Below are 117,286 nucleotides of genomic sequence, written 5' to 3'. Positions count from 1 at the left end.
TCCACGAAAATCTTCACCTGCCCGTGTTTCTCTCGTCGGTATAATATTTCTGAGTTAGAGCTGATAATGACAGCTTTTGGGGGTGCTTTCAAACACTCTGGTCCCCTGGGGAAGCAGTTTTATAGGCAAGTAACTTGCGTTGCGCCATACAGGTAACTGCATTTTCACGTGCTTGATCTCACTTCTACATTCTAGCGAGAGCTAAGGACGCACCTCATTTTCTCAGAGGCCAGCAAGGCTGCAGCCAAGGTGAGGGGAAGGCCAGTCAGGCCACCGAACCTGGGGGAGGGATTTTCAAGAGCATGATGGGACCATGTGAGCCTTGTATGAATGCTGGAAGGTATTCATCTCATACTGTAGAAAACAAAACCCAGAGAAGATTCTGAGGGTGAGCAGCTTGCCACGATCTAACCAGTAAGCGGCAGGCAGGATTCAGGCTCTGTTCTGACAGCTTCTGAGGCCCGCTGGCCTGGTATGGCCAACTGAAACCAGGACTTACCCTTGCAGGGGAGCCCTCGACGACGTTCTTTACACCACTACAGTCTTTAGATTAATAATGATGTTGGAGAAAACACACAACATTATATAGAAAGGCAAGTTTCTTTTACTCAAATTAAATTATAGCATGAGTTTCATATACAAATAAAATCTTTGTGTAAATAAAAATACAAAATGCTACAAATTTCAATCATGTAAAAATGCAAAAATAACATTCGTATTTTACATATATATACATATTTTTCCCTTTAACATGACCAAATTGTACAGCAGCTGACCCAAAGTCTGCACCCTCCCATGCGCAAGTCAGTGAGACGGTCTCTCAAGCCTTCGGCTTCTGGGACGCAAGCTGTCCACTCCCGTGCCTGCTCCCCTGGGGAGCCAGCGGCCTTTCTTCCCAACCCCGAGCTCAAGATGCTTCCAATTATCAGCCAGCATCAGGAAGGAAATGGTCCAACATTCTCGGGCTGCCCGGAAGGGGCCGTCACAGGGAAGCGGCTCTCCTGGAGCGTTGATACAAGGCTGCTGAACTCAGAAAATGCCTCTGATGCTGAGCACCACGGACGGCGGGCATCACTGCTCCAGCTCGTTTTCATTCTGCAGCGTCTTCATCGCCAGCCCCCAGAGAGTCATGCTGGAGAAGAACTGCCCTTCGGAGTTCCTGTAAGCCGTGGCAGACACTCGGCTGCCCAGGGGGTCACTGCAGTGATTGTCCAAAGCGGCCAGCGATGAGCGGACCATGGCCATGCCGTCGGCCTGCAGTGGCTCGTCGCTGGCTGAGGCGTCCACGTCCGAGTAAGCGTACGCCTGATGCTGGGCCTGCTGCATCTGGGGCTTCCCAAGTTTAACAGGATCCAAACCGAGCTTCTCCTGGTCACCGCCTCCGTGAGGCTGGAGCATCGAGCGGAACTTACAGTAGGAGCCGGCAGAGTGACTGTCAAATTCTGTCACTGAATCTTCCACTGGGTGGACGGGGAGCTTGACAGACACGGGCATCAAAGTCACAGCCATGTCTTGGGAAAAAGAATCTGAGCTCTGAGACTTCTCCAGATCAGAGGTCTCGATGGCCTGCGTGAACTCCTCCAGGGCGTCCTGCCCCTCGTCGTCGGCTCTGCAGTGCATCTTTTTGTGCCGTCGTAGCACGGCAGAGCGTGTGAAGCACTTGTTGCAGATCTCACACGTGTATGGCTTCTCCCCAGTGTGAGTGCGGACGTGCCTGCGGAGGTCACCTGACCCCCCGAAACACTTTCCTGGAAAAAGAAAAAGAGATCCTTTGAGAAGAGGGCATTGTGGAAGAATCCTCCCCTTCTAAAACACAACGATTCTGCTTTAACAGGAGCCGCGTTGAGCCCTGCCGTCGCCTGCTCACCCAGAGGACTACTCCGTGCTTCTCCCATCACAGGCCCCTCCAACCTGCAGCCTTTTGGTTCTGGGGACCTCAGAGTGAGCCTTCTAGAGACTCTGTCTCCCTGAACAGGCATGCCATGCTAGGTAAGCTGGATGCCTACCCCTGCCGGCCCAGACAGTGCTGGGTGAACTGGGTGCCTGCCCCTGCCGGCCATGCTGGGTGAGCCGGGTGCGGGTGCCTGCCCCTGCCGGCCGTGCTGGGTGAGCTGGGCGCCTGCCCCTGCCGGCCCGCGCAGTGCTGGGTGAGCCGGGCGCCTGTCCCTGCCGGCCTGGGCAGTGCTGGGAAGCCCTGTCAGTTTCGTTTAAATTTCCATAAATCCAACACAGCCAATCTACAATTTAGAAACATCTCTGCTAAAGGTACTTCTGTACTCATCGTTTAACATAGTTTTATGTACACTTCTAGTTCTATTTCCTTTCTCTGTGTGTATGATAAAGATAGGGGATCTATTTCCATGATTGGATTAGGTAAGAAGATCAGAAGAGAAAAATCAATAAATAGCCTTACAGAAGTCATGATATACTACAAAGGTCTGCGAACAAACTTCACAATTATGTGGACTTACATTTAGAACTTCTCACTTATCCACGTGTCACCATATTTGAATTCTTACCCATCCAGCCCCAGTCCAGCAATGGTGGGCCATTCACAAAAAAACAGCCTTTGAACAATCTAACTAGACATCAATGCACATGTGTTAAAATGTGGCTTTTTCCCACATGAAAAATACTGAAAGCTACGGCACTGACTCTTTCTTTGCTTTTACTTCCACATTGTGCCCACGTCAGGCTCAGTCTCCTTCACCTAACACTACAGTAAAAGCATTTTTACAGTTAACTGCACTGTCTTTACAACATACGTATAATATATGTTTATTCAGACAAGCGCCATTTTGTGGATTAGAAGCTGCCTAAGCTCCTCTATTTCTTGCACATTTGGGCTGTTTCCACCTGCTTCCTACTCTACTTGATGTTCAGTTAGCCTCATTCTTTTCATTGTTTCCTTCAGATTCATTCTCAACAGCGGAATTACTGGCGAAAGACGACAAGCATGTCGAGGGTCCTTATTACGCGTGAAGTTCAGCCACAGTCGAGTTCCCACCAAGGGAGGGGTGTGGCAGGTGTCTCTCCTTTATCCCTCAAGTCAAGACAGGGGCGCAGGCTTGACACGTGTCCCCACCATGAGGGCACAGGGGAGTGGCTGCTGCCTCCTGCAGGGAAAATCGAGTAAGCCACGGGGCAGCAGAGAGGGTCCCCTCTGCAGTGGCGAGGCCTGCGGCCCTGGCGCACAGAACAGGAGTGGTTCCTACATCGGGTGAGGGTCACGCCTGCAAGAGAGCCGCCTGGGGTGCTTTAAATCCGGCCTAAGAGGGCTGCCCAGGGGGCCACGAGACCCTCAACAGAGAAAGGCTCCTCGGAGTAATCTGCTACAAAACCAAGGGCTGGGGGAAAAGGTCCAGCTGGAGGAAAATGCGAGTCGGCATGTTAGTGCAGTAAAATGCTGCGGGAAGGAAAAGGGAAGGGAAGGCTGTCTTTCGAAGGAGCAGGAAATGAGAGAATGAGAGAGAGGGAGAGAGGAGGAGGGAGGGAGTGGGGAGGCAGGGGAGCGGGGAGGAGGGAGAGGGAGAAGCATTACCTTACACAGCCCAGAATGCGAAGCCATCTGAAAACTGAACCTGTCTTTTGAATCCAAGAAAATGAAAACATACATCCACACGTGAACTTGTAAATGTCCACAGCAGATTTGCTAAGCGAAAGAAGTCAGTTACAAAAGACCACATCTTGCATGACTCCATTTATATGAAACGTCCAGAATAGGCAAATCTATAGGGATAGAAAGCAGACTAACGGTTCCCTATGGCTGGGGGCTGGGAATGGGGAGTGAGTGCTAATGGGTATAGAGTTTCTTTCTGCGGGCGATGAAGTGTTCTAAAATTAGACTGTGGTGAGGGTTGCACAACTCTGTGAATATACCAAAAACCACTGAATTGTTCACGTTAAATGGGTAGATTTTATGGTATGGGAATTGTATCCCAATAAAGCTGTTATGTAAGAATATTCCTGCTCCTTTCCCACTTCCCCCCAAGCTGGCCTCGTCAGGGTCAGAAACCATGGTTAGTGAGGTGGGGAAGCGGTGGAAGCCTAAGGTGGTGAAGAGAGGGTCCCGCTTGGCTTCCTCCCCTACAGGCGTCTTAGCCAGCGGCAGGTCCCAGCTGGGGAGGGAAGAGAAAACTTAACCTTAAATCAAGTTGACAGTTGCAATAATAATTTGGAACTGACACTTTAAATTAGTGATTTGAGACTGCATTCATGATTTAAAGCGATGCAATTTTATTTTTTAAAAGTGATCAGAATAGTCAGGGAGTTGCCTAAATCTGTATCCAGGAGATAAAAACAAAGCTGCCTTCTGCTTACATCCCAGAAGTCCTGCCCTATTTCAGATACCAACTACAATTAGAAGAATGCACACACACACCCGGCCCCCCCCCCCCCCCCCCAGCCCCCGGTTCCTCAGAGGCTCCAACTCTCTGTGATCTCAGGTAGCGGATGGCTTAACTCAGAGTCCCCATGTCCTCATCTGTGCAGTAATGTCCCTTGAAACCGAGGGCCGCCAGCTTTCCCTCGCCCTCCTTGATGACTTCACCAATGCGTCAAATGCCCTTTGCTTCACACTACAGTCATGCGCTGCATAACGACGTTTTGGTCCACGATGGACCACATAAATGCCGGGCATTCCATAAGATTAGTACCAGAGAGCCTAGGTCTGTAGTAGGCTATCCCATCCAGGTTTGTGTAAATACACTCGATGATGTTTGCACGACGACGACATCGTCTAACGACACATTTCTCAGAATGTATCCCGGTCGTTAGGCAATGCCTGACTGTACATGATCTCACGGAGCCTTCCCTCTTGGCCCCACCGCGTGCTCCCGATGCTCCAGCAGGACGGACAAACCTGCAGCTCCCACACCCTGCCCTTTGGGCTGCTGTGCTCTGGCACCTGCTGCTGCACAGCACGCTCTCCCCGACTTTTCCAATTGCCTACGCCCCACAGACACGGACCAGGAGCTCGCAGCACCTGGGACTCCTTATCAGTCATCTGAGTACCTGGAGCATTGCAGACAGCTCCTGATACCTCAGAGACACTGAACAAACATCTGATATGTGAAGGCGGAATGAGAGAAGACCACATGGAGTGGTAAAGAAACGGCGTCACTCCCATTTACCTATGAGAAAAGGGAAGACTTATTCGAGACTCCAAAACAGCCAATGACAGAGCAGGCATGAAGACCAGCGCCCTTCCCACACCAGGGATGCCCAGCTGACCGCCTGGTGTGGAACAGTCAGAAACTTACCACAGGCAGAACAGCTGTACGGCCGCTCACCCGTGTGCCGAATTCTGTGCTTCACCAGCTTCCTCTGCATATTGAAAGACTTTCCGCATTCATCGCAGGTGAACACTTTATCAGCCGTGTGCGTCTTTTTGTGCTCCTTCAAATTACTGAAGTTACTAAATCCTAGAGAGACCATGACAGGCGTTCAGCTGAAGGACTGAGAACGTTGGAATCAGTAATCTTCAAGAAAAAAACACTCAGCTATACCTCGACCACAGATGTCACACAAGTGTGGCTTTTCTCCTGAGTGAATAATGATGTGACGTTGGACATCACCAGAGGCTGCAAACCTGTAATATAATTTGGAAATTCAATTAAGAGCCTTTCTACCCTACTGCAAATTTATAACTGCAAGTCATTGAGAGCGGAGGTGAACTGCTTCCTGCGCTCCTTCAGTAAGCAGAAGTGGCCTGATTTCACTTCAAACATGCATTTTTAAAAATCTTTACTTTTTGCTCTTTTTTAAAGGAAAGTAGAAAATGATGCAAATGTTTCGTTTTTAAAACATTATTTTCTACCTAGTTTCATTAGTCTTTCTTCTTCAGAGATGGTCACTAACTCAACTCAGGGAGTAAGTCCAATCCAGACCTTTGAATATGAAAACCTATGCTCCTTCCTGTCTGCCACACTCGATAACACAATGATATGTTATATTTTGGGGGAAAATGTTGCATGTAGATATGATTTTAAATGCATGCCTTACTTTTAAGTGGAGTTCAGAGGCTCACATTTAAACACCACACAAATCCAGACACTCAGGGACCAACAGTGAAGTGGCAGCAGCTGGAGCAGAAGGGGTTACGTGGCTCGGCCCTGAAGCGAGCAGCGCTCCCTGGGCAGCACACTGGCCCGCACGCAGGCAGCCACGGCAGTCAGGGAGACACGCCGGCTGGGGAGCTTCCCCTCTTTGCCTTCTACCATCTGCAGAGACAGGTGTTTTCCTGCAACTGGATCAAGAGTTGCTTCTTCCCTGGTGTCCCAGGTATGTGCCTCAGAGGACTCTGACTTTAATTGTCCCCATGCCATCTCTTTCCCCCATACTCTAGAGTACGAACTTATCAAAGGCAGAGAATTTGTACTCTTTATTTTTACATTTTCCTCGCAGCACTTAGCATACAGCAGGTACCTAATAAATGTTGAATGAGTGACTGGTTAAACAGATGAATGAATAAAATGCTATGTGACTGGTACCGTCCTGACTGATGCCTGTTGTCCTGGCACAACTATCAGATGAGAGCATGTGGACTCCCGCCAAATGACCCCAGTGAGGGGACGGGTCCACAGCGGAGGCCTGTGTGCACCTAGGGGGGACCATCTCCACATGTGCATTCCATCTCCAGAATGCGACTCTGTTGCCATGTCAATGCTTCCTTCCCAAGTCAAATCCCCAGCCAGCCCTCAGGGTCAGCTCGCTCCTTCCTGCTGAGCTCACAGCCCCGCTTACGGTCCGGCTGGCGCCCTTCCTCGTGCCCTCTCTGCTGATGTCTAGCATTCAGGTCGCAAGTCTCATGTCCCCTACTAGCCACTCTCCTCTGTGGGCACTTTCATCTAGTTGAATACACATTTTTGGAATGAATAGTAATTTTAGTATAAAATAATTATTTCCTGTAAAATCCCTTTTCCTGAGACTTGTGTCCTAGATTTTCTTTCTTTCAATTAAGACTTCTTTTTCTTTTTGTCATTCTCATCTGTGTCACAAGAAAAGCCAGAGTGTTTGACTTTACCTGCGTCCCTCAGTGAGGGTGAGCCCACGGGCAGCTCAGAGAACACTGCCTCTCAGAGCTACCCAGACTAGAGGTGTTCCTTACACGTGGAAGAACGAGCCCAGCACTGACCTCTTTCCACAGATTTCGCAGATGTACGGTTTTTCACCAGAATGCCGACGTAAGTGAGTCTGCAAGTTACCCGCCTGCAAAAATGGAAAAGAAAAAGCATACCAGTAATGAAAAGTTTTTTTAAAAGGTTATAAAAATTCAAAAGGAAAACTGACAGACTTAGTCAGGTTCCATTGCAAATTCCAAACGAAGACTACAGAAGCACAACTCAGAAGCAGCCACGTGCAAGGCGATCGGGCACCGGCCGATTCTAACCCTGGGGAGGGGCCCCTGCCCAGCAATCTGCAGAACACAGATGTGCCTCCATTCTGTGCTCCTGAGTGAACATGCTCTGTGCGAGCCCTGTGTGAGCCTGGCTCGGCCCAGCTCAGGCAGCACTGCGCTGCTTCTCTCTTAAAGCGGCCCAACACGCTGTGGAGGCTGCGCTGGTGGTCACTAAGCTTGTATTTTAAGCAGATCTTGATGTCTTTCACTTTGTATATTTTTTAATTTGAACCATCTACATGCAAGCATCATTTGAAAAACAAAGTAGTGCTTCTTCTTGGTTATTTCAGTATTCATTGTTCCTTCCTAAAAACATGCTTTGTTCATAAAGAAGGTAAGACATTTCCAACAACTATTCCTCTGGCAGCACAGGTGTCCTGCCTGACAGGTCTGTCATTGTAACTTCTGTGCAAAGATGTAAATCAGGAGATTCACAGGCGTCACTCAGTTGTGGGCCTTTCATGCTCCTCATTTCTGAAACTAGCAGCGTTTTACAAAGAATAACTTATTTAAACGGATATCACGAAAGAGATTCCCATGTACTCATCAATAGGAAATCAATATTAAATTGCCTAAAGTACAATGAAATTAAAATTGCAAAGGCCTCAGATATTAAAAAAGCTTCTGGCTAATGTTTCAAATTACAATTTGGAAACAAAATCTTCCATTGCTAAATTTAAGTTAATAGTCTCAATCTGTCATTTCCCACACAAGTTTTTATAGTGTTTTGTTACAAAAACAATGAAAATAATGAATACACCCCAGGGTAATAATGTGCAGGTAGGATGGACAAAATAAGCCCAAAGGGGAGAAATAACAGTAATACTCAACTAATAAACTTGGCTTTGTAAATGTGCAAACTACATTTTAAATAAAATGCAAAGACAGCTCGTGGTTATAGGCTTGAAGATGGGTCCGAAGTCTACCTGTGAGTGGAAACTTACAGACATATCAAAAGTTGTCTGGATTTTATGTTACAAAACACAGAAGATTCTTTCTGTCTATGAGACTCTGGGAAACACTGGGTTAGATGCTACACCTCAGAATATGATAAATGTGGCTCAGGAAACACTCTGGCTCATTTTAGACAGCCAAAGAGAAGGAATTTGGCTGAACGCTGGGAAATACCCAGCTTTCAACAGAATAACCATTAATGATGATAAGAAAGCAGCAAGAGTCCACAGCAAAATACTTCTGGCTCACTGAGACCTTTACACACGTCACCAATTTCCCTTAGGAATCACTTTCTCTATTTTCTAAATGAAAAACTGAGATTCAGATAAATAAATTAGCTGTTCTAGTTACATGGTTGGGTCAGAAATTAATATTAGCTTGTGTGAGTCTAAACTCTCGTCTTCTGTGAGGGGAAAACCTGGATGTGTACGTTTCTGGGAGTAACCTGGCCTGTGCTGACTGCTCCCTAAGATGCAGTCACTCTGCCGCTCAGGAGACAGCTCACTGGAGTTCAGATAACGCACACTGACTCTTTTAAATCAGCCACTTCCAAATTTCAGAAAAGCTCATCAGTTATGTAACAATTTAAATAACACCATCTGCTCAACTGTTAGATTAAATCCCTCTTGTTCCAAGTTATTTTGCAAACTACGTATTACGACTGAAACGCATTCTGAGCCAATTCTTACCAACACTGCATTTTTCCTTTCTAAATAAAGCATAACGATCGCTTGTTTTCAAAGCAAATATAATTGGAAGGTCTTCCACCTAATACTATAATAAGCAGTAGTAAAGCACTGTATAATTTCTTTAGCTATTTAATACTGGAAACGTATAATGAAAATAATTATCTTTCCCCCAGATAAAGGAGCACATATTAGTCTGATAAATAGTGTAAAAGTAGATTAAATAATGGAAAGGTTCAGACACAAAAGTCCAATAATGCATTCAGATAATTTATACCAAATTACATAGCAAACTGGGGCCCAGATTATTTGACCTTAAGTCAAGTGTGTCTATTTTTGCCAAACTTTGATATACCTTTGCACTAATTACATCTTAAGTACACAGACCACATCTCACAGATGACCTGCAGTTTGACCCCTGAAAACTGTCATTTACTAAGAGCTTACCGAGGAATGAAGCGCTTCGGCAAGCAGCTGCAAACAGGACTTCACACTGTCATCACCATGTCCTTGGTGAAGCATTGCTCACAGTTACAGAGACGGAACGGAGGCTCAAGGAAGGAGAGAGCCGGCCTCAGCCCTCCAGCTGGGACCGACGCTAACTCAGCTCATGCTGCTGAGGTGCCAGAGGACATTTGCAGCAAAGGAAGTTCTACTCTTTCTAAGCAAATACCATTTTAAATTAGGATGGAGTTACCAGAATTCTCAACTGAAAAACTCTGTTGTAGAAAAGAACTAACATTTGATTGGCAGCGTAATTTTAAAAATAAACTCCTAATATGTAGTTGAACAGCAGTATTTAAATATGATCAAACCAAGCATATATTCTCTACAAGAACTCTTCCAATAGCAGATGGTGGTTTATATAAAAAATAGTCAGGGAACCATAAAACTTTGGAGATAAAAGGGAACTCAGATCTTAAAAGTCATTGAGTTCAGGAGTTCTAAGACTTTAAAAGCAAAAAAAATCTGAAGATTAACTTAGAGATGTCACCTAGATAACAATGATCATTATTTTAATAAAATGACATTTAACACCGAAAGGGTGGGAAATATCAGCTGGGAGTTGAAAATATCGTAACTTAGGACAAGTTCACTAAAATATTCTTACTTTTGCATTTTCACCACAGATGGGACGAAACTCTGCCACCTCTGGCATCAGGGCCCTGCAAACCGTATCGCTAAGCAGCCTCCTCCAGAGGGCGGCACCCTTCACTCACTCCAGGACACAGGAGTCGCCCCACTCCTAGCAGTGTCCTAGCAGCGCTCCTAGCAGGACACCGGCCCTCTCAAATGCGTCTTTGTGCACCAGCTGCTCAATGCTTCTATTTCCGACTCCTTAGAGAGACAAACAACCCTACTCCTCTCCCAAAAGACAGCAAAAAGCATCAAGGTTCTCTCTTCCTGTTTCTCATGGGACAGGCACTCCAGACCTGTCCTATCTTGATTTTCTCCTCTGGATGCACTGAACGGTCCAGGATCTACTTTGCACAGGAGACGTCACTCCAAACGGAGCCTCACTCGTACTCTGAAGGACGGCGTGACTCCGACTTCCTGAGGTCGGGGCACGGAAAGTGCCCAGAACTGTAGTAATTCACGTGCATTCTGTTGTCACGACCCAGGCTTATCCTGCTTGCTGACTCATCACTTAGGTGGTGGTGAACTGTCTTAAAAGACTAACCCCACTAAATACTAAATTGAGTAAACAGCATAAAAGATTAATTCTTCTTGGTAAATCTGTTTTCTAACTTTTGAATCTTCCAGAAGGGAAAATATTTACAAACTCTCTTCTACCAAAGAAAACACTGGCGACTACATGGGACCATTCCAACCCACTGGAACCAGAAACCTTTATTCCAGTTCATATGAGAAATGAAGGTCGGCTCAAGGCGAAGGGCGGGCTAGTGGGCCTTATTTACTAAGCACTCCTATGTAAAGACTACTGACTGCCCCCTGGACCTGGGAGGCCAGAGGCTTCCAGGCTTATCAAACGCCTCCTTGTCTTCAGGGCTCACCTAAGCAATCTCTTAATACATTTCACAGCCTCATCCCACCCCAAACACCACTCCTTCCAGGTGCAAATGACAACTTTCTTTTCTCTCCCATGCTGTTCCCTGTACATATTTCTGTCACAGCACTTCCAACGTTTCATTGTACTTTATCATTTATACATCTGTTTCTTCCTATAAACAATAAGCTTCTCGAAGGCTTATTCATCTTTGTCCCCAGCACAAGGCAGAACTTCTTGGACACTGTAGGCTTGCAACAAACACTTGTTGAATGAAGTTTTTTTAGAGTCCTTGTTCACAAAAATTTCATCATTTCACTATGAAATAAAACAGCAATATACAGCTGAAAACCATAATTATACATAACTCTACATTCAAAAAACCTGACAGAAACACAGACATCGACACAGAGGAAAAGAGGATTTCTGCAGTGTCCATCATTCAGGACTGCCCTCGGTGGGACTGGGGAGGGGAAATGAAGGACAAGGTCTGAAGTAGTGGACAGGGCTGTACATCAAAACTGCTGTGTGAAAAAAACACCACCGCTCGAGCTCCACCCCAAACCAACAGAGTCAGAATCTCTGAGGGTGGGTCCCAGCATCAAGGCCAGGGGAGGAGGCTGAGGGCAGACTCGAGATGCTTGAATGTCGGGTTTCACTTTATTTGGTTAGCAACGAAGAGTCATGGAAAGGTTCCAAGCAAGAAAAGGAGAGAAATTTTTATTATCACAGTTTATATGTATAAAGGGCTTTCATGTCCATTTTTTCATTTAATCTTCCTAATATCCCCATGAGGGAGTATTATCTGCATTCTAAGAATTAGAAAAATGAGGCCCAGAGAAGTTGTAATTGCTAATTATTAATGGTCTTTAATCCAGGCCTTATACTTTCCCACTACACCAAAGCTGGTAAGATCAAAATGGTGGTGGTGGGGGCGGGTGTGCCTTAGGAAGACTGATCTGCAAGAGCAGAGGACTGAAGACATGAGAAAGGAGGTGATGGCAACAGGACAGGGAATAATGATGTTTCCTGAGTACATGCTAACTAAGCACCAGGCAGGATTCTAAGTATTTATTAACTCATTTACTCCACACACTGTATTGGGGTCACTAATCTTATTTATCCTTGTTTTACAGATAAGGAAACTGAAGTGCCAAAAAAGTCAGGTAGCTTGCCCAAGGTCACAGCAATAAGCCAGAGGCAGGATTCAAATCCAGACTGTCTGGCTTTAGAAGCAAGTTCGGAACTCCCAGGCTAGGCTCGTATGAAGCAGCACAGCCTCAACGAGAGCAGCAGCTGGAGGACTGACCGCCTGTTCAGTCACCAGAAACTTCCCACACACTTAGTGGGTGCTAGGCATTCTCCTGGATGATCAATAAGACACGGCCCTGGCCTGGACTAATACACAAAGCAAGACATTAGGACATGGGAAAATGATGAAGGGGAAAGTGGAAGCGCTGGCCCCACAGGGAATGTGTCAAAAGATGGCACTGCTCTGGTTGTTTCTGTGCTCCACAGGGCCTACCGACCCAACCCTTACCAGAGCTCTCTACTCCTCTGTCAAGGCCCAGCTCGAAGGTCCCTGCCCCAGTGAAGCCGCACTGGCATGTGCTGCTGCTACAGGACTCTTCACGCCGTGTGCAGAAACAGCTGTGCGGTGACTGTTTCCTCTGCAGCACTGCGCACGTGCTCAAGAGCAGCTTCTGTCTTATTTATCTCTGGAATGCCAGTTCCTGGCACATGGCGGATGAGGTTACCTTCCATTTCAGAAGGAAAAGTAGGTTCCCACAAGCCATTCTATTACTTTCAAAATTTTCTGTAAAGTACTAAAATCTCTAGGTTTCTTTACGTCCAGTGCCAGATCAGTACACAGCCCCTGGAAGGGCTTAACAGATGCCGGCTGAATGAGAGAATTGATACGTGTCCTAACGATCTTAACAGAGGTCAGCTCAAAGGCAGTAAGAGGAGGGAATGAAACTGTTTGGCCTTTTCCCCAGCGTTCTCGCATGCACAGTCCCAGTAAGAATATGAAGACATCTGTCTTGGATCCAGCCCAGCATAATCTGCAGCCTCCAGGTGGACGCTCAATGTGGATTACCGGGAAAGAGAAGACGTATACTACAATTGGATTAACGGGGGGAATAAAAGGTATTGTGAGTTCACATGCTTATCAAAAATGCTATTTTTTCCCAACGAACTGGAAATTGGTTTTCTTGAAAATTATTTTCTTCTGAGTATGAAGTCTGTTAAGTTACAAATATCATCAGAGGCTTCTCTCACAAGTCCAAAAGTATATCTTACTTATAATAGAAATAAACACTGGGTTTCAGGTTTCCAATTATTAACAGTAAATAAGAGTATTCCCACCTGAGAGAAATGTTTCCCACAAATGTTACATTCAAAAGGTTTCTCACCTAAAACAAAACAAAACAACAACTTGTAAAATCATTAGTAATACTGGCACAATGATTTCTGTTTAAAATGTTTAGATGATCTCCTGTGTCCGACCTTTCAAAACAGAAAGTTTTATAACAGTAGGAAAACTGGGACTCTGTGCATCCTCATCACTACTCATCCTTAGATGACAGGCAGAGATGATAAGTGAAATCTATATTTACTTTTCTCTACAAAGTTAAATTGTTCTCCAAAGAGAAACCTATGTTAAAATCAAACTCATTTATTTGCATTCACACCATCCCCAGGCTTTGGACGGTCTTCCCCTTCAGGTGACAATCGAATGTGAGTTTTCTGGCCAAACAGCACGAGCCTTGTCCCGTCCTTCAGCCTGACTCCTTCACTTTGCCAGCGATTCCTAACAGAACTAGGGTGACGCATTCCCACCCCCCGAGGCTCAAATACGGGAATGCCCCAAACAGAGTGGGACCTCCTGAAAGCGGACAGGGAAAAGGCCCTCTGCACTGCCTTTCAGCCGTGTCTGAACCACACTAACAGGGAAACAAGATTTCACTCCGGGAGCTGGGCTCCCTTGCTGACTGCTTCCTCTCCTCTGATTTTAGTGACTGAATAACTACATTTTGGCATAGAATACATTGTAGTGAATGGAACTCCACTACAAAGAAAGCACAGCAGTTCTGAATACACTCTCTAGAAAATGATCTGCTCAAAAGTATACTTCAAGGCACCACCTTGAATCTACATAACCCTAATGAACACACTTTGAAGACCAAGAACTTGACATTTTCCCCATTCCCCTCAAATCAAGTGGCTTAAGATCCTCTTTAAAAAATAGCAACGTTTCTCTTCTTACTGTATTGCTGGGATGTACTAGCTTGCTGGCTTTCTGGGCTCCTGCCAGGATATTTTTACTTTGATCTTTTCCTGAAACTGTTGAACAGCTTCCTGCAGGATGAGGGAGGAGCTTCTGACCCTGAGTAATTACAATCACATTAACTCTGTATTCTGGGACTGTATTTATTTATGTCTGAAATTATGGGGATAATAGATAATGTTAAGATTCCACTATGAGACACAAGAGTTTGGAAAAGAGGTCCCTGTTTACTAAAACCCACAAGTGACGAGGGCTAACAAGCCTACGCCAGTGGTCCTCAAACACTTCGCTCTCAGGACCCCTTCCCACTCTTAATCGAGGCCCCTCCAGGGCTTTTATGTGGGCTATATATGTGGGTAGAGTCTACGTTAGGAATGAAAACTGAGTGATTTTTAAAACACATGACTAGACATTTCATTGGCCACCAGCGCGTGGCCTCGTCACACACCCTGTAGCCTTTAGCCGACTCCACTGGACACTTAGGAGAGAAGGAGAAGGAAAAGGCAAGTAACACCTCATACTACGATAGAAGTAGTTTTGGCCTCACTGACTCTCTGAGAGCGTTCCCCAGATCACACTTTGGGGACCGCTGCCCTTCTCAATTGAGTAACTTACCCTAGGAAGCACCTCTGCCACCTAACTGTCTGACTGCTGTCAATCAGAGACATTCTCTCAGAGGAAATGATTTAATTTTTGTTTCCTTTAAAGCTAAACAATCAAGTTTCTCAATAAAAATTATAGTGATCATTAGGCTCTAGGAAATTTAAGCAAGCAGAATGAGCTAAATTCAGTTTTTTCAGGGCAAAACTGAGTCAATGATACTGCCTTCTGTATGGAGTAATTCTGAACCTCTAGTAATAATAATAATGATTTATATTCAGATACATTAGGATTTATAAAGGGCTTTCACAAATATTAATTGTCTCCCAACAATACAACAAGGTAGTAAACACCTAAGCAAAGTGGGAATCCAAAGCCATACCAGAAGGTCGCACCAGTAAACGCAATATATGAGCACCTCAAGAGCAGTGATTTTGGAAGCCTCCGGCAGCATGTTACTACTTTTCATGCCCATGAGGCAACCGTCATTAATTTATAATGTATATTAGAGTCCTCATGTCTAATTACAGGGAGGAAAGTAATATATACGTATCGCATAACATAATGTTTATGTATTGTATAACACTTAAAAACGCTTTTGGAAAAAGTAAACTTTTTGTGGAAAGAGGAGGAGGTATGAATTAAGGTAAGAAAACTTTGAAAACTCAATGTTCAAAACGGAAAAGTTTTCATTGGAAAATATCAAATGGTTAAAGCTGATCCTTATTAAAAAGTTCACCTCTTGGGGCCGGCCCCGTGGTCGAGTGGTTAAGTTTGTGCGCTCAGCTTTGGCAGCCCAGGGTTCAGATCCTGGGTGCGGACATGGCACTGCTCATTAGGCCATGTTGAGGTGGCATCCCACATGCCACAACTAGTGGGACCCACAACTAAAATACACAACTATGTACTGGGGGGATTTGGGGAGGAAAAAAAAAGTTTACCTCTTGCCTCCTGAATCACAAGTTTTAAAATCAGATCTTCAAATCACTTCCAAGAGAACTTTTAGAATTACCCAAGCTAAATTTAGTCTGAATTAAACTACACTATACTTTTAAAAAATACATTTAATCTAATTCTACAGAGACAACTAAACACAGCTTATCTGTTTTAGAATTAGTTTGAAATTTTGAGTGCATCAAAATAATTACTATACTTTAGGGATGGAAGGTTTATCAGATAAAACTGTAATTAAAATAAAAAGTGAAACCGGCTCTACAAAAGCATTCACATAACTTCAAGATTATCCTTTAAGAGGCATCACCAAAAATACAAAATAAAAAGTCGCTAAGGCTCCTTGACTTTGTGGGTGGATATCAACGATGTCATCAAGCAACAGCAAAACTCCTTACAAAAACAGGAGCAGGCAGCGGGGTGGGATCCCCTGCGTCACTTCCTCTGCCTTTGCCTGGTGCGGAATCAGTGTACCTGTGTGAGACCGTTTGTGAAGCTCCAAATTGCTCGGGTGTTTGAAAGGTTTCCCACACAACTCGCAGGCGTACTGTCTCTGGGACTGGAGCGCCTGGGACTGGTCCTCCAGCGCCGCAGGCTCTTCCGGCCTCTCCACTTCATTAGCGCAATTAAAACGCTCAGAATTGACGAGTGCTTCACTTTCTTTTTCTGCAGGACTTTGGCCGCTATCTTTCTCTACAGTATTTTCATGAGCACATTCAATCCTCTTTGTTAAGCTGTCATCTGACTTGGGGTCAGACGTGCGTTCTGCAGATTCCTGTGACTTTAGGAAATTGAGCTTCTTCAGGTGAATGGCCTTTTTGAGCCTCATCTGCTTGGTGGGCTGCTGCCCTGTGCTGTCTGACACAGGGTCTGCAGAAGATTCACTCAAAGGCTGGGCCAGGAAGTTGGAAGGCAAGTGCTCAGCAGACTCCAGGACACATTCGGAATGACCAACAGCACACGGCTGGTTTTCTATGGCACCGATGTCTGTGGCTGTGCTGAGGGTGAAAGGCTGCTCAATTGTTCTCTCGTGACTGGGACCAGTAGCTTGTTTATAGTACTGCTTACTGTAAAAGTTCCTGAGTTTGTAGTAGCAATTTGGCTGTTTGAAAGGCAGTTCTGTGCAGCTGCCATCAAAAGTACCAGGGGCTTCTTTAGACGCTTCACCTGTTGAGTGAGGCGGATGACCTGACGGTGGAGCGCGAGAATGTGGTTCATCCAACGCTTTGCCGTGCTGAAGGTCTGCGGAGCACTCCTGCAGCAAACGAGCAGGGTGGCTCTCACTCATAACACAGCCAGCGTCAGCCGTCAAGGCGCCCTGCAGGGCGAAGGCACTGGGACAAGGCATGCCAGACGGCTGGGCTACGGCAGCTGATTTCAAAAACGTGTGACACAGATTCAGAACATTCTGAACTTGCAAACACTGTGCTATGTCCAGCATGACTTGTATATTGTCTTGGTTAAGATCTAGATGAGAAGTGTACATGAAGTCCAGGATCTGCCCGATGCCGCTTACATTTTTAATATCCAAGTGAAAAACATCATTCTTCTGGCCTGAGGAATTCTGAAAGAGGCTCCTGATAAAAGAAAGGACATCTGCTTACAGTGTTAAGAATTCATACATTCTGGTAACTTTTTCTTATAAATAATATTCATATTAATATTCAAAATTACTACCCTTCTACAAATGCCAAGATTTTAAAATTACGTTTTCATCCTTTAAAAAATTGTGGCAAGCCATCCAATAAAGCAATATCCATGAATTAGTGTGTTGAATATCCAACCTTCCAAATAGATCTCAAAGAAAAATTCTGAAATATACTCATTGTTCTTTTTCAAAATCTAATTATCCATATATGTTATTAATTGCACACAGATAGGGTATAGCAAACTAAAGGACACATATTTTTCAATAATTTATGTTTAGTCTGACAAATTATCTATTTCAGGTCATAAAACACATACAAAAGTATTCCGTATCTAAATGCCTTAAAAACATTTAAAAATAAAAATAGCTAAAAAACCCAAACCTGGATACATGCTCACTCAAAAAATTTTAATTTTTAATCATGGCAAAATATATACATGTTAAATTAAACACTTAAATGTGGCTCAAATGGTAAATTCGGTGGCATTGAGTACATTTGCATTGTTGTGCAACCATCACCACCATCCATTTCCAGCACCTTGTCATCATCCAACAAAAACTCTACACTCAGTAACAACTCCCTATCCTCTCACCCCCAGCCCCAGCAACCACCGTTCTCCTTTCTGTCTCTGAGTTTGACCCCTCTAGATAGCTGATAAACACTCCTTCTGTAATCAGTAATTGATTTGGCTGTTAGAGGTTTTTCAGCAACCCAACGGTCCATAAACCAGCAGTGAGAAAAGCCCTACGAGTAGTGAGGAAAAAAGGCACCTTAAAGCCCAGACACTTCATTCTGGGCACAAGTCAAGTTCACAGGACAACAAATTTGTACTGTGTATAAAACACCAGGCTGAGTAAGGTAAAGTATCTTGCAAGTTTGTTGAAGACATTTTATCAAATGTAATCATCTGCTTTGCCAAAACGGCTTTTAGTTCTGCTCTTACCTAAGGAAAGTGCAAAACAGAAGTGGGGTGGGGAGAACTCACAACAGCCAATGTACCACAACACCTAAACCCAACTATCCTGGGGAGATGGAAGAAACAGACAACAGCCAAGCCAGAGTCTGGGGCCATTCTGGACAGGGACAGAAGGCACCGCTACCTCACTGAGCTGACCCATTATACTGTGCCCTTATAGCACTGAGAGCAGCTGAGGTTTAATTTGATGAATCAGGATTATCAAGGAAAGATTAAATCATGTTCCATATATTGTTTACTAGTGCAGTGAAACGGCATAGATTTTAGGGGAAAAAAGGTACTAAAAAAAGAAGCCTAGTGTCTAAAGGGAGGTAAATCTCAGTTACCAGAAGATATATGTAGAAACCTAACTCTCATAACGTTAAAATAAATGAAATACTACTGCTTTGTATTATTTATAAGTAAATCTTTCATATAAGCAATAATGATTATAGGAATAAGTAAACTGACTTCAAACCTGTTTTCTTAGAACACTCAAACGAGAAACCAAAACTAAAATGTTTTAATTTTTTAAAAACCCAAAAAACAGTATGTAGGATGTTTTCCCCTCTCCAATTTCTTATCACAGAAAAGTTCTTACCAGAAATTCTATTCTTCAACCTTTTCATCCCGAAAGGATAAGAAACATATACAGAAGACTGACATTAATTAGAATTATTAAATTAGTGCCAAAACACTTTCCATAACCCCAAATATATTTTAATTTAAAGGCTCTCTTCCTCTCAGGCTACTTTAAATACAAAAGCAAAAAACCCACAAGGCCTTACAAAAGGGCTGTGAAATTCAAGAAGAAAATAAAATGTAGTAAAATACTTCCATGCTAGCTTTTTCTCCATACGATGAGAAGAACAGTCTAAAATACGTACCTAAAATACTGACTGAACGCTGCTAGAACATTCTTATGTGCTTTAAAGCAGACTCCTTTCACCACCAACATACAGTCACACAGCAGGCCTTGAATACGCTGCTCGTGCAGTTGCTGGAGGAGATGGCAGCTGTGAGTAGCAACTGGGTCCATGCTCAACCATTCAGGAGACCTACAACAGAGAAAGCGGATCAAACAGCAATTCTCCATGTCATGACTGGAAACTAAATGGCACCAAAGCCCACTGATGGATCTGTGGTTCACTGTCATGACTCCTTGTCACAGTTAAAACAAACAAAAACGTTGTCTCTTAAGCATCTAGACCAGTGCTGTTCAACAGAACTATCTGTGATGATCAAAATGTTCCATATCTGCACTGTTCAACATGGTAGCTGTCGGCCACGTGCGGCCACCGAGTGCTTGAAATGTGGCAGGTATGGTCAAGGAGCTGAACTTTTAACTTAATGTATACTTAAGTAGCCACTGCATTTGACAGTGCAAATCTAGAACATGACCATGAGAATACAATATGCACCTCTCTCATTTCTACTTAGGAATACTTCAATGAAAAAAAAATATATAAAAACACGAAGTTAGAAAAAAGTTAACTGATTAAGATCAAATCAATATTTATTGGGCAGCTGTATACAAGGCACTGAATTAGAAGTTGAGGAAATTAGGAGCCTATTTGAGGAGAAAAGGTACAAGTCAAAATAAATCACCACCACTAGACAATGAGAAAAGAGGCATCTCAAAGCAGCGTGTCCATTCATTCATTCACGCCTCTGAGAAGGAGCTCCTGTAGCAGAGACCTGAAGGAAGTAAGAGACTGAACTGTGCAGGTACCTGGGGCAGAAATACTAGCAAGCATGACTTGTCTGAGACAGTGCTTGCTGAGCTCAAGAGTGTGGCTGAAGCCAAGAGAGTGGTAGGAGATGCTGGGGGTCGGGTGGGGTGGGCTGGGGAGGGTCAGACCATGTAGAGCCTTGCAGTGCCCTTTAAGATCCCTGACTTTGATTCCAAATGAGATGGGAAGCCATTACGTGGGTACAGACAGTTCCATCATCCAACACCTACTTACTGACTGACCACCGTGCGCCAGGGTGTAGGGTTACAAGAACGAGGAAAACACGCCAGGTCCCCCCGCCACGAAGCTTAAACTCTAGGGAAGGAAACATACACAAAAAAGTGCATGACACACAACTCAACAAAACAGTTCAAGTCAGACACACAGATGAGTAAGACACGGGCTCTGACGTCCAGGAACTCAGTCCAGTAAGAGATGATTTATGGACAATGAATAGCAGGGAGAAATGAAGTCAGACTGGAACAAGACTGTGGTGGTTAAAATGGTAGTTTTATCTGCTTTATTTGCTTTCAGTCTCAGTGCATTATATAAGTAATATTCAGTAATCAGCATTACTGGAAAGTCACTAAACCACAAAGCTAAAATCTAAGCTTTCTAATACGACCCCTACTTCTATTATTTGTATTATTATTGCCTTATCTCCTATTAGTCCCGCTATGTGCCGGCCAAAATAACCTACCTGCAGCTCCCCAAACAAGCTACATTCTTGGCCAGTTTTGAGCCCTAGCCCACTACTCCTTAGCTATGTGACCTTGGGCAAAAGACTTTTCCGTGTCCTACCTTCCGCATCCTATCTCACAGGTTATTGAGATGACTGTGGGAACCCATGGACATTCAGAATAGCGCCTAGCACATTAAGTATTCAAAAAATGTTCTCTGTCAGGAAAAACCTGGAGAGCCTGTTAAAAGTGCAGATTCCAGGACACAGGCCCAGAGTTCTGTTTGGTCCAGGGTGGGGCCTAGGTATCTGCATTGTAAGCATTGGGGTGACTTTGAAGTATGTGGATTGCAGACCTCTGCCTCACTCTCAACCAAAAGCCTCTGGTTCTGACAGTTCCCGTCCTGGGAATACTTCCTTTACATCTGACTCTCCCACCTTCTGGACAATGCCCTCTCCCCTATCAGGGCTCAGCTGAGCCGTCTCCCACTCCTAGAAGCCTCTCCTGACATTCTTAACGTGTTTCCTCTTCCCCGTTGGTCCCTCCTCAAGTCTGTCTCTGGGGTCACTGTTTTGTGATCTTACCCCATACATACTTCTGTAACACAACTCGTCATTATGTTCCAACATCTGTGTCTCCAACTCTGCTGTGAGCTCTGAGGGCACCACCTTATTCATCTTTGCCTGGCGCGTAGCAGATACTCAATCACTAAAATTCATGCTAACTAACCTCTGTTGCTAATTAACGATGGTTAGTAATGTTTTCTATTTATGTCTTTTTGACTCCCTCTACATTCCCCACAACAGCTCTTCTAAATCCTTTCCATTCTCTCCACTCCCACACATCTGTCTCCCTCATCCATAAAAATGACTGTGACCCTACCTTAAGAAGGTTGAGCCCATGGATAACTGGATACAACCTGGATGCCTTTAATTTCTTCTCTCAACTCCCAATTTCCCACTCACCCCTCCCTCAATCCCTTCAGCCTCACAGGATGAAGTGTGTCTTCTACCCAAAGCAAACTTCCCTTCTCCCCTCGACCCCATTCCCACCTGCCTCCGCCAGGATTTGCTCCATCATCACCCCTTTCATTGCTTCACTCTCCTCCACGGGCTCATCAGTTCCTACAAACACACCAAGATTACTCCATGTTGAAGAAGAGGAAAACAAAACATGAGACCAAAACCCACCCTCTAGGCATATCTATTCATCCCAAGGCTTTCCTACTACGTTTTTCAAAACAGCAATCTACACATCCACTGTACTTTCTCACGACTCCTTTTTCATTTCGCAACTTTGCTGCTCTCACTGTGCTGAACAGACCTGCCCATAACAGCCTGTCCTCAGTCCCACCCTCCCAGCTTTCTGCAACATGTGGCACTGTAGTCTGCCCACCTCCAACTCGAAACTCCTCTTTCCCTACGATGCTTCCAGTTTTCTTACTGTATCCCTGATCTGTTCTAGCTCTACGCTGGACTTCTTACTCTGCAAGCCCCCCAAATGTGAACGTCCCTTAGGATTCAGCACCTGTGCCCTCTTCTCTCTCCCTTAACAATCACATCTCTTCTTGGCCTTCATCCGTTCTAAGCAGACAACTCCTAAACTGGAAACTCTAGCTTCGACCACCAGTTCCAAATATCCAACTTGCTGCTAACATCTCCAACGGTAAGACCCCTCAACTCAGCAACTCCAGCACTCCTCCCCCATCATGTCACCCCCAGCTCTATACTTATTCTGGTCTCCCTATTTCTTTACTGAAAGCTTAGTTTTTGCTAGGTAGAGTTTGGGGTATTAGCATGCTCTCCGGGTTTGAGATCAGAGTGGGATTCAGAGAAAATGGGGACCAGAGATGATGTCACCTATAAAGAGCAACACTGAAACACTGGGAGTGGGTTATACTACCCAAAACAAGAATATAGAAAGGGAAGCATTATCAGGTGGTGGAGCACTGTCCCCAGCTTTGAGTCCTCAAAGGCACTGAACAGCCAAATGACTGAGTAATCAGTTACCCACCCCTGCTCCATCAGGTGTCTGAAAACTAAAGGCCTCCTGGTTTATTTTTATTAGCTATCATTTACTGACTGCTTACTAAAGCCCGGGGACAGTGTTAAGCATATTATATCCATTAACTCAAAGCTTCAAGAACCCTATTATCAGCATTTTACAAGTGAGGGAATTAAGAAATGGGGATTTTAAGTAACTTGCTCAAGATCATAAAACTGTTATGTTCCAAAACCAGGATTTAAGTCCTGGTTCCTAAACCCTGGAGTCTATGCTATCTCCCAAGAGAAAAAAGACATTAAAAACACAACACAAACCCTTCCTCCATAGACTTAAATGTTAAAATGCAGCAAATATTCTGAATCTACCTTAGACATTTTCTAGCTATACACAAGTGATAAAGGAAAAAAATGCTTTGGCATGACCCTTAGAGTTACGATGATATGCAAATTTATGAACTATTCCACAATTTACTTTGACCATAAAAATTATAACCATTCTATATTATTTAGTGTAATTGTCTAATTGCTTCATGATGTCAACCCTGTTCCTCCCCAATATTATAAAAAGCTCCAGAAAAAGAATCGGTCTTATATTTCTTGTGTCCTATGAATAGCAAGCATAAATACTAATGTATCCTGTACCTAGTAACCCATATTTATAAAATGTTTCCTATATGCTCAGCACCATTCTAAGCCTTTTATACACAGTAACTCATTTAATTCTCAAAATAAGTGTAAGACAGGTACTGCCACTGTCTTCCTTATACAGATGAGGACAGTGAGCCACCTGGCAGATTAAAGACGACCGCAACTTCTTCGACTCCCCTCCTACGGAACTTGTGGGATCTAGGTCTCCTCCCCTCGAATCTGAGCAGCTTCTGCCTTGATCAGTAGAAGAGGCAAAAATAAGGGCGTGAAGCTGTGCTCATCTCTGCGCCCAGGACCCAAGAGCTAACAGCTTCCACCTTCCATCTTTTGGGACATTGGCCCTGGAAGGCCTGCGTTGGCAGTCAGACTGTAAGACGCCCAAGTGGAGAGACTCAGGGGGTGGGAGAAGACTCCGCGGAGCTCAGCCTTCCAGCCACCCCTTCCCAGGACCAGATATGGGAGCAAAGCCACAGCGAACTCGCCAGAGCAGCCACCTCAAGCTGAACACCACGTCCAGTCGGCACCATGTGGAGCTGCAGAACTGTCCAATGGAGCCCTCCCTGAATTCCAGACCCACAAAAATGTGAGATAAAATAAAATAATTTTTAAGTTACTGTTTTGGGGTAGTTTACGGCACAGCAAGAGATAACCTGATCAGGTACAGAGAGGACAGTCAGACAGCTAATGAGTAAGAGGTAATCAAGGAGGGGCAGAGTTGGGATTTCAACCCAGGGAACCTGACTCCAAAGCCCACCCCTCACCCACTATTCCAAGTTACATGTGCAGATCAAGGCTTTCCGTGGATGGAATCAGTTGCTTCTTTAGTCTACTGCCAATGCCTGATTGTCCAGGTAACCCCACAGATAAGCACCTTACGGCACAGCACACTGAGGATGACCGCGCGGCACACAAGGTGGTGTGGTGTGACACAAGGAGTACAGGGCTCTCCTCCAACTTTGCAGCTAAATGACTTTGTGACGAGGACCAAAAACCTCCGGTGTCAAGACGTGTTCTACATCTATCTTATTGATCAGCCTATCTCTGGTATCCAGAAGAGTGCCCTGCACACAGTAGGTGTGCAATACATAGTTTTTGGATGAATGGAGACTCTGGGTCTGTTTTCTCACCTGTAAAACTGGAGAGGTCCCCCACTGGGTTAGATAACCTCCAAGGGATCTTCCTGTTCTAAATGCTACATATCTATACCAGGAATGTGATGGTAGGAAGATGAACGAATGGCATCAAAAGGAAGTGAAATACAGGAAAAGAGAACAAACAAAGGCTTAGACGGATGTGAACGAACAGGTGCTTCCAGAGGGAACAAGTCAGAACGGAATTTTAACCTACAGAGAGGGCTCCTAGAGCAAAGCCCTTCTGTTCGGTGAAGCAATTCACCAACTGGTCAAACACCAAAGGAGAGAATCTGGGGAAGTCTGCTCAGCAGGGCCAACAATAGATTAGTTTACAAGGGCCCACAGTTCATGCCCCTCAGCACCAAGCTTGCCTTAGAGTGGTCCTACCTTCCCCTCTGGCCACCATGTTTTTCAAATGGCTTGTCCCCTACCCCTCACCCCAACCTCAACGACAAAAGCATTGGCTTCAAGGAAACAAGCCTGGATTCTTGTCTCAGCTCTCTACTGACCTATGATGCCAGGCGGGCCACTTCAGTTAAACTGATACTGTGTGCCTAAGTTGTGCAAGACGTTTTTGTGAGGGTGGAATGTTGATAAACTGAACAATACAGGTGTCCTGCCCTCCACAGGCTGTCTCGGTTGTCCCATCATTCACTTAACTTTACAGACACCAAGGGTATGTCAGACACCCAGCCCATGATGGTGAACAACTCAGATCTGATCATCTATGCCTTCCGGAAGCGCCAGCCTAGCGGGAGAAACAGGTACGGCACTGTACTAGGGACGTTAAAGGAGGGAAGTACAAATTAACTTGGGGAGGAGGGTGAGGGGAAAACTGCCTGGAGGAAGAGACATCTCTGCTGAAACCTCCAAGTGAAGTCGGCCTGAGAGAGGGAAGAGAGTCCGCCCTGAGTTTTCAGGGGGATCAAATGAAAACAAAACCAGGGGAGGGCAACCAGGAACGAGGCACACATAGGTCCCTGGCACAGCGCCCTGCTTTCAAACCTCTGGGCCATTCTGTCATCTCTGTCGGAAAATATTTCCCTTCTTGTCCACTCTGGTGAATTCCTTCTGTTACGGGCTGAACTGTGTCCCCCCAAATCCACATGTTGAAGTCCTAAGCGCCAGCATCTCAGACGTGACTGCATTTGGAGGCTGGGCCTTTAAAGAGGTAACTTGAGGTCGTCGGGGTGGGCCCTGATCTGACTGGTGTCCTTACAGGAAGAGGCGATCAGGACGCACGGAGACACCAGGGATGCTCGTGCGCAGCGCGAGGAGGACGCGGCAAGAAGGGGGCGTCTGCCAGCCAAGAAGAGACCACCGCGCTGACACGGCGACCGTGGACCGCGGCCCCCGGGGCTGTGGGCACGCGCGCGCCGTCTGAGCCCCCGGGCTGCGGCATGCGGTTACTGCGGCCTGGGCACCAGCACGCCTTCTGTGCCAGGCCCGCCGCGCTCGCCTCGAGTGACAGGTCCTTGTCGCCCCCGCCCCGGGCTCACGTCTGCCACGATCCCCCGCTCACCCCCCGCTCAACTTTCAGCCCCGCGCTCCGGCCACGCGCACCAACGGGGCGCGTCTACGCAGACCCTGCCTGGGGCGGAGAGGACGGACCACGGCGACGTGCACTCACGGACGGGCCCGCGCCGAGGGCTCCGCTCCCGCGAGCACGGAGGACCGCACGCTGTCACGGCGGCCGACCGAGGCACAGGCGCCGGCCTGAGGCTCGACCCCGGCTCGCCTGCAGCGGCGGAGGGCGTGCACCGAGGCGGCAGGCCCGGCGGGCGCCCCGGGCGGGCTCCAGGCCGAGGACCGGTCTCCCGGGGCCGAGCCGCGCAGACTCCGCCGCTCTCCGCCGACCCTCAGACCCCCACAGGTCGGCCCGGCGGCCGCCTTACCCTTGGAGGCCGCGCCGCGCCCCGCAGTCGCCTCTTCCCCGCCACCGCCCCAGCCCTCAGCGCCGGGATCCGCCGGCCGCGGAACGTGCCCGACCACGCCCCCTCGCCAGGCCCGTCCCGCCCCCCGGCTTCCTGTGGCGTCACTTCCGCCTGGGGTTAAGCTGTGCGACCGCCGCGCGCAGGCGCAGGGCGGCTCCAACCCGATTTCGGCGCCGGGAAGCGCTGGAGGGAGGCGGCGGCTGCGCTGGGCGGGAGGCGGCGGTTCCACGTGCTCTAGCGGCCGGTTGAAACCGTTGGCGGGCGGTGGCTGAGAGGTGAGGGCGGTGGCCCAGGGGCCGACCCGGGAGGCTGGGGCTCGGAGCGAGGAGGGGCGGCGGCGGAGTGGCCGCCTCCTGCACGTCCCCACTTGGCCCCCCTCTGGCTCGCACGCAGGGCAGGAGGAAATCCATTCGGATCTCATTCGGGCCCCGGGGAAGTGAAAGCAGTCCTGGACTCAGGATGGCCGGTTCTACCCGATTGTAGAACGGAGAGGTCCTCGTGTCGGGAGCCCCCTCTCCTCGGCAAGCCAGGGTGGTTGTCACTGCTGGTCTGGGCGTCAGGCTTGCTACATGTTGGGCATGAGGCTCTAGCCTTCCCCGAGTCTTGGGGAGCTCGGTCCCCAGGGAGGAGGCCGTAGAGCATAGTGGCTGAGAGCACGGACTTAGGACCAGAATAACTGCGTGTGAATCCGGGTTTGCCACTACCTGGATGTGTGACCTACTGCAAGTTACTTAACCTCTTTGTGCCTCAGTTTCCTGGTCTGTCAAAGGGAATAATATAGAAGCTAACTCAGAGGACTGTTGGATTGAGTGAGCACAAACGTGTTAACCACCTACGACAGGGCTTGGCACATGGTAGGTGCTCAGTATATGTCAGGATTTTCTGCAGCACCTGCTACCTCTGAGGAGACAGGTAGGAGAGCAAGGTGGGGTGTATTTGCAAGGCTGACTTCGCCGCAGAGAGGGCCCGCTGGGACCTGTTCACCCTGCACCCCGGTTCCCCCAGCGCGCAGCATGGTGCTCACAGGTGGTAGACTTGCACAGTTATTACAGCAGCAAAGGGATGCCGTGTAAAACAATGCTGGTGATGTGTGAGGGGTGAGGTGGAGTGGAGGAGGCGTGGTTTAACTTCTCCCAGCCTCAGTTTGCTCATCTGTTAAGTGGAGAGAGGTATATCTACCTCTGAGGGCTTTTGCAGGGAGCAAGGGGGAGGTCCCGCGTGAATGTACGTCGCCACCGTCATCACCCCCACATTCAGGTGGTTAGGCGGGATGGTGGACAGTGTGTACTTGTCTGTCCTTCCCTTTTCCCGTACCCTTGGTTTCTTGGAATTGTACCCCCCGGAAGGGGCTCAGGGCTGGTCTAGTTGGCCTGCCCCATTGTTTCACAGATAGGAAAACTTACAGTTCAGAGGGGACCGTGACTTGCTCAAGGTAACTGCTCATTGGGGCTGTCGCCAGCTTGGACCCTCAGGTGAGCTGTGGTGGTGGTGGTGGTGGTGGTGATGGGGTTTTAGGTCTGTGTGTGTATATGTGTGTGAGAGAATGTTTTAAGAATAGTTAATGTAGTTTTTGTAAAAAATAAACAATACCAAAATGTAGAGGGAGGAAGGTAAAAAAATAACTCCAGATATAATCCCAGAACCAAACTTGAGTCATGTGATCAGGGCACAGGATGGTGGAGTAGGCAGGCACCCATGGGGTGGGGATCCAGAGGAGACTGGAGTGAATTTATGATGCTGCGTCGGTGGATTGAGGGTCATATTTAAAGAAGCTTGGGTTTGGGAGGAGACTGGGTGCAATAGAATTGATGTACAATTAATAAGTCACAGGAAATTCTTTCTACTATTGGGTAAGGATGAATCTTTCACATTGGTATCTTATTTAATTTTCCACTCAATGCTCCAAGATAGATATTAGACCCATTTTACAGATAAAGAGATTCTGGAAAGTTAAGTTACCTCGAGGTCATTTAATTTTTAATTGGCAGATGTGGGCTCCAGCTCAGATCCTCTGGCCCTGAGTCCAGGTCCAGCTCAGCAGAACCTGGTCAGTCTTGATGACAGGAGCCTGAGGTGCCTGGATTCCTTCGCAAGTCCCCGGTCCCTGAGTGAAGCTGTCTGCTGCCCTCAACTCAGCATCACTGTGCAGCACCTGCCATCCTCTGCTGTGACATGGCGCTCTCCGTGCCCAGTGCAGGCTGGGCTTAGAATGCAGACTTAGGGTCCTAGTATTTAAAATGGAAGGTCACAAGCTATACGACATCTGAGCCTCGTAGGTGAGGTGTCCTGAAAGTCCTAATGCAGCACATTTTCAGCTTTCCCAACTTCCGAAGTATGAATGTTACGAATTTGCTAAAGACATCATTTGAAAGTTTAAGTATTTAAATTTCTTTCATATTTATTTAGTCTCGTGAAATCTAAGTTTAATCTTTTGCTTTAGGCAATGCTTGCTGTCTTCACTTAGAGGGACTGCATTTTTATATGGGGTCTTTTTGCAAGTTCAAAGTATTCACACTTCTGACGTTGCTCAGCTGCCCTGTCTGCCATGCAGTTAGGATGGTTCTGAGCTTGCTGTTCACAGCCCGCTCACCATACAGACACATATGTGTACTGCATAAATGAAACGTGTTTGCAGGGCCGACCCTGTGGCATAGTGATTCAGTTCACACTCTGCTCCATCAGCCCGGGTTCACAGGTTCGGATCCCGGGTACAGACCTAAACTACTCGTCAAGCCGTGCTTTGGTGGCCACCTGCATACAAAATAGAGGAAGACTGGCACAGATGGTAGCTCAGGCACAATCTTCCTCAAGCAAAAAGAGGCAGCAAATGTTAGCTCAGGGCCAATCTTCCTCACAAAAAACAGAAGTTTCCCTCAGAGGCTGGGTCAGGTGTAAGGTATAATCAGGGTGACACTTGGCTGGTGATGGGGTGTCCTCTGGGCTCTGAACAAGGGAGGGGTGAGCGCCTTCCAGGCCTTAGCTCATTAGCAAGCAGGCAGTCATGCTGTCCCCACTTCAGATCAGTGTAGAAATGCAGCGATGCCTCTGAAGCTCCAGAGGAAAGCCTGAGAGACAGTTCTGACTTAACTGTGCAAGCTCCCTACCCTGGCTTTAAAAACGAGCACATCTCTAAATGGGAACATTGGCCGCAAAGGCCATATGGAACGGTTGGAGAGGTATCTTCCCGTGGGTGTGTGAGCACGTTCTGACCCTCTTGGGAATCCGTGTTTCCGTGGTGCGGCCAATCCCCAGAGGGATGGCATGCTTTGCACGGATACTCCGAGCGTCTTTTTTGTCAACGTCACTGGCTCCTTTCAGCTGATAAATTTGGTTTTCAGCTGTCCGTCTCAGGCCTTTAATTCCTGACCTTCCCTGACAGACTGAGCCCCAGCTGGATCTTCCTCCCCTCTCCCTGCCCCTCCTCCTCGATGAAGACACAGAATAGGCCTCAACAAGGAAGGTCGGAAAGCCCTAGGCCGTAGCTTAAGTTGGAGGGGGTGTCTTTTCATTGTTGAATCTTACTAAGAAAGTACTTTTAAAGTTTTCAGCAGATAATTTGGCTCAGTGCAGCTGTTTCTGCCTTGTGTGTCTGGTGACAGTCTGTTTCTGGGTGACTAATTAATGGTTTACTCCTGTTCCTACACAGAAGTGCCCCAGAGACTCTGATGCTGTGGCTTTCGCTCTCGCTCCGGTCTTTGTTCTCCGTGAGAGGCAGGGTGGTGCCCTCCCTGCCTGTCGTTCACTGAGCTTCCGTCTGCCGGGCGCAGAATGCTAAGCTTCCAGAGAGCTGGGTCTTAGTCCCTGTGACGCCGGCTCCATGGGCATGTGACTGTTTCACCCATCTTTACGATATGATGAGGAGATGTGCGAGGTGGCCGCACGTCCCAAAACACTCATGTTAGCTCTCCTCTGGGTTCCGTGTTAGGCTGTGCCTGACCACGTGTCCTCCCTTGCCACCCTCCCCTGATGGTGAGCTGGGGAGGGGCCCCAGGGCAGGGGCCTGGTTTTTGTATGTGGCGTATCAGGCAAACTGACGTCCGACAGTCTTCCTCGGGGCAGGAGGCCTCCATGAGAGACTGGCTGGGCCTGTGTGAACCCTGGGGTTGCAGCCAGGATGCACCTTTCCATTCAAGGCAGAATGGGCGGGGACAGCCCTGACCTTGCTGAGCGGTGACCTTTCCAGCGGGGACCTGGAGCATGGCAGTGGAGGGGAAGTGGTGATTTCATGCCTGAGGATTCTTGTTTGTGCTAAAGGATTCTTGCGTGAGGTCTTACCCTGAAGCTAACTGCCTCAGTTTACTTGATCCTTATCTTCATTTTCATGATGAGGAAGAACCCCCTGGGTTAGACAGTTCTCAGTGTTTTTGCTGTGAAACTTCTTTATGATGTGAAATGACAATACTTTTAGAATCTAGTGATTAAAAAATCACATAACCATGGAAAGTTACTGTGACTTCTGTAACACTTTGGGTGAATTTGTGTTTTGCTGAACACAATAGCATATCCCTGAAATTTCTAAGTGGTGGTTATGTATATGTGCAGACGCACTTAATCTTGGGGTGGTGCTCGGACGCCTGGTCTGTGAACGCCCCCCACAATTGAGCACCTGGCATTTGGGACACCCGGTTATGGGTCCATTTCTTTCTGAGTGATCCGACAAGAAGCCACGCCTACTCCCTGTCCACTAAGACCAGAGGGCACGTCTTCCTATTTTAACACCTGTGGAGACACTGTTACGCCTGTACGAATGCTTTTTGTGCTTATAAAAATTATTTTTAGGCCTCTTCTCCCCTTACTAAGCCTCCTTCACTTCCCCTTGTGCTATGTTCTTAGCGTATGTGGGGACCTGAAATAATTTGCAGTGCACACCTAAAGGCGTTAGAGAGAGAAAGAGAACACGTGTGTGCACTTTACTTTATTAGAAAAGGTATGATATTTCACTCAGTGCCCCCAAAACTCGTCATCTCTGGGGCCAGCCTGCCAAGTTTCAATCCTGGTTCTGCTGCCGTGTGACCTTGGGCAAGTTACTTAGTCTCTCTGTGGCTCAATGCCTCGTGTTAATTGTGAACAATAATAGTTCTTCCCGCATAGGGTTGCTGTGAGGATTAAATGAGTGAACAGACGTAAAGCCGTAGAATAGTGCTGGCACGCGGTGAGCACACGCCCCACAGACATTAACCCTTGTGATCACTGTTAGTTATCACTTTACTTGCATGGTGGTAGTTTTATGTAGATTGCTAATCAACTTTGATTCCGTTGTGTAGTTATTTTCATGTGACATTATGGTTGAGAAGTTACCTGTATGAATCATTTTTTTGTAATGGAAGTTTCAGATTACAATGGTAATTTTATTTCCTTTTAAATTTTTTTAAGGACAAGACTTAAACCTATCTGGGATAGAGAATATTTAACCATTTAGCTAAAAATGGTATTTTTTACATGCAATGCATGTGGTGAATCAGTGAAGAAAGTACAAGTTGAGAAGCACGTGGCTATTTGCAGAAACTGCGAATGCCTTTCTTGCATTGACTGCGGTAAAGATTTCTGGTAAGTTCCACATAATTCCTGTAGATCCATAGTAAAGGTCCAGATCAGTTTTGGAAGCCCCGACCCCCCAAAGCTTTAAAAAAAAAAAAAAAATGAAGCAAATTTGAGGAAAGAAATTAAGAAAAAAATTAAAAGTGCTTTACAAGACCATTTGCTTTTTAAGGACGGTTTAAAGAGACGACTAAGGGAAAGGGAGTAGAGGGGTTAGATCTGATCAGTCTGTGGCGCTCGCTGTCCTCTCCTTTCACCATTACCAGACCCAGGGAGGTGACCACGCCAAGTCAGGTTTCAGGGGTGCCGTGTGTTGATCACACTGAAGGGATGGATTTATAGACCAGAAAATGAATTAATTCACAGTGGGGGGATATCTGGGAGAAGAGCCTAGGTCCTCCCCAGAAATTTGGAGGTGACAGGGAGAGTCAGCTCTTCCTGGCCCTTCCACTGAGGGCGCCCCTGGTCAGGTGAGGACACAGCAGGAGGGGACCAGATGCGCTGTGTCTGCAGCAGGGCCATTTACAGATGGCTAATGCTGATTCCCTTCAGCTTCAGAGGCTTCAGGTGGAAAGGCAGCTTTTGGGGCATCTGCCCCAGTGTCCTCTGTGGCATTTGGATGATATTTGCTAACAATTTATTTTAATTTCATTCTACAGAAGTGATATTTAAAAAAAAGTTTTGGGGAGCTGCCAAAGTCTTTGTTTATACTCAGTCCTAGGAAGAAGCTTGATATATAAAACCGGAGAAATTTGGGCTATTTCTCCATAGAGGACTTTGCCCAGACCTTGTCCCAAACATCTCCTTGAGGACCCCAGAGGGCTTCAAAAAGATTATATGAGACAGACTTGAGTTTCCTTTTTTCCAAGATTCTGAGATCCAGAACTTGTTAGTAACCTGATACCACCATTTTATACCAGCTTTTCTTTTTTTAATCTTCTTCTCCCCAAGCCCCCCTGGTACATAGTTGTATATTCTAGTTGTGAGTGCCTCTGGCTGTGCTCTGTGGCATGCCGCCTCAGCATGGCTTGATGAGTGGTACCATGTCTGCGCTCAGGATCCGAAGCGGCGAAACCCCAGGCCTCTGGAGCAGAGCACATGAACTTAACCACTCCGCCACAGGGCTGGCCCCTATACCAACTTTTAACTTATTCTACAATGGATTATTGATTGTCTACTATATTACCAGGAAATCATACAGATTTTGTAATTTAAGATAAAGCCACCCTATTGCAAAGAATTATTTTCTTTTTTATTCTGTACATATTCACTTATGACAAAAAAACATATTATGTATCAATTTGGTTTAAGATGTTAGTATATAAAAATGGATGGAAAGTTTCGTGGTGGGTTTTATATTGATTAGTTTGTAGGAAGGAATGTGGCTATGACCAGGGGGTTATAAGCATAGTTAGTGAAATAGGTGGGGTACTTGTGCAGTGGACAGGTGTGAAATACAAGTGTGGCCCGCAGAAGGTAGGAGCAGCATGCTCGAGTGAGACAGAGACTCCAATTTGAGCATCAATCTAACGGTGGAACCTTTTATCACTTTAAGGGGTGACGACTATAAAAATCATGTGAAATGCATAAGTGAGGATCAGAAGTATGGTGGCAAAGGTTATGAAGGTAAAACCCACAAAGGCGATATTAAACAGCAGGCATGGATTCAGGTAAGGTCTTTCTGCTTCATCGTGTAGCTTCATCTGACATCTTCCACTTTCTTTGGAAGCCTGAGAAACTAAGAATAAATGCCTATCTATGCAGACCAGACCCAGAAACATGTTAGGATAGACCTAGGTTGAGGAACTAAACCTTCTTGAAAAAGAATTCTTTATTTCTCTGTTAATACAGTTGCAATGTATTTTGCCTTTAATCCATATGTTTTACACGTTTCTTGCAGAACTATTTCAGAATTCTCACTAGCTTTCCGTTGGCTAAGCTAGTGTATCTGCTTCTAGTGATAATGCAACTTTTATAACTCAAACCATGTTAATCTCTCATGTCTGTCAGTCATCAGACTGGGCAAAATAAAGACATTTTCATAGATATGAGGAATTTTCTACTTAACTAAAATAAAACAAAAACATGTACAAGAAAAATGGCAAAATCAACAAAATCCCTAATTCACCGAGAGGTATGACTTCCAGAACGTTATTCACCTTTTACAGAATAGATAGCAGGAGGAAGGATTCAGAAAGGAAGGTGGGAGAAAGAAGACAAACGTCATCTGTGGAAATTCTGAATTTTCCTAGAAACCAAATAAATAGTTACTCCCTTTGACGATAGAGCTTAAACCTGAATTTGCTAATATGGACCAGCTTACTGAGTTAGCTGACTCCTGGGGGGGAAGTCTTCTGTTCACTAGGGACTAACCAAGGCTGCCCAGTGCAGATTGGGGAGCTAGTGAAACCCCTTATCTGAACTAAGATATTTAAGCTGGCGACCGTCAGCCACACTTTTGGGCACTGTATCTGTAATCTCCCTGAGGACCAGGTGATACTCCTAGGCCCCTGAGCTGAAGTACCTGGGTGTGTGAGTTCCTTCTCTGTTGCCATCACATCTTGAATGAAATCCTCTACAGCATGGGTTAGCCAGTGGGTCAAATCCGGCCACCCCCCTTTGTAAGCAGTTTTATCGGCCCCCAGCCGTGCCCATTAGTCTACATACCGTCCGTGGCTGCCTTAGTGCTGCAAGGGTGGTGCCGAGTGGTCAGGCCCTGAACGGATGGTCCGCAGAGTTTAAAATCTTCACTCTCTGGCCCTCTGCAGAAGAGGCTTGCTGACCCTGCCCTAAACTGTCAGGCTTCAGCAGCTATGTCACCGTCTCAGCAATCAGGAACTTGTCTTCGGGGTCTGTCATGGTCCACTCACCCTCTGATTCTGATTCCTCCCTAACTCCCTGGTTGACGTTGTTAACAGACGGATAAGACTAAATGTGGCGTGCTGGGGGGATAAACGGGGCCTCCTGTGACCCATCTGACAGAGATGGATTTGGGGGTTTTGTTCTTTTCCTTAAATCCTTAAAACCTTTATTTTTAAAGACTGAATTTTGAAATCCTGTCAGTGTTAATGTTCGCCGAGCATCCTTCCAGATGTCTCTGGGCTTACACACAGAGTGGATCAATGGGTCAGGGAGAGATATCCCGCTGTCTTGGGTCACAGCGTTTCCTCCACACTGTTGCCTGTGCCCTGTCCTCTCCTGACTCTGAGCTCGCTGCTCCAGCCGCTGCTGAGCCAGCCTGACTTCTGCCGTGTTCGTCTTTTTCTTGATTTGTTTTCCTCCCTGGAGAGGTTTGCCTTATCCTCGCCTGAGTATCCTGTATCCATTTTTTTCTAGTCTGTTTATATATAGCTTCCGTTCTTTCCTAACACAGGGACATTTTCCTGCATTGTGTTTGTTTAGCCGCATCATTTGTCCGTATTTGGCTCATCGGTGACCATCATGTCTCCCTGACTTTAATCAGTACCTTTCCTCTGCCTTCACTGTGATTGCCATAAGCATTTTCTTAGGTCACTTATTTAATTTTAATCTCTGTTCTGTTTTTGCTATTTCAGATTTATTTATCAGATCTTAATACTATTGTCTTGGTCCTCAATTAATTTCCTAGTACCTATAATATCCATTTTTGTCTGATTCTTTGGATTACTTTTGGTTTGTTTATACATTTTTTCCAGTGTTTTTAATTTGTGGTAAATTATACATGACATAAAATTTACCATTTTAACCATTTGTAAGTATACAGTTAAGTACACTCACGTTGTGCAACCATCACCACCATCCATCTCCAGAACTTCTTCATCATCGCAAACTGAAACTCTGTCCCCAGTAAACAACAATTCGCCGTTCTCTCTTTCCCCAGCCCCTGGCCCCCACCATTCTACTTTCTGTCTCTGAATTTACTGCTCAAGCTACCTCCTATAAGTGAAATCATACAGTATTTGTCCTTTTGTGACTGGCTTCTTTCACTTAGCATGTGATGTCCTCATAGTTCATCCATGTTGTTGCACATGTCAGAATGTCCTCCCTTGTTAAGGTTGAGTGGGATTCCATTGGATGGATGGACCACGTTTTGTTTATCCATTCATATGTTGGTGGACACTTGTGTTGCTTCGTCTTTGGGCTCTTGTGAATAATACTGCTGTGAACATGGGTGTGCAAATATCTGTTCGAGTCCCTGCTTTCAGTTCTTTTGGGCACATACCCAGAAGTGGAATTGCTAGATTTTTAAAGTTTTTTGAGGAACCTCCATACTCTTTTCCATGGTGACTGCACCACTTTACATTCCTACTAGCAGTCACAAGGCTTCCAATTCCTTCACAGCCTCCCCAGCATTTATTTTCTATTTTTTTGATAATAGGCATCCTAAGAGGTATGCAGTGGTACCTCATTGTGGTTTTGATATTTGTTTCCCTATTGATTGATAATGTTGAGCATCTTTTCATGTGTTTTTTGGCCATTTGTATATCTTCTTTGGAGAAATGTCTGTTCAAGTCCTTTGCCCAGTTTTTAATTGGGTGGTTGTTTTTTTTGTTGTTGAGTTGTAGTTCTTTACATATTTGGGTAATTAACACCTTATTGGATAATGATTTGCAAATATTTTCTTCCATTCCATGAATTGCCTCTTCACTCTGTTGATAGTGTCTTTGATGTACAGAAGTTTTAAAATTTTGATATAGTTAGTCCAATTTACTTTTTTCTTTTTTGTGCCTTTGGTGTCATATACAAGAAATCATTGCCAAATCCAGTGTTGTGTCACTTTTCCCTGGTGTTTTCTTCTAAGCATTTTATGGTTTTAGCTCTTACATTTAGGTCTTTGATCCATTTTGAGGTTTTTTTTTTTGAGAACGATTGGCCCTGAGCTAACATCTGTGCCCATCTTCCTCTACTTTATATGTGGGACGCCTGCCACAGCATGGCTTTATAAGTAGTGTGTACGTCTGTGCCCAGGATCCGAACCGGTGAACCCCGGGCCGCAAAAGCAGAGCGCATGAACTTAACCACTATGCCACTGGGCTGGCCCCACCATTTTGAGTTTATTTTTGTAAACGGCATTGGGTAAGAGTTCAATTTTACTCCTTTGCCATGGATATTCACTTATCCCAGCACCATTTGTTGAAAAGACTGTTCTTTCCACATGACTGGTCTTGTCACCGTTGCTGAAAATCTTTTGGCCATATATGCATGGGTTTACTTCTGGGCTCTCTATTCCACTGGTCTGTCTGTCTGTCCTTATGACAGTAGCCCACTGATTCGATTACTCTAGCTTTGTAGTAAGCTTTGAAATCAGAAAGCATGAGACGTCCAACTTTGTTCGTTTTCAAGATGTTTTGAGATTCCATGTGCATTTTAGGATGGAGTTTTCTATTTCTGGAAAAAGAAAAATTGTCAACTGGATTTTGATTGAGATTACATTTGAATTTGTAGATCACTTTGGTTAGTATTGACATCTTAATGATACTAAGTCTTCCAATCCACCAACACAGAATGTCTTTCCATTTATTTGTGTCTTTCATCTCTTTCAGCATTAATTTACAGTTTTCAGTGTACACGTCCTTCACCTCCTTGGTCAAGTTTATTTCTAAATATTTTACTTTTTTTGGTGAGGAAGATTGGCCCCAAGCTAACATCTGTTGCCAGTCTTCCTCTTCTTTTGCTTGAGGAAGACTGTCCCTGAGCCAACATCTGTGGTAATCTTCCTGTAGTTTTTGTATGTGAGATGCTGCCACAGCATGGCTTGATGAGTGGTGTGTAGGTCTGCCCCTGGGATCTGAACCCCAGGCTGCCAAAGCAGAGCGTGTAAACTTAACCACTACACCACTGGGTCGGCCCGTAAATATTGTGTTCTTTTTGATGCTATTGTAAAGGAATTGTTTTCTTAATTTCCTTTTTGGACCATTCATTGTTGGTGTATAGAAGTAGAACTTCCTTTTTGAGCATGGATTGCGTGTCCTGCCACTCTGCTGAATTTCATTGGTTCTAACAGGTTTTCTCCTGGAGGTCTTTAGGGTGTTCTACTATAAGACCATGTTGTCTGGGAACAGAGATAATTTTACTCCTTCCTTTCCAATTTGGATCCCTTTTCTTTCCTGTTCTTGCTTACCTGCTCTGGCTAGGACTTCCAGTACTGGAGCGAATTCGTGAGCAGAGACACTGATACAGAATCTGGACTTGAAAGGTGAACCCTGTATCCATTAGTAGGACACTTTAGTTTGGCTTTCGTGAAACTCACATGTCAGGTATTTATTGTTTTTGTTTTCTCTTCCTTTTTTGCAGAAAATTAACGAATTAATAAAAAGACCCAATGTCAGCCCCAAAGTGAGGGAACTTTTAGAGCAAATTAGTGCTTTTGACAATGTTCCCAGGAAAAAGGCGAAATTTCAGGTATGTGTTTGATCTGACTCCCGACTGGAGGGGATGCGTAGCTCCTTGGTGACTGAGCATGTGCCTGTCAGAATGGGCTAAGGGGGGGGTTTCTTCCTTCTGTTCCTTACAGAATTGGATGAAGAACAGTTTAAAAGTTCATAATGAGTCTGTTCTGGAGCAGGTGTGGAATATCTTCTCGGAAGCTTCCAGCACTGTAAGTCAGATCTAATTTTAAATTTGTAGTGTGGCAAAAATGATTAGTCAGAATGAAATGGGAATGTCTTGTCTTCGGAGGTCAAAACAGCCTTCTTTTTCAGAGCGCCTCTGTGTGCCTTCATTTATGGGAGGAATAAACTGAGTGCACTGCAGAGAAGATGTCCTTATTGTGCAGAGAAAGGCATTTAATCCCCGTGTTTGATAACAAGAGCAGCTAACTGGAAGTACTGGCTTAAACATCAGGCAGCGGATGCGCTGGAAAGAACAGGCGCTCTGGGTGTCTGACACACCTGGTTGGAATCCCTGCTGTGCTGTTTGCCGCACATTTGATCTTGTGCACATTATTTAACCTCTCTGAGCCTCAGCCTCCTTTTCTTAGAAAAATGTGGATGATCATCTTCATTCATTTATTCGGTACTTACTGAGTGCCTGATCTGTGCCAGGGTCTGAACAAAAAATATAAAATATCTTGGGTGGTGATAGTGCCATGAGGAAAATAAACAGGGCGAGGACGTCGAGAGTGACTACGAGTCCTCTCGGGTGGGGGTGGGGGTCCCAGAGCGCCCTTACAGCTGCGCTAGTACAGCAGACGAGGCTATAAAAGCGTCCCCTCCTGCCCTGCGTTTGGTGGGCACTCGATGAGCGTTCATCTCCTTCCTTCTGGTGGAGGGAGAATTCCCTTAGAGTAGCTCAGTCACCCGCCTGTCAAAGTGGTTTCATCGGAGACCCCGGGTGTAATATACAGGTGCAGAGTCTCATTTGATATCCGCTAGCACACTGTTGGTTACATTGTTAATTTAAAATTTTCCCATTAATTCACTTGTATTTGCTCCTATTTGGAGCTTATATCCCATTTGGAGACTTACATTAGTAGTAGTTTGAAAAAAGGTAGTGGGTGTTTTATTCTAATCACATTGTCAAGAGTTGTTTTGCTTTATAGCAAGGAAATAGTTTTTGTATTAAATTGGGATAAAAATGAAACTTTATCTTGGCAGTCTAGCCTTTGTCTCTTTCAGAATATATGAATTGGACCTTTGAAACCTTATAAACAGTCATTTAATTGGCATTTATGTGGCAGCTGTTTTTTAAAGGTTATTTCCTTTATTTTAACTAAGAATCAAATATTTGAAATTACCTAGTTCGACTATATAGTTTAAAAAAAGTCTTTCCCATTTCCCTTCTGAAGCTGCGAGCATGTTAAGAATTAAAAACGATAATCACTAACAGCTCGTGGTAACTCTGAGTCTGAGAAATATGTGTGCTTGCCTTGCCTTTGCCCCCTGAGCCTCACAGCATGCCCCAGTGTGTGGATGTGCCGTCCGTTCACCTGCAGTGTTCGTCGTCCTGTTGCTCTGCACCGGCCTGAGGTTGGGTGCTTCACCTCCTCCTCTACCATGGGACCATCTCTAGCCCCGCATACATCGTACCTGGTGTTGTGGGTGCAGCATAATCAGGCCGAGGTCCTGCCTTCACAGACTGTGCTCTAGTCGGGGAGACAGACACATGCGGATGTGGGTTTGTGCTCTAATGTCAGGTCATGATAGGCGCCAGGAAGAAACAGAAGGTGGGGGGAAGGGGCAGAGTGAAGCAGGCACTCTGTTAGGTGAGAGTCAGTGGAGGCGTCGCTGAGACCTCATTTGAGGAGAGCCTGGCATGAAGTAGAAAGAAGACGGGGCATGAATTTGTCTAGTCATTTCTTGAGTGCCTGTGGTCTCCCACCCTCCCTCTCCTCCCTCCAGTGGCGAGGAGTTGGTCTGGACGTGGAGGGGACACACCAGCTAGAGACTGGGGCTGACGTGTGCTGAAGGAATACCCGACTGTCAGACAGGAACAGAAGTGCGGGATGGGTGGGGAGTGTCTTTGTCCCCTTCTTCCGCCCGAGTCCGGTGCTGAACTCTGCTCTGCCTTCGACCCCGCATGCGTCTGGACTAGTGGATTTCTCTCAACTGCTGCCGAGAAAACGCCAACCATTTAGTTGAATGTCCGTCTCCTAAATGCTGCTCTTCTGGGCAGGGGCGAGCGTCCGGGTCTGAGTGAGGCGTGGCCTCTGTAGAGTCTTGTGCGCGAGCAAGAGCCGGCCCTTCTTTATTTGGTCCACCTTCGGGGGCAGTAGTTCTCCCTTGTGACTGAGTCTCCTGAAGGCGCAAGACTGGAGGTGACTGTCTGAGTCACCTGGCTGGTGACTAACAGAGATGGAACTTGGGCCCAGGTCTGCAGATGCTTAAGTCCAGTGGTTTCTACCACAACTGAAGCGGCCTGAGAGCTCCTGCCATTGACCCCCTCCTTCCCCCCCAGACGCATTAGGGCTCCCAGAGCAGTTCAGCAGATTGCTCATGTCGTCTCCTGAGAAGGGGCTGGCGTAGAGACTCTAGCGTATTTAGAGTCAGGGAGCACAGCAGGCACTGGGACTAGCCATGCTGATCTGTGCTGATTTGGATAGGGTATTGCAGTAAACGGACAGCTGACCTTGTTCCAGTGCTTGTGGTTATTTAGTTCCCCATGGTTCCTGACCCTCCGTCCAGGTGTCCCTGACCCCTCCTCTAAGGTAGCCATCTAATCTGAATGAGGATGATAATAACAATACCTCTGTCTAGTCCTCGATAGTTACAAAACCCTTCCCGCTCACCGGGCCCGTTTACTGGGCATGTCCCGTGCTAAGCACATGACATATCTTATTTGATTCGTGCATCAACTGCATAAGGTAGGTGTTACTAGCTTTGTTTTATAGATGAGGAAATTGGTTTAGAGCAGCTAAATAACTTGCCCTGAGTCACCTGGCTGGTCGTGAACAGAGCTGGAACTTGAACCCAGGTCTGCAGATGCATAAATCCAGTGGTCCTGCCACATCTAAGTGCTCGTCTTATTGCAAAGAAAAGTGAATAGTGAGCCACAGTTAAAGGTCTGGCTTGCGTGACGGAAGGATGCTTCAGTTTTCCCTTGGAATGAAAATGTCTGTTAAATGCAGAGAGGGGTGTGGGCCGGGGCAGTTATTCCCAGTTCGTATATTTATTGCTATATTTTAGCTATTGTTTAGCATTTAGCACAGTTATAAAATGGTAAGTAATAAAGACATTTTTCTTGGAACATTTTCTTCAGTAGATACATGCAATGATGTGAACAACTGTGTCTGGAATGAGTATTTATGTGTTTCTTGGTTTTGCTTAATAATAAGGAACCTGTCAGTAAGGAGCGAGATCAACAGCCACTCAACCCAGTGGCGGATCCACATGCAGAAATCTCCGCCAAGGTTCCATGTTCCAAAGCAAATGATACCACGGAAGAACAAGCAAAGGTGAAGAAGAATAAAAGAGAAAGGAAGGAAGAACGGCAGAAGAAAAGAAAAAAAGAAAAGAAAGAACTAAGATTAGAAAACCACCAAGAGAATTCAAAGAGTCAGAAGCCCAAAAAGCGCAAAATGGGGCGGGAGGCCGAGCAGGAAGCTGGAGGGGAGGACAGCCCCAAGGCCAGCGGCTCCGCAGGGAAGCCTAGCCAGAGGAAGAGGAGCAAGGGCTTGTGCGCCGAGGACGGGGCAGTGGCTGGAGGCGTGGACGAGGAGGAGGCAAAAACCGGTCCAGGAAAGAGAAAGCGGAAGCATTCGGAGAGTACGTGGCTAGCTTATGTTCCCGGGCTTGTTAAAAACATTTTGAAGCTGTGAATTTGGGATACATAAAATCCATTAGACCTTGCATTTTGAACCAAGTAAGGCAAAGAGCATAAGCTTAGGGATCGGGCCGACCTGGGCTCAGTCCAGGCAAGTGACCTCCCTCTCAGCTCCCCATCTCCTCATCTCACGTGGAGGAGGAGAAACCCCACGGTGCTGGTTGCTTGGGGAGTGGGAGAGGTGATGGATGTAAGGGGCCTGACCATGTATGGCTCTCGTTAAATGGTAGCTTCTGTCATAAATGCAAAATCTTTTTCTTTCAATCTTTCTAATTACTTAGTTGAAGCAGAGTCCAAGAAGAAAAAGATAAAGTTCCCAGGACATTCTGAGGGTGAAGAACCAGAAAACCATGAGGCTTCTGCAAAAGGTATTGCTGCCATCATTTGGAAAGCTTTGCCCTCCTTAGGGTGGGGAAGGAGGAGGGGAAGCAGGGCTTTCTGGCAGGTCGTACCCTCCAGAGGCATGTGGAAAAATCTGAAAGCAAAGTAAGTTCTGTAGGATGTGACTCCAAAGAAATGAATGAGAACTGTGTGAGCCACTCTTACAGTGTCTCTGTCTAGCTTTAAAGATAAAAAGTAAAGCTGTCTGGATTGGAAATAGATACTGTCTTTGGAATTTAAAATAAACCCAGCATGACTCTCTGAGCCCCTGCTCCTTTTCCCCTCTCCTTGCTTCCCCTGTCGCTGCCTCTCATTACTCTCCTAGACGTGCCCTGAGGTCCAGCCAGACTCGGCTGTTCCCTCTCCCCACGTCTGGGCCTGTTCCTGGTGTCTCCTTGCTTGAAACTCCATGGCCACCTCCCTAAGCTAGAAGGTGTATTTGTCAGAATCCATTCCCTGGCCTTCCAGCTTCCTCTTAACTGCTGCCTCCTCCACAAAGCTGCTGCTACTCCTCAGGCCCGAAGCCTTCCCTAGGCTCCTGCCAGTCAAGAACAGACCCGAGGACTCAAGTGGGAATCGAGGCTTTATTAACGGAGGGTCAGTGACTGCCCAAGTTGGGTTAGATCTCTTAGCTTGGAACCCTTCCCCAACTTTGTATAAATGAGGCTTTTCTGAAAATAAATTTTTCGTTTTGAGATAATTGTAGATTGACATGCAGTTATGTGAAGTGATGCAGACTTGTGTATCCTTATGTATCCATGTATCCTTTCCCCAGTTTCCTCCAAGGGTAACACCTTACACAGCTATAGTACTGTCTCTCCCCAGGGTGTTGGCACTGACAGAGTTAGGAGACAAAGGTTTCCATTGTGCAAGGATCCTCCTGTTGCCCTTTTATAGCCACGCCCACTTCCCCCTCACTCCCACCCGCTTCTTTGCCCCAGCAATCACTAATCTGTTCTCCATTTGTATAATTTTGTAATTTCAGACTGTTGCATTTAGTATGTAACCTGAGATTTGCTCTTTTCACTCAGCATTATTCTCTGGAGATTCATCCAGGTTGCTGCACATATCAATAATCTATTCCTTTTCGTTGCTTAGTAGTAGTCCATGGCATGGATGTACCACAGTTTGTTTAACCATTTGTCTACTGAAGGATACCTGGACTATTTCCAGGTTCTGGTTATTATGAATAAAGCTGCTGTAAACATTCATGTACAAGTTTTTGTGTGAACATACATCATTTTTTCTGGAATGTATGTTCAGGAGTACAGTAGCTGTGTAGTATGGCAGTTGCATGTTTAGTTTTTTAAGAAACTGCCAACTTTTTCAAGAGTGGTTGTACCGTTTTATATTCCCACCAGCAATGTGTGTGTGATCCAGTTTCCCCACATCCTGGCCAACATTTGGTGGTGGTACTGTTTTTTTAGCATTCTGATAGGTATGTAGTAAAGCTTATAGTGGTTTAAGTTTGTATATCCCTAATGATGTTGAATATCTTTTCATGTACTTATTTGCCATCTGTGTATCTCTTCATTGAAATGTCTGTTCTTGTCTTTTGCCCATTTTCTAATTGGATTGTTTGTTTGTTTTACCTGTTGAGATTTGAGAGTTCTTTATATATTCTAAATATTAGTCCTTTGTGGGATGTGTGGTTTGCAGGGTTTTTTTTTTTTCCCCCAGTCTGTAGCTTGTCTTTTCATCCTCTTAACAGAATCTTTTGTAGAGTAAAAGTTTTTAATTATGAAGAAATCTAATTTATCTGCTTTTCCTCTAATAGATCATACTTTGGGTGTCAAATTTCAGAACTCTTTGCCTAACCCTAGATCTCAATGATTTTTTTCTTATTTTTTTCTAAATGTTTTATAGTTTTACATTTTATACTTAAGTCCATGATCCATTTTGAGTTAATTTTTAGGAATATTAGCCCTGAGCTAACATCTGCTGCCAATCCTCCTCTTTTTGCTGAGGAAGACTGGCCCTGAGCTAACGTCTGTGCCCATCTTCCTCTATTTTATATGTGGGATGCCTGCCACAGCATGGCTTGATAAGTGGTGTGTAGGTCCATGCCCAGGATCTGAACCAGTGATCCCTGGGCCGTTGATGCAGAGCACATGAACTTAACCACTATGCCACCAGGCAAGCCCCCATATGGAGTTAGTTTTTATATAGAATATGAGACTTAGTTCAAGGGTCATTTTTTTGCCCATCAATGTCTAGTTGCTCCAGCACTATTTGTTGAAGAGGCTATTTTTTCCCTCATTGAATTGGTTTTGCACTTTTGTCAAAAATCACTTGGGGTATTTGTATAGGTCTATTCTGGGTTCTTTATTCTATTTCGTTGATTGTGTATCTGTCCTTCTACCAATACCACACATTCTTGATTACTGCAGCTATCTACAGTAAACTTGAAGTCTTGAAATTGTGTAGGCTTATTTCTCCCACTTTATTCTTTTCAAAATTAAGTTTTAGAATAATCTTGTCTATATCTACAAAAAAAATCTTGCTGTGATGATGTAGGAATTGGATTATACCTGTATATTAATTTGGGGAGAATTGGTATATTTACCCTATTGAGTCTTCCAATCCATGAACATGGTATATCTTTCTATTTATTTAAATCTTTGATTTCTTTGATTAGCATTATGGATTTTCAGCATACAAATCTTCTTCTTCCCAGGAGCAGAAGTCCCACAGATGAGTCTTTTAGCCCACTGTATAGTAATTATTTGTGGCTGTCCCCTCTCTTATTCAAGGTTAAGCTCCTTTTGCTCATCTTTGTCTTGCTTACTGCTCTTGGACAGCCCCGTGATCTTAGTGGATGCTTAGTAAATCTTCTTTAGTTCATTAGATACCACTCTGTCTTTTTACAGGAACTTGTAGTAGTGATGGTACTTAGGATACTTAGTTAACCTGCTCACTCTAAGAACGAGTACTGTGAGGGTAGTCAGTACTGCTAGGCCACTGTGATTGGATGGGTCAAGTGCCTGCTACACGGTACCATGGTGTCCTGTTCATTCAGGGTTAGTTCATTTTCCAGGTAGCAAAGAGATGTTGCAGAAATCATTTCTTTATCTTCCTGGTGATATAACAAAACAAAATGTTTTACAGATTATTCTTTATATTATAGGTAAATTCAACTGGAAGGGAACTATTAAAGCAGTCCTGAAACAGGCCCCAGATAACGAAATAGCAATCAAAAAGCTACGGAAAAAGGTATGGTGTACGAACCCAGGTATATAATCTCAGGACAATCAGTTCTTTATTTTAAAATGTACAGTTTGTTGTTTTAATCTAAAATACTATAAATGTCGTGTATCTTGGTGACTTTCATGCTGCTCCAGGAACCCCTCAGGGTTTGTGGGGAGGGAATGGGGCCAAGTCCCATGACACTTCCTCAGCCACTGCAGTGCCTATATTAAATGTGAAAATTATTGTTCTAGATGTTTTTCTATCTTTTGATTATTCCAGAGCAATGGTTTCTTCTTTTTGTTTAATTCTTCATCAGTGTCTGACACAGGTAAAGTGCTCATGTGTGTACAGTTGCACAAGTTTTCACAAGCAGAACACACCTGTGTAACCAGCACCTGGCTTGCTATTATTTTTTACTATTGGTCTACTTCTGGATTAAAGGACTTTTTAGGTCAATTTTCAGGACAAATACACCCATTTGACGGTTGTTTCTCTTTGTGAAGGTTTTAGCTCAGTATTATGCTGTGACAAATGAACATCACAAATCTGAAGAGGAGCTTCTGGTCATCTTTAACAAGAAAATCAGCAAGAACCCCACCTTTAAGTTATTAAAGGACAAAGTCAAGCTTTTGAAATGAACATTTTTATATTTAAACATTGAATCCATTCTCTTGATTTCTTCCTTTCACTGCTGTTTGTAAAACATGTAATGAATTATAACAACTCATTTTCCTTTCCAAAGTTGTATTTTTAAGTTAAGAAAAATATATATTTTTGGTAGAACTTTTATGAGAAAGTAAAATATATTCTTGTCCAAAATTCTAAATTTGTGGTGAAAATTATTATACTTTAAAAAACACTTTAATATGGAAAATATTTTTAAATGTGACAAGTCAAAAAATAATTCCTCCTCTGGTCAGACTAAAAAGTAGTTGTTTTAACTACATCATTGCTATGCATTTTCAATTAGAGGTTTTCGTGGGTTGGTTTTTGTGTTGTTAGAATGCATATGTGAGTTGCAGCATTTCATCCAGGGACGGCCATAACAACGATCTTGTGTGAGTGATAACCCTTACCTCGCCAGCAGTTCCGCTCTTTAGAGGCTGTTTCTCTGTAACAGTTTGGCCTGTCTACGCTGTGGCTCAGTCTATCTTCAGCCAAAGAGAGATTTGCAGTGAGTGGATTTTGGAGTGTGGCCTGTGACCAGGTTCAGAGAAATAGCTCGTTTGAGACCGAATCCAGTATTTAGCTGTATTGCTGTTCCGGTGATCCAGTGGCTTGAAACGCTGTCAGAAACGGTATTGTAAGTCCTAGTTGATTGTGCTGGAGGAGAGCTGTGTGCCACTTTTTGATATTTGAGTAGATTTTGCCAGAAGTCCCTTCAAAGCTGGTGTGTGTGGTGAGCGTCAGCCCTTTAACCCAGTGTTGACTGTCATCGTTAACAGTACCTCCCGGTACAGGGGAAAGCAAGGGTGGGACACGGAACAAGTGTTAAAAGGACCAGGCGAGAGGATCAACAGGAGGAGGGGGCAAAGGGCCCACAGAGATGCTCTCTGAGCCTCTGAGTTCCCGGATGAGCCAAGGAGCCGGCCTCTCCCTGGACTTGCAGGTGAGCTGAGTGGCACTGTCTCGTTCTGATTTGGGGACGAGCCTCTGTGTAATGAGGGGATTCAGTGGCACTGTGTCAGGATGAAGGAGGACCTAGGCTTGAGAATCAGGTCCCGGCTTGGCCTCTTAATAGGTAACCCTCTGAACCTCACTTTTTTCGTCTGGATAATGGGACAGTACAGGTCGCTCCTGGGTTGTGAGTGAATGAACTAACCCGTGTAAAGCTCACAGCACCATACCTAAAACCCGGTAGACAGTCCTTCAGTGGTTGCTGTCGCTACTGTTAGTGTTACCAGTAATAGTTTTGAGCCATGAGAAGCTTTAGATGTTTTGGAATGCAAAGAAGAAGTGAAGTTTGACCCAGACCACATGTTCAATTAGGGACGAAAGCAGAGCCCAGCTGTGACTCCTGAGGCCAGCCCAGGACGTCTTCCTGCTCCAGGGAGCAGAGTGTGCTCCACTGTCCTCCCAGTGCACAGTGAGGGTGCAGAGCTGCTCCTGAGGGTCACATGTCGATGTACCAGCACTACAGTATTTCAAGATTTATGCTGATTTCTATCTTTCTTTTAGTTTTACTGTGGTGCATTTAAGGCAAAATTAAGGCAAATGTGACAAAACTAAAACATAAACTGTGGTAGGGTCCTCATTTCTGCCATCCTTGTAGCCACTACCCAAGGTTCTTGAGTTAGAACTTGCCAGCAGCACAGGGCAGACATGGGGTGGCTGCTCAGGCATGCCAGCAGAGCGTCCATGCAGTGGGGCTGCAGGAGGTGGCCTCTCAGTTCCCTCGAGCCCCACGAGGATGAAGCAGTAAGCCTAGCCATGGCCATTTTGAACGATCAGTGTCACGGAAGGGTCTCTTCATTGGAAACTGCAGTGGTGGCGGGAAGGGGCCCCATGCCTGCAGCTGCCCCTGTGGGTCTGGCTGCAAAGCACAATCCACAGGTCCCTCCCGCGGTTCTTTCACAGACCACCCTTGGTTTTGGCAGTCGCTTGCCTGACTTGGACTCAGACACACACGCTACTGGAGCTGCAAGGACTTTAGAAACCAATCTCATGGTATTTGTGTCAGGCTTTACAGCTTCATTTTGTCACTGGTTTCCTTATCTGGGACCTTACTTTCTGGCATTTGTCCACCATGTGCACTGGCCATTTTCTGTGATGCTGCTTATAGGCAGGATTTGGGAGAAGATGGGCTGTATCTTGCCTTCCAAAGGATTCAGATGCGCAACTGTCTTAGGCTGGGGCCCTCCTCTTGTCAGACCCACGAGGCGTCTGCAGTCCCAGGAGGAAACCGAGGCCAGGCAGGAGAGAATCCAGGGCTGCCCTTCCCTCTAACCAGCTGTGACAGCCAGATGCGGGCTGATGCAGAAGTCTGAGAATCAAGCAACTGATGGCAGAGGGGCATGTACAGGCAGAAAGTTTAACAGTTGCAAAACCCAGTTTCCCCAGGTTAATCTTGCTTCAGACAGGTCCAAGAGGCTTGCTGCCTTGGTGAAATAAGATGACCCCTCTGCGGAGAGAGGAGTTCAAGGACCCCGCTCCTAGTCTCTGCTTAAACCCCCTCACGGTGGGTAGGAGAATAAGCTAATAAAAAGTCAAGATTAAGAGCATTTTTACAAGTCTGCAGATTTTTAAGAGAACCTTTGAAAAGTTCTCATATTATCCTTCTAAACATGTCATTTTACTTTCAAAGTTATAATTGGGCTGACAAGTTCCAGTTAAAACAATTTACTTTGCTGATCTCAATAGCCTGTAATTACCTCTCTTTTCTAAAATAGATTTCTAGGAATGGTGGGGGGGGGGCAGCAGTGGTCTTTGGTATAGATTGTTTTTAGATAGCACTTTTGCAGCTGAACAAGGAAAGTTTTAAGAGATCAGTGGTTTTATCCAATTCATCTCCATTAGTGAAAGCTATTGATAGGATATCAGTTCTTTATTCCACCATGGAAGACTGATCCTCCTAGCTGTTTTTTGGTTTTCGTGTTGTTTTGTCTCTGGTGAACTTGGACTCCAGCATAAATAGGAGATAATTCTATATTGCTGACTTTCACCTGAATATAGAACCATGCACCATAGCACTCTTCTTATTGTAACTTCTTCCCTTGTGGAAGGAAACTGAAGGTCAATTAATTATACTCACATAAGCTAAGAGAAAAGGCATATTACATATATTTACCAATACTTCCTGGTTACTAGATCTCAGCATACATTCAGCTTTTATCCCTTCTCCAGTTAAGCTTTCAAAAAATGGTTAAAATAGGCCTTCTAAATCTCCTTTTTTACTTAGTGAGCCAAGGAGAGCATATTATGTTTCTCATTTACTGGGTACAGAAAGTGTTACTTTATATTGACTCCTAAATTACACATGAGCAAGAGGTGGTTTGTATAGTTAATCCTTGTTCTTGTTCCAGGAGGCTGAGTTTTGGCAGAGGAGTTGATGCACGTGAGAAAGCTCACCCATTTCCATTTCAGAGGAGGAATCACTGATCATAAGCATGTTGTGGCATTTCACAGTTAAAGAGATTCTGTTGGGAAGCCGGCTCGCGTGCACTGAGTTTTGCTTTCCCTCACAAACATGTTTGGACCTGAATCCCCTGGTACCCTCAGTGGCTGGAATTCTGCACTCAGCCCTCTTGTTGAAACTGCTCTCAGGCAGGAGGACTAATGAGAGAATTCCAGAGTGCCCACCCTGGGCTGGCTCTGTGCTGTCTTTAAGGAGAGCGAGACAACCAACCTCGAGGCAGGCACAGTAAAATGTGCTGGGGGTGTACTGGTGGCAATGTGGGCCCAGAGAGGGCGGGAGTCATTTCGCCTGGGGTGGGGATGGAGGGAGTCAGGTTAGTGAAGCCCCCTGGATTGATTCTTGAAAGGTGTTTCTTAGCCCCCTGATGTACTGAGTCAGCTTTCTCTTATTCCTGCCACCTGACCTCCTGTCACCAGCTCGCGGCAGGCAGTGGGGTGCAATGCTCTACGCAGGACTCTGTGCCAGAAGGAGACTTGATGTCCAATCCGCTTTGTATTTTACTAGCCAAGAGCCCCGCACGGGCAGGTTATGTTGCCTCCCTGAACTCAGGGGTTTTGTCTATTGTACTGACTTCCCAGGTTGAGAGAGCGAAATTAAAATATCATACACGAAGCATCTGGCTCACAGTAGGTATCTGGAAACACCTTCTCTTCGAGTGCATGAAGTATGTGCAGCGGCAGTGTCTGCCAGTGAATGCGGCACTGGCCCGGCACACAGCTCTCCAAGGACTGGACTGCAGAGCAAGGACTGGTGCAAGAGCAGCCACAGTGGCCAAAGCAGGCGGCATGGCAGCATGTTTAGATGAAGAAACCACTTCAATTCTGAAGCAACACTCTAGTTGACAGTGAACATGTAACCATTTTTCAGGTCACAGATACAGTCATAAAACTGCCCAACAAACTCAGATGGGTTCATTTTTTAATGTAAACTTTCTATTGAAGTATACACATAGAAACATAAAAACCTAAATGGACAGCTCAGTGAATGTCATAAAGTACACACACCTGTGCCACTACTACCCAGGTCAAAGAAATAGACTATTTCACCCAAGGGGAACCAAAGCCTGCCTGCTGTCAGCAGGGACTGGTCCAGCCTGGTTTTGAACTCTATGTAAATAGACTCCTAGGGCATATGGCCTTTTGTTTCCGGCGTCTTTCACCCAAGATTCCATGAGGTGCATCCACATTGCTTTGTAGCAGGTGTTTATGCTGTCTTCATTGCTGTGCAGCATTTATCTATTCTACTGTTGATACAGTGTGCAACTGTTTCCAGGGTGGCTGGCTTTCTAATGAAACCGACATCTTTCACACGTCTCCTGGGGCACGTGCTTTCTCATTTCTACTGAGTGTTCTAGGAGTGGACTTGCTGTCATCAGGTATGTTTCAGCTGTAACAGATAGGGCCAAACGGTTTTCAGAGTGCTGTTACCAGTTTACACTGCCACCCTCAGTGTCTGAGGACAGATGAGGTCATTTGCCCAAAGATGCACTGAAATCTATTTCTCCAATTTCCATCTCTATGTCTGTCTCCTCAAAATAGCTGTTATTCAGTGCTGTCAAGTAAAATCATTGGGGGTTACCACTAGATTATAAACCTGTGGAAGACTGGATCTCCAAGTTTTCATAGCAGATTTCAGTCTTCAGTGATGTTGAAAATAAACCAGAATTGCAGTTTCCCCCAGCTTAACAAATGACATCTTAGGTGCTCTCCATCTGTGCTTTTAACATTTAAAGAAACTCAACATCTTGCCCAGCTCGCTTATTAGATTTTTCAACTTCTGTAATTTGGGGTTGGACCTTCCGTCTAACTGTCTGTCTTGGTTACAAAACAGTGAGGGTTTCTGAGAAACAATTGTCTGCACTGTGAAAAGAGGAGTGTCTTTGTTCTGAGTGCAGAGGCTAGTCCGGCTTTCTCTGTTATGGGACCAGGGAAGCTTTCATTCATTCCCTTTGATATAAGTGACCGAACTGCCTCTCTGGTAGTTTAAATTGTAATTGCTGAGTAAACACATATGTTGGTCAGAGTTGAAGGGTCAGACAGCGCTGGGAAGGCCAGGCCTTTGTGTGGCCACAGAGCAACTATTGTGAGCTGCTCTGCCTTCCTGGTGACCTCAGGCCGACTCCGGGGGAGGCCCCGGGTAGTCCATATATTAGATTTCTCCACCATAGATCAAAGGTGGGTACAGGCTCGGTTCTCCTGGCAATTCCTAAGAGCGCTGCTCTCGGGATTTGGCATCAAGTTTGCATCAGGATACTAATGGTGACGTTGCAGGACAGCCCTGCTCTGACCAATTTTATCCTTAACAGGCAGGTATTTTATAGCTAAAACCGAAGCTGCAATCTCTCTTCTAGGTTTCAGAAAAAAGCTAAGGTAATAGAATTTTCTCAATTGTAAGGTGTCCTTGCATAAAATTTCTTAAGCTTCTTGGTACGTGTTACCACACAATTCTGGTTTAGATGCTATGAGAACTGGCATAAACTTTTATAGCACTTGATTATTTTTCACCTATTTTATCCATATTTCATGATGTTCCACAAAAGCGCCCGATATTCCACTAATTCAGTGAGTTTGAGAATCCTGGGTCTGTGTGGAAAGCCAGCGGCTCCAAACCTTGTCGTGGCGGCAGGCACTGTATGCTGAGGGCTCCCTGTGCAGTGCTGCGCAGGTCCCTGACGTCAGGTCTCCTGCCAGCGTCATCCTGCCCCTGACGCTGTGATCCATGACGTGGCCATCACTCTCCTCACGGCCAGGTGCTCTGCTCTCCACTGCCCATCTTGAAAGGCTGGTGTCTTCTCCCCCTTGCTTTGTACTTGAGGGCCCGCAGGTCACCACAGGAGTTGTGGCTATGGTACTGGAGGTGACATCCAAGGGGAGGTTACAGAGTCCAGCTGACCCTCTGTGAGCGGGACTTTGCCCTCCAGTACAACTTGAAATACCTTGGTTTTTCTACGATTGGCAGGGGATTTCCCTATGGGCTCTGTTAAAATATGTGTTTGCATATTTACTTTTGTGATTTTCAGTACACCTAGCTGAGCAATGTGCGAGTCTCCTAAGGAATGACACGAAATTTCTTATTGGCTTAAAAGCACTCCCCAGTTTGCATTTCTGTACTGTTGTCTGGCATACACTAAGCCCTTAGACTAGGGACAGCAAATTGGTTTTATCTGACCTATCAACTCTAGTCAATTGGTGGTGATTTGCTGGTGTTCTTCAGGATGTGCGGGCCCTACCCTGGCTCTTAGGAAGGGGAAGAAATGCTGTGATCGATCAGAATGCCTGCCATGGGTCTGGGTGGGAAAGGGGCAACAAGGTCACCACATATTCCCTTCCAGGCTTCTAACGGAACAACGTGGTCCAGCAGCCTGGAGCCAGCATCCAGCAAGAAGGAGCCCCAGGCACTCTGACTTCTCTGTAGCTTCTGTCCTGAGATACTCTGAGTCACCAGAGGCAGTCAGCAGGGCAGCCCAGAGCTTAGGCCCTGAAGTGAAACCTGCCTGGGTTCAAATCCTAGCTCCACTCACCAGCTGTGTGGCTCTGGGCAAAGACCTGGGCAATGACGGACCTTTAAACTCTGACAAACACGAGGTGTTTACTCAGCAATTACAATTAAACTACCAAACAGGGAGTTTAATCACTTCTATCAAGGGAATGGAAGCTTCCTTGGATCCCATAATAAAAACCTGTGCCTCAGTGTCCTCATGTATAAAATGAGAATCATACTAGTAACTACCTCGTATGGTTGCTACGAGCAGTAACCAGTTACTCCATGTGAGGTGCTTGGTCAAAGACGGCCACTGTTTTCATCATCGCCGGTCCTCCTCCTCCCTCTCTGCAGCTGAACTCTTCCTACTGGCGTGGCCACCAGCCTGACCCCTTCCAGCCCGTCAAGGCTGTACTGCTGTGACCTGCTGCTGCTCCTCTGGGATTGACCACATGCCACTCCTGGGCTGCCCTTCCCCACTGCCGAGATTCCACTTCCCCAATAACAACAACAACAACAATAATACTTCCCTTTTATGGAGTACTTCCTATATATCAGGCATGGTACTAAGCCCTTTATATATATACACATTCGCATGCATATACATATAATTAAATCTTTCCACCACTCTAGGAGGGTGATATTATTGCACCCATTTCATGGATGAGGAGGTGCAGAGAGCCTAAGTGACTTGACCCAGGTCACAGAGTCCGTAACAGAATCAGGATTTGAATCTAGATGTCTCCTTGATAACTTAGATTTTTTTCCTCCTGGCCAAATTTTTCCTTTGGTTAGGACCCCCTCCTTGTTTCTACCTGCCTTTTCTTAGCACTGATGAATTAGATAATTATTATAAAGATTTTCCAGGTAGAGATTTTTTTAAAGAAATGTCCAAGCCAAGGATTTCCAAGTGGTTTCCACAGTGACTCAGGGGATCAGAAAGTCCTTTTCATGGTTTTATCCAATTCATGCCCTTTGTGGTTACCAGATCTCAGAATATATTCAGCTGTTATCCCTTCTTCCAGTTAAGCTTTCAAAAAATAGCTAAAATCTGCCTTCTAAGTTTCTTTTTTACTTATTGGAAATGGATGATAATGGGAGGTAGAATATGTTATTTAAAATATGTGGGCTTTTTGAAAGGAAAAAAATGAGCTTGTTTTATTTGATCGCATGTACACAGTGACAGGCCAAGTTCTAGGCACTGAACAATTTAGGTCATGTCAACAACAAGACTGGCACTAACAGCCTGAGGATTCTGGGCACCTGGGGAGGGCAGACAGCCAGGGTCAGCCGGGACACACCTCCATTTTCCTTTGGGTTTGCAAACCTGGTAGCAGCTCTCAACTTAAATGTGAGCAAGTCAGTATAAGAGATGGTCCTCCCACAGAACCCAAAAGACCCAAACATTGCTCCCAAATTGGCCACAAGCCAGAAATTTCATGAGTTACTGTGGACGCTTAATGGTCAAGGATTCCTGCCTACTGGCCTCTCCGTTCTAGGCTGGTTCCCTCCCACTCGCCTCCAGCTTGTCTTTCTAGTTTTGGGAATGGTCCTTTTCCCCCTGTCCTCATGCTTTGGTTGAGACCAGCATCTCTCTTCTGATGAGAGAGAGTGGCAGCCAGAAGGAAGCTTCTCCACTCTTCTCCCCAACATCTTATCCCAGAAAACAACACAGTGCCTGTCCTGAGAGGCTCACAAGGGGCGTTTTCTGCTAGCACAGTAGACATCTGTTGGGCTCACACAGATTTCCCTTCTGTGAGAATTCCCTCCATCTCCCACTGTTTAAGAAGGATGCGACCAGAGAAAACCCCAGGCAAAGCGCCACAGGTGTGAGAGTCGGAAGCAGGCTGGCAGGCACTGAAATGGGAAGGGCCCGAGGGATGATGGCGGGCCCAGCACCATGTGCTGCAGACACAGTGTCCTCAAAGCTGAGGCATGTTTGTGTGCCCGGAGCTCTCCTGGGTGTCACCTTCATTCACACTTGATTGAAATCTTATTTTTCTTTCAATCTTGTGAAATACTTCAGAGGAATTCCAATAAGCTTCTTTAAAAAAGAACTATATGTATTTTATGATTATAATGGTTATTACTATGGTGGTTGTTATTGTTATTATTATTTTTTGTAGGCTGGTAAGAGTTGGTTTCAGTTGTGGTTAACTAAAAGAAACTCTCGGGGCTGGCCCTGTGGCCGAGTGGTTAAGTTTGCCTGCTGTGCTGCGGCAGCCCAGGGTTTCACTGGTTCAGATCCTGGGCATGGACATGGCACCGCTCGTTAGGCCACATTGAGGCGGCGTCCCACATGCCACAACTAGAAGGACCTGCAACTAAGAAATACAACTATGTACCAGGGGGGATTTGGGAAGATAAAGCAGGGGGAAAAAAAAAAGAACCTCTCCCAGTATACCTAGTTGAGTAACAGGCAGAGAGTAACTAGGTTGATTTGAAGAGGGGTCAAGTGACATTTACTATGTACTATGTACTCGTATATATACTAGCACTGATTGAGCACTTTCGACCTGCCAGAATTTCCCACTTAGACCTCACTGGGCAAGCTCATTCAAGCTCTCACTTCATCACAGGCTATAAGAAGTAAAGAAAACAAAACAACACAAAACATAGGTAGGAACATGATCAAACTTAAAAGGAAAACAGTAAACTGGAAAAAATAAACTTGCCACAAATCTGACATTCAAAGATATCCTTGATCCATAAAAATAAGCAAACAATGAAAATCCCAAAAGGAAAATGATGTGCAACTAGCTAATTAATATGTGAAAAAAATCTGTTAGTAAAGAAAAGAAAAGTAAAATGTCAGATGCCCCCCCACCCCCGCCCCAATTATCAATTGGGAAAAATTTACCAAAATGAAAAAGCCAGTTGTTGGTACAAATGTTGAAGAATGTTTCTCCTGCCCACTGCTGGTGGAAATGTAAAGTAGTACAGTGTACCCTTTCTGCAGCCGGCTTGAAAATATCAATCAAAAGCCTTTAAAATGTTCATATCTTTTGACGTAGCAATTCCAATTCTACAGCTTTTATCAGGGAAATAAGTTGTGTAGAAAAAGAGACACATATTTCATTGCATTATCTATATAATCAAAGTGGGATTTTTAAAAAACTGGCTTTCTGGGGCCAGCCCTGTGGCACAGTGGTTAAGTGCACACATTCTGCTTTGGTGGCCCGGGGTTTGCCAGTTCAGATCCCAGGTGCGGACATGACACTGCTTGGCAGGCCATGCTGTGGTAGGCGTCTCACATATAAAGTAGAGGAAGATGGGCATGGATGTTAGCTCAGGGCCAGTCTTCCTCAGCAAAAAAAGAGAGGAGGATTGGCAGCAGATGTTAGCTCAGGGCTAATCTTCCTCAAAAAAAAAATAAAATAAACTGGCTTTCTTCTTGGAATGAAGGGCAGTACCCCAAGTGATATACATTAACATTTACTGAGCACTTTCCATATGTCAGGTGCTTTCCTAAGAGCTTTATATATATGAACTCATTCCTGGAGGCACTCACAGTCTCACTGGGGACTACTGGGGCAGACACATGGCACAATGAGAGAACAGGGCTGTACTGGGCCGGCCTCAGGGTATAAGTAATAGAAAACCACTCAAATTAGCATTAGTTTGGAAAAAAAAGGTGTTTTTTTTACTCAGAAGTCTCAGCAATGGATAATAACAACAGGCAAGACTTACTGAGAGCTTTCTGTGGGCTACCCACTGTTCTAAGCTCTTTGTATGTATTTTTAATCTTTACCCAATCCTGTAAGGTGGGTACTATTCTTAACCCCATTTTTCAGCTGAGGGAACTAAGGCAAAAGAGAAAATAAGGGGCCTGACCACAGTTGAAACAGCAGTAACCAGAGAACCAGTAATGACAGCCAGCCAGGCAGCTGGCTCCAGAGCTCATGTTCTTAACTAGGTTCTTAACATGGCTGGATTCAGGAGTTGAAACAATGCAACCAAGACCTCTTGGCTTGGCTTGCATCTCAGAGCTTCCTTCCTAGGTGGGCTACCTCCATGTGTCCCCATGGTGGCAGCCCCAAGCCCACGTTGCCCTCACAACTCACCACACCAACAAAGAAGTTGTTCCCAACAGACCCTGCCTAAGTCCTGGGGACTGACACGTCTGGTTTGCGTCATACGCCCTCCCCTAGGACAAGGTCAGCCTCCTGAGCACTCTGCAGGACCACTACAGAAAGGAGGAAAAGTGGTTTCTCAGAGGAAGGTTGCTGGGTGGACACATGCATGCCCACAGTGAAGACCAGTTCATTGCAATCAAGGGCCGAAGCAGAAAGTGTGTAATGGAATTCCTGCTACGTGCCAGTTGTTTGCAAGGCACTAGGGAGCTACTAAGACATGGTTGTTCCCCCCGATCAACTGCGGAGAGCACAGGCAAAAGGAAAATTGCAACAAAGAGTAACTGGAGCCTGAGGATACGGTTATAACTGATGAAGACGTGAGTAGGAGCCAGATCTGGAAGGCTGGGCAAGCCCGACTAAGTGGTGGTGAATAGTAACTACCACTGCTTGAACTTATACCACATGCCAGGCACTAGGCTAAGCAATGGGTATATATTTATCTTAACTCTGGTACCCATTGTGCCACACATGAGGAGACTGATACTGATAACAATGAAATAACTTGCCAAGGACCCATAGTGATGCAGTCAGGATTCAGTAATCTATAAACACATTGGACTTAACCAAGTTGCTAAGGGGAAGCCAGCAAAAGTCATAATCAAATTAATTTTTCCCTGCAAGTAATCCACATTGAAAATGAAATTTCTTGGTTGGTAGCAATCTGATATATATCTATCATTAAGGTACGCAGTACACACATTTAAGAAGTTATTTAATGGGCCCCAGCAAAGAAGATGTGGTCATTAAATATTGGATTTTTTCCAACCTGCTTTTAAGTATCATCAATATGGTGTGCAAGTAGTGCCATTTAAAATATCAAGGAAAAAAAGCTGGAAGGATTTCAGATCCAAATACAAAGACCCTGAAACCACCAAAGGGGAAACAGGATCTGACCGAGCACACTACATATGGAAACCCTGGAATCGGTGCCAGGCTCTTGGGAATATTCAGTTACGAGGGAGACCCAGCACTGACCCTTCTGCCAGGAGACAATCAACAGAAGACTGTATTTGATAGGAATTCACTTCCTGTTAACCAGACTTCTAACCCTGTACAAGAGAGAGAAGAAGGGAGGGCAAAGACCCCAGTTGGCTTTGAAGAGATGAACGCTGATTCTTTAGGAGTCTGAAAAGAAAAACAAAAAACAAAGTGGGAGAAAAGAGGTATTGTGTAGAAAGGCCATATGATCCTCGTGGCTGTTAAATTCTTTGCTCCAAAGGGTTTGCTAGAAAGGCTGAAGAAACGGCAGAAATAACCCGGCAGAAATAACCCAGCAGAAACTTGAAATTCTTTTCTGGAATATTTCTTTTTACAGTTTTTCTGCAGATACCCACGACATACAGGAGATCTTCAAGAGTGGCTACTAACTAATCCGCATTCTACTTGCTGGGTGGCTTTCTGGGCTATGCATCCCCGTATTCAACCCACCTCAGGCCACTCTCCCTCCTCCCCACACTCCCCAGGAGAATGAACTGCTCTCCATTCGGTACTCCCATAACCATATACACAGTGTTTCTATTATGGCTTTATATTGAAATTGTCTTCTCCACTAGATTCTAACTTACCTCTGTCTTCAGCATTTTAGCAGACGCAGCTGCTCAGAACACATTTGTTAATTAATGAAACGCTTCCATACTTTTATAAACATTACGCTATCCCGTATTATGTCTCTGTGGTCATCTCTGGTCCAGTCCAGGAGCTCCTCAAGGGCAAAGTCATGTCTTATTCATCTTTATTCCCATTGCCTAGCATGGTGCCTAACAGTTCGTAGCAAATAGTAGGTGCTCAGTAAGCGTTCAATGGTTAAGCACAAAACTTCTCAACATATGACCCGATAGGAAGGGGGTAGTAGAGTCATAAACAGGATTATTGATGGAGCAAAACTTGTGAATTAGTGACACGTCTTTTTCGGTTTATGAGCGTGAGCGATGGGAAATGGCAGTTTTCTGGGAAAGTACACATTTAGCTCCCAAGTTCCCAGCAGGGGCAACTTCTCCTAAGTCGGAAGCAGGGGGTTAACATGAACCGCATACAGGTGCTTCGCATTTAAACTTCACAACAAACCCATGAGGCAGGTATCCTCTCCGTTATGCAGAAGAAGAACCAGGCCGGCGAGGTTTATTTCTTGCGCAAGTCCACCTAAATGGTCAGTGCCAGGCCCGGGGCTCAACAGCAGGCGCACCGGCCACCCAGCGGTCCTTTCCTCCTCCTGGGGCTGCCTTCGACACTTTCAAGTCTAGCTGGGCGACTCTTGAAGAGGAGAATTAGGAAAGACACTAGGGGCTGTGATGCTTTAGACACAGGGGAGCCAGGGAAGGCTCCGGAGGCACAGGGCAAAAGGAACCAAGAGGCGCCACACAAAGGCGCATCCCTGCATGCCACGCAGAGCGGCGTCAGCAACCTTGGTCCTTCTGGCCTTCCGTAGCTCGGAATAAAAGGGATATCTTCCGCCGGGAGAGGACTAGTATCTTGAAATTCAAATCAGGTTTGAGGACTCGAGCGCAGAGGTTAGGAAGCCAACTCGGACGTACATTTCCATTAACTAACACTCCGAAGACCAAAGAGTCTCCACCCCTCACAAAAAGAGACTCCTCCGCCGGAAAGCCGATGGCGGAAGTTCCGGCGGGCTTGACGTCACTTCCGCCGGGGTTCTGGGCGGTGCCAAGATGGACGCTTCGCGGGCGCGGGAGCATCTCCGGCGGCGGTATCTGTTCCCGCCGGACGCCGAGGCCCCGGTGGACGGCGAGAGCTCTGCCGGGCCGGGTGAGGCGCTCCCCCGGGCGCGCTACGAGCTGCGCCGAGGCCCCCGGAAACGGCCGGCCCGCGGGCCTCCCGCAGCCCTCCCCAGTCAGGAGGGACCGGGTTTCGTTTTTCCAGGCTTACCGAATAGTTTGGGAAGTCGGGTATTTGGTGTCATAAAAGATCCTTAGAGAACACGGAGCCCTGCGTATCTTCCTCTCAGCTGCGCTCCAGGGTTCCCAGGAGAGCTGATTTAACACCTGTTTGGCAACATCCATTAATGTTAAAGATGCCCACCGTTCTTTCTACGAATCTACCAAAGGAACATACTTGTATCAGTATGTCCACAAGGACGTGTGTGTAGTGTTTCACCTCAGCATTGCTTGTAATAGCGAGCGACCGGAGACATCTGATGGCCTGTCAGCAGAGAGCTGGTTCAGTACGTTTAGATGTATCCATACATGACACACCAGGACGACTTTTATATACCGATGTGGGTGATTTTCAGAGGGAGGCGCAGAACAGAGTCTGGTATGCCACCATGTGGGTACAAACCAGATCACGTGTGATTTTTATTCACCTGTAGTTGCGTAGAATTTGGAAGAATTCGGTATAAGTTGATATTGGTAGTTGCTTTTGGGCTGAGGAACTGCAGTTAAGAATAGGAGAGAGAGAGATTGCATTTTAGCTCTTGTCTTGTACGTTGTAAGTCCTGTGCATTTATTACCTTTTGAAGAATAAAGAGAAGAAACATCATGCCAGGCATGCTTATGTATAAATTTTGAGGGTATCTTCCAGAATTTGTTCTCTCAACAAGTTCCGCAGGGATCCTGACGGTCAGCTAAAGGTCAGGAACCTCAGATGTATTCTAGTGGTTGTCATATGATCTAGAGGAAGGGCGTGTCACTCACCTGGGGAACTTGTTAGCAGTAACTCACCTGAGCCAATCCCAGCCACCTGTTCTTTCAGATCAGGTCCCAGATGGAAGAAATTTGACTTGTCCATCACCTGAATAGGCGGCACTGTGCCAGGACTAGCCCTCCCATGTGCCCTTTCCATTTTTGAGCTGCTTCAAGTAGTTGTGTTTAAAATAATTTAAATATGTAATTAAAAGTATTTTTTGAAAATCACAAGTCTGTTTTGTCCTTTAAGTTTTGCTGTTTGCATTTTTCTTAATTAACAGGACTAATTACATCTCTAGGTGATATATGAAACATAATGTTAAAATTCCTACACTACCAGGTGGCATCATTCTTTCTGAAAGACTATGAGTATGCAAATTTGGTTTCAAAATTCATTTAGAAGAATAAAGTTGATTGTTTTGAACATGTTTTTTAGCAGGCTCCTATAATTTCTGCAAAGAAAAACCTACTTTGATGGCTTTACAGAAGAAATTGGTACTATAATGGGAGAAAACCTGGTTCTTAGAAAGCACTAGGAATTTATTTTATTTGGCTTAAAATAAGTGTGATTTTTCTTCATAAACTTATGGTAACTTGATAAGTTGAAACCTTCCTTATTTGCAGAAGCCTCTACAGCAGTTGAGAAAAAGGAGAAACCTCTTCCAAGACTTAATATCCACTCTGGATTCTGGATTTTGGCATCCATTGTTGTGACCTATTATGTTGATTTCTTTAAAACCGTTAAAGAAAACTTTCACACTAGTAGGTAAGAAAACTTTATTGCTTCATACGTTGAACACCTTTGTCTTATTTTTTATGTTCTGTTTTGTCAGTTGAATTCTTTAAACACTTGGTAAGCACCTGCCCTCTGCCGGGCACCGTGTTGGAGGTACTGGTGATACAAAGATGAGTGAGAGAGTGTATGCTCTGGGCGTATACAGGAGAGTGGGTGAGAGTGGAAAGTATTTCAGTGTGCCTTTTCAGCATAAATGTGTTGTAGGATGGGGAAGGGAGTGACTTTAAGAAGGACCTAATCCATTTGTAAAACATAGAGGGAGAAAGACTGACTGCAGGTCTTTATGAAGATAAAGTGCAGGGGTACTGGGAGGAAGGAATGAGAGTCGTTGTGGGTGAGAATTGGGTCTTGGGACTTGTTTTCAGAGGATAGTTACAGCTAACAAGGTAACTACAGGGTGTGAGTGAATTAGAGTTGAGGTCATTAGTGGGAGGAGTCAAGCTTTGAGGCAAGATGTCAAATAGTCCATCATTCACGAAGATTGAGATCTCCAGTATAATCTCAGGAGTTGACATGGAGGAAAAAATTGTGAATCATATCCCAGAGTCCTCACTGAACACTGAAGAATGTTCTGGAGGCCCCCAGAATACAGAAGAAAGAGGGAGAGATATTGGTGAGTGTCAGAGCTGGCATTGGGAGGGGTGGTTTGCATAGGTTGCAAGCATGACTGGAAGTACTGTCAGGGCTAGAAGACAGGTGCAGACAGGACTGTTTGATCCTGTGTTATCGTTGGGGGACACAGAGTTCTCCAGAATCCTTCAGGAGGAGCAGTGAGTGCCGGAGGGGAGCCAGGAGCTCGATGGAGCACACAGTCAGGGAAAAGCAAGCATAAGCGAGTTGATTTAAACTATTAGAGGGAGAAAGCTTGTTCCCCTCTTATTTCTGTGAGCAGGAACTTTCCTCAAACACTTCCATCTTCCTGTCCCTCCCCGTCACTTGCTCCTTCCCTGGGAGGTGGTGTGACTATCTGATTGAGTTTGGGATGAAGAACTAGACGTGTAGTTTAGCACCTTCTTTCTTTTGGGAGCCAGCTGCCCATGGGAAGCACAGACTCTGGTCCGCTTTTCTTTGCCATCGTTTTATGGGGGCAGCGCCAACATGAGAAGATCTCTAGGTTTTCGTTTCAACTTGGAATCTTGGGTAAGTCTGTCTGTTTCTGAGTTTCAGTATCAGGAAGCACTTTGTCACTGGCTTTGTCACCAGAGCCATCTTCCCACAGCTCTGTCAGTTAAAAAGCTGACAACTCATGTTCATCATCCTCACTCCTTTGTCTCTATCAGTTGGTTTAGAGCTTGGGCTGGGAAAAGATGGAATGGTTACTTCACACACCACCAGTAGCAGCTGCGCCTGTGTTCATCAAATATTTCGTGAGAACCTGAAGTGTGTTCACCTGTGGTGACAATGATGCATAAGGCACATTTTTAGCCCTCCAACAGCTCCTTCTAGGCCAAGACAGGGAGATGCATAGGTCACGTGGTGCAGGCTGTGTGAGTGTATGTATGGGATGCTACGGCAACATCTAGAAGGGCACCTGATCCAGAGCAGTCTTAGGAGGTAGACCTGTTGGAGGTTTTAGGAGAGATAGAGGACTTCTCTATCTGTGTCCTTATATTAAGTATTCTTAGGAGTTTAACTTTAAGGAAATGATGAGGTAAGGAATAATTAGCCGTAGAAGATGTTTGGGGGCACCTGCAGGAGTAAGTGGAATGCCAGGGAGCATACCGCTGTGGTGTGGCAGAGCCAGGACTCGGGACCAGGGCTGTGAGAATGAAAAGAGAGTAGGAGTCATAGGCCTGGCCTCAAAAAAGCATCATCTTAGAGAAAAAAGACCTAAGTGCATCCTCCGAGGCTGAAGATTTTGAGTAGCATGGTGTTCTTGCTGAGGGCCTCAGTAAGCAGTGGGGAGCTTGAGCAGCCGTGGGATAGAGTGGTACTCAAAGATAGTTGAGGCTGAGTTCTGCTTTCTTAAAAACGTTCATTCCTCTCACACCTGAGGGAGTTCCTTTCTTTACCCTGCTGTTAGCCAAGTTCAGAAGCTCGAGGCATTAGGGTTCTTTAAATCTATGCAAGGCTACGGATTGTATGTTCAAAGATAGGAGAGACAAGTCAACATTAAAAATAAAGCAAAACATCCTGATGCTTTGGAAATCACAATTTAAAAAAAAATCCTGGTTGTTTGCATCAGAATCAACTGTGGAGTTGATTAAACTACAGCTAAAATTACAATCCCAGATGCTCAGGGCCTTCCAGACCCACCAGGTCAGAAACTGGGGCAAGATAATTTCATTTTAGAAAATCACAAAGCTGACTCAGATCAGTAGCCAGGGCTGAGGACCACCGACTGGCAGTACTTTATTTTGTTCAGGCAGTTTTCTCGGTTTTTCTGTCCTTTCTCATATCTGGACAGAGCAGCCGCACTAGAATTCCGTGTGAAGTTAGAAACTGAAATGAATAGAAGGAAGGATTCTGACAAAGCAAGGAGATCACCGTAACTCTAGCACGGTGTTCCACAACCTTTCTTTATTGTCACCTCCTAAGGAGCCGTTTTTAACCATTTTTTCCTAATCACCCCCTTATGTGCTGCATGGATATTTGTGCTTTGTACATAGAAAAAGAGTGAGATTTTTTCTTCACTTTGAGGGTGGTATCGCCCCTGTTGAGAATGCATACTCTAGCAGAAGAGAGCTCTTTGAAGACCCCTCAAGAGGAACATGGAAATATTTTTCTCGTGGATAACATCAGTGGAATAATGATCGCTACTGAGGTTAGCTGTGTGAGAAACACTTTCCTAAACACTGTTTGATTCTCATAGCTCTTCTATGCGTTAAGTGTTGTTAATATTTCCCAAGCACACTGAAGTTAAGTAACTAGCTCACAAAGCTAGTCTTGCTGGAGCTGACATTCACACCCAGACAGACAGATTGCAAAGGCTGTGCTCCTAACCACTGAATTATCTGCCTCTCATCATTCTGAATCCAAGAATTGCATCATCATAAAGAGCCTTAAAAGAAGTCATCACTTCCTTGCCATTGTTGAAAGTCAGCTCAGTGCCTGTTAACCGGACTGTTGCAGCCATCTGTTCCATCTCTCCTCTACCCGGAGCACCAGTCTTCTCCCCTTGGAGAAGCAAAAAATAGTGAGGGTTTGGGTTGATTTGGGAGACTGGGAAAGGGACTTCATTCCCCAAGTCTGGCCACCTCACGTGACCAGCAGGGGCTGGAAAGAAGGGGCTGATGAGGTTGCCTCACACACACTGAGTCAGGTCTTGGATGGAATTGGAAGGAGGAAAAAGACGTGGCCCTTGGAGGAAGATTGGAGACATTCTAAAAATGGGAAGGTTTCATTTAGAAACCATTTATGAGAGGCAGTTTGAATTAACTATCTTCCAAATTGATTTTCAGTATTCCAAGAAACCCTACTTAGAGGAGTTAATGGTACCCTTAGAGAATCTTTATTATTCTAACACTTAAAACTTCAGAAACAACCAGAAAGCCACTACCTTTCCTGGGTTTTTTTTTTTTTTTTTTTTTTTGCTGAGGAAGAGTCACTCTGAACTAACATCTGTTGCCAGTCTTCCTCTTTTTCCTTGAGGAAGATTGTTGCTGGGCTAATATCTGTGCCAGTCTTCCTCTGTTTTGTTTGTGTGTTGCTGCTACAGCATGGCTGCCAATGAGTGGAGTAGGTTGGTCCCGGGAACTGAACCCGGGCTGCTGAAGTGGAATGTGCCAAACTTGTCCACGGGGCCAGGCCTCTTTCCTGGTTTTTAAAGAAAATGCCTCACTGTTCCAGGGTTCTTTTTGAGTTGGCTAGTTTATGAAAGTGTGTGTGCATGCATGTATTTGAAGTCTTTTTTCATCCTTCCATGTGTCTCAGCCTCATCCTTTCTCCCCCATCTCCCATTAGATGGGGACTTTCTGGAAGCTGGATTGAGGAACTGTGGGGCCCTCTGTGCTCCTTCCCCAGCTGATATTCTTCTTAGAAATAGATTTGTAGGCTGTCAATGCAACCTGTGAGACATCTGCTAACTTGCCACGTGCTGTCAACCCTTACGTCATTTCTGTCTCTACAGCTGGTTTCTCTTTGGCGGTGCCTTGTTGCTCGTCAGCTTGTCGATTGCATTTTACTGCATCCTCTACCTGGAGTGGTATCGTGGAATTGGAGATTATGATGTCAAGTATCCAACCTTGATACCCGTTACAACTGCTACTTTTATTGCAGCAGGAATTTGGTAAGTTGAGTTTGAAATGACTAATAGGAATAAAAAGTTTTTTGATCAAATGATGGACATGGTACAAAATTCAAAGGAAGAAAAAAGAATAACAGGAAAATAGTCTCCCTATCATTTCTAGTCTCTGATTCCCTCTTCAGTAGTATCTTTCTCTCTTTATTTATGTATTTATGTATTATGTATTTATTATTTATGTATTATTATTATGTATGTATTTAGTTATTGAAAACACAATATACATGCTCTTTTGTTTTTTCTCCCCAAAGTCCCAGTACATACTTGTATATCCTAGTTGTAAGTCCTTCTGGTTCTACTATGTGGGGTGCCTGTCACAGCGTGGCTTGATGAGTGGTGTGTAGGTGTGCACCCAGGACCCAAACTGGCGAGCCCCAGGCCGCCGAAGCGCAGCATGCAAACTTAACCACTATGCCACCAGGCCAGCACGCCATCTTTTTTCTTCTTAATGGAGCCCTATAGCTTGGAATTCCTCTGTGTTGGTGTGTGTAGATGCGCCTCATTCTGTTAGTCATCACTACATGGGCGTACCATGATTTATTTCACCAGCTCCCTTTTGTGGGGTTTACTGATGTTTTTATTCTTATGCTGTTATAAACAATGCCATAGTCAGTATCCTTCTTCATAAGCTCATAGGTACTCAATGAAAAAAATACTGATTTTTTTTTTAATGTTTATAAAAGTATACTTGCTCACTGAAGAAAAATCTGTTACAGAAAAACACAAAGGAAATAAATCCTATGATCCTGCCAATCAGAGAGAAAAACTACTCTTTATACATTGTGTATGGTCCTTTAGTTTTTTTCCTTTCTTTATAGTAAGTGAATTTTGATTTTGGAGAAACCACATACCTTTGTACATATTCAGTTTAAATATCTGTTTTTTAATGATTTTCTGTAGTTCAAGTGTAAGGTTCTTTGACATATATTACATTGTGATGTGATTATTATTACTCCTTCCGTGATGCAGGTAGACAAGTGTGTTACTTTACATTTTCTATTTTTTTTTTGAGGAAGATTAGCCCTGAGCTAACATCTGCTAATCCTCCTCTTTTTGCTGAGGAAGATTGGACCTGAGCTAACATCTGTGCCAGTCTTCCTCTACTTTATATGTGGGACGCCTGGCACAGCCTGGCTTGATAAGCAGTGCCTAGGTCTGTGCCCGGGATCTGAACTGGCGAACCCCAGGCCGCTAAAGGAGAGCACACAAACTTAACTACTACGTCACTGGCCAGCTCTTACATTTTCTTATAAAGCTAACATCACTCCCGGAGATGCTATTTTATTTTTTAGCTATTTTTCAAAACATATATTTAAATCAATAACTATCTGAAACACTTATGTAATTAACTATAATTTTCCCTTATTAACTTCTGCTCTTATAAATTCAGTCCATAAAACTCATTTGCACTTAAAAAATGTTTTATTCTTACCTTGGTGAGGGGAATAGTGTTTTTCTCAATAGAAAATTAATAGCAGTTTATAGACAATTACTTTTTTCATTCTGTTTCTAACAGAAAAATAACCTTTAACTGTCTTTTGTATTATGATCGTTTGATATAGTGTTTTAATTCATGTTCCGTTAGAGACACTAACTTTAGGAGACTCACGTTTCCATTAAGCCATGCTGACTCGTTAGAAGACCTTTAGTGACTCCAGTTCCCAGAATGTTTTGAAGAGATTGTGGTATTTCGAGTATTGGCTGCATCACGTATCTGAGAAACATGATAGATGTATATAAAGTTGCTGGGTGAATGAGCTTTTCCAAACTGAGTAGAAAGTGAGTTCTTTAAGTCTGGATTCTACAATGGGATACATTTGTGTAGATTACGGGTGCAGTTGTCAGCTGGGTGTTTTTTGTCTTTTTCTTTTCAGCTTCAACATAGCTTTATGGCACGTGTGGTCATTTTTCACTCCACTGTTGCTGTTTACGCAGTTTATGGGGGTTGTAATGTTGATCTCACTCCTGGGATGACTCTGAAGGTAAGATTTCTGGAATGGTGTTTCCGATAACGTACTCATTTGAAAATGTCTTTCATGACAGTTTTCCGCTGACACAGCAATAGCAGACTACTTGTGGATTATTTCAGTTGTGTTCACACTCGAGCTGTTCATCCACTGAACTCTGCGATGAAAGGGCCTGAGACCCCTTCCCATTTGTGTAATTTAGTTCTAAGTGACTACTGCTTAGAGAAGGCACACTGCCTTTCAAGGATCTCATGAAGGCAATTTTTTTTCCCCTTTCAATATAGGTGAAGTGCACACAGACCATTTTATACTGAAGTCAACTTCCATCAGTTTATACACAAGTGGCTATTGGCTAGATTTTCTCGAGAAATGGGAATCTGGGAGAATGGGTAATTTTACCCAATTGGGCAAAAAAGTCTGCCATTTTCTAACTATTCTGGCTACCTCATAAATGTTTGATGGAGGACACATCAACCTTTTCCTTCTATGTTATTTATAGAGTCTCTGCCTCCCCATAGACCGTTGCATCCCTGGGCCTGCTGTCTTACACAGTGGGATCTGTTGGCTGAGTATCAGATAATTCTGTTATTCAATAAGTATGTCTTAAGAGTACTCACTCTGTATGCTTAGGGACATGGGAAAAAAGACAGATGGGCCCTCTTTTCATGTCACTTACATCAGGACTTGGAGGAAATACTCCATACGTCAGTTTACAGGTAGGAAAACTGAGGCCCAGAGAGGTAAAAGTTAATACACTAAGTAAATTATTGGGGTGCAAAAGAAAACTGACAGTTCAGCCAGCAGATGGCATGTTCTTCCTTTGGAGTTTTAAAGGGAACTCATTGTTACCACGTAGAGAAGAAAGGGATGTTATTGTTGCTGGTCTGAGAGTAATTGCCAGCACGTAAGTGACCATGCTGATGTGTAGAGTCCCCTCTGCACGTTGTGCTGTGGACTGTTCGGATTCTCACAATCTGCTCTCGTCCCGGTTGATGGGTGTCGCCACAAGAACATTCCCGCATCTGACCCTGGCTCCCACCTCTCCCTCCTGATTTCGTTAAATCTTTGGCTGTTCAGTTTTGAGGTTTTACACGTTTGGGAGCTTATGACTAACTGTTGATACAAATGTATAATTGGTAACGGAGAACCAGATAGTGCTGCAGGCCTGTAGATGGAACTGTGCTTTTTTAATATAAAATCCAACAGTTTAAGATAGAATGTTTCACTTGGGACATAAAAGCTGGTTTTCTTTCAGATTTAAGGGCATGTCATTTTAAAGTGAATGATTAAATACCCAGCTATCTGAAAGCATCGCAGACATAATGGAAGAGCTACAGTGTGTTTTTGCCTCTACGCAGTGAATGGTTTCCTGAGAGGAACGGTAACTTTATAGATCTGTGGTTGAAAGCAGAGTAAATTATATTTCATTTGCTTCTTCTTAAACTCACGTGGTGATTGAATTTTTTGAATTCAAAATAGAAATAACTAATTTGGAATGTTAATCTGTTTGAATCATTGGAGAAATTATTGGTGTAAAACTTTAAACAAAGTTTCATAATGGGTACATAATGTACACTCAATATTACAGATAAATTGTTCACTTTTCCATTTAAGGGTAGCAGTTCATTGTACAAGGTGACTGGATGTGTGTGTAACGGAATGATGCTGTCCTGTGCCTTTAAGCCAACTGCAGCAGTTACTATGTGTCTCACTTTTATAATAGTTTTGTTAGGTGAGAGGACCAATTGAAAATATTTTATGTGTTCGCATCACTTCACATATTATGATTGTGTAAATTATTGGGTTTTTAGCATTTGTTTAACATATGGACTTTTAATCATTTTTAAGTATGTATAATTTTTCTTTAACATTTAAATTAAATATTTTTATAACTTTCTTGTGTGTTTTATTAATACAAACTTTGGATTAGTTCTGTTTCCAGCTATTAGCACTTTGAGTTTACCAAAGAAATAGCCTTCTTTTTAGAGAAGGCTACTCTGCTCTTCACAGACCTGTGAAAACAGTATTTGCACTTTCAAATGCAAATCTGTCCACATTAAACCCGAACATCATAAGCACTGTGACATAGAAAGTCCCTGATGTGGATGCTTTTTCCCTGGAAAGGGACTTCCTGTGATGAGCAGATTCAGTCTGCCTCAGATCACACCCTGCACCTGCTGCTGTCTGACCCTGAGGAGTGTTCATCTTCCTCCAGCTGGCAAGGGCGAATAATAGCTGTCTTGTAGCGTTGTGCATAATAGGAACCATGTTTAAAAAACACATATTGCAGTGCCTGGCACACAGTAGGTACTCACTCTGTAAATGGTAATGGACAGGGAAAGAAAGAGAAAGTAGATCTAGGATCTGGGGTGGGAAAAGGCAGGCATGATCAGTAAGCAGAATCAAGGCCAGTCAGTGTACACACATATGTTAGGGTGTGTAGAGAGACTTTCATTTATAGTAAGGAGCAAAGTCAGGCAGGGTCAGAATCAGGTAGCCAAGTCACTCAACAGTGGGGGGGTCCGGTGCCTCAGAGGATGTGGGAACCCCAAAAACCATTGCTTGCCCGCCTCAGGATTTGTCCCTGTATCCCCTGGCCTCCCAACTGATATCCTGGATCAAATATTAGTGTAGCTTACTGGGGATGTGCTGGCCTGTTCAGTAGAGAGAGGGATCATATGCAAGGTGCTTCAGGACTGAAGAACATATTGACAAGTATCAGGAGAGTGCCCAGGAGTAGATCCTGGTGGTGCTGGGTTAAAAGCAGAATATCAAGTTGGATAAGGGAGAGTTTGTCCATTTAGGCACTCCCTTGTCCTGGAGGATTTAACACCCTGGCAGGGGCTTCAGGGGATGGCTCTAATCCACTGCAGCTGTGGTTCTTGGAGACTTGGAAACATTAAACAAAGTAGAGATGTCAGGGTTGCCATGATGAATTGTGGAGGAAGGGATCAGTGGGCTCAGGGAAGTGGGCATGCTCAAAGGGCTCTGCTTTAAAAGGTCAGAAAACCCACCAGCTGACCATGTTCTTGGGAAAGGCCCAAAAGACTTTAAATATAAGGATACAAGAAATAGGCTCAAGGAGAGGTGACGGTCATCATTGGGTTGGTGTGAACTGAGGTAGGAATGCTGTTAGAGAACTCGTCTCCCTCGTAGCAGCTGGAATGATCAGACACCGTAAATACCAGAGGCCATGCCAGTTTCGCTTCTCCCGGTCGGGTCTAACAGGGCACCTTTACAGCCTGACCCCAGAGTGACTCTGCTCTTGTTATCTGCCGTAATAACACATCTTGATTGTCTTGACATTCTACACAACGTCTCATCAGCCCACTCCATTGATAATGCTGTAGTCGTTGGACTGATGAGCAGGAGGGAGCAAGTACTCAATGCCTTCTGTGTAATGGAGGGTAAAGATAAATCCTACAAAAATTCAGGGCCCTGTCACTTCAGTGAAGTTTCTGGGGGTTCAGCGATCTGGAACATGTTGAGCTAGCACCTCCAAGGTACTCCTTGTACTGGCTCCCATTAAAAGAGGCACAGTATTTATGGGAATTTGTAGATGTTGGAGGCAACATACAGCACATTTAAGTGCGTTACTTTCACGAGGGAACCCACAAGGCTGCCGGTTTTGAGTGGGTATTAGAGCACGAGAAGGCTCTGAAGCATTTCCAGGCTGTAGTGCAAGCTGCTCTACCACTTGGGGCTTAGAACCCAACAAAGCCGAGGACACGTGAAGCGTTTGTGGCAAATAGTGATGTTGTGTGGAGACCCTGGCATGAACAATTGGAGAGCCACAGTAGAGACCACAAGAATTGTAGAGCAAATCCATGCCCTCTTCTGCACATAATTATTTCCTTTTTGAGAAACAATGTCTCACTTGCTACTGGGCCCTGGTAGAGATGGAACACCTAACTCTGGCATGAACTGGATGTTACCTGATCTACTAAACCACAAGGTTGGGCGTGCACAGCAGTAATACATTGCTGAGTAGAAGAGGCATGTAAGGCGACTTCAGCAGGGCTGTAAACCGTGAGTAAATTGCGTGTGCAGGTGGCTCAGGTTCCTTTGAGACTGACTCCTGCTGCATTGTCCCTTTTCCTTTAATCCACACCTGTGGTCCCAGGAGGAGTTTCTCATGAGTGAGGAGAAAAGCTCAGGCTTAGTTTACAGGTGGTTCTGCATGATATGACGGCACCACCCGTCACAATATGATGTCCAACCATGTGGACACCTGCAGCATTACAGCCCCACCCAAGTGTGGCCCTGAAGGGAAGGTGGTAAAGGAAAATCCTCTCAGTGGGGAGAATGTGGTATATATGGTTGTCCACTTTGTCTGGATTGAGAGATGTCCAGAGTCCGAATCTACATGAGCTCATGGGTGATTGCTAACAGACTGCCAGTTTGGCTGGATAGTTAGTGATTTAGAAAGAAAAGAATTGGAAGATTGGTGACAAGGAGGATTGTGGAAGAAGTATGTGGATGGACCTCTCAGAATGGATTAAGACTGTGAAGATTTGCGTCTCACGTGAGTGTGCGCCAGCAGCATCCCCTGCAGAGGAAGGGGATAAAAGGCATGTTCTGTGGGTATCTGTCAGCCTCTGCCTAGCTACCCCGTGCTTGCACAATGGGTCCATGTACAAGGTACCTGGTGGCAGGGATGGAGGCTGTGCATGCGCTCAACAACATGGAAGTCCCCTCTCCGAGGCTGACCTGGTTAACGTTACTGCTGAGTGCAGAACCTACTGTGATGATTTGAAAAGAGGGGCCTAATGTTTTGTTTTGCTTTGTTTTCAAAGAAGAGGTTTTTTTTTTTTAAAGATTGGCACCTGGGCTAACAACTGTTGCCAATCTTTGTGGGGTTTTTTTTCTGCTTTATCTCCCCAAACCCCCCCTGTACATAGTTGTATATCCTAGTTGCAGGTTCTTCTAGTTGTGGCATGTGGGACGCTGCCTCAGTGTGGCCTGACGAGCGGTGCCATGTCCGCGCCCAGGATCTGAACCCTGGGCCGCCGCAGTGGAGCGCGCGAACTTAACCACTCGGCCACGGAGCGTGCCCCGGGCGTAATGTTTTTGACACTTCTCCCATTGAGGGGGATCTTTATCCCCTTCCCTTGCATCTGGGTGGGCTTATGACTGCTTTTACCCATAGAGTCTGCCAGAAGTGATGCTACGTGGCTTCTAAGGCTAGTCGTAAAGGCCATCCAGCTTCTGTTAGTTCTCTTGGAATGCTTGCTCTCCAGATGTTCCCTCCTGGGATGCTCCCTCTTGAATCCCAGATGCAAAGCTGTGAGAGGTTCAAGCCACATAAAGAGGCCATGTGGAGGTGCTCTGATCGACAGTCCCAGCTGAACCTAGCCTTTGGGTTATCCCATTCCAGGTACCAGAATGTGAGTGAAGACACCTTCAGATGATTCCAGCCCTGGCCACTGAGTCACACCCAGCTCTTCAAGCCTTCCTGGCTAAGGCCCTAGACATTGTAGACCAGAGCAGAAACAATCCCTCCTTTGTCCTCTGCAAATCCTGACCCACAGGGTCCAAGAGCACGACAAAATGGTGGTGGTTATATAGCACTAAGTTGGGGAGTTTGTAATGCCGCGCTAGAACAGCTGCTGACCACAGAGACCAACGCCGAGCTGCTGATGTGGCACCGCTCCCTGGGGAGACTTGCCTGGTGGACGTTTGATTATATTGGACGCCTTCCATCGTGGAGGGAGGAGGTTTGTCCTCCCTGGGTAAGACACGTATTCTGAAGATGTATTTGCCTTTCCCTCCCGTAAGGCTTCTGCTAGCATTCCTATCTGCATACTTCAGGAGGGTCTTACCATTGCCATGGTATTTCACACAACATTACTTCTGATCAAGAAATTTATTCCCTAATAAAAGAAGTGACCTTGGAACCCACCAACGTCCAGGACTTCACATCCACTCAGAACCCGTGCCTAGTGTTTTCCAAGAGATCTGTGTAGAAAAATATGACATCAGTGGAAAAAGTAGCTAAGTCTGAATAAGGTCTGTAGTTTATATTTTTATATCAATGTTAATTTCTTAGTTTTGACAAAGGTACCCATGATGTCTAAGATATTAGGGGAAGCTGGGGAAAGCTGGGGGAAGGGTAAACAGGAATGCAACCCTTCTGTAAGTCTAACATTATTTCAAAAGAAAAAGTTAAGGAAAAAAGGAGCTGGTATTGACCTTGCCCCGGCGAATGGTCGCCATGCTATGATGCCGGATGTCCTCTGGGGGAAGGCTTGGAGGGAGAGTCACAGGGCATTTGTGACAGTGTCACAGGGCTTTTCCCAAGGAGACCCAGCCCCGTCTTCCTTCAAGGACTCCAGGCCTGTGAACTGGCTCAGGTTTGGGTATTGAGTGAGAGTTTTTGACTCTCTCGTAATGATTCAAGGTAGATCTCTGTTTACCTTACCTAGAGATTTTCCAGTTCTCTAGAGCAAATAATGCTGTAATAGGCTGCCTGTTGTGGGTTGAATTATGCCCCTCGAAAGAAATGTTGGAGTCCTAACCCCTGGTACCTGTGAACGTGACCTTATTTGGAAATACGGTCTCTGTAGGTGTAATTACGATACAAGTTAAGACGAGGTCCCCCTGGAGTAGGGGGGCCCTTAATCCAGTATGACTAGCATCCTTCTAAGAAGAGGAGAAGAGACAGACACAGAGGGAAGATGGCCATGTGATGACGGGGGCAGAAATTGGAGTTATGTGGCCACAAGCTAAGGAACACCAAGGATGGTGGGTGGCCCCCAGAAGCTAGAAGAGGCAAGGCGGCATCCTCCCATAGGTCTCCGAGGGCGCCTGACCCGCCCACACCTTCATGTCCAATCTCTGGGCTCCAGAACCATGAGACAACAAATTCCTGTTGTTTTAAGCCATTCAGTTGGTGATACTTTGTTACAGCTGCCCTAGGAAACTAAAACACTGCTCACCTCTTATTCTTGGAAACTCTGGATTACACAGCCACCACCAAAGGTAGCTGGGGGCAAAATCTTCTAGCTGGCACTTGGATCCTGTTGCCCATGAGGGAACTATGCCTGTGTTCTCTGTAGCATTTAAGCCCTGCCACGTGACCTCTGTCCCTCTGGAATCCCTTCATCCTCACTGAAATTGGGGAGCCCATGTCTCGGGGGCAGCACATGTCAACATCATCTGCACAACACTCAGCTGTCACTGGAAAGCAGCTGCCTGGTCAAGGCATTTCCAGTCCCTTACACTGAGGTGAGCCATGTGACCAGCTCTCACAGTGGCATGTGGGTGGGAGTAACGTGCTCCGAAGGAGGTGAAAGCGAGGGGCCTGGATGCCATCAGAGCCCGTTTCTCACACCCATGTCTGCCCACCACTGAGCTGGGGTTAGTTATAAGAAATTGAGGGTCGTCTGTGGCTCAGACCTTTGAAAAAATTTCATCAGCAGAAGGCAGAAAGCAGTGTGGGCAAATTTCTTGATCAGTTTTAGCATTGTCTTGAGTAGAGAGTAAAGGGGAAGTCTTTAGTCTCTCTCGTTTGTGTCCTGAAACTTACATTTCATTGCTTATTAAAAAGAATCAGGGTATCTAGAGAAGGGAGTCCCCCTGATTTTCAGACGGGGATTGCACATTATTTATCTTTGTGCTCTAAAGGAGTAAAGGTAATGCGAGCTTCTGTAACAGGTAAATTTCAAAATCACAGTGGCTTAGCCCGATAGAAGTTTCTTTCTTACGCATGTCAGGTCCAGCTTCAGCAGGAAGAATCTGCTCCACCGCTCACTGTGGGACTCAGGCTGGCAGGCTCTGCGTCCTCAGCACGAGGCTCCCAAGGTTGTTCTGGGTGTCGGTGGGACATCCAGCTGGTAGGAGGGGTAGGAAAAACGGAGGATCACACGAGGTTTTCCAGGGCCAGGCCTGGGAGAGTGCACAGCACTTCTGCCTGCACACCACTGACCAGAACTTCGTCACCTGGCCCCACCTGGGAGCACTGGGAATTCGAGTCCCTGGCTGGGCAGCCGCGTCCCACTGACAACTCTGCACTATGAAAAGGGTGCACGTGTTTGCTGGATAGCTGGCACCTCTCCTGCACGGCCTCGGCTCAGTGTCTCACACTGGAGGTGCTCAGTAGATCAGAAAGTGTCTCGATACACTGTATTTGGCAGGCACTTTCCAAAGTGCTTTGTATGAACCAACTCATTTTGTCCTTGGAGAAACTTTTGTAAGAATGGTTCCTATTAAGAGCTCCATTTTACAGATGAGGAAATTGAGGCACAGTGAGGTTTAGTAAGTTGTCCAGGGTCACACAGCAGTGAGTGACGGAGCCAGGAGTCAAACCTCGAAGCCTGGCTTTAGGACTCACCCACCTGACCACCACTTGATAGTGCCTTTCTCTACAAATCTGATTTATGAAAAAGAGGTAACGGATGTGAATGTGCTTTATAAAATTGTAAAGTGAAGTAAAAGGAGAAAGAGATGGTTTTTCTGGAGGCCTGGGACATTCACGGAGCCCCTGCCATCCACAGTCACTAAGTGCTGACTCTATCTCCTTCTCACCCCCGACCCCCAGGTCCCGTGGCAATTGGTACAAACTGTGGGCTTCATCATGTTGTCCCCAGGCCTGGCCCTGTACCTGGCACATGGGAGGCACTCAGTACACATTTCTCAATGAATTAAAAAAAAAAAACAACACACAGTGGGTGCCAGGGAGCAGAATGAATCAGACATAGTTCTTGCCTTTGGAAAGCTCAAAATTGGAAAGACAGTTAAAAAATAGGTGATACCATGTGGGAAATAGAGGGATGGAGAGGTGGACAAGTTAAGTCCACAGGAGGCCGCGGAGTGAAGGGGCAGGGTGTCTTAGTTTCCTGGGATTGCTGTAACAAAGACCACAAACTGGATGGCTTACACGACAGAAATTTCGCATCTCACGGTTCTCAAGACCAGAAGCCCAAGAGGAAGGTGTTGGTGGGGCTGGTTCCTTCTGAGGGCTGTGAGGAAGGATCTGTTCCAGGCTCCTAGTTTCTGGTGGTTTCAGGAGTTCCTTGGCTTGTGGATATCATCGTCCCTCCATACGTGTCTGTCTTCAAAAGTCCCCTTTTTATCAAGACACAGTCATATTGGATTAGGGCCCACCCTAACCACCTCAACTTGATCTTGATCATCTGCAAAGACCCAATTCCCAAATAAGGTCACATTCGCAGGTGCTGGGGTTTAGGACTTTAACGTCTTTTGGGGGGACACAAGGCAATACATATATTGAGCACCTGCTATGTGCTGGGCATCACCGTTTACATGCTAGAGATGCAGCAGTGGACAGGTCAGGCGATGTCCTTCTCACAGAGCTCGTGTTACAGTGGGAGAGGCAGGCCACAGGTGTATTCACATTCCAGGTAACGATGTGTGCTGAAAAGGAATGAAGCAAGGTCAGGGGATGGGGCACAGTTGGGAAGATGCAGCAGCGGGTCCCAAACCCTTGTTGATCTGATGAGGATTCGGAGGCCTCACTTGCTCATTTGTGCAGCGTCCATCCATTTGTGCATTCATTAACTCCTTGGCTTATTTACTGAGCATCCACCTGGCTTGGTTCTGGGGACACCCAGCTGAAGGTCACACTCTAAGCTTGGTACTGACAGACACGTTCCCTGGTCACTACCTGACTGTTTACAGTCATTTCTGTGCATGTGTTCCATCCTCTCTCTGGAACGCCCTCCCACGCCCTACCTCATGTCCCCTGGCCAGCTCCTGCTGCTAGGATAAAGACTGTGCACGTGCTGCCCCTCCAAGAAGCTCTCACCCTTCCTGGCAGAATCTGGGCTCACCCAGCCCTCCCCTCCAGGCAGCCCTGCTCACAGGGGCTGTTTGCTGGGCCTCCCCCACTGGGCCATGAGCTCCTGGAGGGCAGGGCTGAGTCTCACCTTTGATGCTCTCCAGCTTCCCAGCGAGTTCTCAGTAAATACTCAGTAAACATTGAGTGTGTCTGCATCTGCATGTCAGCTCCAGGAGGACAGTCTTTCCCAGCAGAATCCCCAGCACCTAGAACAGCCTGGCAAATGATGCAGTGTTGATAAGTGTTGAGTGAATGGATTGAAAAAAATGAATGAAGGAAAGGCAAGCTCCCCATGTTGACTCCCTCCCCGCCCAGGGCTCTTGGCAGCCAGGACCCTCTAGCAATCAGAACTGACTATGTCATTTGAACCCACTGCAAAATGAAAATGTGAGCCCCCTTGTTCAAAAATGAAGAATTTCAGGGGCCCGCCTGGTGGCGCAGTGGTTAAGTGCGCATGGTCCGCTTCGGTGGCCCAGGGTTTGCTGGTTCGGATCCTGGGTGCGGACATGGCACCGCTTGGCAAGCCATGCTGTGGTAGGCGTCCCACATATAAACTAGAGGAAGATGGGCAGGGATGTTAGCTCAGGGCGAGTCTTCCTCAGCAAAAAGAGGAGGATTGGCAGCAGTTAGCTCAGGGCTAATCTTCCTCAAAGGAAGGAAGATAGGGAGAGAGGGAGGTGGGGAGGGAGGGAGGAAGGAAAATTTCAGTACAGCAACAGCAGAGCATTAATCCAAGGCGGAGAGGGTGTCTCCTGGGTGCTGAGCCCTATGTTGCTGCACGGGTGGCTCGCCTATGAGGCATGCCTGCCCTCTCCGAGGCTCCAAACCCCCAGTGGCTCCCTCCCAACTCCTGGCTACGGCCCCTCCCTCAGCCATGCCTGCCCTTAGGAAGCTCTTTTGCAGAACCTTCCAGGACCTCCTCTTAGAGGCATCTAAGCTGGGCACCCTGGCCGACGGTCATCTTACGGCGGGCTAGAGGGGCTGAGGAAGGCTCTCGGGTGCCCGCGGTTCCAGGGAGGACCCTGGGCGCCCCCTACCCCCAGCTCCACTCGGTCCAGAAGCAGCTCCCCATTCCCGTGGAGGAGGGAGAGAGATGATCTCTTTTCTCGGGAACTGGCTCCTGATCTGGGCATTCCTGGCAGACACACAAGTACATCAGACCGACAGACAAACATAGACGCAAACAAAGACACCTCCTCCCCCTATTCATGGATCGAGGGATGGGCGCTGCGGCACGCCGCTCCCCCCACCCCCAACCCCCGCCCGTCCCAACCAGACACACCCGAAGACAGATGGCCAGACAGACAGACTCGCACAGAGAAAACATACCGCAGAAATACGCAGGGACGAGGACAGACAGACTCACGCACGCGGACGCTTCCAGGCTCACCGAGACTCTCCGGTCCGCGAGGCAGACGCTCAGGAGCCGGGCACGCACCCGCGGAGCCCCGGACACCCTGCTCCGCCGCAACCACGCCCCGGTGCCCACTCCTTCGGGCCGCCCGGCGCGACCCCTTGGCTCCCCCCTCACACCGGGAGCCGGCGGGAGGCACCTGTAGCCAGCCAGGGTTTCCGGGGCCCCTGGCAGGGCTGGGTCTGCCGGCGTGGGCGCAGGGGAGAGGGCTGCTGACAGCAGGAGGGGTCGGGGCGCGCGGGGAGGGCTGCGGGAGGACGCGCGGGGGTTCTGCAGGGCAGACCCTCGTCGGAGGCATCAGGGGCGGGGAACGGCCCTAAGAGGAAGGGGGCAGTGCGCCTTGGGGAGCACGAAGCAGCCGGGATCAGCTCGGGTCAAACGGGTAGGGGACGGTGGTAAGTGGACCGGGCGGGCACCTTGACCCAGTGCAGGGCGAAGAAGCGGGGAGAGCAGGCGTCGGACGGCGATTAGGAGACTGGGGCCGATTCTCAGAGGGCGTCGGGGCAGGAACTGGAGGGGGGAGCAGGAGTGAGGGGCTGGTTGACAGAGGGGTCAGGGCAAGGGCAGGGGTCAGGGCAGCAGGTGGGGCCCGGGCCGCAGCCACTCCAGGGACTAGGCTCGGTGCGGGTCAGTCAATGATGCCCGAGGGCCAGAGGGCTCCTGCCTCTCCCCAGGCGGCTCAGAGCGCGGGGGATAGAGAGTCCCCGGAGTCCCCGGCTCTTCGGCGGGGCACCGTCTGCGCCAGCGTCCCGCAGAAGCTGGCCGAGGCACTGAGCAGCCAGTACGGGCTGAACGTGTTCGTGGCGGGGCTGCTGCTCCTGCTGGCCTGGGCCGTGCACGCCTCGGGCGTGGGCAAGAGCCATCTGCTCTGCTTCCTCACGGCGCTCATGCTGCTGCAGCTGCTCTGGATGCTGTGGTACGTGCGCCACAGCTCCTCGCACCGCCGCCTCATCCGCCTCAAGGACACGGAGGCCGGCGCGCGCTGGCTCCGAGGTGAGTCTCCCAGCCGGCGGGCAGGTGCGCGGGAGCGAGCGCACCGCGAACCCAGCCTGCTCGCCCGCCAGCTGCAGCCTGGCAGCAGCCGTGCGCCCTTTCCTCCTTTGACTTCTTCCCTTTTGTCTTTTCTGCCTCCCTCTTCCTGAGCATCCTTTTTGGCTCGCCCCTCCTGCCCTTCCTTCTCTCTTTCTCGCTCTTCCTTAAGCCTGGATTATTGCAGTAGCCTCTTCTTTCTGCCTTCAGGCTCTTGCCTTACATTCCATCGTTAGAGCTACAGTTACACAAACCTGTTCACATCTTTCCTTGACTTAAAGCCCTCCCATGGTTCCTCTGCCCCCAAGCTGGAGACCACAGTCCCTTTCCTGGCATTCAAGGCCTTCTAAAATCTGGCCCCAGATGACCTCTTTAGGTATATCCCCTCACCCTGTGCTCCAGTCTCAAAGGCTTTTGGTTCCCATCACAGTATTTCATGTTTCTGTGCCTTTGCATATTCGGTTCCCTCCTCCTAAATGCCTCCCACCTGCCCTGCTTTCCAAGACAGGATCCAGGCCACACCCCATCCTCCCTAGTGAAGCTTTTCCGACCTCCCCCACTTGATGGTTCTGGCCCCACTTCACCCCTCCCTGTGCCCTGGGTAAACACCGTTGTTCTTGTTGACACATCTGCCCCCTCCACTGCCATGGGGAGCTCTGTGATGCTCGTCTCTTGGTCCTAGAACTGCTGCAGGTCCTGACATAGAACAGGTGGTAGGAAAGTGCATTTGGGATGAGTGAAGTAAGGAATGAGTGGATAAACCTCCAGACAGTGGGGAGAATGTCTGAATTCCTGAATTCCAATGTCGGTTGCTAGGAATTCACAACCTGTTGATTGACACATTGTCAAAATAGAAACAGTCCACTCCTCAAGGAGCTTTCACTCTTGAAAGGGAGACAGACAAGATGCTGGTCAAAGGGAGGAGGCATGGGGAGTCTAGTTTCGGAGAAAGCTGCTGTCTGAGAAATCTTCATAGGAGAGGCTGAGTACATTTCGCTCGGAGTGGTCCACACACGTAGCACATCTCTGTTTGAATTCTCATGTTAGACCTGAATCGAAATCTCCCTTCTAGTGTGGCTTTCACTCTCCTTGCATGCCCTTGGGCTGGGTACTTAATCTGTAGTCCCCTACCCCACCACTGTTTCAGCATGTGTAGAATGGGACTCACACACTTGGCAGGACCAATGTCTGCTGGCTATGGGGTGGGTGCCCAGCGCACTTTCGTCCTTCGCACCCACATTCCCTTTTCGAAGGTCTGGCCCCAGCGCTGCCCTCTGCACGTGCCTGGCAGGCGTCCCTCTCGCTCCCACAGGCCGCCGCGGCTCTCTCTGTGTAACGCTCTTCTGCTCCTTGTCGGTCTTTGCCTTGTGCTGTGACGAGTGGGTATGAGCCTTGTCATCTGGATGAGATCTGAGGTGTCGGGCTCAGGGACTGTGTCTGATTCATGTTGCCTTTGGAAAAACTGCACACAACTCCAGGATGGCCCAAATTCCTGTTCTGGAAATGGTTGTTTTAGGGAGGTTCGTGGCTTTGTGACTCTGCCAATGGCAGTGAATCCAGTGCCATGTCAAACAAACGAGCAAACGGCAATGAAAGGGTCTTTTGAGGATATTAACTTAGGCTAAAAATACCACGCACACTGGCTGTGACCTATGCTTTCCTATAGTGGGAGGATCCTGTCTTTGTCCCTCCCTCCCTTCGTCCTCCTCCATCCTTTGGTTCTTCCTTCTTCCCTCCTTCCTTCCCTCCTCATCATTCCTTTCTTTCTCCTTCACCCCTCCTCATTCCTGCCTCCCTCTCCTCCCCTTCTGTTCTGTTTTCTTCCCTCCCTCTCTCCCTCCTTTTCTCCTTTTCTTTTTCTTCTTCTCTCCCCTCGTCCTTCCTTCCTCTCTCCTTGCTCCCTTCCTTCCTTTATCCTTCTTTCCCTGATCTTCCCCACTCTCTCCCTCCTTCCAGAAAGACTCCAAGCACTGGGGCCTGAGTCAGTTGGTGAAGGGTGGTGCCATTTCCCAGGATTGGGAAGACAGAGGAAGAAGCAGGAGTGGGGATGCAGAATCAAGGTTTCTCTTGTGGATGCGTTACATTTGAGATGTCTATTTGACCCCAACCAATGATGGAACAAATGAGGCAATAGAGAGAGAGCACATAGTAGGTGTTCGATAAATAGTGGCTGTTTCGACACTCAGCAAGTTGCCTCAATAACATAACCATTCAAATGAGGCATGTGGGTGGTGGAAGTGGCGCTGGCCCTGGAAGGCATGACTTGATGCCTCAGCTATATTACTGCCACCTTTCTGAGGCCCGGTTCCTCAGCAGTAAAATGAGAATCCTGACTGCCTCTCAGGGAGGAGCTGGGAGATGTCGAGGGAGCACAGTTGGCCAAGCCCTCTCCATCCCTGTAAGAGAGCCACAGTTCGTCAGAGAAGAGGAGGCCAGTTATCCCAAAGGAGCGTCGGGAGGCCACGGTGCCAAGGGAAGTGCCTTCAGCCCCAGCAGGGACTGGGTTTCTCTGGAATCGTAGCTGGAAAGACGGGTTTGACTTAGCTCTGCCCTGGCTTCTGTGACAGTCTTGGACGTCTGGGGCTCTGAGACAGAGCCAGCCTGGGGCATTCCAGGCACTGAGGTTTTCCAGAGAAAGTTCTTGGGTTTTGTTATGGGCTGTGAGGCATTTCTTCAAGCGGGAAACATTCTATTCCACCTACTGGGTGTGAGAAAGTGAAGACTTCCTTTGGAACAAAATATTGACCTATGTAAAAAAAAAATGCAATAGAGATGGTGGATTATTAATCCAGCTCCTCTATTTGCTAACTAAAGGCCTTGATTTTTTTTCGAAGAAATGACCACAGGCGCTGTATCTTATGTCATGCGCAGTGACATGAAAACCCAGTGAATAGCTGCTTCCTCCCATTAATTACCAGAGGCCTGCTTTTGTCCTGTTTCTAGTCTCTTACAAGACTGCAGTGGTAAAGGTAGTTTTTTTTCTTGTTTCTGTCCTGTCTCAAGCCCAGGGAAGTGTTATTAACACAAAGTTATGGGAATGACAACGATAAGAGTAATAGCTATATTTATTGGGTGGTTCGGAATGCTGGTACATTAGAAGCATTGTCCCAGTTATTTGTCACAGCAATTCTTTCTTTGTGCGCGTGAATAGTCACCCCCAAATTTACTCCTTTTGTGAAGTCAGATTTTTATGTAGTGCTTTTTTCTTAAAATTTGGCACACCTGTGTGTATGACACATTGCCTCTCTGTCCAGCACGCCATCCCCGGAAATGGGCTGCTCAGAGCACTATGCTCATCGTCCTTTAAGGGACTGGAAGTAAAGGGGCAGATGTGAGCTGCTTATGTAAGATCAGCCCGGGGTGGCGGCTGTGCAAGTTGTAGAGATAAAGGTCGGACACACAATGATGGGTTTTGGAAACAGGCTGTCCCCAAGTGTGAGAGAGTGAAGGTTGCTAAGAGAGATGGGACCGAGGACATGTGTGAAGAGGGGCAGGCGTCATGGGGATGGTGGCAGAGAGCAGAGGAGAGGGACTCAAAGATGCAACAGGAGTCCCTGCTGCTCAGGGAGCCCACAGGCTGGTAGTGCAGCCAGGACTCGCGAGGAACCACCGGAGGATGGTCGACCGGATTGCAAAACCTGGTGTGCGGTCACACGGCAGCGTCCGGTGCCGCAGAGGAGGGAGCGGTCAGGCTGGGTCCTCGTGGGATTCCAGCCCGCCTGCTGACTTCAGGACAGATGCAGCGAGTTCCTGAACATCGAGCCAGGCTGCACTTTGTTCTTCCTCCTCAGAATGCGTGCTCCTCCTATAGCCTCACTCTTCGGCAGACACAGCCTCTTCCAGACACTCCTCGTTTCCTGGAGCTTCTGTCCCTGCTATGGGTATAGCAAGCCCCAAGTCAGCGTGCCCCAGCAATTCTTCGCCTTCTTGTTAAAGACAGCTTTATTGAGATGTAGTCCACATACTCCACAATTCGCGCATGGAACGGGCACAAGTCAATGGTTCGTAGTATATTCACAAACATGTCAACCATCACCACAGTCCATTTTAGAACATTTTTCTCATCTCAAAAAGAAGCCCTGCACCCTTCAGCTGTCATCCCCTATACCTCTTATTCCCCCCTAGCCCAAGGCCACCACTAATCTGCTTCCTGTCTCTAGATTCGCGTAGTCTGGACATTTCCTGCAAATGGAATCACGTAGCATGTCATCTTTGTGACTAGCTTCTTTCACTTGGCGTAGTGTCTCAATCTCACAGCGCCTCTCGAGGTGGGTGTTATCACGCCCATTTACCAGACCAGCAAGCTGAAGGGGCTTCAGGAGGAGGGCTGAGCCCCCATCTCTGGAAATATTCGAACAGAGTGAGAAAGAGAAGGGGGACAAGCTCCTCGCTTTGGGGTGGACGATATGATAGCACAGGCGACCGAGAGGGCAAACCCCCTCACTTACACTTGGCTCCTGTCTTCTCCATCGAGCGGGAGGATCTTTGGAACTTGCAGAGAGCAACAGAGAAGGGAGCCGAGCCCACAGCATGGAGACAACTTTTGAGGTGGCTGGGCAGGACCTTTGGGTCTGGTTTTCTTCCACAGCCTGGACTGAGCTCCCATCTGTGCCAGGCCCTGTCTGGGCTCTGAGGATGCCAGAATGATCAGGCCCTGCACGGAGAGGTGCAGGAGAGGGCGAGGACGGTGCAGACGATGAGGGGCAGTGGAGCATGATGTCTGAGAGCATGGCCCCTGTGCAGGGCATATAGATCCTCTTCTCTGCCTCAGTTTCCTCATCTGTAAAATGGGGATGTTGATACTGCCTGTCACATAGGGTTGTTACGAGAATCCGTAAGTTAGTACATATAAAATGCTTAGAGAAGCCTCTGGCGCATAGTAAGAGAAATGTATTATTATTATGAAATAAATTATTCAGTATTATGATGTGCAGGGGTGGGTGGGTGGGCAAAAGAGTAGCCTGGGCATGAGGGGGTTTGGAGGTTTAGGGAAGGGTCCCCAGAGGAGGATGTTTTGTTTTTGCTGGAGTCTGGAGCGAGTCCAGAGATGCTGGCAAGATCTGTGGTAGGTAGAACCCTACACGCAGACTTCAGACCTTGGCTTTGTCCTGTGGGTAATGGGGAGCCATTGAAGATTTTAAAGAGAGGGAGGGATGTGATTGTATTTGCATTTCAGAATGATCGCTCTGTCTTCAGGGTGTGACCCAAGTTTCAGAGGAGTAATACAGGAGGCTGGAAGATGACCCTGAGGAATCAGGTGACAAGAGGAGGAATAGGAATATGTCCTGAATTTAAAAAAGATGAAAGAATACAGAGAATGTAGAGAACTGAGCACAGCAGTGACACCCAGCAAAATTCTGGAGCAAATCAATGCACAGGGGGTTTCGAGCAATTTCCTCAGGAAGGGGAGCAGTGACCCCCAAGACCCAGCCTGAGGTCACTATGAGAGAGTTTTACCTAACTGCGTGCACTTTCTGACTTATTTGTTTGTTTGGGTGGGATCCCTGGTCTAATAGAAAATATGAACATAACGTCAGGATTTCAGCATCAGCAAGAGCATGTGGCTGCCCAAAAAGCTGATGATGGTTTGGCATTCCTTGGAAAGGAAGTCAGACTGCACGTGGCGTGTCTTGTGCCCCTTTGAGCCTCACGTGGGCACCTGTAGGAGGGGGGCCCGGGAGGAGTGAAAGGATGTTCAGTCTGGAAGAGAGAGGATGTGGAGACGGCAGGGTAGAAAATGCTGCCGCCTCACTGCCTCAGCTCCAGGCCCTCCTCTGGCTTCCCGCAAACAAGAGTCCCTTCTTCAGGGAAGCCTTTCCTGACCCTTCAGACCCGTGCGGCTCCTGGGATGTGAGTTCTCAGAGTACCCTCTTCATCGTCTTCCAGCACTAATCAAGCAGGGGGTCGTGTTATTCAGTGTGTTCATTGATCTAACCAGATTGTGAGCTCTCGAAGGCAGGGATCCTGTCTGAATGTGCTCCCCATTGTATCCTGAGCTCCCAGCCTAGCACCCGACATGTAATAATATTTGTTGATTACATTGATATTTACTGAATCATCAAATGAGTGAATGCATGGATGAATGAATGAGTGAGTGAGGGATGACAGAATCTCCAGGGAAAAAGATGGCACTTCTGGGAGACTGACTGCAGTTCGAAGTAAGGAAGAACGTTCTAATATGAGCACCAGTTGGTGATGGTAGGGCACACTTTGAGAGATGGGGCGCCTCCCCAGAGGAGGGGGAGCCCTGGTCCAGGTGGAGGCCAGGTGGCCCCTGGTCTTGATGCAGTGGGAGGCATCCTTGCATGAGATGGGCGATGCAGACTAACTCTGTGGGACCGTCCACCTCTGAGAGCCCACAGTTTAAGATTGTAGACTCCTAGGAGGGGTCTGGGTGCCTAACACAGAGGATGGGCCTCCCTTCTGCCAACAGTAGACGCTAGGATTATTCTCAAGTCATGTGACTGGTAAACTTTCTGATTTAAAGTTTTCTTTGTGGTTGAGTGATGATGATCATAACATCCTATTTGTAGAATTATCTATGTGTGGGGCACTGTTCTGGGTGCTTTTAATGTAGTGACTCATTTAATCTCCTCTACAACCCTATGAGATAGGCAATCTTATTATTATCCACATTTTACAGATGAGGAAACTGAGGCACAGAGAAGTTAAGTAATTTCCCAAGGTCATCACCTAATAAGTGATAAAAAACAGGATTTGAAGTCAGGCCGGCGGCTTCTACCCCTGCACTGTACTGTCTTTTTATAGCACAATCGATTTATGTCACTGTTCCGTGGACGTCCAAAATTACATTTTCTCTTTTTGAGGTATGCAAGGTGACATTATAAAACCAAGTTTATTGATTGTGTGATTCAGTTCTGCGTCCTCTCTTATGTTTTGTCTGCTAGATCTGTCTGGTTCTGAGATCTTCCACTCTGTTCTTTCAGACGGTAAACATACAAAGCACAAACTATTTTATCTGGGTGCACATGTGACTAGTACCTCCTCCTCATACATTATGTCTTTTCTCGTGTGCAATGATAACGGTAGAAGGATTCTTTATCCTATTTTTATTACATTTAACCTTAAATTCCTTATGATGTGATATTAATATCGCCGTTCCTGCTTTCTTTTTGTTTGTGTTGCCTGGTTCATCTTTGTCCACCCCTTTATTTTCCACTGTTATCACTTTGTTCAAAGTGTGATTTGTATAAAGAGCATATAGCTAGGTTTTATTTTCAATTCAACATTCCCATCCTTGTCTATTAATTAATGGGAGATTTAGATCATTCTAATTTACTGTAATCGTTTATATGCTCGACTTTATTATTTCTGTTTTTCTTTGTGATGATTATAATGATTTATTTTACATATTGTTCCGTCATTTTCCTTTTCCACACGTTTACTTTTTGGAGCACTTGAACATCTTATTGTGATTTTCCTAGTCCATTAATGGCCCTCTTCCTTTTCCTTGTTCTCACAGTCAGGTATATATTACCCCATTCTTATCTGAAAACAAAATACCACATATTTCCCCCAGCGAGACACACTGCTTCCTGCTCCAGGATCCTCCCACTTCCTCTCTACTCCTATGAGACCTGTAGAATACGTCTGCATCCCTCTTTTTGCCCTTTCCCCCCAGTACCCATCTCTCTACCATGAGACCTTTGAAAGGTTTTTTGTCTCTGCTCCCCACCCAGACCAACCCCAACTTTATCCTGTATCACAAGTCTTTATAGGGCATGTAGATTACACATTTCCAGATAGTTTATCCTCATCCATTTTGATTTAACTTCTTTTATCTTGTTTTCTTTCCTACTAATCTATCTACCTACCTACTGGACTATTCACCCACCTGCCTACCCATCCATCCATCCACCCATCCATCCACCCACCCATCCATCCATCCATCCATCTATTTTACACCAACTCTTGCTCCCTCCCCTCCACTCCCTTCCTCCTTCCTTCCATTACGCCTTCATTCACCCCTCCAATTTTTACAAAGTCTATTGCTCACTCTTGTTCCATCTCCTCTTCATCTTCCCCAATTTTGAGGACTCTCTCCCAGTTCACTGGTTGTTTGGTTAAAGCCCTTTGTCAGACGAGTTATGTGGATGATATTTTTCCCTCATCCTCTATTCTCTGTTCAGTTGTCACCTTCTCAGAGAGTCCTTTCCTGACCACCTACCATCAGCCTCGCTTCTCTTTGCTGCTTTACTTTTCTTCATGTATTTAGCACTTCTTGACATTTCTTCTGTGTTTATTAGTCACTTGTTTGTTTTCTGTCTTCCCCATCGAGAGCATATACTTCATTTTATTGACTTTTTTATATCTACAGTGCCTGGAACAGTGCCTGGATCATAGTTGGTGCTCCACAAATGGTTGTTGAGCAAATTATGTTTTGCATATCCTCGAATACCTTTCTGTCTTTTCCCTGACAGGTGGGCCGCATCTTGTCTGGGAATAGGATTCTTGAGCTGCAGTCCTTTCCTTGCAGTGGGCTCTAGCTACTCATCCACTGGCTTCTGGTTCCCATGCTGCAGATGAGAAGTCTGGCGCCAGCTCATCCCTCTATATTTTGTGCACACCCCAATTTATGCAATATAATATGTGTGCATTTTTGTTTCTCCACCAATCTTGTTTTGAGCCCCTGGCAAAATGCCTTACGTATAGTAGGAGTCCCCAAAATATTTGTTGTATAAATAAGTGGATGGATGGATAGATAGATGAAGGAAGGAAGGACTTTAAGAGTGTGAGAAGGTACATGATGTATTTATCACAGAACTTTTGAAATGTCACTGACAGAGATATTCTAGACCAGTGGTTCTCAAGGTGGGGTTCCAGACCAACAGCATCTGCCCCACCTGGGAACTTGTTAAAGATGCAAATTTTGAGTCTCCACCCCAATCTGTGTTTTAACAAGCCCTCCAGGTGATTGTGATGCACGCTCAAGTTTGAGAACCCCTGCTGTGGACCAGTCTCATTTTACAGAGCAGTGACTTGTCTGAACTCACGTTCCATCAGCGGCACAGCCGGGACTGGTGCCCAGGTGCCCACGGCTACACCCTGTGCTCTTCTTGCCCCAACCAGGTTGCTGTGCCTCATCTTGTTAGTTCTCTTTGTGCTTGCTAGTTCTCTTTGTAATCAAAACGAACCGTGCATTTGTCAAACCATTTCAAAGGACTGGGATTCAATCTCCACTCTTACAAAGTTTCTGATTTCACTGGGGTTTTTCCAGGCTTCAATAAAATCTGACTTAGAGTTGTTTCTATAAGGCTTTGAGCGATGGGAAGGAGCCAGGCGATTGCATTACCCTTCACTGCAGGCTTCTGAGGCTGAGCTGTAAGGTTATAGCTCACTTACAGCTCATGCCCTCTCTCTCTCTTGCCATAATGCATGTCACACACGATCCAGTTTCCTCCCGTTGGTGGGAGAGAATGTGTGAATGGTGGTCAATGTTGGCCCAGAAGAGGGATTAGGAACGCTGACGTTGGTCAAGTCCCCATGATCACTATGTTTCTCTCCCTAATTTCTTCGTTTGTTACAAGTTTCTTCTTAATGTATTTGCTATATTCCTTTGTAGGCTTTTTTTCGTATGCATATTTTTTGTTTGTTTTTATTTTTTGTCAAAGCCATGCTGGATACACCATCAACGAGTGTTTTCTTTCTTCTCTTCACCCAGCATAGACCCTTTCCCTGATGCTACCATGGACCCTCCCATCATTGTTTTAAAGGAAGCTTTCTATTTCAGAAACGCTTTAGATTTACAGAAGAGTTGCAAACGCAGTACAGAGACTTTCTGTGTACCTGTATATCCCTCACCCTTATTCTTCTCAAGAATAAGCATTTTAGGATTAGAGAACTGAGATTTTTGAGCAGAGCCGTGACATTCTTCGACTGATCTTTTTTTGCCAAAAGCTTCTAGAGGCCTTCTGTTGATTCGGCCAAACTTTTCTTGAATGTGTATCATTTGTCAGACCCTGGGATATGCATGGGGTGGGTACCGTAATAAACAGGACGTCATACTGCCTTCTGGCTTCAGATTATCGGGCCAATAGTAGAACTTATTTTATAGATATATATATTTATTTTTAATTGTGGTAAAATACATATAACATAAAATTTACCAAAAATCATTTTTAAGTATTGTTCAGTAGTGTTCAGTACATTCACATTGTGTAATTAATTTCTAGAACTCTTCCCTCTTGCAAACTAAAACTGTCCCCATTAAACAGCGTCCCATTCCCCCTCCCCGCCGGCCCTGGCAACTCCTATTCTACTTTCTATCCCTGTGGATTTAACTGCCCTAAGGATCTCCCGAGTACAATCATACAGTGTTTGTCTATCCGTGAGTGGCTTGTTTCACTTGTGAAAGATTCACATGTGAGAGATTATCCTTCCTCTTTAAAGCTGAATAATATTCCATTGTATGGATAGACCACATTTTGTTTATCCAGTCCATCAATGGACACTTGGGTTGCTTCCACCTTTTGGCTATTGTGAATAATGCTGCCAGGAACATGGGTGTACAAATATCCCTTTGTGTCCCTGCTTTTGATCCTTTTGAGTATATACCCAGAAGTGGAATTGCTAAATCAAGTTGAAATACTATTTTTAGTTTTTTGAGAAATTGCCATACTGTTTTCCATAATGGCTGCCCCATTTTACATTCCCATCAACAGTATGCCAGGGGTCCAATTTTTCCACATCCTTGCCAACATTTGTTGTTGTTGTTTTTTCTTTCTTTCTTTCTCTCTTTCTTTCTCTCTCTCTCTCTGTCTCTCTCTTTCTTTCTTTCTTCCCCCCCTTTCTCTTTTCTCTTTCTCTCTCTTTTCTTTTCTTGATAGCAGCCATCCGAATGGATGTGAGGTGATGACTCATTGTGGTTTTCTCAATTGCATTTCCCTAATAATTAGTGAAGTTGAGCATCTTTTCCTATGTTAATTATCCATTTGCATATCTTCTTTGGAGAAATGTCTATTCAAGTTCTTTGCTCATTTTTTAGTTGGGTTGTTTCTTTTTTGTTATTGTTAAATTACAGTTCTTTATACATTCTGGATACTAATGCCTTATCAGATATATGATTTGCAAATATTTTCTCCCATTCTGTGGGTTGGTGGTGTCCTCTGATGCATAAATTTTTTTCATTTTGATGTAGTCCAGTCTATCTACGTTTACTTTTATTGCTTGCGTTTTTGGTGTCATATCCAACGAATCATTTCCAAAGCCATCTTGTAAAGATTTTCCCCTACATTTTCTTCTAAGAGTTTTAGGTTTTACTTTTAAGTCTTTGATTCCTTTTGCGTTAATTTTTGTATATAGGGTAAAGTAGGGGTCCATCTTCATTCTTTTGCATGTGACTATCCAGTTTCCCGGCACCATTTGTTGAATCGACCGTCCTTCTCCCATTGAACGGTCTTGGCACCCTTGTCAAAAATCATTTGACCCTATACGTGAGGGTTTAATATAACTCATTTTGAAATGACATCAGTGCATATTATTTATATGTGTGCGTTTCTACCCCCCCCCCCCCCAATTTAGGTAGTATCACATTGTTTGCAGTCATTACCATCATCCTGGGATGCCTTAAAATTGGGTACTTCGTTGGATTTTCTGAATGTTTATCAGCCACAGAAGGAGTGTTCCCTGTGACACACGCAGTACATACTCTGCTGCAGGTAAACCACACAATGTTTATTTATGTCGTCTTGGTTCCTGTTAAGTATGCTCCAGGGTGTAGAAAATGGGGGCAGCACACGGTGAGCTTGAGTCCGTCTCTGAGGTTCGGGTCTTCAGCTGCCTCCACTGTAAAGTGGGACTCTGTGTCCCCTTGGTTATCTTTGTGGGAGTCCTATGAGGCAGAACTGTCATGATGGAGAGTCAGGAAATTCTGCCAAGCCAGGGTCCACCAGAAAAGGCTTGGGGCAATTTTAATATAACACCTTTATGGAGATATAATTCACATACTGTACAATTCACCCGTTTAATGCATATAATTGCGTGGTTTAGTATATTCATAAGGTTGTGCAACCATCACCACAATCAATTTTAGAACTTTTTCATCATCCCCAAAAGAAACCCCGTGCCATTACAGTCACTCTTCTGGGTCATTGAAACACTTTTTGTTTGCCTACTTGTGGATTAAATTCTTTTAGAAATGTATGAGAGGTTCCTTCTCAGCACTGGTCAACTTGGTGTGGCTAAGAAATAAGGATTTGCTATATGTAATTTAAACAGATAGCTTAGAATCAGAAAAATCTCATGTTTGAAAAGAATCTTAGATGGGCCTCCAGTATAGCTTCCATTCTTAGCAGAAGTCCCTGGTGATGGCTGTCAGAGTTGGGATCCCTGTTACTCTAATAATGAAAGTGATAATTCATATTTCTGTAGAACTGTAGAGTATGCAGAGGTACTTTTCATTTATCACTTCGTGCAATGACTCCAACAACTCCACAAGAACAGGTGTTGGAGCACCACGTTCATTTCTAAGGCAGAAGCTGGAGGTGAGAGAGGAGAAATGACTTTCCGAAAGCCACAGCCAAGACACGATGATTCTCCTTCACATGAGTCGCCCTGACGACCATAACCGTGGCGCAGTCATACTGTCGCTGCTCAGAGTATTTCTGGATTCCCAGTTTAAGAAGGTCCTCTGGGACCAATTTTCCACCTCCAGAAGGCCACTGATGCCATTGATGAGCTCTGTCCTTTATCAAAGCGGTCTCCAGTTTGTGTACCCACGTGACTTGCCAGACAGCTCTCGCTGACCTTAGGATGTTTCCTGAGATCAGACATTCTTACAAGTGAAGCTCTTTGAGAGGACGTGCCGTGTGAGCTCGGCAGCAGTGTGGCTCTGCGGTGGCGTGGTGGCTTCCTGGGGACAAGTTTGAAGGGGTCACCTTGCATTTGAGTTGCTATGGGCTGAAATGGCCGGCCACGCCCACACAGTTCATATGCTGAGTGTTAACCTGTAGTACCTCAGAATGTGACTTCGTTTGGGATAGCGTCTTTACAGAGGTCATTAAGGCTAAAGGCTAAATCAGGTCCTATGGGTGGCCCTCATAGAGCAGGACTGGCGTCCTCGTGAGAAGAGATTAGGACAGAGGCTCACAGAGGGAAGACCGTGTGAGGATGCTGGAGGAAGACAGCCATTTACAGGCCAAGGAGAGAGGCCTCAGAAGGAACCAACCCTGCTGGCACGTTGGTCTTGGACTTCTGGCCTCTAGAACTGCGAGAAAATAAGTTTCTGTTGTTCGAAGTCACCTTGTCTGTGGTGCTTTGTTATGGCAGCCCCAGCAAACTAATACAAGGGTTAACTGGGGGTTTATTCCAGGGAAGTCAAATCTCACGGTATGAGAGTCTTACAGTGACACCAGCGGCAATGTGGACAGCCTCAGTGAGACCAGAAAGAGCTAACTTCCCTCCTTCCCTCCTTCCCTCCGAGCCGGGCAGACACTGTGCTCGGTTCTGGGGGTACCAGGGTGAGCACCGCGGGCTGCGCCCTCCGGAGCTGTCAGTCAGATGGGGAGACAGTCACAGAAACAGACGATGACAACGCGGGGGCTCGAGGCCTTGACCCAAGTCCTCCGGTGATGAGGGCCAGGGGGGGTCTCTCGTCAGCTTTGGGGGGAGTGGTGGTTTCTGCCAGGGAAGAGCCCCAGAGCTGTCAATGAAAGAGAGGTGTGGTGTGTAAGAGGCCATTAAAAGAGGACATTTTGGGGATGTGCGGTCTTTCTACATGACAAGGGAGAAGATGTGTGGGGCTGTGCGGGGAGGTGAGCTGGGGTGACGGGCACAGAATGGAGCCATGGTTTAGCATAGGGCTTATAAGCATGGACTCTGGGCAGACCTGACTCTGACTTATACCAGCTGTGTGACCTCAGGCAAATTTCTTAACCTCTCTGGGCCTCACAGTTCTCATCTGTAAAGTGCCTATTTCGTGGGATGATGAGGATTGGAGGTGCTAATGTGTGTAAAGCACTTTTCAGTGAGCACTTAGTCAGGGCTGATGGCTGCTTAGGAGCTTGGACTTTATCTGGAGGGCAATGGGGAGCCATTGAAGGCTTTAGACAGAGGAATAACCTGGAGAGATGTGAGTTTTCAAAATAATGCTGTTACTTGGTGGGTTAGAGATCTGGATCTTCTTAATTTAAGGCATTTTATCAGTCAGTCAATCAATTAATCAATCATTCTCTACTTTACTATGTGCCTTTGCTACATTAGGTGACTGGAGAGTGAAAACCATTATTTTTAAAAATATAGTATTTTTTTAAAAAAATTGTAAAATACTCACAACATAAAATTTGCCCTCTTAGCCATTTTTGAGTGTACAGGTCAGTAGTGCTGAGCGTATTCACATTGTTGTTCTACACATCTCCAGAACTCTTTCAGCTTGCAAAAATGAAATTCTCTTCCCATTAAACACTGGCTCCTGAATCCTCCGCCCCCAGCCCCTGGCAGCTGCCGTTCCGCTTTCCCTCCCTAGGAATTTGACTCCTCTGGGGGCCTTGGTTAAGTGGAATCACACAGTGTTTGTCTTTTGTGACTGCCCTACTTCACTTGGCATAATGTCCTCAAGGTCCATCCACGTTGCAGCCTGTGACAGGATTTCCTTCCTTCCTAAGGCTGAGCAATGTTCCATCGTATGGAGAGGTCACATTTTGTTCATCCATCGATGGACACGTGGGTTGCTTCTGCCTTTTGACTATTGTGAGTAGTGCTGCCGTGAACATGGGGACACAAATATCTTTTTGAGACCCTGCTTTCAATTTTTTTGGATGTGTACCCAGAAATGGAATTACTAGGTTGTATGGTAATTTTAAAAAATTTATTTTTAAATTATAGTAGAACATTACTGAAAAAATTGGAAACGAGAATAAAAATACATCTAACTGTAAGCCCATTAATGGAAACATTTGTTATTGTTTTTATCTATTTCCTCCATTCCTTATACTCAAGTGTACATTCTCGTCAAAGTTTTACACAGGAGGTGTGGAACTATTATGGGTTTTTCACTTTAAAAAAGTTATAAATGAGGGGCTGGGTCTGTGGCCTAGTGGTTGAGTCTGGCACACTCCGCTTTGGTGGCCTGGGATTGTGGGTTCAGATCCCGGGCACAGACCCACACCACTTGTCAAGCGACACTGTGGCGGCAACCCACATATAAAATAGAGGAAGATTGGCACAGATGTTAGCTCAGGGCTAATCTTCTTCAGAAAAAAAAAATTATAAATGAAACAGTACATAAAATATTGACCACCTTAAATTAATTTTGTTTCCTTAAAACAGGTGATTTTATTTTATTTATTTTGGTGAGGAAGATTGTCACTGAGCTAACATCTGTGCCAATCATCCTCTGCTTTATGTGAGATGCCACCATAGCGTGGCTTGATGGCCAGTGTGTAGGTCTGTGCCCAGGATCTGAACACGCGAACCCTGGGCTGCAGAAGCAGAGTGGGCAAACTTAACCACTACACCACCAGGCCAGCCCCCAAACAGGTTATTTTAATCAAACTTTGCTCAGTAACAGAGACGGCACTGCACATGTGCCAGACGGGAACCCATAGCCCTGGGATGACCCTGGAACCAAGAATCTTCCTTCAATAAGGAAAACCCAGCTTCAGGCAGCCCAAGCTGCCCATATATGGACTGATTCAAGACTAGCCGATCAGCTTACATGGGCCCAGCTGTAGCTTAGAAGCCCCTAACTCCTTAAGTTTTGCCCCAAACTCTGGATCCCAGAGACAGATTTGAGAGCCTTGCCCCCTGTCTCCTCGCCGCTCAACCTCGCAATAAAGCCTCTTCTCAAAAGCTGGTGCCATAGTATTGGCTTTGAGCCCTTACTTGGTAACATAACTTCTCTGTGTTGCTATGTAGTCTTTATAGAAGCACCAATTAAGTAGCTGTCTAACTTAGAATTCATTGGTGAATGCTAGATTACTTGACCGTTTCCCTATTGTTGGGCTGAATGTCATCTTTACCAGGAGTCACTGCTATCCGTTTTTTAAATTGTCAGGTATTTCAACAATCATACCCCGAAAGTGTTTTCCAGAGCAGGACAGTAAGTCTTAGGTAAAACAAGGTGGAAGAGATAGTCTGTATAAGTGTATTTTCCTTTCGGCTGTCTGGCTTTCTTTTTATGGCACTTAATTGCAAAATGAAGATGAAATGAGACAAATTTATGAAGTGCCCAGCATGGTTTGGCATACAGTAGATGCTAGGACAGGGCTCCCCTGATCCGTGGTTTTGCTTTCCGTAGTTTCAGTTACCCGTGGACCACCATGGTCCAAAAATATTAAATGGAAAATTCCAAAAATAGACAACTTCTGAGTTTTAAATTGCACGCCATTCTGAGTGATGAAATCTCGCGCCGTCTCTCTCCACCTCATCCGAGGTGTGACTCGTCCTCTGTCCAGTGGATCCACGCTGTAGACGCCACCCGCCTCTCGGTCACTAAGCAGCCGTGTCAGTTATGAGACCGGCTGTCGCAGTATCGCAGTGCTTGTGTTCAAGTCACCCTTATTTTATTTAATAATGGCCCCAACGTGCAAGAGTAGTGATGGTGGCGATTCGGCTATGCCAAAGAGAAGCTGTGAAGTGCTTCCTTTAAGCGAAAAGGTGAAAGTTTTCAAGTTAATAAGAAAAAAAAGTCATATGCTGAGGTTGCTAAGATCTATGGTAACTTTTATTACAGGATATTGTTATAATCATTCTATTTTATTACTAGTTATAATTGTTAATCTCTTACTGTGCCTAATTTATAAATTAACCTTTATCATAGATACATATGTATAGAAAAAACACAGTATACATAGGGGTCTGTGCATCTGCGGTTTCAGGCACCCACTGTGGGTCTTGGAACCATTCCCCGCAGACAAGGGGGGTGGACTAGTGTATGTGTTTGTGTCTAAAATTAGGCCCCAAATATTTTAGGAGTTCAAATGCTGCCTGGTACCTGGGAGGTGCTCCTTCAATGCCAGTGAATAAGTTGACAGTGGAGAATGTTCACTGAAAATGTCCCCACTCCAGGCACTCTTCTAAGTAGTTGACATGCATTATCTTATTTAATTGCTCATGACACCCTCCAAGGCAAGTTCCGTTGTCACCCCCACTTCACAGATGGGAACCACATGCAGACGGGCTCCTTGGCTTGCCCAAGGCCACGGCCGCCAGAATCCGCGCAGGTCCGGTACCAGCCTCCCAGCGTTGGGCGCTTGCCTCGCGTTACTTCTAGTGACTGCACGCCAGGGGCCGGGGCCGCATGGGTAATAGAGTAAAATAAAGGACCAACCCAGATCAATTCTATTCTTCATTTAAAGGACACAAAATTGGGTTTCTGGCCACTGGCGTAGTAACTGTTCAGCGGATATTTCTCAGATGAAGCCTAATGTGGATGATATAAATGGGTTAACAGGCTCGTGACAGGCAGGCTGCCACCCCCAAACCCTCTTCCACGGCAGACATCCTCAGTCGGTCATGGCACCATTTCCTCCTGAACCTGGAGCCTCACCCTCATTCTCCCCAAAGTGCTCTGGGGCACTGTCCCCACTGGGGAGTGGCACTGCCACCCAAGACGAGGATATCGACTCGCCAGTCTTAGGGTGGGAAGTCACTCCCTAACATTTTCCCAAACCTCTTCCTTAAGTCTCATAGCTTCTCAAGTGTGCAAATATGATGATCTCCCACTGATGCGTCTTGCTTTTCTTCCTTTCTTTCCGTCTAGGTATATTTTCTTTGGGGGCATGCAAAGGATGTCATCCAGTCTTTCAAAACACTGGAAAGGTAAAAACCTTGGGTAATTGAATTACATGTTGAATTTGGTGTTCCTCTAGAACAAACAAAACTCATGGCCGCCGTCTTACTTGGGTTGTAAACATGAGACAACTCTCCTCCCCATCCTGACGGGCAGAGCCCTCATCGTGGCCCAGAAGCAAGACCTCCCCCCTCTGGCCTCTTCCTGGGGACCGCCTTGGAAGTAGGAGGATGTGTGTTTGAATTTCCACTCTGCCATGTTAGACATTTCTCCTTTGCGATCCTCAGTTTTCCTCATCTGTAAAATGGAGATAATAGCATAGCCAATCTCTGAGGACGGAAGGAAGTGATCGATGTTGGGTCTATGACTACCTCCATCCACCTCTCTCTTGGGGTGATTCTGAGGATCAAGAGAAAGAATCTATAGGATAATGGGGTGAATTACCTCAGTGCCACCTATTATTATTACTTAAGAAAGCCCTATATGCACACATGAACGCTGCTCTGGGCCAGGTACCCAGACATTTACCATGAGGATCTTTCATCCAGGGGACCTCTGGGGGACTGGGACATGGCCCTTACTTGGCCTTGCTTGTTGAGTGACTGGAGACAAGTCACTCCCTGTCTCTGGGCCCTTTCCTAGACTGGACAGTGAGTGGCTTGAACCAGAGATGCCAATAGCTTGATTTAGCCTGTTTGGTTTGTAGGGCAAAGTGTGGAACATTTTTGAGTTACTTATCACCTTTAGGTTTTCGATTTAGACTTCTCTAGAAAATTTAGACTTCTTCAAACAAAATGGAAGATTTGGCAATGCAAAATGTGCATGTCACCAAAGGGCTAGAACTGAATCAGGGTTGTTCCCTCCAGATGGGAGCTGCCCCCTAAGTTTGCTTCAGTCCCCACCACTCCCTAATGTCATGCTAGACCTGCTTCATTCACTGACATTTCGTGCCAGGCCCTGAAGGCTTAGGAACTTACCACCCTTGGCCTTACTGTTTTTTTCTGGTCTTTTGAGCCAATACTCTACTATCCTACACTTTTAGTACATACAGGGACTTTTCTCCTGATCTGAGAATTCCTCTTGTTGGTTTGAGTCCTTTTCTTTTCCCAAGGGCGAGGTTTAGAGGAACAGCAGCTCCGAAAGCAGAGCTGGAAACATAGCTTGAGCTCAGAAATGGCTCATGGAAGCCTCTGCTTTATTGTGGTCCGGGTTTATGGGATCCGAGTATGAGAAAGGAAGCTTGGCATGAGCAAATGGTGTCTGCCTTTAGTTTGTAGGATGGTTTCCAGATCAAACCAGCGGGAGGCTGCTGGCTCGCAGGGAGCTTGCATGGCAGCATGGTCTGCAGCTGCAGGCGGCATTGGCATCGGCATCACCCCTCAGGTTCTGTGGGCCTGGCTGTGGACAGCGCCATCTGGACCAGGAAAGTGGAGAAGAAAGGAGAGCTGTGTGCATTATGAGTCAAAGAAAAGCCAGCCAGTCTGAGGCAAACAGCATTGTCTGCGTTTGTCAAAAGCTCTATACAAAGCCTTCCAGAGGCCTCGGGGAAGGCTGGCCACAACCGATAGCAACTGGGCCAGCACCAGGGGCGAGCAGATGGGCAAACACCTGCCTCCCACATGCCTAGGAGGCTGTTTCCTTCTCCAGTTGTGCCTGGACATTACACAGCTGCCCAAGGAAGCCAGGGCTCAAATGAAGGGAGATTTTGCAGGCCGTCGCTCATGGGAACCCTAGAGGGGTCAGCTGGGGCTAAAACTCCGAGGAGAGGCAAGGTCAGGGTTGAGGAGCCAGCTGCACCGTTTTTCCTGTGGACAGATTATGCGAGAGCGAGCTCTTGGTTAGGCAGCGAGGGGGCTTGCTTCCTCCGGGCCTCTGCTCTCCAACTGAGGCATGACCAGCCACAGAGAGAGCTTGAAGGGGTGCCTCTCTCGAATCCCGGGATTGGCCACACCTGTGGCATGCAAGGCCCACTGTTAAGTACCCTGGAAGCTACCAAAGCTGCAGTTTAAACCGGCAGGCATGGCGCGACTTCAGAGGTTTTGAAGCAGTCAGTGACCCCACTGGAGCCACATTTGCCCCACATCTCTCCTCTATTCCCCAGAATCCAGTGTCCACCTTCCGCTTCATCCCTTTTCTTCTTCCTTTGGAGGCAGTATGGCATGGAGGCAAGGGCAGGCCTCTGCCGTCAGACTGGAGCAGCCCTGCTGCTTACTAACTCTTCAGACCACAATGCGGCTATTTACTCTATTTGTGATAATGGTCTAATTCCTGAAGGTGTCTGAGCCTCCAGCAGCGCAACAAGGTTGTCACAGAACAGACTCTTCCTACATTTCCACTCTGCCGTCCTCAGTGGGTCAGGGTTTCAGCCCATGCAGGTTGCTTCATGGTTACAAGATAGCTGCCACAACTCTAGCCTTCGTATCTACATTCAAGGCTGGAAAAAAGGAGGGAGGCACAGTCAGTAGGCTTTTCTCATTCTTATCTCTTTCATCAAGAAAGCAAAAGCTTTTCAGTAGTGCCCAGTAGACTTCACCTCACATCCCACTGGCCAGAATGGCCATGCCTCGCTGCCAGGGAGGCCAGACAGCAAGTCTCTGGCTTGTTTTGGTGTCTTTAGAGGTAAGTGGCAAGGTAGAGGAGGCGGATGATGATCGTTGGGTTGGCCAACCAACAGAAAGGGTACACCCAACTCTCCAGATTTCCAGTGTAGCCCTTTCATCTTTCACTCATTGTTCTCTCCTCTTCCCTTCTGGAAGAAATGGTTTGGGGTATGGCAGGCTTGGTTGCCTGCTTTTAGTAAATTTCCATCCCTGTATCACTGCTTCCAAGACCCAGTTTCTTTGTGTCCCGTAGACAACGCATTGAGTACAGGCAGGTTCGAGGTTAAGGCAGAGTGCCAAGACTATGGTTTTGGAAGGTCCTGTGGTACTGCCCCTCCCAGCCAGACGGGGGCTCCACCCAGAGCCGGAGCTGCCAGATGAAACCCGAACCGTGGCTAAGAAGGAGGGATGTGTGTGTTGTGTGTGTGTGCAATGTGTCTGTCTCACCCCATGGGGCTTGGCGCTTCCCAGGGCTACTCAACGACTGAGTCCTTGTGTTTTCAGGTTTGGGGTGATCCACTCGGTGTTCACCAACCTGCTTCTGTGGGCCAACAGTGTCCTGAATGAGTCCAAGCACCAGCTGAACGAGCACAAGGAGCGGCTCATCACTCTGGGCTTTGGCAACATCTCCATAGGTGAGTGGTAAGGGCTCCGGTGTTGGAGCATCTTGGAAACCTGCAGAGATGGAGGGACAGGTTCCAAAGAGCCGCAGGGTCCACCCAGCTCAGCATCGGCCAGACAATCCTCTGTTGTTGAAAATCCATCGAAACCTCCTCAGTCTCTCATTCTGCTCCATGGCAGGGTGTGGAGCATAATTAAAGGTTTCTCCAGTGACTCAGGGACTTGTCGGCCCCTATCATTTTGATCACCATTTTTCAAGGTCCAGTTTGATATGGAAATGAAGGTCTTTGTTTATACCTATGGAAGATTGGTGGTTGTTTGTGTTTGTGTTTTCAATTAAGCCTTTATTACCAGTTCTTCCCGCTGGAAGTATAGCTTTAAAAAGTCCACGGAAGTCTGATGGTAGGTTGTGGTTAATAGGTTTTAGTTCATGGAAGTTTTTATTTAACTCTACTTGGCTTATGACTTTGGCCCATCTTTATTCCTCCTTGCTCCTATTTGAGAGCCTGTAGTGCTAATCTTTCTATTTTTGAATTCTATCTTCCAAAGTTTTTTTTTCATGTATGACCTATCGCTTCTATATTAGAACATTGGTGTTGAGAGGAAAGTGCATTGTGCTGGGAACTGGATGTCTCAGGTTTAGGTCTTGTTCCCATCACGTACCAGCTGTGTGACCTTTGGAAGCCATTCAACCTCTCTGAGCCTCCCTTTTCTCATCTGTAAAGTAAGGGGACCTGAACCATGTACTCTGAAAGCGTCCCTCCAGCCTTAATGCACTGCACGTCTATACTCACTGTATGACCCCGGGCCGGTCACAGAGAGCAACTTTAAACCCATTTCCTCACCAGTGGGTGGGGATGATGAAATCAGGGGCACGTGCTATTATTTCGTCACCACCCCCTGCTAGCAGCCCCCTCTCAGCAAGATCCTTCTCTCTCTTTGGGCCTCATTTCCTCGGTATCAATAACAGTGATGGCAATGACAACAGTGACAAAAGCACAGCTTTGTTAAGCATTTGCTGAGTGCCTGGCGCGGTCCCAGCCACTGCATGCACCTCATTTAATCTTGTCCCAACAGTCTGAGGTGGACGACGTTGACCTCAGTATGCAGATGAAGCCATCCAGTCACAGAGAAGTGACAAGCCCCAGGTCACACAGCGAGGAAGTGATTGAGCCAGGATTTGATCTGGCTCCTGAGCTCTTTGTGAAAAGATGGGATTACATTATTTTATGAAAAAGGACTCCGTCAGCTCTAACCCTCTGTTAATCTGACCTGTCCTCTTGACCTCTCCCCATCTTTTGCATGGTACTGGCTGGGTTCTAAGTGGTGAGGAAACTCCTTATGCTTTGAAAATTGCAGAGTATTTTGCAAAAGGGAGGGTGATTAATGCTACCATGAGGCTTTTCCACCTGCTTTCGTAAGTAGTACATGCGTATCCTAACTTAAAACCCTGCCATAGAGTAAAGAAAAAACCCACAATGATGCCTACCCAGAAACACCGTTAAATGCTGTTAGCATTTGCTGATTTCTTTGTAGTGTGCTGTTAATTTCTAGTTGAAATCATGCTGTATATATTCAGTTTTTTCTTGACTACAACCCACAATAAAAAATAGATTTTACATTGCAATCCGAATGCACACATACCTGTGTGTGTACACATATGTCATAAAATAGTCACCTTACTATATCAGAGACACTCTCAAATTTCTATTGTATTCGATTCCATTCCTTCTATTACATTACAATTCCATTCTGTTAAAAAAAAAATACTGGTTGATACCCTATAAATTTATTTCACAACCAAATACTGGGTTGTGATATGCATTTAAAAAATACTGGATATATAATTTGTTCTTACTTTTTTCCATTGTTATTGTAACATGATTATTTTCTTGTATCATTAAAACACAACTTAATTATAATTTTTAATGGTTGCTTACTATTCCATTGTGTGGATGTATCAAAATTCACTTAATTTCTAAATTGTTGCACATTGGGATTTCTCTCTCTCTCTCTCTTTCACACACGCACACAATTTTACCTAATGCTTTGATTACATTTTGACTTCTTCCTTAAAATTGACTGAAGTTATAGGTCAGACTATATCGATATCATCTTTTAGGCTTTTGTTACGTATTGCATTATTTATTAACAGCATTTTCCCTCCTTGTTATGAAACAGTTCTTTATACCATTGCTAAGGGTCTTCTGGAAGCTAATTCCAACTTGCGCTCCTGCCATCGGTTTGGAGGGTGCCCATGTCGTGTCATACTTGCCCACGTCTGATATTCTCAAGAGGACAGTCTTTGCTAATAAGAAGGGGAATTTTCTGTCACAAAGTTATCTTTTAAAAAATAATTTAAAAATCACATATGGAACTCATATTCACAAAGAAAGCTTAGAAAATGCAGTGAAGCAAAATCTAGAAGAAAATAGCACATTGTGCACTGTAAACTTACACAATGTTATATGTCAATTGTATCTCAGTAAAAGGAACATAAAAGGACACTATAAAAATTTCATTTACTGAAAAGAAAGGAAGAATCACCTGCCCTTTTTCCATCCAGAGATAACCATTGTTAACAGTTTAGTTTATGTCTTTCCAGATTTTCCTATATCTGTCTGTCTCTTTATCTATAGATCTGTTTATCACGTATGTATCTATAATTTACAAGAAGAGAGTCATACTCTGTCCCTCTTGGCAGGCTGCTTTTGTTTAACAATATCTTGTGAACGTCTTTATATGTTGATAAGTAAATTTCTACAATGCCATTATACTGGCTGTATGATATTCCAGTGTGTGGATAAAATATGATTCATGTGGTTAGTACTCTTCGGGGATGGTCATGCTTGTCAATTTAACCGTGATATTAAATATGATAATAAGCCATGAACTAAAGCTTTTGATTCAATGGGAAAGCCTGAGCATGAATCCACAGTGACAGTATTTCTTTGTGCTTGTCCGCTTCCCCACTGAACGTGCTAACCGCCCTCCCCTGGATCTGCCTCTCTCTCCCAGTTTTAGATGACCACACACCTCCGTGTAATTGCACACCCCCGACCTTCTGCTCTGCCATCTCACAAGGGGTTTACTATCTCTACCCTTTCAACATAGAGTATCAGATCCTGGCTTCCACAATGCTCTACGTCCTGTGGAAAAACGTCGGACGCAAAGTAGACAGTCATCAGCATCGGAAGATTCAGTTCAAGTTTCACGGGGTCATGGTGGGCTTGGTCCTGGGCTTGACCGTGCTGGCCGCCACGATCGGGGTTGTGGTGGTGTATCTGATTCAGATCGGGCGTTCCAAAACTAAGAGTGAGTCGGCACTCATCATGTTCTACCTGTATGCCATCACCTTGCTGATGCTCATGGGAGCTGCAGGGCTGGTTGGAATCCAGATTTACAGGATAGATGAGAAATCACTAGATGAGTCCAAAAATCCGGCCCGCAAACTGGACGTGGACCTCTTGGTGGGCACTGCCTTCGGCTCCTGGCTCATCTCCTGGGGCTCCATCTTGGCCATCTTCTGTGCTGAGTCCTGCCCCCCGTACACCTGGTACAATCTGCCCTACTCCGTCCTGGTGATCGTCGAGAAATACATCCAGAACCTCTTCATCATCGAGTCCACTCACCGGGAGCCCGAGAAGCTCTCTGAGGACATCAGGACCCTGCGGGTGGTCACCGTCTGCACCGGCAATGCCACATCCCTCACTTCTTTCTCCCTCAAGCGTGGAGCCGTGGCTGGAGACGTGACTCCCCAGGGCAGCAAGATGCCACCTGCAGTCAACGGAAATACGTGTCTGAGAGAGGGCTGTGGCAAAGAGGAGGAGGAGAGGAGCCGGGAGGGGGCTCTGGGCCCAGCCTGCCACCCCCGTTTCCTGCAGGGCAATGCCAAGAGACGAGTCTTGAGGAATATCACAGCCTTTTTGTTCCTCTGCAATATTTCGGTAATCTGCATCCAGTTGTCTATTTATTTAAAAAAATTAATTAATCTATTTTCCTTGCCTTTTTCAAATAAGGGATGGAGGCAGCTTGTAGTCAAAATAATTTAAGTGTAAGGCTTAAAAATGAGGCTAGAACATAGGCTTATAGTCTACAAAGCAGGTCCTTACTGAGTACCTGCTGTGTGCCAGGGGCTGGGTGGGAACTAAGGATTAAAGGGGAGAAGACTTACTCTCTTTCCTCAGAAAGGTCAGAGTCTAGCGGGGGAGGGAGACAAGTTAAAAATAGAATACAATGAGTATGGCAAGGGTGGGACAGGCGTGTGTGCGAGGGATAATAGGAGCATGGGTCCAGGGGGAGTTCAATGAGTAGGGGATGCTTGAGGTGAGGCTCAGTCTCAATTAGGAGTGCTTTTGGCTGTAAATAAATAGAAAGCTTGACCAGCAGCATCTTCAGTCTTAAGATAAGAATTCTGGAGGTTGGCTGCTCAGAGTTGGCCTGGCAGCTGAACCTTATCACTGAGGATCCAGGCAATGTTCATCTTTCTACCTGACAGCGCTCGGTGTGATCCTTGTTGCCACATGGTCATAAGATGGCTGCAGTAGTACCAGGCATCACATCTGGGTTCAAGACAGGAAAAAGGAGGGAAGGACTGGTGCCAGGCAATGTCTCTCATGTGGCTGCCCCTCACTGCGAGGGAGGCTGGGGAAGTGGATAGTTTGCTTTCCAGCCTCTATGATGGAAGGTAGCAAGAAAGAAGAAGATGTACAGTCAGTCGGTCACTAGCATCTGCTTTGGCCTCCAGGAATGGTTGAAAGTCAAAGCAATGGTGGTCAAAGCAAGGAAAAGTGTTTGGAGCAGAGGGCACACAATGTGCAAAGACACTGAGGCGAAAGACACCCTGGCTGATTTGGGGAGCATGAAGCAGTTGAGCATGAATTCCGTAGACGTTAAGCAGAGCAGCAGAGCGGGAAATGGGATGGAGGGTCCAGTTACATGGTCTGGCCGGAGCAGACTTCCTAAGCCTGCTGAGTCTGCTCTTTATGCTGAGGGCAATTGAGGATGCTCTCAGATGTGTGTTTTGGAATGACCCCTTAGCAGCTGTGTGCAGGAAGGAGGCCGGAACAGAAGCCCTGCAGGTGCCTAGATAGAAAATGATGGGAACTTGAGCCAGGGCAGTGGCAGTGCGGATGGAGAGAAGAAAAAGAAATGAAAAACATTGTGTGCTGTGGGATTTGTTCTAGAAACATGTAGGGGGATGGCAGGGCTTGGTAAAAGGAGGGAGAAGCAGCCTTTGGCACCACAGAGGCCTCTGCAATGACTGGCTGGCGGGATGGTGGGGACGCCCCGGTCTATGGAGCCTGCCGTCATCACAGCCAGCTCTCCACTGCCAGCCTCCTTTCATCAGGGCCACTCGGTTTCCCCAGCAGCTCATTGGCTTTGAGATTCCTCCCCATCAGTTCAGCTGGTGTACACCCAGGGGCTGCAGCATTGGACATAAGTTACACTAGGGCCACAAAAGTGGAGGGTCCATCCCAGGCCAAAATGTGTCTGCCAATCAAATTGGATTCCCACTTTGGGGTCTCAGTCACTGGGGCCTCAGTCCCCCTCCAGGTTTGCAGACAGTTAGGAGGAGCTCTGAAGGAGAAGGGGCCCCAAAAGGGTTTGGTTCTAGGTGGGCCCTCTTCTTTCATCTAAGAGACATTTATGGAGAACCTGCTGTGTGCCAGGAACTAAGTCAGGGCTGTGGGCACAGCAGGGAACAAAGCAGTTAAACAGGAAAACGAGAGAGAGGTGTTAGTGAGTACGGCAGGGCTGCATTTTATGTGAGAGGGAGGTGTATCTGCTCAATTTCTTATAAAGTCAGGGTTGGTTCTAGAAGTCCCCTAAAGCATATTGTTTTTGGACGTACCCCGAGGTGTGAGTGTATCTCTTTCTGGTAAGTACAGGAAAGCCACATTCCCCTTGCTGGTCCTTAGCTTGACCACCGGGTGAAGCACTTGGCTTGTGTTCTTGGACTGGCTCCAACAGGAATAGCACTGCTTGTGATACTAGAATCTGTGGGTTCCTCCCAGGGGGAGGATGCTCCTGTCTCCTCATCTCTGTTCTCCGCGCCTGATGGCCCAGGCCTGCCTGCAATCAGCCAGAGGATGGAAATCACTGAAGACGATGTCTTAAGATGCCGGGAGCCGACTCGAAGGGCAGCACTTTGAGACCCTGTGGATGATCCCATGCTGTGCCAGAGACACCTGGCAGAGGGCAGGCATGGTTCTTCTCCAGGCCCAGGAGCTGGCACAGAGGCTGCAGCTGGAGGTGCCGGTGTGCATATCCACATGAGGGAGTCAGCGGCTGGGGAGTGGGCAGTAAAGGGTGGTGGACGTGAGGATGGAGGAGTTCAGGGCACTGTGAGAACGCTGGGGTCAGGGAAGGCCTCGCTCCTGGAGAGGGGGGCTGGTGGGGGTGGGGCAATCTGGGCAGAGCAACATGCACGAGGAAGGCGTGGATGCAAACCAGGGCAGGGCTTGCTGGATGCGCTCTAGGAACTGGAAGGAAACCCCTGTATCTAGAACACGAGGAAGGTGCCCAGAGGCTGAGGGGGCGCTGGGGCGGGTCACACGGCCTCGTAAGCCAGGACTTAATCCTAAATGCAACAGAAAACTGTCCACGGGTTTTACGCTGGGAGTGACAGGAGTTGATTCACGTTTTTTTCTTTTTAATTTAATTTTTAAGTGTGGTAAAAAACACATAACATACAATTTACCATCTTAGCCATTTTTAAGCGTGCCATTCAGTAGTGTTAAGTAAGTCACACTAGTGTGCCAGCATCACCACCATCCATCTCTCAACCTTTTTTCACCTTGCAAAAGTGAAATTCTGTAGCCATTGAGCAACTCCCCATCCCGCCCAGCTCCTGGCAACAGCATCCTGCTTTGTGTCTCTATGAGTTTGCCTACCCAAGTGCCTCATGTGGGAGGGACCACGCAGTGTGTGTCTCTCCGAGACTGGCTTATCTACTTAGCATAATTTCCTCCAGGTCCATCCATGCTGTAGTGTGTGGAGGGGGGGAGGTGTAGAGGATGACGCCCAGGTCCTGACTTGAGTTCCTGGGTAGATGGTGATGCTATTTACGGAGATCGGGGGCTCTGGAGGGGGAGCAGTCTTGGGAGGGGGCGCAATGTGGAAGGAAGTATGTGAGTTTGGTACTGGACATGCTCAGTTGTAAGGTGCCTCTGAGACATCCAAGGGGACATAGCCAACAGGCAGATGTTCTGCTTTTCTATTGCTGTGTAACAAGCAACCCCAAATGTATGATAAAAACAACCATTTTATTATGTTTTATGACCTTGCGGTTTAGAAACTCTGGCAGTGCTTGGCTGGGAAATTCTCCTGTTCCATGTGGTGTTGACTGAAGCTGGTGGACGAGCTGGGCTGAAGGGTCCAAGATCTGATGCCTTGGTGGAATGGCTGAAGGGCTGGCTCAGCTGGGACTCTTGGCTGCAGCATCTGCATGTGGGCTCTCCAGCATGCTGGTCTAGGCCACGTGACTTCTTAGTGGGCGGTTCAGGGCCCCAAGCCAACCTTCTAAGAGATTGGAAGTGCCAGTCCCTTAAGGCCTGGGGGTGGACATTGCATGGCATTGGTTTTGCCATATTTTATGGGTCAAGCAGCGACAGCATCACCCAGATTCAAGGGAAGGGGACATAGACCCAATGGGATGAGTAGCAAGAAATCCGGCCAATTTCACAGCAGATAGAAAGGTCTGCATTTCAGGAAAGAGGTCCAATCATCTCTCCTTCCTTTCTTCTCATTTTCCCCCTCCTCTTCCCTCTCTCTCTCCCTCCCCCCATTCCTCCCATCCTTCCTGAAAATATATCTGCTGAGCACCTACTGAGGGCCAGCGCAGCTGTGAGTGACGAGGGTGTGACATGACCGAGATCTCTGGCCTTCCTCCTGTGGGGCTTACAAATCAGATGGCAGGACTGTCAATAAACGATCAAAGGGGAAAACCCCTTAGAGGGACTCGTGCTCTACAGAGAATTGAGAAAGGAGGCTGTGCGAGACAGTGCTGGGGCGGCCACTGTAGATCAGAAGTCCTGGATGGCGAGAAGGACTCTCTCCGGGAGTGACATTAGAGCTAGGAGCTGAATGGCAGAGAGGAGCTGGCCGCAAGGGTTCCAGGAAACAGCAGGTGCAAAACCCCAGGTGGGAGTGAGCTTGTCTTGTCTGAGAAAGAGGAAGACGGGCCATGGGTGGGGCCGGATGGGTAGGGGACAATCCGAGGAGCGGGGTTGGAGGCGGTAAGGGATCAGCTAACGGACGACTTCACAATCCCGTGTAGGGGCTCTGAGGACTCTGAGGGTTTAATCAGGGAAGGGACACGATCGTATTTAATGCGGCAGCTGAGTGTTGACTAGGCTGTGGGGTCAAGAGTGCAAGCAGAGAGGCCAGTCAGGAGGCCACTGCAATGGTCCGGGTGAGAGATGAGGGTGGCGGCCTGGACAATCGGAGGTGGAGAAAAACGGGTGGAAGATGACTGAGCAACTGGGAGGAAGATGTCACTGAGGAGGTGGGGCATGGGGAAGGCATGCTGAGTTTGAGATGCATCTTAGACACGCTGGTAACCAATGGGATACACGAGCCTGGAATTCTCGAGGGTGGACCAGGCTGGTGATTTAGGTTGGAAAGTCACAGGCTGATAGCTGGTATTTACAACCAGGGACTAGGTGAGATCATCCAGGGGTGATGAGTATAGAGAAGTGAAGGGGACCCAGGAGCGAGCCCTGGGATCGGCCAACATGAAGGGACTGAGCAAAGAAGGAGGAGCTTGAAAAGCAGAACAGGAAGAACCAGCTGGAGTGGTTGGAGGACCCCTAAGAGTCTCAGAACCCAGAGAACACAGTGGCGTAGAGATATAACCCAGGGAGAGTCCTGCATGTGCATGCTAATGAAAGCCACATGTAGCAGTTATTGATTGCTGTGTAAGAAATTATCCCAAACCTAGCAACTTAAAACCACAAACGTTTATTATTCCACAGTTTCTCTGGGTCAGGAGTCCCAGTGTGGCTTAGCTGGGCGCCTGGCTCAGGGTCCTTCAAAGGCAGCTGTCAAACTGCCCACAGGGGCTGCAGTCATTTCCAGACTTGACTGTTGTGGGGAGGGGATCTGTTTCCAAACCCACTCGTGTGGCTGTTGGCAGGATCCAGCTCCTGGCAGGTTGTTGGGCTGAGAGTTTGAGCTCCTTGTTCGCTGCTGGCCTGAGCCCTCCCTCGGTTCACGGCCACACGGCCTCCCCATCAGGCAGCTCATGGCATGGCCGCTGGCTTCCTTTCTTATAAGAGGACATGAGCAACATGGACTTGAGAGACCTTTTGTAACCTCAGAAGCCACATGCTGAGACTTTGTCATATTCTATTTATTAGAAGTGAGTCACTAAGTTCAGCCCAACTCAAGGGGAGGGGGCACCACAAGGATGTGGGATCACGGGGGGCTGCCTGCCACAGTGCACGGGTGGAGGAAGTTGCAGACGTGTGCATGTGAAAGGGAAGCAGGCGAGGAGCCAGACAGTTCAAGGGGAGGTGGAGGAGGAGGAAGTGGGACAGGGAGACTGACAAGGGGCGACCAGGTGTAGGTTCCATGAGCATCAGAAGTACTAGGTTATTGCTTTAGGTTTTGCAAACTTAGTTGCCATTTTATTCTCATCTGAGCCCTCTGAGACAGGTGTTAGTATTCCCATCTTACAGATGAGGAAACCGAGGCTTGGAGAGGTTAAATTATAGTCTGTAAGTCACACGAACGCAGGTCTGGTTCCAAAGCATGTGCTTCTCCCCCTGATCAGGGGGATGTGGACAGGGCCTGGGCTGCCTCTCCAAGGCAAGGACAAGCCCAAAAGGAGACCACAGAACACGCCAGCCCAGACCTAGCGGCTGGGATCTCCAAGCACCAATGTTGGTAAAGGCAGGATGGTAAACAGGCAACCTCTGCTGTAGGTAAACACTGGGGGCTGTGGGAACACGGAGGGGTTTCCTGCCCTGACCTGTTAGATCTGGGAGGGCTTCCTGGGAGGGCTTCCTGGAAGGGGTGGTGTCTCAGAACTTGGAAGAAGGTAGGATTTAGCAGAAGAAGGAAGAGTGGGAGTCCCCAGAGAGGAAGAGGCAGGAGCAAAGGCCTGAAGACTTGGGGGAGAGAGGCACATTTGGGGACTGTGCATGGCCTGAGGAGGCTGGCAGGATGAGGGACATGGAGAAGCGATGGGTTCCGGATCACGGAGGGGATCTGGACTTGCTCCTGAAGGTGCTCAGGAGCCACTGGCGAGTGAGAAGCAGAGGAGCGACAAGGTCAGATGTGTGCTTGATAAAGCGCACTCCCACAGCCACGCAGGGGTAGACGGGAGGTGCCGGTGGAGTGGGGCGGTCACTTGGAGGCACAGCAGCAGTTCAGGTGGGGGATGCCGAGCCCCTGACCAAGGTGAGGGCCGTAGGGGTGGAGAGAGTCACATGGGTTTGAAAAGCGTTCATTCAGGAGGGCGACTGAGGAAGGGAGAAGGCTCAGGGGCCCCGACGGGCTCCGTGGAGATGAGAAATGCTGTGCAGATGCTGTGTCATCCTTAGCACGGTGACATCCCCTGAGTCCTGGGACTTGCGGGGCCCTCCTAGGCAGAACCAGGACGCACTCCTCTTCTCTTGCAGCTGTGGATCCCTCCTGCCTTCGGCTGCCGCCCCGAGTACGACAACGGGTTGGAAGAAACTGTCTTCGGCTTTGAACCCTGGATCATTGTGGTCAACCTGGCCATGCCTTTTTCCATTTTCTACCGAATGCACGCAGCTGCCTCCCTCTTCGAGGTCTATTGTAGGATCTAGTCTGGGGCAACGTGAAAGTGAGCCAACGAGAGAATGCCTGGGAGCCACCTGGGAATGGCCAGTTGGGCAAATATTGCCTTACACATGCGAGGAGGGCCGCCTTTTGTCTGCAGTGGTTGTATTTTCCATGGGATGGAACGGCCCATCACCCCGGCTGAAAGCAAACCAGTTAGATAAAAATCAACAAGGCGGCTGAAATCTGTGCCTGGTTGGTTAATTCTAATCAAACCCAAATTACTTCATCTCCTTCCAAATGAGATCTTCTGTTTTAGAAAACTGTGATCCCAGATTGGAAAAAAAATTTATCCAGTTTGTTTTTCATAAAAATCATTTTCTGTTATCATGTTACTACATGCAACCTTTTTCTGACCGTCTGCGTTAGTATCATCGGCCTTAAATTTTATCCCTCCCAGAACTGATAAATGTAGAGACAATCACATTTAGGTTATATTGTACTTTCTGAATATGTCTCATTTTTTGAACAAAGTTATTTTTATATAGATCAATACAAAGACATATTTCTTCCCTGAAATTCTGCCACATTTTTGTTCGTGATCATTTTGAAGTTTTTAAAAAAATAAACCTTACTGTTCTGTCTCTCGTTATAAATACACACATGCTTATTATAGGAAATTTGGACATTTGAGAAGAGTAGAGAGAAAAAAAATCACCTAGGATGCCATTGTTCAATTGACAATCGCTTTTTAACATTTCGGTGTATTTTTTTGCCGTGTGGATGCAAAGGTTCTTTTTACTGTTGCTATTGTGATACTTGCCAGCTATGAGGCGATAGATTCAAATTGTATCCACTTTTTTCCCACTGAACAATATGGCATAAACCATCCCCCCACATTGCGATAAACTCTTTGTAAATATCGTTCTAACACTGTAATGTCGTCTACTGAGTGAATGTTCTGTAGTTAACTGAGTTTCCTACTGTTGGTTTTAGAGTGTTTATAACTTCTTATTTTTATAAATGACTCTGCAAAAATCAACCATATTTGTAAAGTACTTCCTATATTTAGAATTGCTTAAGATACATACTCAAAATCAGGATGCCTATTCCAAAGGTTATAAATATTTTAAGCCTCTTAATTGACATTTGGAAGGCCTTTGTAAATGCTTTTCCATAATTATTTTAAAATCATAATAAAATTACTTCACTTGTTGTAAATACTAATGCGAACATCTTTTCATCTGAGTGTATTTCTTTTTTTGACAGCACAGGCAGTGGGACATTAAGAAACACCGAATTTTTTTACATGACTAAGATAGTTTATGTTCATTTTAGAATAAACTAAAAAGTGGGCAGATAGACTAAAAGCGAAGTAAAACATCATTTATCATACCTTCCATCTAGGGCAATGGTTTTCAACCCGGGGCTGTCTTGTCCCCTAGGGGACATTTGGCAATCTCTGGAGACGTTTTTGATTGTTACTATGAGGGGGATTACTGGCCTCTAGTGGGTCGAGGCCTGGGATGCTGCTAAACATCCTACAATGCACAGGACAGCCCCCCCGCAAGAATTATGTGGCCCCAAATGCTAATAGGGCCAAGGTTGAGAAACTGATCTAGAGGTAATCGCTGTTAATTTTTGGTCCCTAGGTCCCTATTAGTGCGCACACAGTCTCACACACACACAGATGGGATTGTCTTTATGTATGCCGAATTTGCACGTCACTTGCTTTTTTTCCTTTAATACACCAGCATGCTTCTTAAGTATTTTAGGGTCCCCATGGCATTGATTCTCACACTTTAGTATGCATAAGAATCATCTTGGGATTCCTGCCCTCCCAGCCAGAAGTTCTGCTTCTGTTGGGCTGGAGTGGGGCCCAGGATGCTTAAATAAGCATCTCAGGTGATGCCAACTCTGTTCCAAAGCATCATCTCAGGAGTCCGTGGACCCCAGGGAAAGGCTCCTTGATGCTGTGTACTCTTGCGCAGTATGGCTTTGGATGGCTTCAAAGCACATTCCGTGGAGGGATGTACCATTCCTCATTCAGTCCAAATCCTGATGCTGGACATTTAGAGACATTTAGATGGTTTATTTGTTTGTTTCTTCTTTTCTTTTCATTTTTTGCTATCATAAAGGACAGCACAGCAAGCATCCTCGTGGCTGAGTCTTTGCACATTGGTAGCCCACCCCGTATGAGATGACTGAATGGGCATGCCGGTGTCTCCAAGGGACACCATTTTGGTTGGTGTTAATCTTCCCCTGTGATAAGCACATCAGTACAGCCATTGGGCCGCAGCCTGTGGGTTTCGGGCTCTGCCAAGGAGATAAAGGAATCACGGCAACTCTGGGAACAAATGATCCGGGTGCGGTGTTTTCAGAGTGGACCCGGGGCACCATCAGAGCTCGGAAAAGTCAGCACGGTCTTGCTGGGCGCAGGGCTTCTGCGGAGTGACCTTAGAGATAGAGCCTCACCTGGCACTAAACAGAAAGAGCCCGTAGCCTTGGGGATGGCTGTTCCAGCCAGGCGGCTTCAACCCACAAGCAGTCAAGCATCCTGACTCAACCAGCCTAGGCAGCAAAGGAAAATTTATTGCCTTAGTCCAAGGCAGTTCTCAGGAGAGTAACTGGAGTGTGCAGTGAATAAGTGTCAAGATCTCAGGGTTAGAGTAAGAGAAATACAGGGAGGGGCAGGCCTGGAGTGGAGACAAACAGCTGAGTGCATGCTGTGGCTGAAATATCTTTGAAAAGTGGCTGGTACAGAAGTATTCATTATATTTTCTTCTGTACTTCTTTATGCGCATGAGATATTTCATTATAAAAACATTTGACAGAAAGCATAAGAAAGACAAAAAGTCATCAGAGAAGGTGAATTCCTAATATTCATCCCCCATTGCTGGGAGGAGCATCTGGTGTCCCTGGTGGGTAGATGATGGTAGATCCCCGGGTGGGTGGCTCAATGCCATTAGCTGTAAAGATCACTGGCTGGCTCCCCAGGCATGATTCCGTATCATCAGGAAACTCAACATGGACTTGCCTTCCCAATGCCCTGGGGACAGCCAGGAACCCAACGCTGGTTTTCAGGAGCATCGCTGACTTGTCTCTTGCAGCCTCATCCAAGGGGAGACTGTGCATTTGGAAGCTGGAGCTCAGTCGTCCCTGAACCCGGTCAAGCCAGGCTTCGAGCTGTGTGTTTTGGGTACCACAGCTCTTGGTGAGGCCGAGTGGAAGGATGAGAGCTTTGGAGCTGGACCCCCAGGGTCACAGCAAGCCCCTGTGGCACCTGGGTGTGCGTTAGAAGGGCTGTGCGCCCCTTCCACAGACACTATGAACTCTCGCGCTAAACCCCGCCAGCGTCCGCCTAGCCGCCGAGCCTGGGGTCGGCGCCCTTGTCTCTCCGTCTTTCCGCGGCAAACACCAGCCACGGGACCCAGCTGGAGGAACGACCGTGCCGCCCGGCCGTGCGTCTGTCCCTGTCTTCGGTGGCTGAGCTCGGTGCACCTGCTCAGGTAGGCATCACCGCTCTGATTGATCGGAGGGAAGCTTCGGCCACGCCCACACGGCAGTAGGTCGTAGCTATTGGACTATGACGCCTTTAAAAAGCTCATTGCCTTTTCCTCTCTCTTAGCCACATCATCTTAAAGACAAAGTCAGCTCGGTAAAAACACCCGTCAAACAACTGCTTGAGGATATGATACAGAACAAGCCACCAAATGACAGAATGCTCCCCTTTCACTGAGTTCTCAATTGCTACACTTGGCTCAAAATGGGGAAGAACCGAAGCTGCTGGAGAGCCAGCAGGTGCCTCCGCCCCCGGGAGCTCCGCTGCGGAGGAGCATCACCGGCAGGGGGCGCTGGTGCCTTTCCTTCTGAGTCCTGGTCGCCCGCGCTGTCAGATGAGCGATGGGGACCTGGTGCGTGGGCAGCAGCCTCAAGGGTAACAAATGAGAGGATGGGCCGAAGCGCCCGACTGCACCCTCTCCACAGCGTTGGGTTCCTGGCTGTGTGTCAGAGAAGGCTGTCACCGCCCCCAGGGGAGGGCATGCTGAGAACTAGTTACGTTTCCACAAGGATGTTCCCTCCACCTGCCCCCACCACCTTTCCCTCCCCGTGGGGCATCCTTGTCCCTGGCAAGAGGCTTTGGAGGAACAAGGTGGTTGCAGGGTGTTCCCGTGAGAGGGGAGTCCCCAGCATGAGGGTGGGGGGAACTTTTTGGAGGAGGAGGCTGGGGCAGCTGGCAGGAGGGGACTTCCATGGGGTCTGATGGGGAATGACCGGGACACCAGCTCCTTCTAAGAGCAGGTCCTAGGGGACCATGGAGAGGGGGCAGGAGAAGGATGAGGGCAGTGTTTTAATGCTCAAGAGGGCTGGTAATTCTGGTACGGTGTTTCAGCCACGTTAATATCATATGAAACACCACAACAATGATAGTGATGTTAATTGTCTTAAAAATGTACATCAAATCAAGTCACACCTGCTAAAAACTCTTCAATAGCTTCCCACTGCTTTTAGAAGAAAGCACAGACTCCCAGCCGCGGTCGATGCAGACCCTCAAGATCTGGCCTCTGCTACTGCATCTTCTCATGCCAGTCCCTTCCTCCGCCCCCCTTCCCTGGGCATCCCCACCTGTGTGGCTGCAGCCATATATGTCTCCCCTCACGTCCTTGCATATTCCATTCTTCTGCTCCTCAGGCCCTTTGCACGTGCTCCTCTCTTAGGAGCATGCTTCTCCTGGCTCCTTGAAATGGAGGAGTCTCTTTCTCATCCTTCAGGCCATGTGTAGAGGTCCCTTCATAGTGAGGGGTGCCCTGGTCATCTATCTGAACAGACCCCTTGTCATGCCTCTCCTTGGCACCCTTTGCCATTAGTTGTTTAGTTATTTCTTCGTGCCGTCTCTCCAAGACAGGGCTGTCCACCTGGTGAGGGTGGGGCTAGGCCCCTTTCTCTCCCAGGGC

The 117,286-nt window shown here is 46.5% G+C and overlaps 4 protein-coding genes, 1 long non-coding RNA gene and 1 other non-coding gene across 11 annotated transcripts; 4 read left to right on the top strand and 2 right to left on the bottom strand.

Annotated features, from left to right (window-relative positions):
• Nucleotides 1-586: 586 nt before the first annotated feature.
• ZBTB49 (zinc finger and BTB domain containing 49) lies at nt 587-26,719 on the bottom strand. 3 transcript variants are annotated; one of them, XM_001501127.5, is made up of 9 exons: nt 26,584-26,688; nt 21,957-22,028; nt 19,379-19,549; nt 16,362-17,464; nt 13,415-13,461; nt 7,136-7,209; nt 5,508-5,590; nt 5,262-5,423; nt 587-1,748 (listed from the first exon to the last, which is right to left on the bottom strand). In XM_001501127.5, the coding sequence occupies exons 3-9, from the start codon at nt 19,528-19,530 to the stop codon at nt 1,072-1,074; spliced, it is 2,298 nt and encodes a 765-aa protein (XP_001501177.2). In that variant the 5' UTR covers nt 19,531-19,549; nt 21,957-22,028; nt 26,584-26,688; the 3' UTR covers nt 587-1,071. The 3 variants fall into 3 exon arrangements, with proteins under 3 accessions (XP_001501177.2, XP_023494124.2, XP_005608952.2); XM_023638356.2 differs by lacking the exon at nt 21,957-22,028 and having other exon boundaries at nt 26,584-26,719; XM_005608895.4 differs by lacking the exons at nt 21,957-22,028; nt 26,584-26,688 and adding an exon at nt 20,459-20,544.
• LYAR (Ly1 antibody reactive) lies at nt 25,893-46,788 on the top strand. 3 transcript variants are annotated; one of them, XM_001501112.6, is made up of 9 exons: nt 25,893-26,897; nt 31,996-32,169; nt 33,716-33,830; nt 38,434-38,541; nt 38,654-38,737; nt 41,912-42,341; nt 42,681-42,767; nt 45,908-45,993; nt 46,473-46,788. In XM_001501112.6, exons 2-9 carry the CDS (start codon nt 32,048-32,050, stop codon nt 46,605-46,607), a joined length of 1,167 nt encoding a protein of 388 aa, XP_001501162.1. In that variant the 5' UTR covers nt 25,893-26,897; nt 31,996-32,047; the 3' UTR covers nt 46,608-46,788. The 3 variants fall into 3 exon arrangements, with proteins under 3 accessions (XP_001501162.1, XP_070118813.1, XP_023494127.1); XM_070262712.1 differs by having other exon boundaries at nt 26,727-28,094; XM_023638359.2 differs by having other exon boundaries at nt 26,889-27,476.
• MIR9077 (microRNA mir-9077) lies at nt 27,724-27,866 on the top strand. The gene has a single exon (NR_128100.1). It is a non-coding gene; the product is annotated as a microRNA mir-9077 (primary transcript).
• A 4,217-nt stretch (nt 46,789-51,005) lies between the features above and the next one.
• LOC111772969 (uncharacterized) lies at nt 51,006-60,198 on the bottom strand. Its single transcript, XR_002807179.2, has 2 exons — nt 59,286-60,198; nt 51,006-58,845 (listed from the first exon to the last, which is right to left on the bottom strand). It is a non-coding gene; the product is annotated as an uncharacterized lncRNA (long non-coding RNA).
• On the top strand, nt 60,154-70,263 carry TMEM128 (transmembrane protein 128). Of its 2 annotated transcripts, none has more exons than XM_005608894.4 (5): nt 60,154-60,483; nt 61,986-62,127; nt 66,227-66,385; nt 68,275-68,382; nt 69,623-70,263. In XM_005608894.4, the coding sequence occupies exons 1-4, from the start codon at nt 60,387-60,389 to the stop codon at nt 68,372-68,374; spliced, it is 498 nt and encodes a 165-aa protein (XP_005608951.1). In that variant the 5' UTR covers nt 60,154-60,386; the 3' UTR covers nt 68,375-68,382; nt 69,623-70,263. The 2 variants fall into 2 exon arrangements, with proteins under 2 accessions (XP_005608951.1, XP_023494128.1); XM_023638360.2 differs by having other exon boundaries at nt 60,342-60,483; nt 61,989-62,127.
• A 9,917-nt stretch (nt 70,264-80,180) lies between these two features.
• On the top strand, nt 80,181-113,555 carry OTOP1 (otopetrin 1). The gene is made up of 6 exons (XM_001499357.5): nt 80,181-80,573; nt 92,151-92,287; nt 98,329-98,387; nt 101,463-101,593; nt 104,598-105,526; nt 112,208-113,555. The coding sequence occupies exons 1-6, from the start codon at nt 80,216-80,218 to the stop codon at nt 112,376-112,378; spliced, it is 1,785 nt and encodes a 594-aa protein (XP_001499407.5). The 5' UTR covers nt 80,181-80,215; the 3' UTR covers nt 112,379-113,555.
• The last annotated feature ends 3,731 nt before the right edge of the window (nt 113,556-117,286 follow it).

The sequence above is a fragment of the Equus caballus genome, chromosome 3 (genome assembly GCF_041296265.1).
Source record: "Equus caballus isolate H_3958 breed thoroughbred chromosome 3, TB-T2T, whole genome shotgun sequence".
NCBI lineage: Eukaryota > Metazoa > Chordata > Mammalia > Perissodactyla > Equidae > Equus > Equus caballus.
This window is presented reverse-complemented; position numbering and strand designations above follow the sequence as displayed.

Excerpts from the sequence above, each read along its gene's own strand:
- ZBTB49 (XM_023638356.2), bottom strand. The coding sequence starts at position 19,530 with ATGGACCCAGTTGCTACTCACAGCTGCCATCTCCTCCAGCAACTGCAC. Across the intron at positions 17,465-19,378 it reads GCGTTCAGTCAGTATTTTAG|GAGCCTCTTTCAGAATTCCT; the intron begins GTACGTATTTTA and ends TTCTTTTATCAG. Across the intron at positions 5,424-5,507 it reads GTGTGACATCTGTGGTCGAG|GATTTAGTAACTTCAGTAAT; the intron begins GTATAGCTGAGT and ends TGGTCTCTCTAG.
- LYAR (XM_001501112.6), top strand. The coding sequence starts at position 32,048 with ATGGTATTTTTTACATGCAATGCATGTGGTGAATCAGTGAAGAAAGTA. Across the intron at positions 33,831-38,433 it reads AACAGCAGGCATGGATTCAG|AAAATTAACGAATTAATAAA; the intron begins GTAAGGTCTTTC and ends CCTTTTTTGCAG. Across the intron at positions 38,738-41,911 it reads TCTCGGAAGCTTCCAGCACT|GAACCTGTCAGTAAGGAGCG; the intron begins GTAAGTCAGATC and ends CTTAATAATAAG.
- TMEM128 (XM_005608894.4), top strand. The coding sequence starts at position 60,387 with ATGGACGCTTCGCGGGCGCGGGAGCATCTCCGGCGGCGGTATCTGTTC. Across the intron at positions 62,128-66,226 it reads GAAAACTTTCACACTAGTAG|CTGGTTTCTCTTTGGCGGTG; the intron begins GTAAGAAAACTT and ends CTGTCTCTACAG. Across the intron at positions 66,386-68,274 it reads TTTATTGCAGCAGGAATTTG|CTTCAACATAGCTTTATGGC; the intron begins GTAAGTTGAGTT and ends TTTTCTTTTCAG.
- OTOP1 (XM_001499357.5), top strand. The coding sequence starts at position 80,216 with ATGATGCCCGAGGGCCAGAGGGCTCCTGCCTCTCCCCAGGCGGCTCAG. Across the intron at positions 98,388-101,462 it reads TCTTTCAAAACACTGGAAAG|GTTTGGGGTGATCCACTCGG; the intron begins GTAAAAACCTTG and ends TTGTGTTTTCAG. Across the intron at positions 105,527-112,207 it reads TGTTCCTCTGCAATATTTCG|CTGTGGATCCCTCCTGCCTT; the intron begins GTAATCTGCATC and ends CTTCTCTTGCAG.